This window comes from Carassius auratus, chromosome 27, assembly GCF_003368295.1.
Source record: "Carassius auratus strain Wakin chromosome 27, ASM336829v1, whole genome shotgun sequence".
In the NCBI taxonomy this organism is placed as follows: domain Eukaryota; kingdom Metazoa; phylum Chordata; class Actinopteri; order Cypriniformes; family Cyprinidae; genus Carassius; species Carassius auratus.
This window is the reverse complement of record NC_039269.1, coordinates 2,991,365-3,109,356: the sequence shown is the minus strand read 5'-3', so window position 1 is coordinate 3,109,356 and position 117,992 is coordinate 2,991,365. Positions and strand designations below refer to the sequence as shown.

General features: G+C 36.2%; 1 protein-coding gene, 1 long non-coding RNA gene and 1 pseudogene across 8 annotated transcripts; 1 reads left to right on the top strand and 2 right to left on the bottom strand.

The window, feature by feature from the left end:
- Positions 1-4,970: 4,970 nt before the first annotated feature.
- On the bottom strand, positions 4,971-15,968 carry LOC113045097 (cAMP-responsive element modulator-like). Of its 7 annotated transcripts, none has more exons than XM_026205261.1 (8): positions 15,879-15,968; positions 14,531-14,594; positions 13,331-13,432; positions 12,521-12,606; positions 11,584-11,732; positions 11,164-11,352; positions 6,876-7,032; positions 4,971-6,792 (listed from the first exon to the last, which is right to left on the bottom strand). In XM_026205261.1, exons 2-8 carry the CDS (start codon positions 14,582-14,584, stop codon positions 6,648-6,650), a joined length of 882 nt encoding a protein of 293 aa, XP_026061046.1. In that variant the 5' UTR covers positions 14,585-14,594; positions 15,879-15,968; the 3' UTR covers positions 4,971-6,647. The 7 variants fall into 7 exon arrangements, with proteins under 7 accessions (XP_026061046.1, XP_026061047.1, XP_026061045.1 ...); XM_026205262.1 differs by having other exon boundaries at positions 14,531-14,639; positions 15,879-15,931; XM_026205260.1 differs by lacking the exon at positions 15,879-15,968 and adding an exon at positions 15,810-15,872.
- Positions 15,969-19,254: 3,286 nt separating this feature from the next.
- On the top strand, positions 19,255-91,003 carry LOC113045089 (partitioning defective 3 homolog; annotated as a pseudogene).
- A 3,941-nt stretch (positions 91,004-94,944) lies between these two features.
- LOC113045099 (uncharacterized) lies at positions 94,945-105,627 on the bottom strand. The gene is made up of 2 exons (XR_003275952.1): positions 105,261-105,627; positions 94,945-95,136 (listed from the first exon to the last, which is right to left on the bottom strand). It is a non-coding gene; the product is annotated as an uncharacterized LOC113045099 (long non-coding RNA).
- Between the last annotated feature and the right edge of the window lie 12,365 nt (positions 105,628-117,992).

The following is a 117,992-nucleotide window of genomic DNA, read 5'->3' as shown; positions in this document are numbered from 1 at the left end:
TTCTAGAAGATCTGGAGACCTCAGCGGGATCAGTGCAATTCATTTGGGTGATAGAATGAGCAGCAGACGTCAGAGCAGAACAAACTCCACGACTGATCACTGAACCCAAATCCCACACTCATTTCCCTGTCCCTTTTTGCTGTTGCTCTTATATGACACTGATATACCCACACCACCACTCCACTCCACCTCCCAGTAACAGCATCTACACACACTCTCTCTCTACACAACACCTGTGACCAGCGATCAGATCTGTCTGGATGATCAGGATACAGCTGTTCTGTGTCAGTGTATATAATCACTCTGTTCCCTTCAGACAGACATAAGCTTTTATTCACCGTGTTTGGATTGAGAGTGAGCTGACGGAAATCGGATGGGTACAGAACATACAAACCACGTGAAAATCAAGAAACTTAAATTTCAGTTATTAAAATAAAACTTACCATCTTACTTTTAGATTTTTATGGACAGTAAGACTATTTAGAAAGCAGGCTACATGTGCATGTCTCTGTTATTGACATGATAAAACTGATTTTATAAAATGTCAGTGTCTCTGTTGCAGAATAGAAATTAAATAAAATTCCTTTAGTTAGAGGTTTAAGACAAACAATTTAATTTGAGTGTAGAGGATCTTTGTTCACAAATTTGACTCGTTAAAAAAATAAAATAACTGATTTGAATACAAGATTGAAGATTTAAATAATTGATTTAAATTCTTATATGGAATGGGAAACTTGCTTGATTAACTGATATTTAAAAATATTTATATTATAATACAGTAATAAAAAAACTTAAACACTTCTTTATTCTTTTTGTACTGTATATTTGTTTTCTTTTTATTTATTATACAATTAATGAAAACACCTACTACATGTACTGCTTTAAGCTAAGATTTGTACTGTCATATCATTGATCTTTTGTTGATTATGGTTGCTTCCATTATCTTCATTTGTAAGTCGCTTTGGATAAAAGTGTCTGTTTAATGACTAACTATAAATGTGAATATTAATGGCTAGTTATGAGTCTATATGGAGCTTATTCTTATTTAGTCTCATTTTATTCTGATTGTTAAGCTTCATTATAGAGTTGTTTAATAATTTTTTTAGTTTCTTTCTCTTTGTCTACCTGTGTGTGTGTGTGTGTGAGAGAGAGAGAGAGAGAGAGAGACTGTTTGTTTGTTTGTTAATAGTGACTTACATTGTAAAAACTCCTCCCTGGTCCTGGGTTCAGAGGTAATGATGTCAATGTATCTTACTATGTAAAACAACATAATTCACTGTATGAGGAGAAACTATATCAAAATTATGTCATATTCAGATGTTGATATGCTTTGTATTTTAATAAAATATTATATTATTGATATGCATACAGTACATGATTACGTAAAATATATGGATTACTTATTTCACTCATAAAAAACGGTTAATATTATTCCTTTACTAGATATCTTTTTCATCTCTTCTCTGCAGAAATGCTCCAGTTTCTCTTTCAGATGAGGGATTTACCAGCATCATCAAAAGAGACGTGATGCTGGGTGAGTGTAGATCCAGGAGGAACGAGAGAGACTAGAAACTCTACCCAGACCCAAAGACACAATAGAAAGACCAGCTAAAGAAACAGAAACATGTGATAGAAACACAATCTGTACAGCATGCTCTTCCCACACCTGACACTGTTCTTTTTGTCAGATCTCTGTTACCTGGAGGAAATTGATTGTCTTTGTGTGAAAGCTGCTCCACCCTCAGCGTCTCTCCTCCTCAGGTCTTCAATCTCTTGCTCCAGTCGCTTCAGTTGTTCTTCAGCTCGACTCACTGCAGTCTTTTCCTGATCTCTGATCAGCTGTGTCACCTCAGAGCGTCTTCTCTCAATGGAGCGGATCAGCTCAGTAAAGATCCTCTCAGTGTCCTCCACTGCTGTCTGTGCAGAGCGCTGTTAGGACACACAGAGAGAGAAGCATCAGAATCAGTCCAGTTGTGGTGCAAAACATAAATAAATAAATAAATAAATAAATAATCAGATTGAAATCCTGCAAGCACCACTGCAAGACACTATAGTCTGCCCCGACCCAGATTTTACTCCACAACAGATATATGATCTTGCTCATTTCCCAAAATGAGATTATGAAAGTCAACAGTTACTGTATGTTGTTTCAAGATCATTTGGAGTGATCACATCCTAAGCAAATGGTGACCAACTGTTGAATGGGGGAAGCAGCTGTGGGACACCAAGAACCATCTCAGACATTAGGTAGTCTGAACTTCTTTAACAAACAGACCACAGCTGTAACGAACAAACACAACCTCATTACATTAGGGGTAGTAGACTGTAACTGTATAAAAAGTTTGAGCTTGGATGTTGTGGGTTTATTCCAATCCAACGCCATTGAAACCATGTGCTTTGTCACCACTATGCTGCAATAAACATCTTCATCAAGATCTTCAACATCCTCATCACTTATTCTTACACTGGCTCCTCCTCACTGACTGACTGGAGGAGAGTCCTAACTGAGTCTCAAACAGCTCTTCTTCAGCAGACAGCAGATGTTCTTCAGCTCAAAACTCACCTTGTAAGACTCTACAGACTCTCTCAGCTCCTCAAGCTCCTTCTGTCACTCCTGGATTCTCTGTATTTCCTCTAGATTTCCTTCAACTGTTTCTATAGGATTTAGAGTATTCAGTCAATATACAACTCATAACACATCCCTGTTTAAGAGAATATCCAAAGAATGGTTTGAAAGCAGAGCAGATAGCTCCTAGCTGTTTCTCAGTCCTCTCTGCTGCAGCTGATAGTGTCGTGGTTTTTGTGTTCAACCCAGATAACATATACAGTGCTTTTAAAATAAACAGTGCAATTTTGTAGTCATGTAGTGGCGTCCATTACTTTGTGTCACTTTCCTGGGTGAAATTCTTCATGATATTGAAAATGATTCAAACAGTAAGATTCCAGACAAACCAGACAGGACTTCATGGCTTTATATTTTCTCCCAGTACAGACGTCACACTCCACATCTCAAGGTTCAGTGTAACACTGAGCAGGACGAGCAGCTTGTAGCTTTTTTTCTTTTAATTTCTCCAGGCACTTCAGACAGCATATTGTTTTCACACAAAACAGGTCTTGGAGTGAAGGACTGTCTGCACTGAGGGCAGCTGTAGACTCTCTTCTGATCATCCTGTAACAATAACTGTGTCCACAGGTGAGGGTCACTGGTGCCTTCAGTAGATCCAGACAGACTGGACAGTCCAATTCTTTCAGAGACCATGAAATACTCTGCCATTTTACAGAGAGACATGCACAGCTGCTTACTTTCGTTTTCTCTAAACTTTCCCGCGCTTTGTGTTTAAGAAACGTGTTCAAACGGTTTGTTTGAACTCTTTTACTTAAACTTTCTCTTGACTCTTGAACGTTGCAATGGAGTTTGAATGAAAATTGCGTTTTACATAGTTTATGATTAAAAGAAAACAATTGCGATTTTAAATGTAGAAACGAAGAACTACAAGGAATTTTAACTACTGCGATTTGGATTACACACTAGGCGTTTAAAAATATGCACTAGTAAAGTAAAAAATAACAATTTAAAGCTCTTGCTGATAAACGGAGTAGTGTATGGTTAAACGTCCTCAAATGATAGTGTGGTAAACCCAGCTGTAGTGTGCAGTAGAGGGCGCGCTCACACACTGTGGAGTTTTCCATGTCTGCCTGTTTGTTTCCAAACGCATGAAGCAGCACGTTTAAACGCACAAACAGCTTGACACACTCTTGTTAGAGCATTCAAATATTCTTTCTGATTACAAACGTCAAAACAGCTCGAATGCACCCAGTATATTATAATACGCAGTTTTCAACTCTCCGATAAAGCTAAAAATGAGCTGAAAATATCTGTACCTGTTAAGGAATTAGTTATGGTAACGTTAGTTCAGTAAAGAGAGAGAAAGAGGGGAATAAACCAAAGTAACGCTGAAAGATTTTTAACTTGTACTATTTTAAAGTATACCTTGCTGAAACCATCTTGAAGTGGGTTGAATCTTTCCTGGTCTTATGTGGTTCAAACTGGTCTCGCAGCTGGGCGGTTTAGCTGGTTAGAAAGCTGATGTCCCAGCTTGACTGTTGAAAAAAAGTGGTTAAAACCCATCTAACAGACCAACCTAACTAGGCTTGGAGATCATTCAAAGCATCGTATGGTGATACTTGAGAAATTGTGCATCACCAAATTCTGTGATGCAACAAATTCTTGAAGGTATCTGGCTTGAAATAGTTTAATAAAACTATTTTTTTAAAGCTGGAAAAACATAGATATCTATTTGGGGGACAGTCAGATGCTTCAGTTGTTTTTATACAACTACTGTACTTCTAAACACCACATAACCACCACATAACCCTAACCCACACCATAAAAGAGCACTGTCTGCATTTAAAATAACTTATTATATATATATATATATATATATATATATATATATATATATATATATATATATATATATATATATATTTACAAATGACGATCCCCATAAAGGTTACGTTTTGTCAGGTTTAGCTGGATTTTTTTTTTTTTTTGGTACACACATACAATTAATTGTGCTTTCTTAAAATACAGGTCTGACCATGAAGCAAGATCATATACATTTACAAAAATATTTTATTTAAAAATAGATGTCAGCATTCTGTACAGTGTCAAAGAATGGAAGGGCATATACGTAATCTAATTTAGAGATGAACTGAAAACAAGCTATTTAAATATTAAACCAAATTAATTTTCTACCAGACATACAATAGAACATCACAGAAATAGAAATGTGATTGGCTGTAAGTTAAGATAAAGTTACGATGACTAGCATAGTCTGAGAAAACAGAAGATACACACAAACACGGCATCCTAACAGCTGAAATATGAGGAATTCAATACAGTTAATGCCACTTGTCTGATTTAGAGAATCTGCATTTGTATCACAAAAGCCTCTTTTCTTCTACAGTTCTCTTCTACTGTCATAAACACTGAAATACAAGTTACTGCGATTTAAGATAATATACAATATTTCATCACAAGCAACATTTGTGAGTGTGACAGCCACCTAGTGTATCATGTTCACAATTCATAATGTTACACCTTTTTCCTTTGTCCATGCAAAAGTCATGTACTGTTCCTCACGATATGAACTGGAGCACAAACAAACAAAGCATTAAAGCTCAAGAGTAATTTTCTTGCCTCTAGCTTCACCAAATGGATTTGAAAAAAAATATTAAACATGTTCACACAGGTTTCCAAAACACGCCATCCATCTTTCATTAACAAACAGATAGATCTGCCTCAAAACGACTGCATTGGTTGAGCCAATGTTGGGATGCTCAAACAAACAGAGCAATCAACTTACAAATAGTTAATTTATAGTCTGTCTCTGCATATTGATCTGGTAAAATGTATTTTAACAAAATGACTTAATTTTTACCAAGACATGAATCAATTGACATAGGTGTACTTATAGTACAAATTGAATAAAATGTATAATAATAATAAAGAGAGTTAGGAGTAGTCTTAAAGGGACAGTTCACCCATAAAATTAACATTCTCATTATTTACTCACCCACATGTAATTCCAAACCTGTATGACTTTCTTTCGTAATTTAAAGAACTGGCTTTGTCTTCACAATGTAATACAGTGAGGTCCAAAACTGGATCCCTCTCACTTACATTGTATGGTCAAAAAAAAACAATGAGACATATGTCAATGTCACCTTTTGTGTACAACAGGAGAAAAAAACGCATACAGCACACAAACTGTACATTTTTGGGTGAACTATCCGTTTAAACACTTAAACCAACAATAAGTAATCACCAACACTGTAACATTTCTTGGTGACATTTTAGGTCACTGTTAAATTCAGCCAATGAGCTCAAATGACTACTAATAAACTTCAAACAGTTCAATCTAATGCATAATTTCACTTACATAAAACAAAACAAAAATTCAGTGGAAAGGGTTGCGTTTTAGCAATTAAGTATACACATAGCATTAACTAACCTTATGACTTCCGGGGCCCTGCATTAAGTATTTTCTTTGTTAAAAACAAATTTCAAAATTCAGATTGAAATGTACAAACTTGAATGAAATCTAATTTACATGAAGAAAAAGACCCAATTTAAATGCATAATGTAATTTGTAGCGTTGTACATGTTTGCTGTATAGATTGTCGCTGATATTAATCCATCATTTTATGTTGCTTCAAATGGGTTTACAGTGCATTTTCTTTATATTACCTGATAAATTCTGTGCATTCCAAAAATTACCTTAACACCAAAAATGCTGTTTATGTGTGCAGTGTGTAGCCAGTTAACATGACTACTTAAGCCATTTCCTTTGCTTGCTATGATTTTAACCTAACAAAGGAAAATACATATTTTTACACACAAATCAATTAAGAGTTCCAGTTTTTTTCAAAACAAAGAGAACACCAATAGTACATGCCCATCTTAAAATGTATGTGTGTGTGTGTGTGTGTGTGCGTCTGTGAGGCGCATCCTCAAAGCAACATTAGCAACTTCTTATGAAAAATTTGGCCAAACAGAAAAATGCAAAAATCCAGGCGATGCAACAGAAGAAGAGAAGAGACAGGTAGTGAATCACACAGTCCTTGCGCAGTGTTTGTGAGGGCTATTCTGGTTTGTGGCAGTAGATGTCTTTAAGAGCTTTGAGCTCCTCTATGAGAGTCTTGTTTTGGTTTTCCAGCACAGCGACACGATTCTCCAAGCACTTCACATATTCTTTCTTCTTTCTGCGACACTCGCGCGCTGCCTCCCTACAACACGTAGGAAAAGGTCAGATGCGAACATGCACATTAGTGCATTAGTTGAAGCACATGACTCAGGTGTGTGTGTGTACCTGTTCTTCATGAGGCGGACTTCTCTCTTGCGTGTGGCCTCCTCTGTGTTCTGCTGCGGGCTGTGCATGGCCCCTGGTGATGCTGCCATAATGATGCCTGGTGGTAAACCTGATGACGGGGAGCGGATCTGATATGCTGGCATGTCTCCTGTGGCAGCTACATGCAGAAATATACACCAAAATGCATTATTTGACAGATAATTGGGTAACATTTTAATTAATTATATGTTCATGTCTACATAGTAACATTAAAGCATTAGAAATTAAAATGTACAACAGTATATAAATGATAAATAGATAAACACTACATAACATGTAATAACTGCTGTAAAAAATAACAACCTTGTTGTAAAATTTTACCAATAAATGATGGTCAAAGGTGCATTTAATCTGTCTTCTAAGTCGCTGGGGTATATTTGTAGCAATAGCCAAAAATAGTCTCGGTCTTTGAAGCTGTCCAAATGAAGTTCTTAGCAATGGATATTACTAATCAAAAATTACGTTTTTATATATTTATGGTAGGAAATGTACAAAATATCTTTACTTAATAATCTAAAGATTTTTGGCATAAAAGAAAAAAAACTTATTTTGACCCATACAATGTATTATTGGCTATCGCTACATATATACACATGCAATTTATGACTGGTATTGTAGTCCAGGGTGTTTTTAAGATAGGATATACAAATTATCTTGATTTTTGCAATGCTCGTTCTGGTGCATAATTCCATGTTAATTTTAAATCCATATAATTGAATAAATAACAACAATAATAAAAATCATTATTTTATTATTACTTCCAAACATATGGAAGCAAACAGAGCTGTTATCTTGAGAAAACTGAATATAATAATAATAAAAACTATTATTATTTTTGCAATTCTAGTATTACTTAATCTGCAAGAGGATTAATTTGTATCTTAAAACTCATAAAAGAAAAAAATATATATCAGTGGTGATATATTCTTGATCTAAGACAACAAACTAAAAATAAATAAGTGTATGATTTATCATTATTATTGATTATATATATTGATATATTTAATCTGACCAATAAAAAGACACATAACACTGAATCTAACCAATCAGCTGTGACTTCTACTGTTACCAAGCTTAAAAAAGCAGATCTAATTGGACTCATTAGTTTATGCAATAAACACAAAACAATAACAACAAGCAGTTATATAAAATACTTCACATCCACCCACACAAATAACATTAAAAACACCTAATGCAACACTGAAAAAGCAAAGTGAAGTACTGGTGCAGTACAAACAGTTTTAAAGCTGCAATCAGACAATGTTCCCAGTGGTAAATGTCCTTCAACAAACTGGATATGCTTTGACTTAATGTGTATGCATGTGTGTGTGTGTATGTGTGTGCGTGCGTTTGTTATCATACAATGTGACAAAATGCTGACGTCACTATGTGCGTCGTTGCCCGAACCCCCACCCAACTCCAGCTCTCTCTCCGCCTCTCCCTCTCCCTCCGTCTCGGCTTCGGCCGGCTTCCAGGAAACAGACTGACGTCAAACAGAAAGCCCCTCCCTCCCTCCCCCTCAATTTCTAGCCACTTTTGTCTCTCTCTCTCTCTCTCTCTCTCTCTCTCTCTCTCTCTCAATGATTCATGTGTGTGAAAAGACGGGCAGATTTTGCATCCTGATTTCACAAAACACAAAATGTCAATGAGTGTGTTTATGACCAAGAAGAAAGTTTCAACCACATAAAAGGAAAGAACCAAAAGAAACACAAAAACATGTGACATTCTTCCACTCTCCATGGACTGACTTCCTCAGAATGTTTACAAACTTTTGCACATGATAAAACTTCTTTCTGCTTTTTATCAGCATTGCAGGAATAAAATACTGCCATAAACACATATTAATAGTCATGTTTGCTATTATATTATTTTATTATAGTCTATTATTATATTAACTAAATTAAATCTTTTGAGGTTGTTGACATTTTCTGCAGCCTATCTTCTATTTAAAAAATAACTAGCATTTTATAAATACTGCTGTTATTTTATAATGTTTGTAATAATAACTACATTTATAATTATACTTAATATTGTAGTTACATTATTATTATATGAATGTAATATTATATTATATGTACACTTATATTATATGTATATTAACTGAGAGATTGCATACAATATATGGAAAAAAATACACCACAGAATTATTTAAAATTTAAACTAAAATTCAACCAAATTAAATGTCCCATATTTACTTTTTTTTTTTTTTGATGGAAAGAAATCCTCCTTTTTTTATCTGTTGTTTATTTACCAAGTGAAAAAAGATTCAGGAATGCATTAGAATGTAATACATTAGCATCACACTGGCTTTTCCCTTATAAAACACAAACATACACTCTCCCTTCTCTCACCTGTCTCCGTCTCTTCCCCAGTCACTGCCATCTCTATGCTGAAGTAATCCAGTTGGGATTGTGTTTTGAGCGCTATCTTCAGTTTCCTCTGTATTTCCACTTTCTTCCGTTTAGCTGGATCACTAATTGACTTTCTCCCTAATACACTCTTTCTGACTATCTTAGTTTTTAAGTTGTGACGCTTAGTGTTTTGCCTTTAACCCTCCCTCCCTCCCTCTCTCTCTCTCTCACACACACTCACACACTCTCTCTCAGTCAGATTACTATTAAGGGCATTGACATCACTATGACATCACAGCAGTCTCACAGGGAAATAACACACTGTCTCTGAAGAATGACCTCCCCACACCCGTGTGTGTGTGTGTGTGTGTGTGTGTGTGGAAAAGGACACTTTCTTGTAATTAAATATCCATCTAAAATTCATGGCTAGAGGAAAATTAAAACTGACTGAGAGAAGAGAAGAGAAGAGAAGAGAAGAGAAGAGAAGAGAAGAGAAGAGAAGAGAAGAGAAGAGAAGAGAAGAGAAGAGAAAAGAGAAGTTGTTGAGTGTGATGTATTTTTAGATCATGATGACGCAAAAGTATTTCAGCACAAACAAAAGGATACTGTGCCCATTTCACCTCATAACACTAACACAGGTATCTGAAATGTTACGCAAACACACACACACACACACACACACACACACACACACACACACACACACACTCATACGCAAGACGTCCTATCACACTGTTTACATAGGTAAACCAAATTTATCTCTAAACCATATCTGTTTCAACAGGTCTGAAATCATCTGTTCTGTTCAGTGCTGCAGTACCTTGACTATTCCATCCCTTTATTAATATCACAGTTTTAAAAATTCATTTTTAGTTACTTTACTTCACAAACACACACACAAACATTAGACCATACATCCTGGGAAAGAGAATTATCTATTTACTGCAACAACAACAAAAAAGTTTTCACAAGTATGTTTTTCAGTAAAATAACGTAAACATGCATAAAATATTATACATTATATTATTACATGTTATTAGTTTATGAATTTAAAATATAAATTTAAAACAATAAATATAATTAAAATAAATATGAAAACATAACTCATTACAAATATTACAGATTGTTGTTAAATATTATACAAATTAGGTACTAGAAAGTACTATATTTATATTTATATAAAAACTATTTCTTACCTCACAAAATTTTGCATTTTTATTTTAGATAATTTATGCTTATAAAACAAGAAAAAAAAACTGTTTGCCCATAGAATGAGACACATGTAAAAAAGATAAAATAAAATCTACATTTATACAAAAATACTAATTATAATATATAAATTATGTTTAGATATTCTACTGGATAACAGGACCAAAATATCAAGACAATGATTTTGCATTGTTCAGTGCACAGTCTTCATATTAAATATGCCAGGGTATTGTGGTATGTTTATTATTATAGTTATCTAGGGTATTTATTAAAAGCTCCCATTCAAGGTTGGTTTTCCAATCAATAGTGAGTCAGTGGACATGCTGAATCCTTATCTTTGCAAATCAAGAAGATTTTCTACTGTAGTTTGTCAACGTCACATCACAACCAATTTAACCATTTTTTGTCTCAGTTCCAGCAAAGTCTGGAACTTCAGCACATGATAAAACACGTCAGGCAAGTTCATTTTTATCTAATAACAACCACAATGCAATGTGGGTTCAGTGTGCTTCCATGATCAGAGCTCAGTGTCAGCAAACACAGCTCGTACACACATTCGTTTCTGTGTTTCTACGTCTGTCAAATTACAACATTTAGAAATGCAAAAAATATATCAATAAATACTTTTAACCTCCTCCTGCCTGCTTTCAGAAACAAAAGAAGGATTTTCTACTAAAAGCGTGTCTTACCCTGAACGAGCACCTGTCCAGCGGCGAGCAGTAGCTGTTGGCCGGGGTCTCCAGGCTGGGCACCGTACTGCAGGATAGTGGCCCCAGGCTGCGGTGTGGTGGAGCTGGGAAGAGTCAGAGCCTGGACCCCCTGCAGCGCCTCTCCTCCAGGGCCGGCCAGCTGTATCGCTCCACCCTGAGTGATTGCAACTGCACAGACACAAAACATTAAGACCGTTAGTCTTAAATCTGCACGAACACCTGTTATAACACATGATAAAGGGTTGGGAAACATTTGTGCACTATCTATGTAATGCATTGCTCTTTCGTACGAATGGGCCAGTGAACAACAAAACCCCTCATTTTAAGGGTAATTACTTGAGCTCATACTTCATGCTGCACAAAGAAATAACAGTTTGTGGGTAATGAGCTCAGACGTACTGTATTGCCCTGAGCTGGTCTGGTAGATTGACGATGGTGCCGTCACTGGAGCAACACTGGAGGTGACCGGGGCTTCTTCCTCCACTCTCTCCTCTTCCTCGATCTTAGGCACAGCAGGCACATCTGATGACAACTCATTAAGAATTTTCCTGAGAATACACATGTAAATAAAAACATTAACCTTATCTGACTTAAAACATCTGAATCTGTCACAAAATTTCTGGAAATTATGACAAAGAATATAATGCGTGCTGTGGGTATCTGGGTATTGTGTTAAATGATCTCAGGTTATGAGGTCATGTTAATTAAAACTATTAAAACGTACAGTTTTTAGTAAGTAAAACAAAGCTACCGTATTTTTCGGACTATAAGTCACACCTAAGTATAAGTCGCATCAGTCCAAAACTACATCATGACAAGGAAAAAAACATATGTCGTACTGGACTATAAGTCGCATTCATTTAGAACCAAGAACCAAGAGAAAACATTACTGTCTACATAACATAAACATTACGAGAGGATGCTCTATGCTGCTCAGTGTAGACTACAGGAGCAATGAGCAGCACAGAGCGCCCTCTCCTGGCTCTAGACGGTAATGCTTTCTCTTGGTTCATTTCTCTTGGTTCATGTCAAATTAATTTTGATAAGTCGCACCTGACTATAAGTCGCAGGACCAGCCAAACTATGAAAAAGAGAGCGACTTACAGTTCGGAAAATACAGTAATATGAAATTAAATCTAAATATCACACGACAAATATTAACTTTGCAAAATAATTTTTAGAAATGTTGTTTCTAAAGGCTACTAAAATTATACTAAAATTACTACAAAAATTAAAATGACACCTGAAAACTAAATAAACGGTCATTCAAAACACTAATAAATACTATAATAGTTCATAAATAATGCTAACAATGTTGCCTAAAAATTGATCTCACCTGTAAGATGGTCGTCTGGACAGAATCTCTCTCCTCTTCTGAGGATCTGATGATGTTGTACCCGATCCACGAGTATCAACGGCTACCTGAAAACATCCAAACCATATGTTTTAATGCCAACTGAGCCTTTAAAAGATTTTAAAAGCATTTGTGGAGGGGAAAAAGATCAGTTAATACTAGCTTTTTCTGCAAAGTTCTCACAGTGCAGGATATTCTATACATGACATTCTTTTAAAATACATATTTTGTGTGGTATTGATCACCAAAATAGTATAAGTTTAAAAGTTACGAGGGTGCTTAGATATTGATGTACCTTGAATGTATGGGTGTACTGTCACTTTAAAAAGCACTGTATACATAAAAAACAGATTTTAGGTAAGTTATTCTCTTTAGATGACTATTGTGCCAATGATCATGAGTCTATTATCTCCTTCTGAGCAGATTTGTTTTGTCTGATGTGGGCTGTGTGTGTTTGTGTGTGAACGAGCAGATCAGATGCATTGACTCTCACATTACTCAAATCTCATTACTGTGCCATACAGCTACTCTCACTCTTTTGTTTCTGTGACATTCTGATTTTCCTTCACTCCGTTGATGCCGGGAAGAGTAAACGTGCCCTGTGATTGGCTATAACTCTAACGGCTGTGATTGGTCAGTCTCTCCAGGTGAAGGAACAGGTAAATGAATAACAGGATTTGTGCTTCAATGGTTCACAGATCAGCGCACATTTCAGTTTTATAAGAGTGGACTTTATAAATGGTAAAACTTTATTAAATGTATATATTTTTTAAAAACCCTGCATGTGTGTACCTGCACAGTTTGTATCTGAGGTGACTGGATAACAGAGGGCTGTGTGGTCTGAATGACTCCATGCACCTGCAGTGTCTGTCCATCAGACACACACTCATTCACCTGAGAGAGACAGAGACAGACACAGACACTCTTTAGCCCAGTGTTCTTACTGTGAACTTAATCTATTAAAAATGAATTTTCACAATAATAAATATTAACTGAAATAAAATAAAATAATTTTATTTCAGTTCATTGCCAAGGAAACATTCTAACTTGACAACAAGTTTACCTTGAGATACTATAGTAATTTAAAAAATATATAAATAATAAACTATATATATATATATATATATATATATATATATATATATATATATATATATATATGACAGTATGACAGTAAAACAACAACAAGTTTTCACTAAAACTAAAAATGATTAAAAAAAAGAACAATATTCGTATATTTGAATGATTCTAATGTAACACTGTTGGCAAATTAAATAAGATACATTTAAGCAGAAGTCCTAAAATGACAAAAACTGCAATAAAAATAAATTAAAGCCTAATATTAAATCAAAGGAGGGACAAAATAGCAAAAGCATATAAAAATGACAAAAATTCTAAAAAAAAAAAAAATGGAATTGCTATTAAATTAAAATTATTATTAAAACTAATTCAAATTATAAATTAATACTTAAATGGTATAAAAACAATACCAAAACAACACTTATTGTTTAACAACATCGTTTGGAATCACATTTTGCAGTTTGATTCAAACTCCTTTAACATTTAATTTGTAATATTGCAGTTTGAAACCACAAATCAACTTCCATGGTATTACCATGTTTTTGGACAGAGTATCATAATAATACTATGTTTTTTTATTGTAATACTATGTTATTGCCCTGTTATGGTAATTACCACACATTACCATGTTAAGTATCCTGAAGATCCACATAAATCATATGGTATATGAATACAATAATCAAACCATCTCATGGCAATAACTGAAACCAAGCATCACCTTGGTACCTCCACACTTTTTTTTTACTAAGGACTGGAATTTCTTATAGTTTCTGTAAATAAGATTTTGAAACCTTTTCCTGAGTTTATTCAAACATCAGTGCATTTTGTGTTTTGGTGTGTGATTTGTGCAACTGGTGTCATATCTGTGTGAGGCTTGTACCTGTGTGTGAGTGAGTCAGAGTCTTACTGTACCTCACTTGTTACTTTCTCAGTTGAACTGGCTTCCTCTATGGTTGCAGTTTCCATGGCGATCGGCCTAGCAGCATAGCAGAGAGGAAATGCACAGTCAGCTCTCTGTAGACTAATAACACGTCACAAGATTTTAAACGGCCTACTGCATCCAAAATTTTAACCCAATGTTTACCAATCTAGTAGTTCAATATGTGATCCAAAAAAACTGTCTTGCATTTGTGAGTGTTTGTGTTGAAATGTTCATGCATTTGTGAAACTTGAGAAGCAGTTGCTTATTGTGCACAGTGGGGGTTTTTATCTGCTGACAGTGAAAAATGGACGTTTACCCTCAGCTCATGTTATGATATGAAATATAAGCTTTTCCTAATCTTAAGAAAAATTAACAATGCATGACAAATTTTTGGTTAAATAGCGGATTACAATTTTAATGACATTTACTAATTGGGTTTTAGTAGGTAAGAAAACTTAATATAGTATAAAATTATATTCTAAACTTAACTATTTTTAAATGCATCAGACAAAAGTGACAAAAAAAATAATAGTCTATATATTATAATTATGTTGGTTCATGATCAAAAATTGCGCGCGCACGAAACTGAGCAAGCTGTAGCTCAACGGCCGCGTGCACTTCCTCATTCTGTCTAAAATATTCTTGGCCAGTGCACAGAGTTCTCAGTTGTTCGGGATAAGCAGACTCAGACACTTTATGAGGAAACGTATTTTACTCCATTGCTTAAGTATGCTGAGATTATTCCATCTAGTGTTAAGTTGAGTTAAGGGTTTTCGCTTAACTTCTGTTCCCTCGCTGGATTGACAGAACAAACGCGCGCAAACTTTGAACAGCTCGCGCTTATGTAACAGCAAACGGTGGCAAGAGGATATTACATACATGATTGCAACATTCATAGCTCTACAAATAAATACAGAACAGCAGTAAAGCAACTTGCAACAAAGTTTTATGTTCATAAAGAAAGCTGTCTACTGTATTTATTTACATAACTTAGTCCTTGACCAAGCTGCGTCATTCTCCACAAACTCAATGAATTTTTAATATCGCCAGCTCTACATTTAACTTGACCTTTTTGCTTTGTGACTCAGGTTATATTTTAAGAGTATTCGTTTAAACACTAAGAACATGAAATCGGTACGCTTATTCATTATTCGCAGGTTTCTTCTCTTGTCAACAGTAGTTTAGCGCTGTTTGCAACATGAACCGCGTTTTAGACAGCTTCGCCTCGCTGCACATTTTATAATGAGAAATTAATTTAAAAGCAGCTACATGTTCGTCTTCCTTCGCTCATCTCCAGATCCTCTCTGGCGGCAGAACGACATGACAGCAATAACTTACCCGACTTTTACGTAGAGTCTCGTCACTCGTTACGGGTGCAGAGGAAGCCCGACTCGATGCACACGTAGAGCCCACGTCAGCTCTGATGATGCGCCTGGGAAATGTGGATATGCAGCCGGGGCCCCAACAACACACACACAAACACAGTGGGCGGAGCCGAGGGGACGCTGTCACTCACCAAATGCCCTAAAAACAGTCCATTTGATCAGCGAATCGATTTCTGTAGTATATTACTGCCTTTAGAGGCTTCAATTTCATGATAATAGTTAATCGAATTTAATAGTAAAAATCGTTTCAGACTTATCAGACTTACCACAAAGAATTATAGAAACAACTTTATACTCTAAAAGGAAATAATAAAAACCCAATAAAATAAATAAATAAATAAATGGGTCATGTTCCATTTATTAAAAATAAGCTTAAGTTTAAATCAAATAGAAATACAGAAGATTGATAATATAGCGCCATCTTGCGATAGAAGAATAGCATTGTTTCTCAGTTGTGACTAATGTAATCCAATGTCATATAATGTAATACAATGATAGATAGATACTGTAGATAGACAGACAGACAGACAGACAGAAAGAAAGAAATAAAGAAAGGTAGATAGACAGACAGAAAGAAAGAAAGAAAGAAAGAAAGAAAGAAAGAAAGAAAGAAAGAAAGAAAGACAGACAGAAAGAAAGAAACACAGACAGACGGATAGACAGACAGACAGAGACATAGTTAGACAGACAGAAAGATAGGTAGATAGACAGACAGAGAGGCAGACAGATAGACAGACAGAAAGAAAGAAAAAAGAAAGACAGAAAGAAAGAAAGACAGATAGATAGATAGATAGATAGATAGATAGATAGATAGATAGATAGATAGATAGATAGATAGATAGATAGATAGATAGATAGATAGATAGATAGAACGTTATGTGATCATTCAACTATTTGAGTTAAAGTTCAGACAGAGTTTTAGTTGTTATTAACTACTGCTACTTTGGAGTCACAATGTCACATGTCGTGCAAAAAAAAACTCACAAGTCAGTGTTGATTGCATTTGTTGGAAACTATTTGCCAGACATTTTACTCTGGAAACCACACTAGCAACTCCTTACAAGTGAGAAACAGTCACAGGAGGAGATTACTGGCTTTGTCAGCAAAAAGCAGATTCTCATTCATAAATGATGAGTCACTGTAGACTCCACCACTGGGATTCAGCCACTGTTTGGGCTGATAAAGCAAACATGCTTATGAGGAGAAGAAGAAAATTGCTCTACCTTCGGCTCTGAAAAAAAGACAAAACTCCATGGCTCTAAACATGCAAACATTGACTCACAGCACCGACCCTGTGTCTGAAGACTCACTAACTGTGGCATGAAAGTTGGTAGAAAAGTTCTCTAATAGAGTTTTCAGTAATGGATCTCCAGCATCTGGTCATAGTGCCTCACGTAGATCAAAGCATACGTAATCCTACAGCTGTTCTACTAAAGCTTCACTCAACTGGGTGAGTAATCTGTACCAGGCCCTGGGTGTGTGTGCGCAGTTTCACTGCCCAATGCCACCTGCCCAGCATTTCTATTTTAGTACAGCTCGGCCCTACAAGCAGAAAGTTAAATGTGACACACACAAACTCATACATACATGCATAATTGTCCATATGTTTGGAAACCAATGCCAACATACTAATTCATTTAAACACTGACCTATGGAGGACTAGGAAAGACACTTACATTACATTACATTTACATTTATTCATTTAGCAGACGCTTTTATCCAAAGCGACTTACAAATGAGGACAGTGGAAGCAATCAAAAACAACAAAAAGATGAATGAATGATATATAAGTGCTATAACAAGTCTCAGGTTAACACAAAACATGTAGCATGGGCTTTTTAAAATAATATAATAAATACACAAACACAATTGCGTAATAAATGAAAAGAAAATAGAATTCAAAAAGATTAGAAAGTTAGTTAGATTTTTTTTTAAGAATAGAATTTGAATAGTGAGTGTTAAAGTTAGAGGGTCAAATAAAGATGGAAGAGATGTGTTTTAAGCCGATTCTTGAAGATGGCTATAAGGACTCTTTGGGATGGCACAATCAAGCGATGTTCACTTCCAGAACAAAAGCTTCTAGAGGGCAGATAAGTCTGAAGTATACAATTTATGTAAACGGGTGCAGAGCCAGTGGTAATTTTGTAGGCAAACATCAATGCCTTGAATTTTATGCAAGCAGCTATTGGAAGCCAGTGCAAATTGATAAACAGAGGTGTGACATGTGTTTTTTGGGCTCATTAAAAATTAATTATTAATCTTGCTGCTGCCTTCTGGATTAATTTTAAAGGTTTTATAGTACTGGCTGGAAGACCTGCCAAGAGGGCACTGCAATAGTCCAGACTGGACAGAACAAGAGCTTGAACAAGCAGTTGTGCAGCATGTTCTGAAAGAAAAACAAAAATCTTCACTTAAAAATAGAATTATGGAATAATCTATCAATGTAATACTTCAAACATGAACATTTAAATATTTTTAAATGGAAAAAAATAACACATATTTCATAAGGAGTTGGTCTTAAAATTGAGTTTGTAAATGCATTTAATGTGCATTTAATGGATATATTTATTTTTTACTAGATTTTTTTATTTTAAAAATGATTTATTAACTAATTATTTTATTTAACAAAATGTTATATAATTAATTGTAAGTTTTGAACATGTTTAAAAAAATTGTTCTACTGGCTTTAAATTTTATTTTTTAACATTTTAAATATGTATATTAATTCATACATTATTTCCATTATATGTTTATTATTAAACTGATATCTTATTTCCTAATTTTTTCTAATGTCACTATTTTATTTTAAAGATTTCATTCTTTCATTCATTTAGTTGTTTGATTGGTTGGTTTCCGTTTTTCAAGGTCAAGTCTTAGTCAAGTCAAGACAAGTCACAATATTTGGAGAACATACTTGTTCAGACATAAGGTTTTTAATTTGGAGTCCAAGTCAGTTTTCTTACTTGGAGTGAGATTCCATTCCTGCATCTCATAAATGTGATGGACCTTTACCTCCCACTAACCAAGCCCTCACAGAATCGGAATCAAAATCAGAAAAAGCTTTACTCGTAGGTGTGTTTACACATACGAGGAATTTGTTTTGATGACAGAAGCTTCAAACAAAATGACAGCGACAAGATAAGACATAAACTGCTATTCACATATGTGAAGACATGTCAAAAAAAAAGTAAAACGTGAATTATTAACTTTTTATTTAATGTAAAATTAAATTAACTGACGAACACACAAGTAAAGCTAAACTTGTACACAGGGACGCTGACGCCTTGCGCTAGTGCCGGTCGCCCACCCCAGAGGGCGCAAGAAGCCAGTTTTCGTTGCTCCTGAACCGACTGATCACGGAGCGGTTCCCGTACAGAGATCCCAAACACTAAACAGGTGGTCATACACCGCCACACAGCGCCCGCCGCGATGAAACTGAACGGGTACCGATCGTAACTTACATTGAGCCGCCAAGGTGCTGAACCAAAGATTATTAATGATCTGGACACCAGAGCACGGGAGCCTTTGATCCCAAGTTCCCTTGGATTCGGGAAGGTCTACGGAGAGTTGGTAGCTATGAAAGTGACGGTGTGTTTCGGAAGAACTCGGGTCGTGGTTCCGTGCGGAGATGGCAACATTAAAGTGCACTCGCTCGTCCAGCAGGCCTCGATGCGGTACAGGAGAGCGATCGCCAAGGTGAGATGCTGTTTCTCTGTATCATCTGATTGTGCTCTGAAAACGTAGTTGCGCCGGTGAGGGCTACAAATATGGCGGTGTCGAGACGGAGTAAGTGAGCGGGGGAAGGGATTGGGACAGTCCGGGCACTTTAACTCCGGGGAAGAATGGCTTTATTCATTAGGAAATAAAACGTTTTGTGTTTTTATCCTCATCTAGTGTGCTGGACATTCCCCTTTGTTCTTTATGTCTACGTCAGACTGCTGGAAGCCAGTGAGAAATGAGGCAAACGAAGTGAGAGAGAGCGAAGTTACTCCACGTTATTACTCTACTTTGGGACCCGTTAGAATTGACAGCCTTTACTATACGTAGTGCAATATCACGTACATTGACTTTTTGTTTACATTGCAGGTTGCTTTAACAGTAGCGTCCATATGCTTTTTGTGATGAAAATATGTCTTGAACTTTTCTTATGTGTAGCCTAAGCGAGTCCTGCGCTTTGTTGTGAGCTGATGAGAGCTGCTGCTGCTAGGCTAACAGTGACAATCTATATGTCCTCTACTTGTTTGGTACATTTAAACCGTGCATTTTCTACACTTCAACAGGACGACGCGACAAAAACGGAACATTCTCTTTACGGAATCACAAAGCTGTCCGTTTAGCGCGAGAGCTCACTGTCCGCGCGCATAGTTCCGGGCGTTCAGCTTCGTTGATTAGTTTCGTCGCGTCGCGGGCAGTGTGTATGGGGCTCTAGAAGTGCGCTTTCTACTTTATTACTAATTAAAAAAAAAGTTTTACTCATAAAAAAAGAAGGATTTAAAGAAATATAATTACAACTATCTAGAAATGTCACTCTTTTAGAAAACGTGGTTTTATTTTCTACATACAGCGGGTCGACTTTTCATGGGCGCTGCCATGCAAGTTCAGCGCAAACTCCGCCCCACTGCCAATTCTAGATATTATATTAGTTTTAGCATTGTTAAAGACACACACAACTTTACAACAATAAAACAATTATTAATGCCTACCCTTAACCATAACATTAGGATTGATATCATAGATCTCATTAAGGGCGTTCATGCTATAACCATTAAGTTTTAATAATCATTCAAATTCTTTGAGATTATGGAAATCAAAGCTAAACCAATAACAACACAGAGGACTGATGTCGTAGGAATTACTTTCAGAATGTTTTTATTCCCCAGTTGAAAAATACTGACTGTCAATCAGAATCCACATTTAAAGAGCTCAAGCAAACAGAAAATAAATGTAAACCGAGTTATTGTTATAGGTAATGTTCTTTTTGTGAATAGGCCTTTACTGTTTTTCTGAACTATATCTAAGACGATGGGTCATTTATGAATCGTACATTCGTGTCACGTGACAAATGAACTGAAAGCCTCAGGTGAATGAATCATTTGAGTTTCTCCTGATTTATGTTTTGCTGCCTATATAGTTTATAATATCTTAATTTGGAATATGAATGATCAAATGAAAAATGTAATGTGTGCAGGGAATTTAGTCATTGAAAATATGTTTCCATTTTAACACCTGGCCTAAATTTACTTCTAAATAGTTTGAATTATGATTAATTTATTTTGAACTTGAGAGTCTCTGATCTTCCCACCACAAATCCATGAAGTCAGAACTTTTCCTTGACAGGTTATATTACATTAACAATAATAATACTTTTACAAAGCAAAAATGGATACACAGGTTTGATAAACAGGTTGGTTCATGTTCTGAACATAAACCTGTCCAAACTTTGTCCTGGCATGAATCACCAACTCGCAAAAAATAACTGCGATTGCATCCAGTAATGTCTGTAGATATATGTAGTATGAGATGGAAAACAAATTTAGATGTTAATAGCTTGGGCTGCCCTGTTGACCACCATTTGCACCAGCAGATCTCCCAGAATACCCCAAAGTCTGGTTTGCACCCGGGAGAAATCAGCATTCAGGATCAGCACTTAGACTAATAGCGTTCAATACACTGCTTTTACAGTTAAATGATCCAAGGCTCAGAGATTTTAGCTTGATATATGAGTGAAGAGAGCGGGGTGAGCAAGACAAAAGCATGTTTGTTCACATGAATAAATAATTTTCACTTTTAGTAGCATATGAGCAGAATTTTTTATATGTGTTTTCACTGCTGGCCACCTGTGAGCTTGTGTGTGTGTGTGTAGTCAATGATTTATTGTTAAATGAAAGTTGTTGCCACTGTTTGTGCTCTTAAACAGAACATCTGTTATTGTATATGTCTACGATGATGACAGCTGTTATTATGATGATGTAGAGTTTTATCGTGATGATACAGCGTTCAATTGTGATGAAGCAGTTATAATAATCATATGGAGTGTTATTGTTATAGCAAATCAGATTTTATGAAGTTAAGGATGACCTGATGTAAAATTAGGCCAGTTTTATGTCAGCTGACCCCGAACGTTAATATTTCTCATGTTCAAGTATGCACGGTCAGTAGGCTACACAAACACCAACTGCGTATGCACAGGCTTTGTGAAGAAGTCCGCAGCAGGAAGAAGAGTTTATGTGAACTTTAATATGAATCTGTACCTCACATGGAACTATGGAACAGCTTCCGAACACTTGAAATAAATGCACGAAAACATTTTGGTGATTTATAATGTTTTTGTGCCTTTAGTGGGGCTCAACAATAACGCAAAATATCGGATGTGGATCGGTCTCGTCTGACTGATTCCTGATCCGCAGAAAATGCCAGTATCGGAGCCGATACCGATCCCGAGTATCGGGTCAATGCATCTCTACTGACGGCACCCATTCACTACAGAGGATCCACTAGTAGAGCAAGTGATGTAATGATATTGAACCCCGATTGTGAATTTTTGAGCTAATATTATACTGATTTGGAGTGCTGTTATTATGATGGTAAGTCAGTATGATGATTTGGTGTGTTTGTAGAGTGTTGTTGAGGTTTTTTTTTTTTTTTTTTAGCTTGTATTGTGATGGTGCAGAGTGTAGTTAAGAGAGAATGTTGCTGTTTTTACATTGCTTTATTACAAGGAAGTGGAGGGTTGTTGTGATGTAGATGATATGCTGATGTCCATTTGTAGTTTATATCGCAGGAAGTGGTGTGAATAATAAAGTACAGTGGGTGTCATAGAGAGAGATAAATACAGGCACTGAAACAAGGAAAGTGTTTGTGAATGTGTCCTTGGTTCTGTTACATTGTCACACGTTCCATTTGCTTTTCTCTTTCCCCCAAATACCTCTGCTACTCTTTAACTACATTCAACTCACCTTTTTCTTTCTGTTCACATTGCTTTTATTCTCCTTCTAGGTTCTAGTCTTTCAGCTGCTCAGACTGCGGCTACTCTTTAGGCCAATCAAACAAATAGAGGTTTTGTGTGAGACTGTGAGGTTCGAATTTAGGGCTGATCTGATGTATGTAAGTTTGTATTTGAATAGAATATTTTAATGAAAATTTACTGAGAATGTATTCACCTTCAAGCCATCCAAGCTGTAGATGAATTTGTTTCTTCATTGGAACAGATTTGGAGATTTTAATTTTTTTAATTTTCAGCGTTACTACTTTGGGTGCCATCAGAATGAAAGCCCAAACATCTGATATAAGCATCACAAGAAGAATCCACAAGTAATCCACACAACTTCAGTCCATTCATTTACATTTTGTGACAAGAAAAGCTGTATGTTTGTAGGAAGCAAATCCATCATTGATGTGTTTTAACACCAACATTTCGCTCCTGGACAAAATTAACATTGTCCTCTATCAATAAAATAGCTTTCTCCAGTGAACATTTAGTGCATTTAGTTTGATGTGAAAAAGCCATCCCAGCTATTTTGTTTACATGCATTTTTATGCTAAAATCTGAGAAATGTGTTTATAATACGACAGAAATGGATGCATTGCTGAATATTGGATTTGTTAAGCATGCAAAGGCAAGCGGAAGTAATGCGTGCTTCCCTCAGTCTGTGGTTCATGCATAAGTGAGTTCAAGTCAGTGTGGGAAAAGTCTGTAGATTGTTGTACAGCTGAGTGTGTTTTTACTTTGATCAGAGGACTTTATAAGCTCCAAATGAACTTGATTCTCCCTCGTCCCTGAGGGTGTCTGTATCTGTAATCTCTCAGTGATGTGATTGAGTAGATTGAGGGCTCAGCTGTCACACTGACACAGAACAAGAGTTACACAAGCTGTGGAAAGTTTCAAAAGCAGGAGCCTAAAAATTAGGGACTGTGTCCGATATAGAGCCAATAAGGAACTGTTAAAAAAAAATAAATAATAATAATATGTATAAATGTATGGTTGTTTCTGTGTTTTAAAAATGTCTGGGAGGAGCTTTGATTTGGTTGATTGTGTTTAATTGGTGTAGCTCTATAACAGGTAACTCCCTGAGGCATCATTATCATGGGATTCTAGGTAATTCCCAATCTTGACTGGCACTGTGCTCCAGGCCACCATAGGTTTTACTATAAAACATTTATTGTGTATTGATAGTTATATATAGTTAATACTGTATAAAGAAATACAGAAACATTTGGCGCAAGTATAACCTGTAAATGTGGTTTGGAATCATCTGTCACTTTGAATCTTGTCTATGTAATGACTGTAAATAGTGTTCTCTTGAGTTCTGCTGCTTCACTCTTTTTTTATTGGTGGGTCCCCATATTTCTTAATCCTAGATTTGAATGAAGCTGTTGGTGTACTAGAGGATATTTTGGAAAACCGTGTTAGTAAGTTCCCTGCAGAGAACCACAGCCTCTTGCTGAACATTCATTGGAGAAACTCTCAGATAACCTTTTTAGAAAACTCAATTCAGTCTCGTTGGGAAAATGCGCTTGTGGCAAAACTGTCTGTGAAATATGTGACCCTGAACCACAAAACCAGTCTTAAATCGTTGGGGTATATTTTTAGCAATAGCCAAAAAAACATTGTATGGGTCAAAAACATCTACATCGAATGGGCTTTTCTTTTATGCCAAATATCATTGGGATATTAAGTAAAGATCCTGTTTCATGAAGATATTTAGTAAATTTCCTACCTTAAATATATCAAATCTTATTTTCTGATTTGTAATATGCATTGCTAAGAATTCATTTGGACAACTTTAAAGGCGATTTTCTCAGTATTTAGATTTTTTTTTGCACACTCAGATTCCAGATTTTCAAATAGTTGTATAAAAAATATTGTCAGATCCTAATCAACCATTAATTAATGGAAAGCATATTTATTCAGCTTTCAGATAATGGATAAATATAATTTTCGAAAAATGGACACATAAGACTGGTTATGTGGTCCAGGGTCACATATTACATTGCTTCTTGTACATTTTACAACATTTTCACAGTAAAATATTCAGTGAGTGGTGCTAAAAGTGTGTTCAGGTTTATCTGAAACTGATAAACATCATTCTGGCAGCGTTCTATTACGTTGGTTGTTGTTCATTTTGTGCTAGTCAAGACATGAAATATCTGGGTAAATTGTGTCTATTGAACTGGAAAACAATGTACCATCTTCATTAAAACTGTACTCTAAACTATAATGTTAATAAAAGCAAATGTGAAATAGAAATGCATTTGCTGAAGCAGCCATGCCATCTCCGTTGCTTCAAGTCTTTAAGCCCTTTGAACATGACTCGTGTTTTTCTAGGAGTCATACCGAGTGCTCTGCATTGCAATTGCAATGCTGCACCAGGTGAGCTACCAAGCAAGTTTACTACGTCATATGGAGCTGCTTATGTGATGCAGACCTCAAACTGTATTAGTTTGCAAACCATGCACTGTGGGAACATGTCTGATGTCAAAACGTAGTATTGTGCAAGGACCTATGCAAAAATAAGTCTTTATTAATTAATAATCTGCTCCTCTAATCGTAATTGGTGTAAAAAGCAGTCAAAGCTGTTGGTGTTTTCCTGTAATTTCAGCTGGAAACTGCAGTGAATTGTGTATTTAGGGAAATTCTGGAATGTTTTTTGCTACACAAATTAAAAGTGTTCACCAATTTTTGCAGTGTAAAATGTTGTAAACCCTATAGAATACCATTCACATAAACAGACCAAATAACCAAATTAACCACTTTATTAACCATTTATATTAACTAAAACTAAACTGCATGCCTTAAACCCTGCAGTCCACCACAAACACAGTAAAGTCTGTAAGAAAACCGCATGGACTGGACACAACTATGGTGTAATGTTCTCGGTAATGCTGGGGGTCACACATACTTAATTGGTTCAATATCTCTTAAAGTGACATGGACACATTAAGATGGGCTGTGCAGACCCACGTGATTAAGTTGGTTAGTTGTCAGACATTCATTAAATGTCTGTTTGAGTTTAAATGTCAGACTGACCCTCCATCTTCAGTTTAGGAAACACACACAACTTTGTATATGTGTTGTTGTGGTACTTCCCATTCACCTTTTGTTTTTCTTCCTATAAGATAACCATGATTACTACTCTAACAAAAAATATAATGCTATTGTCATGTTTTTTGGAGGTGTACTATAGTAATATCATAATAATATTTGTATAAATACCATGGTGTGTAATTGTGTATACAGCTATATACCTGTATGGCAATCACATGAATATGACATTACCTTTTTCCTCATCACATGAATCATGTATCTGTACTTTTAAACGTGTTGATAACTGCCTTTGCTGTAGATATGAAATAAAACCTCATTTGTTTGGGAGATGCTAATTTTTACTGGTTTTGACAGGTTTTGCTTTCTCATGAGTAAATTCAGAAATGTTAGTTAAACCTGTCCATGCAAGTGAACACAATGTGTGTTTGTGAGCGTTTGTTTGTAGGTTGGTAAATTGTTTGTGCAAGTTGTTTATCTGGGTGCCAAGCTATTCTGAATAGCATGAGTTCCACAGAGGGGTATTTCAGGCTGCACGAAGCTCATGGAGGACTTATTCCTCAGGCGACTGCTTTTAGCAGCACGGTTTTTGCATTTGTGTGAATCTCCTGGTGTGTGTGTTTGTGTGTGAGGGAGAGATGGGGGATTGTGTCTTTATATGGTAATATCTGTAAGTTCTCTGTCATGATATTTAAAACATCAGCACTAATGTCACTGGAATAGTCAAAGACGGCAGCTTTCTGCTGTAAGCAGCTGTGAGTGTGTGTATAAACATACAGGATTCACTGTATATGGGTGTTTCCTCAGCTGAGAGCAATTTTATGTCCCAGGGGTTCATTTTTACTAAAACTAACATGTTTCTTTTTGTGATATGAAGGTCACATAAAAACTTAAAAAAAATATATATTTCTGTGTCTTCATCCTTTGTTTCTTCTTTTCAAATGCTTTTTTTATGTTTTACAAGTGGGAATGCTGCACAATACATTGGTGCCCTATTGGTAACTTTATTGTCTTATTTTTCATGTTTTTACATTTTTCGACTATAACTGCACATTATGATGGTGTTATGCATAAATGTATTTATACCAAATTTTGTATTCGTATTTATGAATACTGGCAAACAAATGTTTTAGTGCATTTCTTTGTCTTCAGTCTCCAATATAAAAGTCCATGATAAAATAGTTGCATTTTAAAAATGATAATAATCTAAACAGAGTGAACTAAAAATGTTTTAGATTTTTTTTTGAAAATGATTCTACATTTTGAATGTCCCAGTTTTGCGGTTAGTCACATTTTATCAAAAAAATTTGGTGAATTTGTCATATTTAGAAAATTTTTAATATTAAAATTTTTTTTTTTATAATGTCTTTATGATATCTCCAATCCTCATTTACTTAGAATAAATAACTGGGAGATTCTTAAAAAATGATATTGTGTGATTCATGAGGAAAAAGTCGTGTTTTGATCAACCCGAAGATGAGATGCTGAATCTGTGACTGGTTTTACGAGGTTAACAGTCATTTTTGGAGTCTGTCCTTCTGCCTGCGGACCTAGCTGATGACAGATGAGTGCTAACGGACGGTCTATATTTAACTCAGACAAGGCATTAATGGATGTGACTTAATTGAGTCTCAGTGAAATGAGTGTGACTCGGTGCATGTGCGCGCTTCATGGGGAAGAACCTCTCAGATGGAGACTGAGTTTATGGGTTCAGTGTCGTCTGTTCTGAAATGTTGGACAAAGACACACAGAACGAAAGAAAATGCAGAAATCTGAAAACATGAGACAGCATTGTGTGTGCGTTATGTAAGAGTGCAGCTGTGCTACAGGGATTTGCTCCTCTGTGCTTGTGTACAGATACGCTTATGAAAGGGAGAGTGGAGCAAAGGTTCACAGATTTTAGTGATGAGATTTTAAGGGTGTTTTAAGCCTTGGTGTGAAGTTGGAATTAATTACTTTTTATTTGGATCAAAAAGGGTTAGTTTGTGGGTAACCAAAGAGTTGCTGGTTCTTCTTATTGTATATAAAAATTGTATTTACAAAAATACAATGAAAGTCAATGGGGACAAGTAACGGTTTGGTTACCAACATTCTTCAAAATAGCTTCTTCAGTGTTAATTTTTGTCTCAACGATTGCTTTAATTGAATAACAATTGATTTTTTTGTAATAATTTGCTGAGAAAATCCTCCTAAATGATCATAATTAAGAAATAGTTTTGGAATGTAACATTACATCATTATTGAAATATTATTGATCTCAACTCACAAATGCATTGCTTATTCTGATGACGGGAAATACTTTATTACAGATTTTGAGGTTCAGGTTGGGGGCATGAATAATTAAATTTGTATTGTCTTATTTTCTTTACGCTATTTAATTAATAAATTGACAGGCATAAACTCTTTATTTCAAGCCTTTTGATAATATTAAGTCTTAATATTGTCCCCCTTGATCAGAGCATCTATTATTTCAGCCATATAGCCACTGAGAGAGACTGTAGCTGAAAGCATGTAATACATGAAGAGATTCAGAATAATTTCTGTGATGGTATTTTTTAAATCTCTGGACATAGTCATGTAGCTGCTTGATTTACTTCTCAGTTTCTGATGTAATCACATCTCTTCTCAAACTGAATTCAAATATTCTCTTTTGAATTTTAATGTTTTCTTCCTGAATCAAATTGAATCAAACCTGCCACTGAATTGAATCTCAGTTATATTGAATCTCTTCGCGAGTTCAATCTTATCACATCTTCTGTCCAGGTGATGGAATGGAATCACATCTTGAATAAACGTCTTGCATAAAATTGCATCACAAACTAATTCATAACTCTTCTTTTTTTCTTTATTATTAACAAAAAACACAATTATACAAAGAGTTTAACACTATTTTGGCACATTAATCGAAACAGGACAATAATGATAAAAAAAAAAACACTCTTCTTAGAAATGAAGTAGATAGTTTTTGCGTTAATAATGTCACCTAGAGGTATGGCCCAATGTCAGTTATTCCTTACATATTTTGCCAGTCTTATAAAAGCACCACCAGTGTTTACCCTTGTTTTAACCAGTTGTCTGTCTGTGTGTATTTTAGCAAATCTTCAAATTTTTGGTTGCATTTCTACCATGTCTCATTAAATTTGATCATTTAACATGTCAGTGTTGCCACACTGGCTAAACTGTCTGGCTCCGCCTGCTACAGTAGCCACGCCCCAAACTCTCGCTATTGGTTGAGCTGGAAAGAGATTGAGACTGATCTTAGCAGGCTACTTTAAATGTTTGATGGTGCCTGGGAGGCTCAATGATTACAATTTTGGGGAGATAAACCCATGAAAGGCATACTTATGAGAAATGTAACGATAAACCACAAGACGGTTGAAAATGTATACAAATGTTACGATTTAAATTGGTTGATGTTAAATGAATCGCGGGGGTAGGCGTTTATATGAATGTATCTCTGAGGGGAACTGACTGTCTTTAGAAAAGTTTAGATGTTTTTTTGTTCATTTTGCAAGTAGTGTTCATAAGAGCAGCGCTGCTTAGTTTACAGCAGTAGCCAGGGAAACACTATATTTCTGCTTCGTAAGCGCCATCTGCTGTCAGAGAGGGAATCTGCATTCTTTTCCTTTTTTTTCCCAGATGTTTTATTTAGCAAAGTTTCACGAAACTAAAGTCAGACCATTCTATTTTTGCAGCATCTTGGATTGTCACTAAAATACAATGGTTGCCTCTTTTATTTCTGTTATTTATCTGTTTGATTTGCTATACATTTTAAAATTTCATTGTAATTTTATTTGACATTTCAATTTCACAAAGAAAAGTGCAGCATTTTGTCCAAGTAAAAATCTCATTTTGTGAGAAAAAACAGTGAGAAAATCACATTGTGAAATCAGCATTGTGAATCACATCGCATTGTGATTTGAGTGAATCGTTACATCCCTAATATTTATAGTAGTCGGTTAACAGAACACATTTTGACCATTTTTTTTATAATGAATGTCGCCTCAAACCTGAATCTCTTTACAGAAGTGATTTGAATGAATCCTCTTCAGTCAAATTGAATCATTTCTTGACCTGGATCTCCTCATCAGATCAATGCAGGATCTTCTCGTTTACTCCTCACGAAATTGCAGCGTGTTCTAAATGATTTCTCTGCAAATTTCTGTTTTCAACTCTTTAAACATTTCCAGCCAGCCTGTGAAAACATGCCAATGATCATGATTCAAAATGTATCAAACAACAGTAAGAACACGTTCCTTAGCACTGTTTGTCACATTTTGAAGTATTTCAGATGCCCTCTTGCCTCTTTAGAGTAAACACACATTAAGCGGACCATGAGTGTGTGTGAGTTAGCAACTGCGAAATGACTCTTATTTCCTGTATCCTGCAGAAAGAGAGCCAGTCTGTTGAAAAGAGAGGCTTCATAAAGGCTCTTTCTCATGAAAACACTTTGCTCTCTGTTGGGGGAGACTGACGTTCCCTTGTTGGACTGCATGTTTGGGTTAACGGACATGTGCTTTCTCTGTCAGGAGACTTTAAGAAGCTTTATTAGCATCAGAAACAAGGGATTACATTACCAAAGCATTAATAAACATCACACATGTATACACCCACACAAACACAGTTAGGATAGCAGTGTAAAGTAAGTTTGAATATCCGGTTGCTGTGTACATGTCTCTCCTCCTCGGCTGCTCAATAAGACATAGGCTCTCGTATCAAATACACACACTTGTCTTTGACAGCACAATCCTCTCGGCTTACACACACGGGGCTTTCTGAGAGTGAACTTCTCACGTTACTGAACGCGTCCTCGTTTGGGATTATTTGGTTCTCTACTGAGAGGGAGAAAGGAATGGCGAGGAGACATAAAGGGACTTTTAGCTGGTCTGGTTTCTTTTGTGTGTGGAGAAAGACAGATTGTGATGGTTAGAGATGTGGAAGCATCACTTCTCTCTGCAGAAGAGACTCCTGGAGGAAAAGGGCTGGGCTAAGCAGGTAGAGTCAGTGCTGATTGGTTCATAACTGTGGTACATCGTGACATCATGATTTAGTTTGGCCTGCAAGTTACTTATTCACTGTAGTCTGTTTTGACTTCATGGTGAAACTCTCTTTATGCTTTGATGGTTTTTAAATAATTTATAAGTGTTGATTGCAGGTTCTGTGGCTGGATCATGTCAATAGGCATCGAGATCTGAGAAAAAAATACTTAATATAAAAACTTTTCCTGGAAAACAGAACAAAAACATTTATGATTCATCCAGCACGATACATTTTTTGTCCAATAAATTATGAAAAAAAATACAATAAAATATTTATTAATTTCTATTGTTTATTAATTTTTTTATGAATTTTGATATTAGTATAATCGGTATTAGTTGAATAATAATAATAATACAAATTAATGTACAACAAATTAGTAATAATATAATAATAGTTACTAATAATGATCATGGTAATTATATTATTATTATTATTTCTTTAAAATATTACATTAGTTTATTCAATTCATATTAAAAATTATTATCATCATCATCGTCATCATTATTATTAATAAATCATAATTTCGTTAATAATAGTCTCTAGGTTCAGTTAAATGGTTTGGGTTCCTGAATAAATATAATAATAATAAGAAGAAGAAGAAGAAGAAGAAGAAGAAGAAGAAGAAGAAGAAGAAGAAGAAGAAGAAGAAGAAGAGTAATAATAATAATAGTTAATAGTATAGTAGTTTTAGTAGTTGTATTATGTGGCGAGTGGGGCGGGGCCGAGGGACGTGGGAACAAGGAGTGAGGCTTGGCGGAATGATTGGGAAATCAGCGACACCTGCGCCCCACCGCGAGTCCCACGTAGGAGAGGGAAGGATCTAAAACTAGAGCGACGGTAATGAAGGACAATAGAGGACCAGGCCTGGGCTTTTAGTTGTGTTTGCTTTTTATTTTCGTGCATCAGTCGTCCGTGAGGGGCTGATGCGCTGTTTTGTTTATTTTGTGATTTATTAAAGTTTCATTTGATTGTGCGCCGGTTCCCGCCTCCTTCTTCCCGATGAATATGGAGATTTTATCTTTACATATTATTTATGTAAGATAATTTAAATATTATATTATTCTCTTATTTCTATTAAATATTATTATATTAAATATTACATAATCATTTTATATTAAGCTTAATTACTGTGATTACCTTTTTTTTGTTTACTTCTTTGTTTTCTTGTTTTTGCTTTTGTTTTTGTAACTTGCCCCTGTCTGGAAAGTGCATTTCAGTTTTGATTGATAAATGTTTCTGTCCCATAGTTTGGTTCTCTTTCTCTCTATGGCTTTGATCTACAGTTGCTCTCTGTTGTCTGTGGCTATGTGCTGATCGTATTTGTGTGTGTGTGTGTGTGTGTGTGTGTGTTGTGTTCTGTCTATCTTGTTGGTGTCATGATGAGTGGTAATGACCTGTGTGTCTGTGGGTTGTCCTGTCTGATTCAGGTGCATTACCCTGATTAGTTAAACCCTCATTATGTGTGTGTGTTTTTCATCATTGATTAGAGTATCCTGATGGAGTCTCTCTCTGTCTGTGTGTGTGTGTGTGTGTGTGTGTGTGTGTGTGAGAGAGAGAGAGAGAGAGAGGGTGTAGAAATACTTAAACTTAAGCCAAAGTCAAACAGAAGTTTACCATGTTCTCTCTGTGTGTCTCTCTCAGGGTGAAGAGTACTGGGTTCAGGTGTACCGGCTGGAGCATGGTGATGGAGGAATTCTTGACCTGGATGATGTTCTGTGTGATGTGGCCGATGACAAAGACAGAGTGAGACATGCTCTGAAACACACACACACACTCGCCAAACACTGCTAGCATTCTCTTCTAAAACGGGCATCGCTCCTGTCTGTTGCTTTAGTAGTATATATTTAAGTTACAGGTATCAGATGACTGTTGTCTTCCCATAACCATGACCTAATTTGAGGACGGTCTCTCACACACACACACACACACACACACACACACACACACACACACACACGCACGCACACACTGCTTTAAACTCCAGTCATTCTTTCTATTGATATGTCACTAGACCTGTATGGTATCTGCATCTGCAGAAACGCCGCAGGTTTCCACACCATTCCAGCCTGCTTCATTCATAACACATTCTACACATTCCACTGCTTTTGTGTTCGTATTTGAAAATTTTGAGATAATTTGCTAATGACTTCTGCTCCGAATTAGACAGCTACCAATAGTATATATATATATATATATATATATATATATATATATATATATATATAGTATATAGTATCTTTTTTTAATTTTCAATCTTGGGTATTCAATTTTGCATGATCAATAATATTTCACAGTTTGATTGATTTTTAATGTAATCTTTAAAGATGAATTAATAATTTAATAACACCGTCGATTGTAATTTTAAGCACAAAATAAAATAAATATCCATTGTCATATTGCAAATTAAAATGTTGTGATGCCAATGACATTAATTAGTTTATTTATTTATTTATTTATTATTAGTCTTTGTAATGTTGTGAACATTGCTTGGGTCCCTTATTAAGAATATCAGTAATATGATATAATAACAATACTAACAACAACAAATTATTATTGTTATTTAAAATATACTTATAAACCATTTAAAAATGTAAAAACAATTGATTTTAGTTTTTAGACTTTTATATATAAATATATATTTTGACAGAATAGTGTAACATTTTATTTTTGGTCATTTATCAGTTAATGGCAATAATAATGATTAATAATAATAATTATTATTGTTATTATTGTTAGTGGTGGTGGTGTTATTATTATTTGGAAATTGTAATTGTATTTATAGCAGCCTGCATAATGTGCATGTTTCTTTGTACTTGTATAGAGTCCCATATTAAACATCTGTTATTCAATCATTATATAACGTAATTAAAAACTTTTTTAAAACGTAATTTTATTGTAGGTTTGTTTTGGCAATAGAATTCTAATCCGGTATTGACATAACATGAACAAAATTATTGGCTTATTGATACAGAGCAGAATTTTTATATTGACGCATCTCTAATTAGTTGTACTGTACATTCAAAGTCATAAAAGTAAACAGTTGTGAATATTTAATGAGCAGAATGAATGGATGACTGATTAAAATGGCAGGAGACCCCTCGGTTTTGTGCAGGGTGACTCTGCCCCCCTGTGGTCAAACACAGGCAGTACATTGCAGCATCGCGCTGACCCAGAACAGATGATATCGGCTTACCGAGACCACAGACACTTTGCTAGAATGTAGTTGTGTGTTTGATGTGGTGGGTGTGTCTGGGCGTGTGTGTGTTATTTTAGTTCTCTGAGTGAAATAAAAGACACTTCACATCTGAGCCTGAGGGAGCGTGTGAGATCATTCCACCAGGAAAACGCTCATACATTTATAGCTGATAGTGTCTAGTTTTACCTTATAAAGGCCATACCTTCTGTCAGCCAGTGCACGTGTCACTTCCTGGTATCTCACACAGATTTACTGAATGACTCATGCTGCACCTGTGTTCACGGGAAACGCTGTCCGCAAACAGGAAGTGCTGCAGTACTGTATGCTTTAATGTGGTTTAGTGTGACTCATTCAACTTGGAATCACACAACAGCACAGAAACTCACACATGTGTTTTAAAAACTCTGTGTACAAATGTGGACTGTCTAATATTAATAGTCCATAACCAGTTTTATAATTGTCTGCTGTAAACCATGGTCCATTTCAGGCTAAACGCATAAACCCAGGCAAACACACTGAGAGCAGGGTTATTAGAGTTTTGTGTTCTTAATTTACTTATTTATTTTTTAAATGTCCTTTCATATTAGTTTTGTTTACTGAAGTGCCTATTTTTTTATGTGTGTGTGTGTGTGTGTGTGTGTGTATTATTATTATTATTATTATTATTATTATTATTATTATTATTATTACTATTTTTTTTTTAAGTTTAAGTATTTTAAGATATTTTAGTAAACAAACTCATATAATTTAAATATGTTTTGCGTTTAATTTAAGTATGTAATCTGTATAATTCAAATATGTTTTGTTTTTTGTTTTTTTTTAAGAACAGTTTTTCTATATTTTAGAATTTTAAGGTATGTTAAATTACTGTTAACAAATATAATATGAAATGTTTTACGTGGTTTAATGTGTTCAAAACTTTCGGTTTTATTTTTCTTTATTTCTTTGTTTTTGGAATCATAATTTTTTTCCCAGTGTACTACCCTTCAGAAGTTTGAGGTTGTGTGTGTTTTTCTTTTCTTTTCTTTTTTTTTTTTTTTTACAGAAATTAATACTTATTGAGCAGTGATGCATAAAATGATCAAAATAGAAAGTAAAAACCTATTAGTGTTTCAAAAATGTCTATTTCAAATAAACTTTCTATTTATCAAAGAATCCTCAAAAAGAAGATGCAAAAAACTATCTAGCACAACATGAATTTGATGAAAGGATTATGAATAAGCTACATTTTAAAATATATCCAAATATATAAATATATTCAAACATTTCACTATATTACTCTCACTTTCTTACTGTTTTTGATCATAAATGCATTTTTGGGTGATCTTAAGAGACACTGTAGAACAATTCTACAATTATTTTCTGCTGGAATCAAACTTTTTATTTTTAGCCCACCAAAAAAAAATATATAAAGGCAGTAGAGGGCACCAAAGATTCAGCTTAAACATGCATTCTCTCTCTCTCTCTCTCTCTCTCTCTCTCTCTCTCTCTCTCTCTCTCTCTCTCCAGCACACTTTTATTTTTTCTCGTCAAGGCTTGTCTTAATGAACAATGAATCTGCTAAGGTTTGGCCCTCTGTCAGGTATTGAGAAATGCAAAGCTCTTTTATGTCTACTCTACCCCCTTCTGTGCTAACGTCCTCTATCCTCTACTGGACAGGAAGCGGTCATCGGTTATAAACAGGACGTTAAAGCATCTAAACGTGCTGCTTCTGGTCAGACAATGTACGTGTGGACGTCTTGTTTGTGTGGATGTTTTCCTCAAGGCTTGAGGAAGTGTGTGAGTGATGGCGTCTTAACAGGAAGTGTCTGTGAGTGGGTGCAGCAGTCAGTGTTGCGTTCGGTTCTGACCACATGATCTGGAGCGTGTGTGTATGTACACGCAGACTGTGACCAAGACTCCCCTCGCCACCAGTGGTCAGTTAATCATCGCATAGATGCGTTATAATTGAAGTGCTGTGAGCTGGTGTGGCCGTCTCAAACACAAACTCAGTTCCATTAGCAACAGGCCTCATGAGAAACTGAAGCATTGAGCCACGAGAGACTGTTTGCTCTCGGTCACGCTGGTTTTACATGGGTTTAGGGGTGTTGTTAGGCACAATTTGCAACAAAAGTACCTTAAGGTTGGGCATGCTTGCTTTCTTCTGTTGAACACAAAAGAAGATATTTGGTAACCAAACATTTGCTGGTAGTCATCTGTAGTTGTTGTTTTTCCTCCATGCTATGAAAGTCATTGACAACCAGTGACAGTTGGTTTACCAAGAAAGTAAGTCACACAGGTCTAAAATGCGATAAGGGTAAGTAAATGATGATCAAATATTTTTTTTGGGGGGGGTGAACTATCCCATTAAGGCAATCTCTGTGCTAATTCACTCTTGAATGTTGAAACATTGAGCAGATATACATGCCTATAAAATTTCTCGTCTGGGCAAATTTACATTAAATATGAATAACTGATCTTGGAAACTAGAGCAATACCATTTGTCCAATCTATATACATTTCTATATATAAAACGAATGTAAATTCATTTTCCAGTCACATTTTCTAGGTTAAATAAACATTACTTACACTATCGGAAAAATAGTGTAAGCACATAGCCACAATTGTATTTTGTATTTTTACATTAACAATGCAATCAAAATTCTATTTATTAAAGCCAAGTATGAATCTTAAAAAGTTAGTTTTTTTAAGCATTTTACATCTACTCCAAAATAGTAACAATTTAAACAGTATATTTCGTTTATTAACTGAATTTTTCGGATCATCATTCATCAAAGCTTGGTAAATATTGGTCACAGACACAGAGATTTACTTGAAATTTCACCAAGTTGATTACTCACTAAAAACTCACAGATCATGTTTTTTATGCCATTGTAAGTCTTATTTTGATGTAACAGAGTGGTTATATCTCAGAGTGTGAGTTGTTTGCCATATTTTCCGGACTATAATGCTACTTATTTATCAAAATTAATTTGACATGAACCAAGAGAAAAGCTTACCGTCTACAGCCGCGAGAGGGCGCTCAGTGCTCCTGTAATCTACACTGAAGACATAGAGCCCCCTCTCGTGGCTGTAGACGGTAAGCTTTTCTCTTGGTTCTAAATAAATGCGACTTATATATGTTTTTTTCCTCATCATGACATATTTTTGGACTGATGCAACTTATACTCAGGTGCGACTTATAGTCCGAAAAATACGGTACTTAAAAAATGAGTCTTCCCATTAATGCCATTATATTGTTAATTCAGACTTATTTGCGAACATGCACAAACACAAGTGGCACGATTTATTACATTAAGCAATCACAGCCGATCATAAACGGTCATATCTGATCTGATCACGGCACACTATGGGAGTCTGTTAAAACTCATTGGGCTTAGGGGAGGTGAGAGAGATGCAGACTCCCGTTGAAACGCATTGCTATTGGTTGATTTGATTTATACATTTTTTAATATTACATATTGTAATGTTGGCATTGTTATATTTATATGTAAGGCTGAAGAGTTCCAAACTACCACTGGTATTAATATCAGCCTAAAAAACTGTGCGGTGGGAGCTTCATGGAATGTTCCAATGGCCAAACAGATGCATATAAGTCTCATTTCACCAAATGTAATGCCAAGCGTTGGATGGAGGTGTGTGAAGCATGCAGCCACTGGACTCTGGAGCAGTGGAAACATCTGCTTCTCTGTTTGGCATTCTGATGGGCGAGTGTGTAACCTGCCCCTGTCTATTCCAGCATGACTGTTCCCCAGTGCACACAGAAAGGTCAATAAAGATATGGTTGGATGAGTTTGATGTGGAGGAACTTGACTGGCTCGCACAGAGCCCTGACCTCAACCTCATCGAACACCTTTGGGATGAATTGAAATGGAAATTGTGAGCCAGGCCTTCTCCAACATCAGCGCCTGACCTCACAAATGCTCTACTGGATGAACGGCCAAAAATGACCACAGAAACACTCCAGAATTTGATTGAAATATATATGTGCTACCCACCACTTCTCGATACCAAATGCATTAACCGGAATCTGAAGGATCACATGACACTTCTTTGTGTTTATGTGCTGGCTGTTTTACAAAGGCTTTGAAAATTGCTCATCCAATCAGATTTCGCAGCTGTAACTGTCCAGCAGAAGATAAACTGTGGTGGTCTCTCCTTTGGTCGGGTTCAGACTCATATGGTCAGTTATATGTAAACTAGGCTATAGGGCAGAGTGTGTGTGTTTGTGTCAGAGCGAGGTGGGTACAACAGATTGTGAAGCACAAAGATCATAACCTTTTAAAGGGAGGAAATGAATATCCTCACAGGAAGTATACAAATGTTCTCCTGGGAACTTCCTGTCAGCACACTTGGCGCATACAAACCTCTGTTGACCTCCAGTGTTGTGTGAAGATGTGATTTGTGTTCTCGGGTCAGTGAGTTCTTGTTTTTAGAGCCATTGTGAAAGGCATGGAGGAATTTCTCAACGCCGCTATTGCTGGTCCGTCTGTGTGGGTATTTCCAATAATACATGAGATGTCATGTTTGTTTAGGGAACCAGTAAAGAATTACTCAACCTTATGAAGAACAGCACTGCTGTGTTATTTGTAATGCTATAGTTCGTTGAGGTTTGGATTATTTAAAGCTGAAAGAAACACACACACATGGATACACTCCAACTAAAGACATTCCTCACGTCTTCATGCATCTTTCACCTTCTTCTCTATTGTTTTCCCGTCTGTTTTTCTTCACTGCGCTGCCCTATTGTTTCTGTAGTGGGGAAAAACCATGTACTTGTGTGAGTGTGTACATATGAAATGATTTCTTGTTGGATGAACTAGCCTGTTTCTTGTGACCAATTAAAATGTGTTTCACCCAGTAATGGTTAATATGTAAGTGTATGCATATGTAGTTCATCATGTATGCATATGTAGTGCTAATAAATGTGGATATACTTGATTAAAAATATAGTAAAACCATAATATTGTGAAATATCATTACAGTTTAAAATAACTGTTTAATATAATTTAAAATGTCATTAATTTCTGTGACGCAAAGCTGAATTTTTAGCATCATTACTCCAGTCTTCAGTGTCACATGACCCTTCAGAAATCATTCTTATTAATATCAGTGTTGAAATCATCCCCATGTCATCCAGGATGTTCATCTTTTTTTTTTCTTCAGTTGAAAATAAATAAAGTATTTGAAGGAAAACATTCCAGGATTTTTCCATATAGTGGTCTTAAATGGGATCCTGGAATGTTTTCCTCAAAAACATTAATTTCTTTCCAGCTGAAGAAAGAAAGACACAAACATCTTGAATGACATGGATGAGAATTAATTTTCAGGAAATCTTTATTCTGGAAGAAAATATTCCTTTAATGTTTTCGTAGAAACCCTGTTGCTTTTTTCATAACATTTTCTGAATAGAGTATTTAAAAAAAATAGCATTTCAGCATTTATTTGAAATCAAAATCTTCAGTAGCTGGTGTCCTTAATTATAGTAAATAATGTTTTTGTTTTTTTTTAATGGCACATTTTTTATTAGGGTGCAGCTTTTGAGTTTAAAAACAATAGAAGTCTGTAATATGTCCCTGTTTAGATTTGTAAATTGTCTCTCTGTGTGTATGTGAGAGAGAGAGAGAGAGAGAGAGAGAGAAAGAGAGATTTAGTGTGGGCTAAGAGCAGATCTTTCTCATGGGAATCTGTCTCGCAGGTAAATAGGTTTCTGTGTATGTGTGTGTGTGTGTGTGTGTGTGTGTGTTTTCTGAACAGTCAGAGCTGAATCTCTGGCTGCACTCTGAAGATCTGCTGTGATGTGAAACACTGAAAGCCTCACTGGTCATGTAATTCTAACAATGCCAAGTTTTAAACTTGTATTATACAAACACACTCAAATAGTTGCGTACATGTCCATTCCCATGAGAATGATTTCAGACCCGTCATGTTTGAGATAATCCACACTGTTCTTCTTCATGAAATTATATACAAAACAGCCATCATCAGTCATTTTCTAACAGACATAATCGTTTTAAGAAATGCAGAAGGGTCACACACACATCTCAGTGTTTTATTTCCCACGTCCAGGATTGTGGGTTGCAAAACACACTCATGAAAAGCCTCCATCCATGTGGATTCTGGGTAGTGTGCCCTTCAGCAGCGCTTCTGTGATTGGTCCAAATCTCCATCAGTCAGTCCAAGCCTCAAATGCACTGAGTGTGTCCAACCATTACAGCCCACCCACTGAACCAGTGCCTCAAGTGTTATCATTCATGTTGACACACACACACGCATAATTGAGAGCAGATGTTCACTTTGTAGCATAAGATGTTGCCTTCTGTCCCAAATACACTAGTGTCTTGAGGGACACAGTGATGAGAGCATCCTGCTCTAAATGAGGACACCACACACACGCTCAAGCTCTCTACAGACTTCATAAAGCTACATGACTCTTGTACACAGCAGTAGCTATGTTTCAGAGTTTCCAAGGAATAATCAAGTGAAAAACTGGCTGTAGGTGATTTTTCTTGTCTTTTATGGTTGCTGGCACTGGTCAGATTGTATGTTATGACCCCAATGAGTGCCACAATAATTACTTTATCAGGCCATATTGTATTTTGGCTAATGATTGAAAATGAAAAGTTCTCAAATGTAGTATCTATTTTAATATTTAACAATGTTATTTATTTCTTTGATGGCAAAGCTGAATTTTCAGCATCATTCTGATAGGCTGATTTGGTCTTTTAAGAATAATTTCTTCTTATCAATATTAAAAAGTAGCATTGTGTAAGGTTTTACAAGATTATTTGATGAATAGAAAGCTTAAAAGAACAGAATTTATTTGAAAAATATATATTTATTTTATAAATGCCAAACATTTTAGCAGTAGTTTTTATTTGTATTTATTGTATAGTTTCTTTTACAACACTTTATCATGTATGTCATTTATTAACATAGGTTAATATTCAAATTTACAATAAATCTAATATATCATTAACAAACAAGAATTAGATTAATAAATGATTAAACCATTTAAAACAATTACAAATATATATTTTCATTGTTTGTTAGTGACAACAGATGTATTAACTTTTTAACTAAGTTTAAGTTAATATTTTTCTTTACCAAAAAAAAAAAAAGGAGAAAAAAAAAATGTAAAGAAACTTTGCAGCAAACTATAAATTATACAGCTGTAACAGGCTGGAAAACAATGGTATTTTACAAGCCATTTTTACTATTTTGACCAAACTTCATCCATGTTAGCCAGCAACACAGTATTATATAACAATCTGCAGAATTGCCAAAAAAACAAAATCTTTAAATTTGCAAGGCATAAAAATGGATTGTTAAGGATTGAAATGTAGTAGCAAACTGAAGCAAGTGAGCATTCAGTCAACTAGAACTCAGGGTAGACGCTGTCCTACTTTACATTTTCACTCTTTTAAATGTAAACACCTCTTTCTGTCTCTGTTTCTCATTTCAGTTGGTGGCAGTGTTTGACGAACAAGAGCCTCATGTCGGAGGTGACGGGACCAGTGCGAGTTCAACGGGCACCCAGTCGCCTGAACTATTCTCTGGAGAGCCATCTGCCTTCCAACCGTACCTGCCCCAGAGCGAGATAGAGGTCACCACATCCACGCTTCGAACCAGTAAGAGATAAATAAAGAGACTCTCATAAAGTTGTCTGGGTCTTTGAAAGTTTGAAATATGCCACTTCTGTGGAAATTTTGGTCTTTTGTGCCACTCATTGGTCTTTCTGTTTGACACAGACATGCCTTTGCATGTTCGTCGCAGTAGCGATCCAGCACTGGTGAACCTGACAGCGATGTCTCTCTCTGAGCCTGGTTCGCAACCCGAAGAACCTTCCAGAAAAAATCCCACACGATGGACCACAACCGCCGGCTTCCTGAAACCACGTTTCTCCACTGACACAAACAGTCTGGAGAGGAAGGTATGAAGCTGCTGTAAATCTCCAAACCTTTTTACTGGATTAACATACATGACTTAAAAGGATATTTCACCCAAAATTATAATTCTGTCATAATTTACTCAACCTCATGTAATTCCAAAACCTATAGGACTTTAATTATTCTTCAAAAGAAGCTATTTTGACCTTAAATTGTCTTTACAATTATGTGTTATTTTGCAACTCATTGACTTTCATTAAATAAAATGAAACATTCTTCAAAATATCTTCTTTTATGTTTTGAAATTCATTAAGAAATTCATACAGTTTTGGATCAACATAAATGTAATGGCCTACTCTGATGCTTATCGAGTGCAGGTTCTGGAAGTCAAAATTTCATTCATTTTTTATAAGGTAAAGTTAGTGAACAAACTTTGATGTTGGCTTGGCAAATCCAAACCGGGGAAAAACATACATGAGTCTTTATGTGAGGACCATTATATGCACAATGTGAAAATAGATAACTAATATAGTATCATTTGGATAACATTCAGTTATGTCTAACAAATTGAGAAATATATTGTCATTTACCATTAAAAATAAGATTAAAAAAGAAATGGTATTAAGTAGATAAGTTTTTGCATAGGCAAATAGATTTTTAACCCTAACTTTTAAACCTATGTAAGACACAGCATTTGTGATTTCCAAGGTTGTTAATCAATGGTATATGCTTTTGTTGAAGCCATCAGTTTGCATTAATTTCAAGAAATATTTTAATAAATAACATCATCAAAAGAGCTCCGCGAGGAATACAAACTCCCATGAAGCTCTACAGAAAATTGAATCTAATAATATTTGCATATTTTGCAATACACTTAAAATATATTATTTCCATATAAATTTAATTTAAACTAATAACTTTAACTATTTCTCCATAGTTTTCTTTTTAATCTGATTAAAACATTTATAGTGTTTGATGGTATTGTCTTTTTCCTCATTAAAGTTAAGTACACTTTCTCCCATTTTTGTCCTATTCTCTAAATCATTTTTGCTTCAAGTAAAATTTTGGGATTTTGCAACTCACTGTTGATTCATAGCTTCTTGCTCTTCAAAAAAATAAAAAAAATAAATTAATAAATAAAAAAAACCTTTTTGAAAGCCCCTATGAGAAGGATGATTAGGGACAAAATACTTCCAAAACCAGTGCCACGATAAAAGGTCACCCTCCATGACATATCTATGAACATTTACTGTCATTTCTGAATGGTTCACAACCCCCCATCTCACAGTTAGAGCTCAATAAACAAAGCCGAGTGATTGGAGAGAATGTTGCACTGCTGTTTGTGTGTTAAATGTATTGTGTGTGTGTGTGGGAGTTCATTTAATGCATTTGCTGATGTGACCATCATTTCTCAGTCTGTTCTCTTCTAGCAGAGTAATGCTTACTTCAATGCTAGTCTTAAAACTCTCCAGACAGTGCGTTATGGATTTTGCTCACTCTTTCACGCTCTCTCTCACTCTCTCTCATCTTGGTTATTCCTTTGTAGTATGAGGCTTTGATTTATAGTTCTTATCCATCAGCACAGTTGCCTCACAGACCAAAAATATATTTGGGATTCATGGTGGCTTACTGTTATATTAAATTGTGATCTGACCATTAATGTGCATATGAATAATTATTATCATTATAACTAAAGAGTTAACAGTGTAAAAAAAAAAAAACTTTTTTTCTCTTCAGGGCCGAGGTGTCGACACATATCGTAGTCTTCCTCGTGATGCAGGGCAGCGGTCAAATCAGAAAGAGTTTCAGCGTGAAAAGGCCCGTTCCTCACTCAGCGCCAATCATCCTATGGTGGACCACTGGCTGGAGCGACATGAACAGGTTGGGACTGTAATGACTTAGATCTTCATATGTATATATTGCTGTTTAAGTAGGGCTGTGTATCTATAAATCACTATATAAAAACTAAATTGCAGTCTTTGTGATTTAAAATTCACACTAAGCCATTTGGTTTTATTTCTATCAATTGTGCAACCCTTATGTTAAGTGTCATGTTTCTTAAGAAATCAACATTTCAAAATTTTCTGCCAAGTACAGAAAGAGCATTTATTGAAACCAGGCTGTAAAAATTAATCATTGAACATCTACACTTTTCTGACGTAAGATGGATAAGTACATAAACAAAAAAATCTTCATTGTAGTCTACTTGGACAAAAGATACTTGGCTGGGCCAGTCATGGTTGAGTAATCAGTGGAAAGCTGGATAAATCCTATTATTGCTAAACCAGAGAAAATAACAGTAAAATGTGTGAAAGTGCATCAAACTTCGCCGTTTCTAGCTGTTTGTGGTGCCTGCCGCTCTCCATTTCCTTCAGAAAGATCCCAGTGTTAGGAAAGAACAGCTTAATTGTGTAAATTTTTTTACAAGTTAATGCACATGTTTCAGTGTAGATTTTTTCGTGAATATGTCACCATGGAATGCAGACTTTGTAAAAAGGCTGCTATTAAAGGATGGCACACTTGAAAACTTTATTGGACTTGACAGCAAAACCACAGTCTTAGCAGATCAAAGCATTGTTGTTCGCTTGACATGTAAAGGGGATGTTTCTTGAAAGCACAGCACACTGATTCTTTACAGTGTGAGTCCTTACCCCAAAACTATTTGTAGCTCAATGCCTTATGTACATTAAAATGTATGCTTAAAAACTGAAATATCTAAAAAAAAAACTTTATTAAAGAAACATGCCATGGCATTAACACTACTGTACTGTTTAAAAGAAGGGTTGTGTATGTGGTCTGAATGATGCTAATAAACTTAGTGTATTTGTGTTATATTGTGTTTTCTTGACTGGAATCGAAGAATAGTGAAATCAGTTGCATTCAGTATCTAGAGAGAGAAGAGATGTGTGGTGTATCAGAGAGAAGATCCAGAGAGAGGGAGAGCTGGTGTGGAGGAGGGGACTGTGTGTGTGTGTGTGTGTGTGTGTGTGTGTGTGTGTCTGTAATTAATCATAAAGGTAAAACAGCGATTATAAATCACTCTCAGCTTTAGACTGCTAATGAGATAAGACTATATATAGATTTCTCTTTTTTTCTCTTAGTTTCTCTCCAGTAGGTGCTGCTGTAGGTCAGTTGTATCTCAGTTATCAGTTTTTCTCTTCAGTATTCCCTTATTCTTTTATACATATTCACTTTGTCAGTCTACTAAGTGTGGAGCTGATAGATGAACATATGGACAGACTGATGGATGGATAGGTAGGTAGCCAGACAGAAAGACAGACAAGTAGGTGGGCATATATACGAGTAAATGGATAGATAGATGGTACATGGTACATGAAAAGACAAGTGGAAGGATGGATGGATAGTTTGATAAAGACTCAAATAAAATTAACATCAATGAAAAATCATACGATTTGACAACGTCATGTTAAACTAATTTAAACACTTTCTGCATCATGACTTAATTATAATACATCATCATAATGCCTTAATTATGCGTGGTGCATGCAGTTCTGCCATTTCTGTGCTCTGAAAGGATCATTTCTAAAAACTGAGTAAAAAAAATAAAATGATCAGGGGCACAAGGCAGGAAGCGACTCAAAGAGGAGTAAAAAAAAAAATAAAATCACAAGTTAACCACTATGTAATTGCCCTTGATGTTAATGCAATATTTTGAAATAGCCTTTTTAGAACATATTAACTGGCATCATTGACACTGTGGAATGTTTTTGCTCAAGTTAACTGCTTATTTAATTTAACTTTCTTTTCTCTTGAATAAATGCTAGCTTCTGTAATGATGTTTTAATATCAGTTACATTACTGCCGGCTTTTAATTCACCAAAAATTGTCTAAATGTCTTTTGTTGTCTGTTAGACTATATTCTAGGCATTCTAGGCATATTGTTCATATTTCTCTCTCTTATAATACGTACTTGTCACTGTATATGTAACGGAGGCCAGCGTGGAGGTGCTGTACAGGCAAACCTCACATAGATAGACGGCTAGGTAGATGGGCAGAGGTGGATGGATGGATGGATGGATAGATAGATAGATAGATAGATAGATAGTAGGGCTGCATGATATGTCGTTTAAGCATTGATATCGCGATGTACGCCGCTCCCCAGCCCTTGACGATTGTGATTCGCGAAGAGTGCGAGAGAGAGAGTGCGTGTGCACGCGAGAGAGAGAACGAGAGCGCAAAAGAGAGAGCGTGAGAGAGAGAGAGCGCTTCAAACAACACGAACGCTGTCTTGCTCTCTCTCTCCCTCGCGCATATTAATCAATTGCCACGATGGTGTCGATGTTTAAATCATTCAAAATGAAAATGTAAATCTGCTCACCCCATTTTTGTTTGTAAGAAAAAATTTGATTTCATATCGCAATATATATCGCAGAAAAATAAAATATCACAATGTCATTTTTTCCCAATATCGTGCAGCCCTAATAGATAGATAGATAGATAGATAGATAGATAGATAGATAGATAGATAGATAGATAGATAGATAGATAGATAGATAGATAGATAGATAGACCAAGGCTATATTTCTCTGTAATTCTCACCCTCTTCTTCTGGAGGACGGTCTGTTTTTCTTTAACCAGTTAATAATTGAAAAGTGTGATGGACTAAACGCTCCTTTGTTGCTTCTTTCCCCATTTCTTGTCATGCATAGCAACACCTCAGCAAGTTGAAGTGAGGCTCACCTAAATAAGAGCAGGAGTAACGCTCGAGCATAAACTAATAATTGACTGAATTAGGACGAGGTCTTTATCCTGTGAATGTGTATTTGTCCCATTGGGCTTTGCTGATGAAAGCATGTATTAATGTGCAGCTTCAGTGAGGGAAACCATGTGCGTTCAGTAGAAACAGAATGTCAAGGCTCTGCTTTTTTGCGCTGTTAGTCATTTCAGTTCAGGAGAATCCCAGACAAATGCTTGGTTACTCAGTCTCTGTGGAAAACAATCGCTGGTTGAAATATGCGTTTGCCAAGAGAAAGGTTTGGATCAGATCCGAGCAGGACAATGGTTTGGCAACCGTCTCTGATCATTCATTGGATTTTGTCAGAAGGCCAGCGGTGTCGTTCTGATTCAGTTACGCTGTCAAACACACACACACTCTTGTCATATTAGACAGCTGTTATATAAGGAGAGATGGTTATGTCTGCCGTAGAGGGTGTATTTTGTATCACAGCTATTTTCTCCACTTCCTTCCATTGTTTTTTCCACTGTGTTACACTTTTGAAAACCCTTGGCCACGGAGGAAAAGAGTGATTGACCAACTGCCCTAGATAGAGAGAGATGGAGAGACTTAGAAACCACAGGGGTAATAGAGAAACAACTCAGGGAAAAACTAATCAAAACATTGAGAAAGAGAAAAACAGATTTTTCTTCAGCTTTTTCTGTTACTTTATTTATTTTTCTTTTCTTTTATCCTTTTTTCCCTTGTAACTTTTTTCTTTTCTTTTTTAATTTTATATTTAATTCTCTCTATTTTCTTTCTTTGCTTTTTTTACATTTACCTTTTTCATTTCATTTTCTTTTTTCTCTTTTTTGTTTTCCCACTTTTCTTTTTCTTTTCTCTTTTTTTCTAGTTCAGTTTTTATTGATTTAATTTCTTTCCATGTTGTTTTTTTCTTTTCTTTTTTCTCTTTCATAGTATTCCTTTTTGTTTATTTTATTTATTTATTTTTCCTTTCATGTATTTTCTTATTCTTTTTTTGTAGTTTGGATATTTTGTCTATTTTCTTTCTTCCCATTTTTCTTTATTTTTTCTTTTTAGTGTTTTATTATTATTTTCTTTTTCTTTTTCTATTTCTTTCATTGTTCCCCTTTTTTGTTCCGTCATTGCTCTCTTGAGCTGAATAATGCATGTAAACTGTCTCAGGTCCAGTCTTGTGTTTGCATCTAGAATTATGTGTGTGTGTGTGTGTGTGTGTGTTTTTTATTACAGATTGTATGATTAGGTACAAAATAGTTACATTAGATGAAAACTACTTTCAAAGTTTTGCAGAGTGTATGCAAGAACAAATAAGTGTAGTCATGGATGCAGAACAAGGACATGTTGGCTACTGAAACTTTAATGTGTGTGTGTGTGTGTGTGTGTGTGTCAGTGGTTGTGTGGTGCTACTCAAATAATCAGGTGACACAGTAGTGAGCATGTGCTCTTGTGTAACTCTCACCTGATCCGTGGTGTATCAGGTGAAACAGCTCCGCTACAAACGGAGAATGAATTCCTTCAAACTGTTTAGAAAAAGAAGAACTTCAGATCTCCCTGCAGAAATCTTCACCCAGGTCCTTTCATGTCATGTATACATTGTGATTCTTTTGTCATTTATTGATGTTACATTGTTACAATGTCAAATGTATTTCTTGCAGGTTTTTGTTGAGTGCAATGCATTGTGGGTTAAGCAGTTTTCTTCTTGTTGCAGGATGAGGAGGAGAATGGTAGGATTGAGCCAGTGGGACGTGCGGATACGTGTTTAGATCACATGGGAGTGAGATCGTTGGAGTAAGTACCACGCACACACACACACACACACACACACATGCTCTGACTGACAGCAGCGGTGATCTTATCTCTTATTTTATGCGAATCTCTCCTTCATGCTGTCAGTTTGATTTGCAGGTAATGAAACGTTTCAGCTCTTGAGTTTTATTGTAAAATATGACTTTTTTTCTAAACGCTGAGATCAGATTGAAATGTTTTGGATTAATCTCTCATAAACTGTCATCTAAACTCTCACTCGAGTCTCTCACAGTTCTGTCTGTCACTTTCTAGATGTGATGGCATTGATGCCAAAATAAGTGTTTTTGTGTTAATCTTTGATAAACATAAGGACTAAAATGCTAGCACACATTTAAGACAAACTTTTTAGTCTTTATAGATGCATGACCAACAAATACAATGTTTATCTAGATGCAAAAGTGCAGTTTGTGTGTCGGCTGAATCATTCTGACTCTTTGCATGTTCTCACTCCACTCTACTTTGTTTTACTCCGCCTCCATTCATCTTTACATGGAACAGCATGTTTATTTACTCTCTCTGATGGTTTGTTTTCTTTTTCCCCCTCGATCCTCCAGTGATATCGTGAAATTGGTGGAAGTGTCCAATGATGGAGGTCCTCTTGGTATCCATGTGGTGCCTTTCAGTGGACGAGACCGCAGGTAACAACCACCAAACTCCATTATTATATCAGTAAAAGGACCAAAAGTAAAATAAAATCAATTGTTTTTAGCTTGGGAAACGCAACCACTGAACATAAACCATGCTCATGATCACCACAGCTAAAAACAAAAACATATTTAAACAAAAAAATTTGTGTATGTTTAGCTCAAATGTTTTTTAATCGAATATTGATGCATTTAAAATTTAATTTTATTCTTTATTTTGGTTAATGACATATTCTGAACCCAGCAAGATCTCTGCTTTAGTTTACTTGAAAGTCTGTCCTCTGCATCAGCTGATGATCTGAGAGATCAGTGTTTGATTTGAGATTGACTAAATGTTTGTGTGACTCCTCTCCAGAGAGTCCATAAGAGTCTGTCCAGAAGAGATAGAGTATCTAAACAGCATCTGTATGTGAGCGGTCACCAGGCAAACTAATCTAGCTAAAAGCAGCTTTATATCTGTGAGCTGCATCTCTCTCCGGGCGGCGAGCTGCAACAGCAACAGGACGCAGAGTTATAAAGATGGAGAACATAATTTTTTTTGAAGAATTAGCTTTCGTTCAGAAGTGCTTTATGATGCTGCATTAGTTTCAAGTTCTTTCAATTCGATATCAATCAAATTAATGTTTCATTTCAAATGGATGACGCTTATGATTAAATATATAATAAATCTCAGAAATCTTTAGATCAAGTGTGTGTGTGTGTGCTGCAGGACGTTGGGTCTGCTGGTGAAGCGTTTGGAGCGTGGAGGGAAGGCTGATGTCCAGGGTTTGTTTCAGGAGAATGACTGCATCATTCGGATCAACAATGGAGACCTGCGGAATGTCAGATTTGAGCAGTAAGACCTGACCTCTGACCTTTGACATCTTATGTCTACAGAGTGCTTGTTGTCCCTTCAATTCCTTACTCTCGTGTCATCTATTCATTTGTTCTGCTCATTTGTTTGTTCCTCCATCTATTCATCCATCCATCCGTCCTTCCATTCATCCATCCATCTCAGTCATCATTTATTCACCCATCCATTCATCCAGCTATCCATTTACATGGATCTATCCATCCTCATTGATCTATCCATCCATCCATAAGTTTATTGTTATCCATCCATCCATTGACATTCATCTGTCAGTCCTGTTTATCCACACATCCATTCATCAATTTAGGTTTATCCGTTCATCCTTTATTCATCCATCATCCATTCATTTGCATCCATCCATCCATCCATCCATCCAATTACATTCATTTATCCATCCATTGACAATCAGTCCTGTTTTTCCACACATCCATTAATCCATTTATTTTCATTTATACATTCATCCATCCATCCATTTAGGTTCATCCATCCATCCATTCATCCGTCGACATTTATCTACCAGTCCTGTTCATCCACACATCCATCCATTCATCCATCTGTCTATCCATTTGTGCATCTATCCATCCATATCTGTTCATCGATCCATCCATTGATGTTCATCTATCAGTCCCATTCATCTAGATGTCCATCTATTCGTTCATCAATCCATTTGTCCATTCATCCATTCATTTCATTCATCCTTCCATCTGTTCATCCATTTATCCATCCAACTTCACATTTGTTCAATCGTTCATCCTTCCATGTGTTCACCTATCCTGTCCATCTTTCTTCTTTTTTTTCTAACATTAATTGAGCCTCCTATATTTTCTGTTTAGCTGTGTGTCTGATTAAAACCCATCCACTCTCACAAAAAATGTAAAAATAAACACTATATATATTTATTATATATAAAATTAAATACATTTTTAATGCTGAAAATTAATTGTAAGGTTTTGTTTCATAAACCTAAATGTTTGTGTGTTCTTGTTTTTTTTTCTCAGAGCTCAGAACATGTTTCGTCAGGATGTCAGGCTCCGTCATCCTATTCCATGTGGTACCATCCACCATGAGATCCCAGTATGAGCAGATATCCCATAATGAACACAACCCCAGAGCAAACATTGACCTTTCTGGACGTTTCAGCCCTGACTCCCTCACCAATGACCCCGTTGGTCTGGATCATGTCGCTCACCGAATGGCACAGCACAGGCCACACCCACCAAATAACCATTTGGACGCCAGCTCTCCCATTCATCATCCTGTTGGCCAATCAGGGAAACCTCCATCAGGTCACACCTCCTCTCCCCAAAGAGGATTAAGCCCCGCCCCCACACCCGGCTTCACCAAAAAAGTTGGGCGGAGACTTGGAATCCAGCTTAGAAAAGGTATCACTAAAAGGGTCCTGTTGCTTTCTGAAAATTTATAATAAACGGCTGTCACTTGGTAAAAAAATTGCACATTATGCTGGTTGATTGCTGCAAATATGAATATTTAGGCATTACAATTTTAACACATTTGTAGCGATCAAAACTGTGTCGACGGGATCTATCGATTCATTTTTCGATGTTTTTGCAATCTTTTAGCTCAGTCCTCAGCTGCACATCTGGTCACTCCCCTCCTCCACTATTAACCACTCACATTTTTATATTTTAGTGGGTTACGCATTTTTAATATAAATAATTGTACTAAATTAACTTGTAAAAGCTCTTTTAACAAATAAAATAAAATAAAATAAAAAAAAAATTTTATTGTAATGTTTTAATGCAGGTTAGTTTTCCTTTTCTTAATAACTTATGTTTGTTTGTTGTTGTTTTTATTAAAATTATTTAATGTGCAATGTGGCTGTGTTAAAATATGGTTTCTGCCCTGTTTATGATTAAGGCTGTGCTAATGAATCCAGATGTCTATTGCGGAGCATATTTCCCATCCTGCAGAGTCTGCTGCACTGATTCAGCTGGGAGAATGTTGCTCTGTTAACTGCCAACAGCTCCTTCCTGTTTGTGTGTGTCCCTGCTGTAAAGGTGTGAGATGTGAAATGATTGACAACGGTTGGCACAAGTCTTGGCACCTGTGTGTGGACAGGTGGCCCAGCGGGTGCACAGGGTGGCGGTGAGGTTACAGAACAGCGGTTCAGGGAGCGTTGCTAGGCAGCACCGCGTGTCAGTGTGATGTGTTTCCATACGGCTGTCTGATTCTCTCAGTGTTTTATTGGACCCGAGTTGCACATCGCACACATATAGGAAAGCTCGCAGTGTTCTTTTTGAAAAGTGTGACTGAATTCAACCTATGGGGCCACTTTCTCTTTCTCACTCTCTGTCTCTCATGCTCAGATGCACTTATCTCAGCCTTCTCACACAGCCTCCAGTTTCTGCACCTCGGAAGGTTTAAGCCCAGTCTGTTGGGTCGATAGGTCGTGATCTTGTGTTGCCTCTGTTCCAGTCCTGTAGTCTCCATCAACAAGCTGTAGCCTGATGCTTCTCTAAGCCACAAGCTTTTGATGTCACTCACGTGCAAGCAGAGACAAATTCGACACAGAAAGCAGACTCGAAAACACTAGAAAAAAAAACTAGAGCGCTAAATGCATTTAAACTATAGTCCTTTCAAATATACTCTGATTTTAAGTATGGAACTGACACTGAAATATTATGTAGCAGAATGGTACAGGTTACAGATAAAATATAATACAAATAGATGTAAAAATATATAATATAATATAATGTAATATAATATGATATAATAAAAAATACTGTTTCCAAAAACAGAGGTGATACATTAATAACAAAATCATAAATTTGTTTTATAAATATAATATTTGTAATAATATAAAATGTCAATAATATAATTTTTTTAAAGTTTATTTTGCATTTATGGTAACACTCTACAATAAGGTGTCATTTGTCAACATTACTTAATCTATTAATTACCGTATTTTTCGGACTATAAGTCGCACCTGAGTATAAGTCGCACCAGTCCAAAAATACGTCATGATGAGGAAAAAAAACATATATAAGTTGCACTGGACTATAAGTTGCATTTATTTTGAACCAAGAACCAAGAGAAACATTACCATCTACAGCCGCGAGAGGGCGCTCTATGTTTTCAGTGTAGACTACAGGAGCAGTGAGCAGCATAGAGCGCCCTCTCACGGCTGTAGAGGGAAATGTTTTCTCTTGGTTCATTTCTCTCGGTTCATGTCAAATTAATTTTGATAAATAAGTTGCACCTGACTATAAGTCGCAGGACCAGCCAAACTATGAAAAAAGTGTGACTTATAGTCTGGAAAATACGGTAACAATAAATACATTAATTCATCTTCTTTGTTAACGTTAGTTAATAAAAATACAGTAGTTCATTGATAGTTCTTGTTAGCTCACAGTGCATTAACTAATTTTAACAAACACAACTTTAGATTTTAATAATGCATTAATAAACGTTGAAATTAATATTAACTAAGATAAGTAAATCCTGTAGAAGTATGTTCATTTTTTAATTCATGGTAACACAAGGAGTTATGTTAACTTTATCGCTTTTTGTCAACCAGTTTACAAATTAAGGAATTAAGTTTTTAGCATCTTTTTTTCAAGATCAATTTATTTATTTTAAATATAAATTTTTAAATTAATGAATTTATTTTTTAATTAATTGATTTGTAATGAATTTAGTTACATCTTTTATTTTATATTATCCCCCCACCCCCAATCATTTGGCTTTATCAATAAGTGACATCATACCAGCAGACATGTGTTATGCAGCGTCAGATCTGTCAATTGCCATTTAACAGGGTTTTCATCATACAACACCAGTTTCTCGTGTTGAAATGGATGGGTGTAGATATCCTTAAGTCTGTCTTGTAACTGTGTTCTCTGTGTCTGTCAGGGCCTGAAGGTCTCGGGTTCAGCATCACGTCAAGAGATGTCCCTCTTGGAGGCTCCGCCCCTATTTACGTGAAGAACATTCTGCCAAGAGGAGCTGCCATTCAGGACGGGAGACTGAAAGCAGGGGATAGATTGCTAGAGGTGAAAAGAAAATAAATACATTTTATTTTATTTTTAATGATGAAAAATAAATAAAATATAAATATAAATATAGTCCCAAACGAGTGATGTTGTGGGTGCTACAGGTCAATGGGGTGGATCTTAATGGGCGTGGTCAGGAGGAGGCGGTTTCTCTGCTGAGGGCGACGCCCATGGGTGGAACTGTGACTCTTCTGGTACTGAGACAGGAGGAGGCTTTTCTACCCAGAGAGATGGTGAGGAACTGTCTGTGTCTCTGCGTGTGTTTGAGTGACAGTCAGTGTCTCGGTGTGAAATCCTCCTGCTAATGTCTTCATAAAACTGTCCATCTCTATAGCGCACAACATCTCTGACATTTAGAGTCTCACCACGCTTGTTTGACTAGTGGTGTGTGAGTCAAGGTTAAGTTTTCCAATTTCAAATTTTCCTCACACACTGTTTCCATTTGCATTTCAATGAGAGCTCTATAAAGAGGACTTTTTATGTTGGACTGTTTTATTTCAGTTACCTTTTTAACCCATTTTTGAAAACATCATTTTACCTCAGTTCGAAAAAGGGTCAATTCAGGTTAAATTGGGTCACTTTTCAAATTCATATCAAAGGCATAAATCCAATTGAACTGAATTGACCTCTTTGATAACCCCTGGTGGAGTGATTTTAAGTTCCGTCTTAGGTTGCACTGTGTGCACGTTTGGTTTCAGAATTGAGGGTTTTCAGTTGCAGTATTACCATAGTCCTCTGCTTCCTCACTCTCTTTAGAACACAGAACCAGCAATGCAGAACACAAGAGAATGGGTAAGAACTGCACACACATCTTCACACCCGCTCATACATCTCTACATCTGCACACAGAGAGGTTCAGTGCAGTTGTTGTCAGTAATGTGCACATGTCTCTGATGTTCTGTAATGATCGTGATCCAGCACTAAGAGTTTCTTAAAGGGATAGTTCAACCAAAAACGACAATCTGTGTACTCAACTTCATGCTGTTTCATGACTTCTTTCTTCTGCAGAACACAAAAGAATATATTTTTTGGAAAACAATCATAACCGTAACCAGGGTTTGAAAACGAGTGAAGTGTGGAATTGCTCTATTATAACACCTAGAAAGACAACTCATACACTAAAAACTTTAAAAGAGACAGACTTTTAGATGTTTGTGAAATATTTTTTCTTGTTTTAGGGGGATGTGCATTGTTAAATTAGACCTTATTTATTGCATCACAATTTGCTCATATTTTCCTATAGGTTAGTGGTGGATAATTTTATCATTTGTTTATTTTTCATACAACAATACTTATTACTGTCATAGTATTCATTGGTAGCCATTGCTATATAGACGATAAATTTGTCTAGGGCTCTTGTGAATATTATAGCATGACTTATGTTAAGTTAAACTTCTAGACTGGATGAAATAGCTTAGACTTCTTCATGGACAAGTGTTTGCATATTTCATTTCATTATGTAACCTTTTTTTAATTTGATAATATCATGATTTTCCTTTCTTTTTTTTCTTGCCTTACCGAATGTGGAATCCTGTCAGCAATAACCTGTCTGTGGGCTTTTTTAATAACTGTCAGAGTTTTGTGCAGACGATGCAGTGTTGCCAGATATTGCTATGAAAACAAATGAAAGAAAACAACAAAAAATAATAATTTAAACCAGAATTTGATAAAAACTTTTGAAAATATTATAAGATATTGCTAACTCTAAACTGTGCCATCCCACTTTATTAACTTTTTAAACTGTCAAATTAAGAAGAAAATACTTATAATAGCCGGATCTGGCAACATGAGAAGGCTGCACCTGTGACCCCTCTCACAATTACTCGCAGCGACATATATAGTTCTCGTCATTTTCACTTCATAAACACTACAAATTCTAGCATTCTGTCTAAATTGCAGATACATGCAGACACTCATATAAGGAGTGTTAAATTAGTCATTCAGAAAACAGATGTTGTTTTAAAACATGAACCATTTGCTGAGGCCCAGACCCCGGTGACCTCATAGCTGGCTACGACCATGAATACAATTAAAATCAATAGAGACCAGTGATGTTTTTGTTCCCACTGACTTTGATTGCATGGGCATAAACATTTTAAAAACGTTCTTTAAATATTTTATTTGTGTTCTGGAGAAGGAAGAATACAGTCAAACAGATTTGAGATGATGTGGGTGAGTAAATTACTTCATTTTCTGTCATTTATGGATGATTATAAGATGGTTTACTCTCCCTGTACCTCAATCTGTATTTTTCTGCTGTATTAATAGACAAATAAGTGAAATAAGTTTTACATACTCACCTGGTTGTGATTATTAAATCTAATCCAAGTTATTTGATTTAAATGTGACTTGCACACCTTGAATTCGAACATTTGGTCTGTACAGAGCTACAGCTGTTACGCTTCAGAAACACTGTCAGTGTTAAAGCTCATCCTTATCCTCTCTTCTTTTTGTCTGTTTTCCTCTTTCTGTCTCTCCCACCGCTGTTTGTGCATTAACCTCTCAAGGCTGATAAGATCTGCTTTAACAGTGGCGGTCCAGAGAGCAAGAGAGAACTAAATGAAAGCCATCCATTTCCTTTTGAGAACATGTGTGTGTGTGTGTGTGTGTGTGTGTGTCAGAGGTTGTTGCATTAAAGTGAAGGTGATTAAAGCTCAATAAAGATCGACTTTATAGAGCAGTCACTCAGTAGATGGTTGTTAAAGCCATCTCATCTCTCTCTCGCTCTCTTGCTCTCTCTCTCTCTCTCTCTCTCTCTCTCTCCCACACAAACACTCACGCACTGACAGCCGCTAACATGAGGCTGTCACGGGAGAGGTCAGAAGAGCATCAGACGTTATGGGTTTATTATCTGTGTGTCTGAATCAGAGAGCAGAGGTTTGGCAGGCGTCATTTCTCATGAAAGCTGCCATCCCCGCCTCATTTACATGTGCTGCATTTCCTTCAGAAGCAGGTGAAAATGGCAGCTGTGTGTGTCAGGGACATAGTAATGGACAGGAGAGTGACTAGAATGTAAAACTGCTAGTGCAGAGGTTCATAGTGTTTCAAGGTTTAATGCACCCTGAGAGATAGACATTAGCTATCCTGTCATGTTTTCATGGGAAAATTCACCAAAAAAGTGACAATTCTGTCATCATTTATTCACCCTAATGTCACTCCGAACCTGTGACTTTATCGCACAAAACACAAAAGGAACATTTTGAAGAATTGCACTAGTGGCTCTTTTCAATTGAGGCTGCCTGAGAATTGCTCTTTTTGTGTTCCACGGAGAAAAGAAAATCATATGGGGTTTGAAACTACAGGAGGGTGAGAAAATGTCTTTGTATAGTCTCTGAACAACTAATTTGTAGTGTGTGTTCAGTCTAAGAGGTCACAAACCATGAGTGTCTTAACATGAAGATATTTAATTTTTTTTCTAATGAACCTGTTTCTCCAGGCTGTCCTTGTTACCCCGTTTTCCATCTCAATCATTATTTTGATAAAGTAAATGAAGCAGCCATTTGAAAATCAAGAAAACTACGTTTTATTGCATTCTATACATTCAATAATTACTAAAATGTCTTGTTTTCGTAGAAGGTGGAAGACGAGGAGTTGGTCTTAACCCCAGACGGGACGCGTGAGTTCCTGACGCTGGAAGTGCCTCTGAGTGATTCGGGCTCGGCGGGATTAGGAGTCAGTGTCAAGGGTAACAGGTCAAAGGAGAGCCACGCTGACCTGGGCATCTTCGTCAAGTCTATTATTAACGGAGGAGCAGCATGCAAGGTTCGAAATCTATACACATAAACATTTTTTAAGGAGATCCAGCTGAAATCTGCAAACTTTTTTTATGCTTATGGCACAATTATTATAATTTTTTTCTTGAATGGTGTATGAATGATCTTCTTAATCTCACTCTCTGGCATAGGATGGAAGGCTGCGAGTCAACGATCAGCTAATCGCAGTCAACGGGGAGTCGTTGGTAGGGAAGACAAACCAGGACGCCATGGAAATGCTGCGCAAGTCTATGTCAACAGAGGGCAACAAGCGTGGTATGATTCAGCTGATTGTGGCAAGACGAATCAACAAGCGCCTTGAGGTAAAGATAGAAGAGTCAAGCAGATGAGTCACTGTTTAGTAAAGGTGTAAAAAAGTGCTTCATGTATTAGTTATGTAAATGAAATGAAATGAAATGTCTGTTCCATTGAACACATCTTAAGAAAATGTTATTAGGAATAAACTTGCTACATCTCAACTCTCCCTCGTTATTGGTCATATTTTGTCATGCTACATTTTATCTCCTCTAGTCTTGCTTTGAATTTAAAAACAGACCAAAAAACAGGCATACCTACTTCAGCACACATTAAGGTTGACCATGTGCTGTTTTCTTTCTTTCTCTCTCTAAAGAACATCTGTTCCGTTTAAAGAGCAGGCAATCAGGTCACTGCATTTCACAAATTTATCCACAAGGGCTTTCAATAGTATTTTCTGTCATTCTGAAGGGAAAACTATGATGGACTTGTGCATTTTTGTGTCGCAAGGCTATTATAGTTTGGCTGGTAATGATGGTAATTTTCTTAACCAGAGCAGGATCATAACTGCACAAGATTTTCCCATCATGCTGAGTGTTCAGTGCCTGCATCTGATTGAGACGGAGCCCACCAGAGCTGATTCTGACCACTTGGTCACCACAACATAAAACAAAATTTAAATAGCTGCCTGTTAAATCTCTGAAAAGTGAAATTCAGAGGTTGTGGGATTTTGAATCATGATGTTCTTCTTGTTCTGGTTTCTGTCAGGGGGAGAGTCGGTGCAGTCCTCGAGGGTTTGAGCGGACCCTGAGCCCGTCTCCTGATGACCACGAGCGGCGGATCTCACACTCGCTGTATGGAATCGAGGGGCTTGATGACAACCTGAGGCCACAAGCCAACACAAACAATCGTAAAATGAGTGCGTTACAACACCAACACACTTCTGTGTTAGCCTAACCTGGTCTGCTTTTTTAGTCACTTTTAGCTGATCTTTTCAAAAGCCATGTGAAATGTCATTTTATATTTGTTAAATGTTTTTCTTTTTTAAAAGATCAATCATATATGTAGCTAATTTTTGAGAAAAGCTTATATGTTTCAGTATATATGTAAATATACATCTGATTTTTAGTCAAATTCTTAATTTAATATTAGTGTTTTTAGCATCTTTATATATTTTAATTTCACTATATATAATAAAGTAATAATTTAAATGAATTCATATTTTTTATAATGTTGATAGATAGACAGTTGATTGGAAACGAATGTAGAATTTCATTAAAATAACACATATGTAGACATCTATACATCTCCTTCAGATCAGCAAAAATGTTTGTTTTTTTATTTTATTCAAGAAAGTAATTTATTTGCATTATTTTGCAAGTTAACCATCACCAGATGCTCTCTGCAATCACATTTGAGCGCAGCATCAGGTTTCAGAAGTAGAACTGGCATCTCTGGGCTGCAGTGTGTAAGAAACATGTGGTCTAACACAAAACATATGAGTGTTACCCTGGACAAACAGATGCAGAGTTGTGGAGGTTCACTGAGAGCTCTCTGTGTGAGAGAGAGAGAGCCCAGCCGGAGCTGTTATCCTGCCTGTCAACAACTGAATCCACTCATGGGAAATGACAATAGCAGGGTGCCACACACAGCAGTGCATATGCTTTCGCATTTACTCAATATATGTGCAGAGTCATGCTCATACCATACCATCCATTTACACTCACACAGACAGGCTTTCACTCGCTCGCTCTCCCCAAGCACTCCCGCAGAAAGATACAGACTCGCTCTGACCAGAATGTGACTGTGTGCATCAATTTAAAGCCCTGTTTTCTAACCTTCCTCAGCAAACGTGTTAGTAATGGGTTAATGTTGTTGTTTGTGTGCTGATTGGATTTGTGTCTGCTTGAGTGAGCTTCTCTATGAGCATACAGCAGGTTAGTGTCTCATCTCCAAATGCTATGAAGATTGAACGTTTTTTTCTTTAATTGATTAGCGTATTAGGTATTTGTGTGGTGGAGAAAACTGGAATTGGTTTAGTTGCCTTCTGGAATTAAAAATCCCAATTGGTTTTGCCATTGCTAAAGATTTTTTTTTTAATAGATTTTTTTTATGATAACTTATAAACTTATACTGTGAACTATGAGGTTGTTAATCATAGGCTATCAGCCCTCATTATTTCAACTCCATTTAAAAAATGAAAAAAAAAAAAAAAAAAGGATTTTCTAATGGAAAAACTACATTACCTATCATTCTGTAAAGAAATCTCCACCAGTGCACCTATATTTTTATAGATTTTTTTAAAATTTTCTTTATATTTCACTGTTTTTAATTCAGAAATGTATTTTTCAATGCTTTATGGGTTTGTAGTTCTTTTTCTTGCTAGAGCCATAAACATCACATTCTAGTATTTGTTTTTTTTCCTTCAAATTCAAGTTTATAATGTAATGTTTTGATTCATGGCTTATTGTGCTTTGATGAAACTTTTTTTAAATCTCGATTGGAAAAATAAAGTACAGTGTTTAACAGAAAAAGATACTCAAGAACCATTAACAAGCTAAAGAGTGTGAAGAGAGTCGTTTGGTTCCAGTGTTTCTTTTAAATAGGCACTTTGTTCCCAACATTAGTGCATTTTGTGATCGTTTACTGTACATCCCACTCAGTTTCACTTATTGAAGTATGTACTGGAAAAAAGAAAGTGTTTCTCATGGGCTTTATTTTAGACTAGGGTGGGAAATTTCTACGCAGATTAAAAACACAAACAAGCTAACAGCACTCTCTCTCTAAAATGCACACTTTCTCTCGGTATTTACTGGAAAAAGGCCCTTTTTTTCGCACGAGATGAAATAGAAAATCAGCCATGCAAATTGCTTCCAGGCTGTATGTAAGAGCAAGCAAGCATATCCAAGTGAAGTGGACTCTACACCATTTCTTTAATTTGTAAATCTCTCGACATGCAGAAAACGACACAAATGATTTGCTGTTGCTCGTGATTCTCTTTGACTTTGGCCTGCTTTGCTCAAAATGAGGTGATTTTATTTTTGCATGAATTATAAACAGCATCTTTATTTTTACCATCTGCACATCATGAAACCCCCACCACGATCAGGATTAGCTGTATTACTTGATTACAGTGTAATAATAACATAATTTGATTGTCCCTACACCCCTTCCTGCTCTTATCTCGCTGTAGATCATTATCAGCTCTCGCCGACGGTGAACATGCCTCAGGATGACATGGTCATAATTGAAGATGACAGGCCACATGTTCTCCCCACCCAGCTGTCTGACCAATCGTCATCCAGTTCTCATGATGACATGGGCTTCGCTGTGGAGACACCTCAGCCGCCACCCTGGGCCCAAGAGCTTCCTGACAGGTAAATAAAAGTGGACCGTTTAGAACGTTTTGTAACTTATTTATTGAATTATCTATTGTCTTTGTTTCTATTTCGAGCATCAACTCTCCGACTCTTCTGACGATCTTCCTGCTGTAATTGAGTCCATGGCCTTTCCTTTGTTTGTCACAGGAGCCTCGGTTATTAGAACACAGCCAAGGACTGAACACTGTTCTGTGATTTAATCTCTCTCTTTCTCTCTCCTTCCCTCAGCACGTCCAGTGCTAATGGCGAGGAGGTGTTTCAGAGGGAAGGCTTTGGTAGGCAGAGCATTTCTGAGAAACGCACCAAGCAGCATGGAGACGCGAACCAACTTGACATCATCAAGACCCGCAAGTCCAAGAGCATGGATTTAGGTACTCTAAAGAGTAATCCTAAATTCAAGTGTTTGGTCCTAGATACTTTAAAGATCAACTTGAAACACAGTGCTTGGTCTTAAATACTTTAAACCTCGACCTAGAACACAGTAGTTAGACCTAGATACTCTAAAGGTTGGTTCAAAGTAAATAAATTCCCACCCCGAAATCTAATCCATTGCTCAAGTTACTTTCCTCTCTTTATAAGAGCACTTCTCAGAATGTCTCTCATTCTGGGCATCACCATTCACCACTCCACCGTCACGAAGTCTGCACTGGTCTCCCTTGTGCATGTTCTTTCTAATCTGAACACTGTTTCCACTCATCCAATTCTGTTGGATGTTTCTCACTTACCTCTTTATCACTGAAATGGAGTTGGTGCCAGTGTGCAGACAAGGCATCCTTCTGCACATCTGCTCAGTGTTTCCACTGAATCCAGAGCCAAACAACAACGTGTTTGACATTAGTGGTTCCCCAATTTTGAGATCCACAAGTTAAAAGGGATGAAGTATGAAACACATTATTCCCGCCTTTTCTTTGGAGGGAAATGTGTGGAATGAGGTCAGTTTGGGCACCGGCATGGTCTCAGTGGAAATGTGATGACTCTGAATCAGTAGAATCACTGTGGAAACATACCGTTTTGTTAATGAGCACTGACTGATTGTTTCTGTCATCTGATTTGTTGATGGTACCTGTCTGGTTGCTTGCTGCATGTTGAATGGTCAAACTAACCGTCCGGTCGATGTATGTGTGTGTGTGCCCCTCACACAGTGGCTGATGAGATTAACCTCACACACTACACAGAAAACCACCCAGGTAAGCATCACCACTCCTGCACACACACACACTCACTTCTCTTCCACACTGAAGGATTATTAAATCCTTGCCTGTTTTTCTTCAGTGCTGAGATTTATTTTTTCCTGCTGTTTCATCACTGATTACTGTCCTAGTCCCGTTTGTCACCACTCTCATACCCAGAACAGCTTAAAAAACAAGTTTAGCAATGAAATGATCCAGAGAGCACTAAAATACACACTTGATATTTGATATAAAAATATTAAAATGTATTAACATATAATATGTATGCTCATAGTGCCAGCATTTATTTGATTAAAAAAAAAACAGAAAAATGGGAATATTGTGGAATGTTATTACAATTAGAAAAAAAACACTTTTTTATGTTTTTTTGTGTTTTATGTGTACTAAAAAATATTCTAAAATGAAATTTATTTCTGTGAAGGCAAAGCCGAATTTTCAGCAACCATTACTCCAGTCTTTAGGGTCACATGAACCTTCAGAATAATTCTAATATGCTTAAAAAAATAATTCTAATGGTCCTTAAGAATTTTCTAATTATTATAAATTAATTATTATTTATATATATATATATATATATATATATATATATATATATATATATATATATTATTGAAAACATTTGTGCTGCTTTAATGTTTGCTTTCAGAATTCTTTGGTTAGAAAGTTCAAGAGACCAGCATTTTATTTGAAATATAAACTTTTGTTTTTTTAAATCACTGACCCCTTTTTTCATTTTTACATATATTTTCTTTACATATATTGTTGTATTTTTATATATTATTTCCATGGAGGTACAACAGGTTGTGGTGTTGTAAAGCATTTTGTTCTGAAAATCGTATTTAGTCTTATCAGTTTTATTGTAATATTGCAGTATTACAAACGCATAACGGTGTTATATTTATAAATAGCAGGGGCGGTCTGACACGCTTCAATAAGGCAGCGCTGCGTGATGAAGATAAATTCATGCAATCTTTTCTGGCCTCCACTTGCATTCATTTATCTTCATCACTTAATACAGAAACACATCTTCACTTCTTCATGGCTGACTAAAAACGATATCAGCTCATGCGCGCACACACACACAAACACACACTCTACATATCTTTCAGATAAATGTAGCTGCTTTTATCAGGGTTCCAGTTGAGATTTGTGGCAGACAGACTGCATGCATGACTAAGTTGAATGTGCTTTGTGGTTTAACTAGCAAACTCTTCCTCAGGCTCTTCCTCACATGATGTTGGCCCGTCTCTTGGCCTAAAGAAGTCCAGCTCTCTGGAAAGTTTACAGACTGCCGTTGCTGAGGTGACACTCAACGGCAACATGCCTTTTCACCGGCCACGGCCACGCATCATACGGGGGCGGGGCTGCAACGAGAGCTTCCGGGCCGCGATTGACAAATCATACGACAGGCCAACAGCCAATGAGGATGAAGAGGAGTGCATGGACACATGTACGGCTGCTTCTGATTGGCTTAATCAGCGAACGCACTAAAATTTGGCAAATGTTGTGATAACGGCTGTTGATTTGATCAGCTGGTTCAACTTTTGCTGATAATGACTGATATTAACAGCTTTCCCTTTCTGTTTTTTTTTCTGTAGTGGAGGAGGACACTGAAGGAAGCTCTCGATCGGGGCGGGATTCGGTTTCCACGGTAGCTGATCTCACTCCGCTTCCCGTCACCGAGCAACAGCTGATCAATGGCAACCAGCCTCAAAACGATAAGAAGAAAGAAAAAGGGGGGAAGGACAAAAAGAAGTTAGAGAAAGAGAAGGGTAAAACAAAGAAAGGAATGCTCAAGGGTCTTGGAGAGATGTTCAGGTAATTAAAAGCAGATCTGAACAGCTTTTTGTGTCAGATAAAAGAGACTAAGAAAAATGATGATAAGAGCGCAGATGAGCCCAGAGCACTTTTTTTTCATGTCCTTAATTACCTCAAAACCCAACAATAGAATAAAAAGCCTAGTGAGCTGCCCATGACGCATCATAGACGTGTTCCAGTCTCAAAGAATCTGCTAACAGTAGGCAGAGCAACAAAATTGGTGAAAGATGTGAATTATATAAAGAAAATAAGTGGTGTTTGGACAGGCAGATCTTACCGGCACATTACTAAGGTGGCAGGTTGCAGTGCTATTGCAAAGGCGTTCTGGGTGGTTTCTAGTGTGTTGTTAGGTGGTTGCTAGGGTGTTCACAATTCACAGAGTTTCTTAATTATTCTCTTTTCTAGTTATGACCTAAAGTTGCCTTAGCAAGCTTCATGCTGCCTCATGAAATAAGAAGGCTCTGTTTTAGCCAAAACATTACATGTCTTTGATGATTATAATCCCAGAATGCATTAAATAAATACAATTTGATTATAAAAATTAAAGGGGTGGTTGATTTCGATTTCACTTTTTTAACGTTAGTTATTGTGTAATGTTGCTGTTTGAGCATAAACAGTATCTGCTTAAAGTTCAATGCACATGGAGATATTGTCTTTTGATATTACGGCAGTTTAATGCCTACAAAAATCAACTTGTAGGGACTACAACAAGTTACTTCCTGGGTTTGTGACATCACAAACCCTGATAAACCCCACCCTGAGAACATGCAACGAAGTGGGTGAGGGCATCTTCTTTAGAGAAGGGGAAGAGTAGTTGCCACTCTGTAAAAACTAGGGGTGCATGGAAAACTCTATTCGTTTATGAATCGTGGTTCTGTCTTCTAACGATTAATATAGATACACAAGTTTCCAAGTCCTTGTTCTAAAGCAGCGGTTCTTAATCCTCTTCCTCGGGTCCCTTGCTCTGCATTTCTCTCTCTCTTTCTCTTTCTCTTTCTCTCTCTCTTTGTCATTCAGATCTTCAGCTCCATAAGTGAACTGTGTTCCAATTATACATTTTGTGTATATAGACGGAGATATTTTTCACTATTTTTCACAGCCATGAGAAACGTTAAACATGGGTGAAGTTTCCGTACTGTTTTAAAGCTTTAATCAGGATAAAACCATATATTAAACATAACTAACATAAGCAGAAGCATTCACACATAACAGCGTATCTAAACATATGAGACAACAACAAACAAAAAAAAACATACCATTAAGAGCCATGCTTACACAGGTTCTGCAGGATACTCTTCACTAATACTCTCTGTGCCTCATTCAGGTTCAAATTAAATATACCGTATTTTCCAGACTATAAGTTGCACTTTTTTTCATAGTTTGGCTGCTCCTGCGACTTATAGTCAGGTGCGACTTATTTATCAAAATTAATTTGACATGAACCAAGAGAAATGGAAACCAATAGAAAACATTACCTTCTACACTCGCGACTGGAAACGGTAATGTTTTCTCTTGGTTCTTGGTTCTAAATAAATGCGACTTATACTCAAGTGCGACTTATAGTCCGAAAAATATGGTAAACAAGGCTATTGTTTACAGTACAAGCGGAGTTCATGCACTGAGGTGAGGGTGGGATGTTTAGAGGTGCTCTGGTGGTTTAGCAAATCACAACACATTGGCCCAGTTAACCAATCAGAGCCTATCACGTATTTCAAAGGGAGGGGCTTTATAAAAGCAGGAAATCTTTAGCGGAATTGAATGAGAAGGGTTAGAGCAGTATAGAATAGAAGTGTTGATAGAAAATATCTAACTGAAAATTTTAATTTTCTGTGCTTTCATCAGATAACAGCCAGACACAATATGATTAAAATTTGATTGAACGTTGTTAATTATGTTTTTACCATTTAAAAGTTTTTTTTAAAGACGTCACATGCTCACCAAGGCTGCATTAATTTTGATCAAAAATACAGTAAAAAACGTAATATTGTGAAATATTGTAAATAGTAGATTAACTTTATATGTATGTAAATATATATATATATATATATATATATATATATATGTGCTGTTTTTGTGCTAAGAAAACTTTTTATTAATGTTTAAAACAGTAGTTGTACTGTTATATTTAAAAAATATAACTTTTTACCAACTAAATGCATTTTATTGAAAAAAAAAAAAAAAAAAAAAATATATATATATATATATATATATATATATATATATATATATATATATATATATATAAAATCTTACTGATTCCAAACTTTTTATAAATAGTGCAGTGTACAGGTACTATAGACAGTAGGCAGCATCTCATTAGTATTCAAACTACCTGTAATAATACTAAATAATTATGGGATTGAAATCTAACCATTAATATTGATAGACTCAGTTTTTTTCTGTTTGTGTGCTCTGTGGAGTGACAGTATGTTCCTGAGCTCTAGGCAGAATGGACATCACATCCAAGACATGGAGGAAAAGTTTGAGTTTCCATCAAGTTTAGTGTAGAGGTACGAGGAGACTGGAGGGGAGAGAAAGCAAGAATGCAGCTCATTTGAAGCTTTTGAATCTGTCAGCAATAGATAAATCTTTTTTGAAAACGTTGAATATTTTAGCCTGCTTCTGGGCCAGTGGAGTGTTTTAATGGCTGTCATCTGCCTCGCTGAGCCAAAGATACCTGCTACATATTAATGAGCTCTCTACATATTAATGAGCTCCGCCGAATATCAGAACTCAGGTATACAAAGGTATTGGAACTCCTTTCAGCTTTCTCGCACACACTTCATTCCTCGCACTTGTCAGTGGAATATTAATGAGTCCATATGCTTGATAAAACAAAGATTTGCAAAGAAGACTAGACTTTTCATGCTCGCTGATTTGCAGAGTTGCAAAACAGTGATTAATTTGTTAAATGAATTAGAATAAATGGATTAAGAGCTTTAACGGTGGTTTAATTAGAGGAGACAGGTTTAAGAGCTTTTTTCAGAAGCATCATGTCCATTACAATCGAAGGGAAACATGACTAGTATTTTGAATCAATAAGCTTTTGAATGCAACTTCCAAAAATGTATTTATATATTTTTATAATTAAAATAAACTGTTGTTGGGCTTTTGAACAGTTAGTTGAGAAGAATGTGACATCAACTTTTGACGTGTTTGTGTGTGTTAAAGATTCGGGAAATACCGTAAGGACGAGCGTCTGGATAGTCCGAAGTGGAAGGCAGAGGAAGCTCAAGCATCGGAGGAAGAGATGCACAGAATGAGACTAGAACAAGAGAGGTACACACACACACACACACACACAGAGAGAGAGAGTCAGTGCTAATCTTAACTATCCTCAGCCTCTAATCAGAGGCATTTCCTGTCACTTTACCTGCGAGCCGTACCCACTTCCTCTAACCTTCTTCCTCAGTAATTGTTTCAGTCCTGTTGTTTGTGTCATCATTGTTTTAAAGCATTATGTTGCTTTTATATTTTGTGTGTGTTTGCATACTAATGCTTTAGCTAAGCCTAATATGTTTTAGTTGTTTCAAGTTCATTGTGTGAATGTTCTCCTGCAGGTGTGTGTATGTTCATGTTGTTTTATTAATAATGCCGCGTGAACCCCCTCCCATTTTCCCTTCTGTCCTGTGAGACCATGCTGAGAAATCCCCACTCTTTCAATCTTTTTCTTAATCTCTCTCTCTCTCTCTCTCTTGTACAGACCCATTTATCATCTTGCTTTTGATGGGGGTTAGAAAGGTGTTTCAGTATGTTTTTAGGACCTATGAAGAAACCACTGATTTCAGGTTTAAAGGGATAGTTCACAAAAAACCCATTGGCATTGTTCACTTATCTAAAAAGTATTTTTCTTCTATACAATGAGAGTTAATGGGGTCTGAACAACATTAGGCATTGGGTCTTTGTCTTTCTGTTGTAGTGTATGTATATATAAACATGTACATACACACACACTCACGTATACTGTAAATGTGTATATATACATTTCATCATTCAGCGGACACTTTTATCCAATATGTATGTGTGTGTGTATATATATATATATATATATATATATATATATATATATATATATATATATATATATACACACTTATTTTCTACATTGTTTATGTAATATAAAAACATGCATTTTTATATATTCATGTTTAGGATATTTACATTGTATATATTTTTGTATGCAGTGTTGCCTAAGCATCAAGATACTGTACAACAAAAAGAGGCAAAATAAATAATGTGCTAGAAATCCTAATAGAACAGTGTAATATTATTAACTTGTTTTATATATTAATATGTTTAAGTAAATTTATTTTGTATAGATTATTGCATACACTGTTGCCAAATCATCAATAATAATAATAATAAAAAATGCCAGAAATGCTAATAAAATAATTAATTTAATTTGAATAGAATTAACATTTTAACAACCAAGTATTTTGGTTAGTACCAAATGAAACTAAATTAAACATAATTCATTTATACAGGAGTAAATCATGTTTTGCTTGTCAGGTCCAAAAAAAATTTTTTTTAGTGTTCTATCCATCCTGATCTGTCCATTTTTACTTATTATGTCTATGTAGGATCCAGGCTAAAACGCGAGAGATTCGTCAGCGTCAGGCCAGAGAGCGAGACTATGCAGAGATCCAAGACTTCAGCCGGTCCACCCTGACCTCACTTCCTCCCGAAGAGCCCCCATACGCCGGCATCGGCTCACTGGAGCACGGCGGGTACCATCGGATCCACACGCCTCCAGACTCACCCTACACACACAAACAGAACGCCCGCAACGGACAGCCCTCTACATCAGACAGGTATTCACTTTAACAACATTGTCATCTTTAAATATCATAGTCCTTCCTGAGCTATCAACGAGTTAACCTGTACTTCTGAAGTCAAGATGCTCTTCTAAACGCTCTCTTTGAGTTGTGTGAGGTGTGGAAAGTATTCTCGAGGGCTTTCATAAAACCCGATTTGTGAGAATGTTTTGTTTGGGTTGTGTCAGAGTTGCATGTTTTCTTGAGACTAAAACAAATACAGGCAGAGAGAGACAGGAAGGCCACTTCCTGTAAGAACCCTCAGGGAACAGGAAATGGGTGTCATTCCAGTGAGATGCTGGAGAATGGAACTGTGGGAATTATCCTCTCAAATCTGCATGGGAAGTGGATCTTAAAGGGGCACAATGTGTGGGTGGGGGTGTTTTTATGGGCTTCAGAAGGAAACATTGTGTAGGATTGTGTGTATGATGCGTTATACAAACAGTATAGCATATATAGTGATCTTATAGCTTCCTGTTTTTCCGAGTTTCAGCCAATCAGCTTTATGAAGCTGATAGTTGAGACCATGTAGCTAAAACAGCTGTGGACATTGGAAAAGCGCCTTTCCGATGTTTTAAGATATTTAGACTGATTGAAGCTGTTATTTTATGCCACAAGGATGACATTGACATCAACAGGAAGTCATTCTTTAGTGTCTTTAAAACGGCAGGAAAATAGCAGTATCTTTACTTTTAAGGAGCAAATCCTTTTCAACTGTGACAAATGTGTACAGTGTCTTTGCCATTTCCTGTAATATGAATCTTTTTAACTCTTTAATCAATCACCCTAATTAGAGAGAATATCATCACAGTTAAGTGTGCCATTCAATGTTGAGTATAAAGTTTCCTGTTATTCATTCAGATGTATTTTTTTTATATCTGCATTATGCACACTTTTAGCATTTTTAGATTTTAAGTAAAACATTTGACACATTTTTTTAAAACCTTTCTACCAGCAAGGGTTCCCGTAAGGGCATTTTAAGAGTTTTTTTTTTCATTTGGCCCTAAACTAAAGCAGACCGACCAAGTCCTTTTTCTTGCATAAACTTGTATTGTGTAAACACTTGAAATGCACAGTTGGGTCCAGAACATCTAGAGGCATTGGTTAGTCTCTGAACGCTCAGGATAATTCCCAATATCAGTTGTGAAAGAGGTTATAGTGGAAATCTAACAATAATAGAATCATTTTTACAATGTCACTGCTTTAGCCAGGCACACACTTATACCCTCACACAAACACACACACACACACACACACACACACATACACACTGTATCTGACCTAGAAATCAGAGTGTTGTTGCATTCTCGTCTGTCAGCTGCAGTATGGTTTAAGTCCCTCAGTGCAGAACGGTTAAGTAAATGAGAAAATATATCTGTTCAGTCAGCAGAACTACTTTTTGAAAGCTGATAAAAGGCTTATACGCGCACAAACCCAGTTCAAGTCCAGCTGAGGTGTAATGATGATACTAAGATGCGAAGTAAGGAGTCTTGCAAGAGATGTTTGTGCATATTGAAGGTTTCTCTCTCTTTATGTGTGTGTGCATATCATTTGAATGTCTGTGTACAGTATATTGAAGTTTTTGCAGTAATGTATGGTTTATTTTTTTATAAACTATTTTTATTGCATGCATACTAAGTGTGTGTGAATGTATGTGTATATTACACACACACAAACAATGGTGGCAGAAAAAAAGAAAAAAAAAGACAATCAATCCAACAACAGTTAATGAAGCTGTGCATGTGGCCAATGTCAGAGGTTGTCACTTCAATTATAAATCTCTCTCTCTCTCTCTCTCTCTGCAAGGTCTCTGTCCCCTCACCAGGTTTGATGTGGCTTTGTTGGAACGTGTGTGTGTTTGTGATCTTTGACTCTTTAATCCGTTTAATCTGTGTTCTTGTGATCTGTTGATATGTTTTTTTTTTCTTGAATTGCTCAGAGGATTTAATTGTTAATGGAAGGATCAGAGAAATGTAATAGATCAGAGAAAAGAGAGGTGTGTGTGTGTGTGTGTGTGTGTGTATGACAGAGAGAGAGCGAGACGGGCAGTTTAAATGAATTAAACTCAATCTCTCTTATTCATTTCAACTCATAACCCCTCCTCTCTGAGCTGGGATTTGATTCTCTCAGGTTTTATTAAATTGACTCCTTAGATTTGAGTGAGAGAGTGACGACGTGCACACACACACACACACACACACACAACCCATTTCTGCATGTTTTTTTTCTCTGTCATTATGAGCAAAGATATCTGAGCCCTTCCTGTTCACATGTGAGCTGATGACCATGGGGCCACTGCCCGTGTCTCTGGTCTCCCACCGCAGCGAAGGAGCCCCTGTGTAATCAACATTCCTTCTGATGAACTTCAGTTGTGTCGGTGTGTTTGTGTGTGTGTGTGTGTGTGTATGGTTGTATGTGTGTGTGTGCGCACTCTTGCTGAGTTGACTATGAGCCCTGTAGGGAATTTTAAAGAATGAGCAGTGCAGAGGCCAATTAAAGCAGCCAAACGCACACAGAGGGTAAACATCTGACTAATCCCACAGCATTCATGCTGAGAACTCACACACACATGCATACACACACAAGTTTAAGCTCATTATCAGCATTCCCTGGCACGCTGCGTGGAAAAAAGCACGGATTAAGAAAAACCAAAGCGTCAGAAACAAACTCGCAGCTTACAGATGGATAAAGAGAGTGTGACACCACTGCTAATTAAAAGAAATAAATGAGTAAAGAGGAGAGCAATGAGTGGTAGCAGAATTTAGATGTGCCACTGTCAGGAAAAAGGCCTCCTCTGTGGTTTGGGATTGATTTCTGTTACAAACAGCATATTGTACACTTTAGTTTCATCTCATGTTGAGTGAAAATGTTATGGTTTCTTCCAATGAAGTTGAACAGAATCATCATTTCCCCTCTGAACTTTAGCTGTTTGTGTTGAAGACGTTTTGCTTTTGTTTGACGTTTGATTGGCTGTCCTTCATGTGTTGCTCTGGTTAAGTGTAGTCCCCCCAAAAATGAACATCATTTACTCACTCTCATGTCATTCTAAATTTATATGAGTTTATTCCTCTGTTAAACATAAAAGATGGTATTTTGAAGAACGTTGTAAACCAAACACCATTGGAGTCCAGTGAACACAAACTAAGGGAATGATGACCGAATTGAATGTACTTTAGGTACGAAACAAAGTCTCTTCTTAAAAATGTTTCTTTCTTTTTTATTCTAACAATAAATACGGTTTTGTTGCTCTTAGATGTGTCATGACAGATTGCTGTAGCTCTTCAGTTCAAGCTGCATGTGATCTAATCTCTTCCTCTTTTCTAATTATAGTGCGAAATAAACATGAATGAATATCAGAAGGTATTTGGTTTCAAATGCGGGAAGATTTTTCAAGTTCAAGTCCACCAGCATTAATCTGATTGATTTGTCAAACAAAAATGGCTGATTGAGCATTATGATTGTTCAGATCGCCTGTCAATCAAACTCTCTGCAAAGGGTCAATTGAAAGAAAACAAGCTGATGGAAAGATTGAATCTATTATTTGGTAATAATATAGCATAACAACAAAATTAGAAGCCTACAAGATTCTGTAGGCTGGCCATTTTTGTCCATGAGCACCACAAAAAAGTACAGAAATTCTAAAAAATGTATAACCTGTATGAAGGTCCAGTTCAATAATAACTAACATCCTCGGAAAAAGACATGAACACAACACGAAGATTATAAGGTTCTTAATAACTGTATTGAGTAGAGTACAGAAAGTGTTTAACTGCCTGTCACTGTATAGTGCTTTCGTAAAAGATGAATTAGCTTGATTTTATCATGCATGTTCAATGTGTTTCTGAGGCCAAAATAGACTGAAACTCTATCGTGAAACATGCCTAAGTTTGAATACTTGGCTCTAGGTGGAGCTTGTGTTGTGAATGTTACAGTACATCAGAGATCTTAGAACAAAAAAACTAAACCCGTCTTTCGGGTTTATATTGGAAGTTATTTTATCCATTATCATAACAGAGTGGATATTTCAGACCCTGCGGCTCATCCATAAACTGCACACATGGTTTGTTTTGGAAAGATCCGCTGAGGGGTCCGAGTGTTTGTAGTAGCTGGTGGTCTGTGGTTTCAGCCACTGAGAGTTTGTTTCTGATCGTGGTCTAATGTTTATAAATGAACAGCAGTGGGGTGACATTAATGAAGCCCCACAGCGCTGGTGGTTGAACCATCTCTCACTTGGGCCAAGTTAGATGCTCTAATGATGAATGGATCAAAAGACATTCAACACAATCTAGAGCTACATTACCCTTTTCATGTTGATTTATGTCCAAGACAATTAATAGGATATGTTTTCTCAGTAATTCTCTCTCCCTCTCCCTCGCTTGCTTTTTTCCCAAGTTCTAGCGAGTCAATTAATGCTCATTTAAAGGAATGCTTCAGCCAAAAATGAATGTTCCGTCATCATTTATTAACCGTATTCATCTGTGGAACACAAAAGAAGCAATCATCTCTCATGCAAAACTCCGTCTGTGTGCTTGTGTGTCTGTTATTAATGAAAATACTGTGTAGATTAACATTGACAATTGACACGAACAGAAAAACAAATCTTTCTCCTTCGCTCTGTGAACTCAAACAGGCCTCCCATTATGTAACTAAATCCAGTATTTGCAATATTCTCTGATGGATTTAATTTGTCACAACTTCTGATTATTAATTATGAGGCCACACATGCAGATGACAAACCGCGTATAGTGATAAACAGACATTAGTGGATAATAACCATCTGTATATTCCACCGAGACATCAGATTGTGTATTGCGTCATATGGTTTCAAATCTTCTCGCCGTCGTATGCTTAGAGATGTGATGGAAAATGGAGGTCGAAAGTTCAGATCCAAGTCAGAGTGACCCAAAAACCAACGTTACCGAGATCCCAGACCTCCTCGATCTCCACTATGGCCCTAATTGCTTCTGGGACTGTCTCTGTAGCTTTTATTAGAAAGCAATTGCTGAAGGAGGTATGTGGCCCTGTTTACACCTGGTAGCAACATGCTATTTCTTTGTTTTCCAGCTATTATTTCTAAATTATTTCTCGCAAATATCAATTTAATCTGACGACATCTGATGAGAGTTTTCTACCAGAATGCTAATACCAGGTGTAAACATGGCCTGGATTGACTTCAATTTTTTTTTTAGAAACTAGAGAATGATTATTGGAGAAAGGTAGGATAGGATCAGCAGATGTAGCAGTTTATCCATTAAAGTGTGCAATACTCTCGATACAATGCTAGACACTGTTTGGTGAGTGAATTCACCTCTGTATCTGCTGCATGTGAAATGATGGTTTGTCAGCTGTGTGTGTGTGTGTGTGTGGGTGTGTGTGTGTGTGTGTGAATCAAAGGGTTCCGCTGAATTGAGTTGGATGCCCTTTCTCTGACCCCTCAACAAGATGACCTACTTTTCTGACAGAACATTGTTCTTCTGTCGGCAATGCGCCTCTCCTCTCTTTCCCTTTTTTCTCCGTTTCTTTCAGGATATAATTTCCCAATATGTATGCTGCTTTCTCTGTGTGTTTAGCATTCTACAATTAAGAATCAAGTTTGTGTGTGTTTTGTTCTGTTTATTTTTCTTCTAGGGTGTCAAGTGTGACTGTTTCCAGAGTAGATCTTGCATCTTTTGCAAAACACACCGGGTGTAGATGAATTTGTAGCAAATTAAATCTAGTGAGATGCCTTGATGTCTGTCGTCTACCGCGCATTGTTATTTGTGTGCTATTATAATATTAATATTGTGATGGATGTTTCTATTTAGATTCAGTTTTATTAAATTTAGTACGTCAAATACTAATTTCAGTTAATTGCCAAAGCAACATTTCAAATACAGAAAAGTATGATTTATTTCAGTTAACAAAAACTTTTTCATAGTTTAATTTGTAGTTAAGAAACTTTCCGATTCAGAAAGTTACATTAGAAATCGTAGAAATAGTGCTCCTCACGTGGCTCACAATTGAGCTTTACGTTCGCATGTTCCTAAGCTAAAAGAATTAAGCTAATAAGCATATAAATGTATGACACATAAATATTCTGTAAAATAGTTAGCTTTTTGTCACTGCTTTTGGTGTTAAATTAAATTAAATTATTTAAAATTGGCAATTTTTTTCTCTTTTTTTACTGCCAACTTTTTCCCCAATGCAGGCATCTCACTTTAGATATCATGTGCATTTTGACAATCACAGAAATCAATCACAGAAATCACATGGACTGGTTCAGTTAACATGTTGTGTAGGTAAAGTCAAGCTTACAAAATGCAGTTCAGTAACAGTCAGAGGTTTCCAGTAAACCACGTTCAGCTGCCTGCAGAAAGTTTTACTGGTGATAGGTGACTTCATATTTCAGAGAGAAGAAGTGATTCCAGTGTGACATTAAAACTGTCCCCCTGCAAGCACGACTACATGTTCAGATTTAATTGGTTCTGTTGTCGCTGCTCGCGCTCAGTCACGCTGTGAGCTCTGCTTGTGCTTGTGCGTTTATAAGACATTAGCTTAGAAATATTATCTCACTGTCTGTGTTGTTAATGGCTGCTGTAGAACGTGTCACTCAGATGAATGAGTCATTAGGAGTTTATATTTGAACGCTGTAACTCATAATCATGACTTGAATATAAATATGAGCTGATTTTGTCAGAAGCACTTCCTCAGCCTGTGTGTGACAGTTAACAGGGTGTTTCCTGTAGGTCTGTTCACAGCACACGACCTCACTGACCTGAAAGGTACAGTGAAGTATGTGAGGTGTCGCTAACAGGCCGACTGCTGGAGTTACAGGAAGTACAGAGAGCCAATTAGAACGTTCAACAGATCTCTCACACACACTCACACCTACTCAATCTCCCCTGTGAAGACATTATAGCCCTGTTCCAAACCCAAGCAAGCTGTCTACTCTACTACATTATGCAGTTTTCTAATATGCCTGGTTTTGGATAAAATATAACACAGTGTTGCATGCAGGTAAACTAGAAGGCATTCTCAGAATGCCAGACTTCTATTGCATTGTTTATCTCTTTATTAGAAACTATAGAATTGCTATTGGAGAAAGTTAGGATAGGATCAGTACATGTTGCAGGCTGGACTCAAACCTGAATCCACCACATTAGTACCATGGCTTAATGTGTCAGGAACTTAAAGTCCCATGCGGAAGTAAATTGAGAATGCTTTTCAAATTTAAATCCAAATCCTGAAATGTCATTAATTTAGTATACAGGAACTACACTTTATTTAAATTTAACTTAAAGGAAGTGAAATAAAAATTCATGTAATTTTTTTTTTTTTATTAATTACCAAGAAAAATTGTCAAATCTTTTTCTTTTTTTTTTTTAAGTTTTATGGGCCTTTTTATTTATAGATCATTATGGGAAGAATTATTACCTAGAATGTCTTTAAAGTCCGCATGAAATAAAATCTTACCCTATTTATTTTCAGAAATCAATTTTGTTGGTTTTATTGCAAATTATTCGTATGTGTAATTTTTTTTTAAATCTAAAAATGTTTAAACCAATTTGATTTTCCAGTAAAATCCTCACAGACTTTCTGTACTTTTCCAATCTTTTAGTCAGTTTAAACTTACCCCTGCAAACTCCCTTTTATCTGCCTCTGTTTTTGAGAGTAACATCAACGTAACAAAATTTAGTTAGCAAATGCTACATAGAATGTTATTCCGAAAATCTGTTACACTCAAGTTTGTCAATAAAGAAAATATTTTTCTGTTTCCACTTCCATTTAATTTCAAGTTTGTTGAATTTTCCTTTAATTGAATTTCAATAAATTCCATATTGAAATCCAAATTGCTGTCATTGACAACTCTCATTTAGACTAATGCGCCATTAGCTTAGAAATATTCTAGCTCCAAACTCTATAGAAGTCAACCAGTGCCTAGATATTGCGAACAAAGCATTCTTTTTCACCTAATAGGCTACTTTTTTATTCCTAGTTTCACTTTGCCTCTTTGTTTGTCTCACTTTTTGTTTGTGTTGAGCCTTGTTAAACTGACCTCATGTTGACATGTTTCGTTTACACATCTGTGTCGTAGACATATAAATGTTTCCTTCCAATGTTAAGACACTGATCCTCAAAGCAGGTCTAATGATCAGAATGGGGACTTACTCTCTGCTGCTATCGATCGGACACACACATCTCTCACACATGATTGTGTTAGCAGAAGTAATGAGAAATCAATAAGTACTGACTCCCTTAAATGCACAGGATTAATACTATTAGTAGTCCGTACGCAACAGTACACACACACATACGCAAACACGCACTCCTTGCCCGTAAACCGCCAGTCCATAAGCCTTATCTTTTGGTCACATTAATGAAAGCTCTTCACCCGCAGTGCACCCTGGTAACCACACCACACAAATCTGCCCACCTATGCCTGACTGTAACCATGGAAACCACACACCCTTCACTCACATTATTCCTGTAACCGTGGAAACCACATGTAAACCACTAAAGCATATTAATGTTTTCTATATTTTTTGTTTTAATTAATTGTTTTAAAAATGCATTACATGTACAGATTATCATGAAATTCTATTTATAAATGTATAAAATAAGTAAGACCATTAGCTCACAAACTCACTTTTAAGCTATTGTGATACTGATTGGGATGAACGCGAAGAAAATGTTACATTTCTCTTGAATTTTAAATTCACATTTCAGTCTGCTGTTTGCAACCGTACCTTAAACTGCTCTGAGTGAGGTGTTTTCACACCTGATACACCTGTAGTCTGTTATATCTGTCATCCCTGTATGCAATATGTGAATGTGGCGGTACAGTGGCTGAAATGAATCATTAAATAGCAACTGAAAAATAGTGAGCATGCATTGTACAAGATCAACCAACTGTTTCGTGCGAGAAGGAGGGGTTTACGATGCAAATACACAGCATGTATAAGGCCTTTAGAGGGCAATAGGAAAACAAAGACAAATCCCGGATATTTCAGGCAGTTTAGAATTCTCGTCTGTTTGTGCATTGAAGTGTGTGTGTGTGTGTTCACTTGGCATTGTATACTTGATAGTTCTATAGTCTTGGGGGTTTCCTGCTGATTTTAGTCCAGTCAGGGTGAGAGGAGGGCAGCTATATTTTCACTGCTCTCTCTCAGTCTCTCAGACACATCAGGAAGAAGCGTTGATGGACGTCTTTGTGGAAATGTCACCTCCCTTGCTCCTACAGCTCATATTGTCCCCCAGAGGATGTATAAGTATCTATACTAAGAGTTATTCACACTGGAGGGAATTTTCTGTTATAATCATAGAATTCTTTCAAATGTGATTACATTTTCTAGTCAGTTTTTTTTTTAGAAGCAGTCCACCTCCTTCCTATTTTACTATCACTTGCATCATTATTGCTCATAGTAAGTATTAAAATTTAAGGTGTCCTTGACATTTGTGTTTCAAACCTCAAATTGTGCAACTTTTTTTTTTTCACTTTGGGGTTTAACACGTAAAAAAACAGTGTGGATCAAAGAATATTACACTTACATAAAACATACTATGGCAGTATGCCTTTGTACATATTTAGAATGCAAATCATATTTGAATGATTTCTGAAAGATCACGTGGCTGCTAAAAATTCAGCTTTGCAAGCGCTAAAATAAATTAACATTTACAATCTGTTAAAATAGAAAGTTTTTTATTGTGATTTTTTTCTTCAAATTTTTACTGTCATTTTTATATTATAAAACTCATCCTTATTGAGTATACGTGACTTCTTTTAAAACAAAATGTGACCCTGGAGCACAAAACTTAAGTCGCTTGTGTTATTTGTAGCAATAGCCAAATATATATTGTATGGGTCAAAACTATCAAATTTTTTCTTTTATGCCAAAAATAATTAGGATATTAAGTAAAGATCATGTTCCATGAAGATATTTTGTAAATTTCCTAGCATAAATATATTAAAACGTTTTTATTTTTTTATTTTTGTTTTTGTAATATGCATTACTAAGACCTTCATTTGAACAACTTCAAAGGCGATTTTCTCAATATTTCAAATAGTTGTATATCGGCAAAATATTGTCAGATCCTAATAAACCATACATCAATGGAAAGCTTATTTATTCAGCTTTTAGATGATGTACAAAAATAAACTTTGATAAATTGACACTTATGACTGGTTTTGTGGTCCATGGTCACATATAAAGACAAAAAAATCTTAATTATTCCAAACTTTTGGCCGTTACTGATTGAGGGTCTATGTGTGGTTGAAAAAAATGTCCTATGTCGGTTCATAAAAATAGTTTTTCTTCATACACTATTTGATGTGGTGACTGTATTGGTGTTTTTTGTTTCTTTGATTGTTTCCAACTGTCTGTTCACATTTTTTTGCTGTCTGTGTGTTTTTTTTTTTTTTAAAGCACACGAATATGCAAACTCATCCTGAACCTGTTTTTGATTTATTTCCTAATTGGACATAAAGTGAGTGATTCCTGCAAGTGTTCACAGATCAGAAACACACACGTAAACATTCTTCTGTCTTCAAAGGTGAAGTCTGTCTACCACTTTGCTACGCAGTGTCTCATGGGAGCTGAACCCCACTGCCTCCGACGGTGCTGAAATCAATCATAACTGTTTATCCACGCACACACAGGTCTCTGTGACTCTGTGGGCGAGTGCGCAAAGGCCTCTTGAGCCATTTACAAGACAGATCCCACACAAGCCTAAACTGCACCTCTGGACCTCGACCATCTGTGTGTGTGTGTGTGAGTTTGTATTTATGTGAAGGTCATTCTTTGATGTGACTTAAACTCAAGGCTCAATGGGCCACTATAGCCATTCCTCACATACTGCCTGAAGAGTTTATGCTCCCGTATGTTTCAAATTAGCTGCACATCTGACATAAACACAACACCATCATTTAAACAGATACTCACTCTAACCTTCAAAACCCTTTAAAGATGTTTTCCTACTGTGTCATCAGTACATCAGTGCCCTTTAGGCGGAGTAACTCGACTCTCTGAAAGTCAAATGCTGATTTAAACGCCTTATTAAAAAGAAGTGATGGGATTCAAAGTGCTGTACAGTGTAGAACCACAATTAAAGCCTTGACAGCTCTAACATTAGCAAGAGTTAAGGACTTAACAATGGTTAATTGAAGCAGTCAGTACTGAAATACAGTTTCATGTGCTTGCATTTGTAAACGGAAGCGAGGAAAAGTAAGAAAATTAACTTCATTTGTTTATTGGATTAGAAAATACTTCAATAATGTAAAAGCTGCTTGAACAATATAAATATACGAACAGCATCCCTGTTTGATGTGAAAGTATCCAGGTATCGTGTGTGTGTGTGTGTGTGTGTGTGCTGGTCTGCATTGCATTAATGTCATAATTTTAATATTTGGGTGAACTAACCCTTTAAGTGTGTATGATTTGCTACATTTCCCATATAGTAATGTCTGCACATATTGTTTGTTTTACTGAATACAGATAACAAATATATTTATATGTAACATCATGATATAGCCAGTAACCTTGTAAAGAAAAAGTGTACTGTTTTTATATGAGGGGGGAAAAAACAAGACCTCTAATAGCTTCAAATATCAGCCTAATCGGACTGATGCCAGTAATTTAAACAAAAAACAGTTATGATTTTAATCGTTACTTGATGTGATTATCAATATATTGTCTGTCGATATAGTCAATGCTTTGATTTTTATGCTTTTATGTTTATCTCCCTCACAAGGTGTTGAGTGCACAGAAGCATTTGTGCACTTATAGCAAGCACTGAACTGCCTAAAATAATGTGGTCTATCCATTTCAGCAGGAAGGCATGGTTACCACGGCGATAGTGATTCTTATATGCTCTAATGGCGACAGGAGGTCTTTTAAAGTACATTAAAACCGACGTTATCACAATTCCTGACATCACATGCACACTGCTCTCAAAGCAAATTATGAGCTATGATGAGACCATATGTCTCCCAATCTCCTTTCACAAGCTAGAAGCTGTTTACATATTGATATTAGAAGCTGCATTATATGCTCGGGCGGAACATTCATTCCTTTTATGAAGAGATCTGTCAGAGAGAAAGGTTTTATCTGCTCATATCTATCTTTTTGTGTATCAGTGGTTTTAAAAGCTTTGCTGCGTGACTGTACGCAGAGACTTTGCATCCTCTAGATGAGCCATTTTAGTAATGAGTCCTGCAGATCTTAACATTCATTATAATCAGACTTCTCATTCTGTACACTGGGTGAATGCTTGATGAGGCTGTGAAAGGATGAACGCAGTATGAGGTTGTGAGAGGGTGATTTTTAAATGTGGCTATGAGAGAGTGAAAGCTAGAAGAGGCTGTGGGAGGGTAAATGGTAGATGAGACTGTGAGAGGAAGAACTGTGAGGCTGTGAGAGGGTGAATGCCAGATGAGGCTGTGAGAGGGTGAATGCCAGATGAGGCTGTGAGAGGATGAATTGTAGATGAGACCATGAGGGGATTCTAGACGAGGCTGTGAGAGGATGAATTCTAGATGAGGCTGTGAGAGGGTGAATCTCAAATGAGACCGAGAAGAAGAATTCTAAACGAGGCTGTGAGAGGATGAATTCTAGATGAGGCTGTGAGAGGATGAATTCTAGACGAGGCTGTGAGAGGATGAATTCTAGATGAGGCTGTGAGAGGGTGAATGTCAAATGAGACCGAGAAGAAGAATTCTAGACGAGGCTGTGAGAGGATGAATTCTAGATGAGGCTGTGAGAGTGTGAATGTCAAATGAGGTTGTAAGAGGAAAAAATCTAGATGATACTTTGAGGGCATGAATGTCAGATGAGGCTGTGAAAGGATGAGTTCTAGATCAGGCTGTGAGAGGATGAATATCAGATGAGGCTGTGAGAGGAAAAATTGTAGATGAGGCTGTGAGAGGGTGAATGTCAAATGAGGCTGTGAGAGGAAAAATTGTAGATGATACCTTGTCGGCATGAATGTCAGATGAGGCTGTGAAAGGATGAATTCTAGATGAGGCTGTGAGAGGAAGAATGTCTGATGAAGCTGTTAGAGGAATAATTCTAGATGAGGCTGTGAGAGGATGAATATCAGATAAGGCCATATGAGGAAAAAATGTAGATGATACCTTGAGGGCATGAATGTCAGCTGAGGCTGTGAAAGGATGAATTCTAGATGAGGCTGTGAGGGGAAGAATGTCAGATGTTGTGTTGGACTGGGTTGGCCCCTTAATCATATCAATGATGAATTTACAGTGAAGTGCACTTTTGATTGTGCCGCACTTTCTTGACCACAGAATAGCTGCCCTTATACAGTGCTGGAGAAAAATAATGGGCTAAATTAACAATAAGTGCCCACTTAAACTGTGTTTTTCATAAGCATGTATGTTTACCTGTAAAACGTCCTTTTAAACAGATCTGGTTTCATCCCTTCCCACTCCCAGTACTCTTTTCTGTTCATTAAAGTAATAAAAGACTAGACAAGTTATTACTATGTTGTCATTTCCATCCCTGCTTGGTGTGTATTGATTATTTTGACCTGATTCTGGTGCTGTGAGCTCACAGCTGTTTGATAAAAATGCCAGGAGAATGTGGAACACTGTTGAAAGTGATGCTCTTTAAAGGGATACTCCATCCAAAATGAAAATCCTATCATTTGCTCACCCCCGTGTCCTTCCAAACCGCTATAACTTATAAAAAAAAAGAAGAAGAGATTTTTATAATGTCTCAATGTTTTTGTCTATACAGTCGATTCAGTGTCATTTAGTTGCCAGCGTTCTTCAAAATATCTTCTTTTGTGTCCCGCAGAAGACAAAGGTTTGGAACGACACAAGTTTTGGGTGGATTATCCCTTTTGTTTTGTCTTCTTTCGAATATCACACACCTTTACCTCAATATCTTAAATGCTGTTTAATAGAAGCTAATCATGATATAAACGCAGACTAACTCCAACTCAAATCTCCTAAAAAAGAACTTAATGCATTTTTATAATAATGTATGAATAATTTTTACCTTCGGAAGATGGTATAAATATTTGGTTAGAATTTTTTTTTTTTTTTTTTTTTTTTTTTATACCTGACTTGTGGCTGTAATTTTGTCAATTTATAAACATTTTGAATTAGTTTTAAGTAGGGGTGCACTGATCGAGATCGGCCGATCATTAATGTGCATCTTGTGACTAGTTGCGCAAATAAACGCTGATGATGAACGTGGATTTGCGCATCTCCTCAGTTAACAATGGCTCTGTGTAGTAACAGCTGCTCTATGTGAAATCACGCACCTGAGGGAATTGACCGCTGATTGGAGAACCGGCTTTACTGACGAGATGCGCATAACGATCGGCCGATCTTGATCGGTGCACCCCTAGTTTTAAGCGTTTCATCATGCATACACACAAATATACGCTGCAGTCATTCATAACACTCAAACTAGGTTTACACTGAAATCCAATTTCCTTTAAGTTCAGAAATAGATCACATTTATTATGGTAAAGAGAAACTAGTTCTATGGGCAGACACACTTGAGGAATGTTGCATTTTCATAACTATATTGGATTTTCTGGCTTTGTGCCATGCTTTCATAATTATTTTATGCTCGTCAGTCAGATTTAAAGTATTGAATGGACTACTGAGGGCACACACAAGCCTTTCTACTCAAACATGACTGCTAAATAAGCTCCTCTATGTGTCACGAGTGAACGTGTGTGTAATTCCAGTGAGTCTCTCGGAGTTATGCCACTGTTTTAAATGGCTCCAGCTGTTGGCAGTGAAATAAGTAATCTCATGATGGGGTCAGCGGGACATCCTGTCCGGCTTATGCTGTATGTATTTGTGCCCTGGTAAAAAAAGAAATATGTCAGAACAGAACAAATGTGTTTAAGTCAATGCAGCTGGCAATGGAAATGTAATTTCGCACAGGTACTGTTACTGCCATGTCAGCTCGTGTACACACACTCAAGCTGGCTTTCTTTGTTCATCTGGGCATTGTAATGAATTTAGATGGTGGAAGGTTATTCTTTTAGCCTTACCGGAAACATTACAGCAGTTCTTCATTGATTCTCTTATTGGATTAAATGGCTCCATGGTGTTGATGTATTTGTGTGTTTTTGATGAGTTTGTATTGATTGGTGTATGTTTTGGATCAGGTCTAAGTGTTTCAGTGGTAAGCGAAAGAGTTAAGTTGTGGTTTTGGACTGAAAGTTTGACCTATATGTATTTTTTTGTGTGTGTCAGTGGCGCCGCTGAGCCGATGCTGAATCTGCACCGCCACGGCAAATGTGAGAAATTATATTTCTGTTGTGAGCTTGCAATCTGAAATGTGATGGACTGCAAAGTCCCGGGTGCTTCGAAATAACATTAAGCATTGCTGGACTCAAAAACAAATGACTCTTACAAGCCAATTTCTTTGAGAAATTGCACAGAAAGAGTCTCACGTTACAGCTGATTTGAATCACTAAAATGAATCCTTCACTAAAATTCACTTATCCCAAATATGGCAAAGCGATAGATGGATGGGTGGGTGGATGGATGAATTGATAGGTTTCTATATGTATGTATCTTTCTTATTCTTTCTACTTCAAAATGTCATGATTATGTACAGTTTCTTTTTTAATTATGAAATGTGTGTGCGCATATATATATATATATATATATATATATATATATATATATATATATATATATATATATATATATTAGAAATGTATGCATGTTTTCTGATTAGTCTGCGTTCTTGAATTATCTCAAGTCGTCTCCTGTGACAAAGTTTATACTGCATCTGTGTGTTTTAAACTGGACATCTGCTCAAGTGTAAAAAGACCCAGTTGCTGTCTTCTATATCGTAAACACTCAACATGTGATTATGGAATTTTAATAAGAGGAAATCTGTCTGGTTCTTTTTCTCTCTCACACACACACACACATGCTGTATTTACTATACTGTAATATAAACTGCCGCTTGTCCATGTCTGGTGAATTCTGCTGCGGGCTTTCCTCATCTGATCTTGCAGAGAATAGGAGCGGCCGTGTTTGTTGCCCATTTAGGTATCTGGACCATCTGTTCACCGTGTGTGACACCTTGACCTTTGTTCTCATAAAGGTAGCGGTGCGTAACTAGGTGACCTTTTACACAGGGTCGCACTTCCAACACCTGTCATTCCGGAGAGTGTAAGATCAAAGGGATTATGATGTAATGTTCTAATGTGTCATCATGTGCCCTCTTCCTCCTGCTCCTAACAGGCTGACGCCCAGCAACCACGACCGAATCCAGCGCCTACGGCAGGAGTTTCAGCAGGTCCAGCAGGAAGAGGCGGAGCCAGATGATCACCACCACGCCTACAGCTCGGAGCAGTCCTGGGTGAGTGTGTGAGCTATGTATGTGCACCCATGATCCCTGGACGTAGGCCCCATGGTCTCTGGGAGCTCCCAGGAAGGATGAGACTAAGTCCAAGGACCTGGCTTCAGGCCTGGGCTAATGCTAACCGCTAACCTGAGACCACTGCATGCAGGAGCATGTCACCTCTGACACTGACATTATCCGCTAACAATTCTAACATCACCATGTGTTCATCCATCTGGACCGATCCCCCATCCATTCATCTGTTCAACCATATCACCGCTGCCATGACTTCAGCAGATCATGAATTAAGGCAAGAACTGCGACTGGCTGAATGTATGTGTGCAAGATAAAAAGTGTGTGTGTCTGAGTTTAAAAATCAATGTTTTTAGACTGAAATTGTTCGGTATTTAAGATATGGAATTCAAATCCAGATCATTTGAATCTGGATTAAGTGTGAACTCAATATGATGATCTGGATTTAGGTAAGTTTTAACCTCTTTTGCCTTTAAAATAAAGCAGAAAGTCCTAAAAAAAAAGAGGATAGTTCACCCAAAAATTCTAATTCGGTCATGATTTATGCATGTTGTTCCAGACATGCATGACTTGTCTTCTGTGGGACACAAGGTTTTTTTGTTTTTTGTTTTTTCACACAGTGAAAATCATTTTTTTTGCTTCCCTATCCTAATGCAAGCATTCCTAATATACCTTATTTTTGGTTCCACAGAAGAAAGTTGACGGAATATAAATTTTTGGGTAAACTATCCCTCAAGAATGAGTTGCGCTTAAAGATGGTTTCAGAAGCTCTTCTGTGTGGATTGCTTTTAAAATATTAATTTGTAATCATCTTTCCAGGGAGAGAGTTTCAATTAACTGTTACACACGGTGTTATGTGTATTTTCCTTAATGTAAATTTCTCTTTTAAAATTTTTCATCCACTCAGCTCTAATGTATGGAATTATTTTTGTTGTTTCGTTTTGTAATGGTAGTGATTATTTAACTGCATTAAATGTCTTTTTCGTCCCCAAATTGTCCCTAGTCTTCAAATGTCCAAAAACCACATCCTAAACTTTTTTTTGTACTCTGCCTTAAAAACCTTTTTTGTAAAACAAAATACTACAGAATAAAAATGGGTGGTTTGCTTTAATGATACAGTTTTGTTTCTGTAGCTGTCTTTCAAACACATCTGTCATTTCTTCATGGAATCTTTCTTTTCTCAAAGAGATGAGGTGAGAATAAATGAAAAAAAAAATCCACTTTTTTTCTGATCACTAACCATTTTTCCTGAGTGATTGTGTGTCAGCATTAACATCATCGGCTGTTATAAATCTCATATTGTTACTGAACTCGTATCAGAACTTTAATGCCATAATCTGTTTAGCAAACAAATGGTACGTTCCTGTGACACTGATGTTGTTTTAGGCAGTGAAGTGTGTGTGCGTGTTAATGAACTGGGCTAAATGACCCGGCTCCACACATCCTTCATCCTTCAACACCTCTGTCTCCACAGCAACATGGCTGGCAAGCTGTGTCAATCAATCCCAGCATGCTGTTCTCCTTCATTAGAGTTAATGGAATTCTCCGTGTGGATCGGCTCTTGATTGAGCATGCCTGGGACGGCATTCATCTGTTTGGCTGAGCGTGACGAGAGCAGGGAACTCAATGTAAATGTTGCCATAAAAGAAATGGATTCTTATGGGTCATGAACAATTTACCGCAGTTACACTGTTCTGAGTACGGAATAAAGCCGTGTGTGTGTGAGAGAGAGAAAGAGAGAGAGGCGGTGTTAAATGAGTCTTTTATTGTTTATAATTACACCCTTATGTTCTGTGCCGACCAAGTGTGAATGTGTGTGTGCAATTTCTTAATGAATTACATTAGAGAAGTGCTTCATTATGGTTTCACTGCAAATCTCCTTCAGCATAAAATGAACTGATATTCACTTAATGTTCATAGCATTCACCTAACATCCAGCTAACATTAATCTAACATTAATTTAACATCTGCTGTGTGTCCTCATTCCAGCCTCACCTTTCTGTCCATAATGTATGTCAGATGAGCTTCTGTAGCTCAACTGGTAGAGCGTGTCGCTAGCAACGCCAAGGTCATGGGTTTGATTTCCAAGGATCATATAAAGTGATGAACATAAACCTTGAATGCGCTCTAAATCACTGGATCTTAGAGGAATAAAACTAGAACCACAGGAGATGGAAAATGTGTGAATACTTTAAGCACAATTTTTGATATTTTTACATTTACTTACATTTTAATCAAATTTAATTCAGTAAATATACATTTCTAACCAGAAAAATCCATTATTTACCTGTACTCAAGTTTTTGTTTTCATTTGCATATTGTGCATTAGGAATTATTGTCAAGCAGTATATAGAGATAAATAGTTCTTGGAATAATTGCTTGTCTTTTTAATGATGTGGTCATTTGAATAACGGTTAACAATTTTTATAATAATTATTGAGGACCATAATGTAGCTGCAATTCTGTTATGAAGAGTAATAACTAACTCCATGAATATTTTATGGGTTATAATCTACTCTAATGGTTTCATTAACAGCAGTAATGCGCCAAAGGTCATAGGACTGGTAATAATGTCACATTCAAACACATTTCTAGACAAATGTCACAGACCTCTACACAAAAACACCTCTGAATCCTGGTAAGTGCGTAGCTTGAGTGTTTGTGTCTGTATGTTTATAATGATCTTTCCAGAAATCAAATTCTCTCTTCCAAATTTGTCTCTACTCAACTTTTACTTGTTTGCTTTAGTTTGATGTGTTAATAACTCCTGTTTGTGTTGCAGTCCAACTGCAGCTCTCAGACATCATCTGGCCGTCATTCGGTGTCTGTGGAAGTGCAGTTACAGAGGCAGGAAGCCAGAGATGCTTTCACACATGCTCAGAGACAGTACAGCTCTCTGCCACGGTATGTGTGTTTGGGAAATATTACGCAATGGTGCTGTTATTTATTGTGTAAAACAGTTAAACAGTCTCCTAAAACTTGTAATGTATATATTTACTATGATTTACTAACAACACTACGGATTAAAAGTGTTGAGGTCAGTACGATTTTTTTATTAAGAAATGCATTAAATTGATTAAAAGTGGCATTAAAGACATTTGTTAAAAAAGTAATGAAAGGATATTTTTTTTTTATCAGTTTCAATAAAAATATCAAGAAGCATAACTGTTTTTAACACTAATAAGACATTTTTCTTCTTAGTGATCATGTGACACAATGAAGCACTTAGTTTTAAAACTAAAACCGTAAAAAAGAAAAATTGTTACTTGAAACAAAATTAAAATGAAAAAAAAATAAAAGATAATTTTTGTTTAACTTGAAGTACTGAAATAATGAAAACTGAAAAAATTTGATTTATAGAACTACATAGATTCATTATAATAGAACCAAAAGCCAATCAAAATGACAAAAAATATTTCTCAAACAAACTAAAATTAATTAAATGCAAATAATAATAAAAAAACGATGAAATGCCATTACAGGAATAACTTGCATTTTGAAATATATTAAAATGGAAAAACTACTTAAACATTTTAAATTGTACTAATGTTTCACAATATTTGTATAAATAATAAAAAGATAATTTTTACTGTATTTTGATAAAAATGAATGCAGTCATAGTGAGCATAAGAAACTTATTTTTTTCGAAAATAACTTTTGAATAGTAGTGTATATTTGAATATTAGTAAAATAATTCAGTTTGAACAACTTTTCTCTTTAAGCAAAATAAGTAAAATTTAATCTAATAAAATTCCTCTTCCCAATACTTATTAAATAAAGGAATTGGCTGGATTTTATTCATTTTGAAAGCTGACCAGTTTGGTTTTGATTGACTGTGATGGAAAGTAGAAGATACCGGCGAAAAATAGAATCTATGATATGTCCTTCCTGTTTCAGTAGGATTAAACTATTAATGTCTTTAAGAATATGTGCACACACAGCCTCTCACCTTGCCCATTTCTCCCTGTGTGTAGCCACCCTCGTAAGAAGCCCACCCCAGCCTCAGAGAGTGAGTGGGAGAGGACGTGTCCGACCAGAGACGGTTTCCAGGCAGCTAAAGACAGCGGCCGTTACTCCAGCTACCAGGGACCTCGTTCTGTCCCGCGCACTGTTCCTCGTTCTGGCTGTAGGAATGGCCCTTCCATTCCCCCAGCATCCAGCGGTTCTTCAGTGGGGGGCGGCTACAATGCACGTGTCCTCCTGGAGGCACAGGAGCTCCTGCGACAGGAACAGAGACGCAGGGAACAGGAAATGAAAGGAAGAAGCCCGTCAATTCGATTGGACTACGAATCCCAGGACTCCAAAGGACCCCAAAGACATGACGTCCCACCTTCCCCTTCCCAGGTTGTCCGGCTCAGCCGCATACACACACCTGAGAAAACCCGCATGTTTATGTCATGAGATAAAAGGAAGACCCTTTTCTCCTGTTTGTCAAAGAGGCAAAAGGCTTACAGATACAAACGGTTATTTGTGTGCCATTTGTGCACAGACTCCCAGAGTGCCTTTTCTTTGAGGTCACAGTGGTCCCGCCCAATCTGACAGCTCATTGGTGCACCCAGAGTCAAGAAGTCTCTTGATTTGCTGTGAAGACCTTCAAGCTCTGACAATCAGCCGGACACTGACCTGTTCCTCTGTAGAACTCGAGCAAAATGAGCAGTTTCCTGCTTTGCACAGGTTTTGATGAAGTTTTCTGAAGAAGAGCTTGTTTTTACTTAGATTTATCAGACCGTTTCTTACACGTGAGGTAAAATTGTCAGTTTAACGTGTATTTGATGTCGTTAGTAGGGAAAAAAAGTGGGACTGAGTACTGGTGCCCCTACAAACCTAGCGACGCCACTGGATGTAGTCACATGTTTAAAGAACTCTACAAATCTAGGTACAAAACACACAGTCAGAGTGACGGACTCCTGGGAATCCAGCGAAAAGAGAAAATCCCAAAAATGCAATGGAAAAGGAAGAAGGAAAGGAAATGGGGTCACGTATAGCAGGTCATTAATTGATGCTCCTCATTAAATTTTCAGAGCTCTTTCACACACAGACACAGAACCCACGAGCCACTGCTGCCTGCCAGGTGTGTGTGTGTGTGTGTGTGAGTTCCTGTCTCCCAGATGACCCACACTGAATTTTTCATCACACACACCAGCTGCCCCTGTATTGACAGGCCACAGCACTGTGTGAAAGTTCAGACAAAAACGATTGTCTTCCGTCAGTATCTAAAATGATAAAATATGTATAGCTTGGAAATAATTAAGTGTGTATGTTTTTTCCCCATGTGTCATTAACACATGTATGGAGAGTATGAAAACCAATCTTAAGTCACTGGGGTATATTTGTTGCAATAGGCAAAAAATTGCATTGGTCAAAATTATCAAAATATATAAAAATAAATTATTATTTTTCTTTTATGCCAAAAATCATTAGGATATTAAGTAAAGATCATGTTCCATGAAGATATTTTGCAATGTTCCTACAGTAAATATATAAAAATTTATTGTTGGATTAGTGTTATGCATTGCTAAGAACTTCATTTGAACAACTTTAAAGGCGATTTTTCTCAATTTTCAGATTCCAGATTTTCAAATAATTGTATCAAATTTTCCCATCCTAACAAACCATACATCAATGGAAAGCTTATTTATTTAGCTTTTAGATGTTTTATAAATCTCAATTTTGAAAAATTGACCCTTATGGCTGGTTTTGTGGTCCAAGGTCACAAATTATTTATAGCATATATATATTTATATGTATATGTATATATGTATATGTATATGTATATATATATATATATATATACACATACAGATTTTTTTTTCATTCATATTAAACTCCAAGTAATAGTCCAATCATGTTTTAAAAACTCTTAACTTTCAATAATTTGAGTTTCTTAAACTCAACTGGAGTAAAAACTATTGTTAATATTTTTATTTAACTTTATAGTATGCAGTGTGTTAAAATTACATTTCAAAAAACAGCCACAGACTGGTGGACTTTATTGATTATTTAAATAGAAAGTCTTTAGCTACTCACGTTCTTAGAGCCAGTTCTTGAAGCGTCACTGAATCTTTGAGATCTCAAACTGGAACTTTGAGTCTCTGGAAGTTCTGGGCTTTGAATCAAGAGCTCCCGTTGAGCTGACACACTCTGAGACTGGAGTGTAAGAGGCTAGGTCAGTGCTCTGTGTGTGCGTGTGTGTACGTGCGCGGGGGCAGTGCCATATGAGCCAGCCGATGCTCGTTTGACACATAACAGTGGGACACATGGTGTGCAACACACACTTCTGCCCAGGCACAGATGGTTGGGTGCGTTTGGTGTGTGTGTGAGAGAGAGGATATCAAGATAACATGAAAAGAGCTTCAGTACGACTCGACTAAACAATCAAGACATTTCAGTTTTTACTCTCGTCTTTGTTCTTCTGTGTCTAGTATGGAAATTAGCTTGTGATCTTGCCCTGCTCATCCTGTTTTTGTACATTTGCCTCCTTTTTTAACCCTTTCAAATGAACAAAACCTCTTTTGCACCTTTTTAAATGTCAGATTTCCAGATTGTAACAATTTTAATGAAGAAGTGTTAAATATGTGGCGCCTTTGACACAGATTCTTTTATTTATGTTTGTATCCTAGCAACAGTATCCATGTGCTGTTCTAAAAGGTCAAAGGTCAAGAGCAGGCAGATATAAGGAGTTTCCAGTGGATTTTCTTTATTTTTTGTGTTGGTATGTTTACAGGACTCTGTACAGGGTTTTTGGCTTTTTGTTTTTGCCTTTGTGTCTGTTATTTTGTTGTTTATATGCTGTTCAGAAATCAGTTTAGAAACACAGCAGCTGTTTGGACTGTACAAAACTCTTGTAAAATAAAGGAAGGGGATGCTCTTCTGTTTGTGAGATGTACGTCGTCCATGAATCATCCACTTTCCTCTGGTCTGACATCTTTAGACTTTTTTTTCCTCCTCAGAAGTTGAGTCTACGTGTGTGCCGGAGTTATTTTGATGCCTGCTTTCTTGATCATGAAATGTTGCTGGTCTTGTTTCCACCTTCTGTCATTTTTCCCTACAGCTTTCAGTTGTTTTGCATAATTAGTCATTCTGTCACTGATGAAGGAGAAAAGGTCGTCGGGGTCAGAGTTCAGCCAAAATAGAAAGTCTGTCGAGCTTTCACTCTGCTTACATCCAGATATAAAAATAATCTCCTCTTTATGGCTAAAAATGGTCAAATTAAAATAAGAAATCTGAAACTAACTCTTGATTTGGTGCTTCAAAAACATGCGTCAAAGTTGAAAATTATTTTTATTTTTTATTATTGTTTTTTTTTTTTAAGGTTTCTTTGGGAAAAAAAAATAATGAACCAAATAGTTGTTCCATTCCATACAATTCCTATAGCTAATGACACACACACACACATATATATATGTATATGTGTGTGTGTGTGTTTGTGTATGTATATGTATTTTTTTATGTATACGTATATATTTATTTATTCATGTGTAAACTAATATTTCAGATTTTAAGGGGCTAGGAGGAATAGAATGAAAGACAAAGATGCAAGGGGAGAGAAAGAAAGAGGCAAGGAACGCTGGACTGGAGCAGATGTAGCAGTCCTTCCTCCAGATGTTTGAAGGTGCCACTCTCACCTGGAACCTAGCGACAGATGTGCTAATTACACAAAGACACACACACTTTTCCTTTTTTCTCACATTTATTTTCCTCTTCTTCTTGTTGTGCTTTCTCTATCACACACAAACAATAAGATAAAACCCAGTGAATATTTCTCGCTGGCACCCGAAAGCAATATCCAGACATTCCTGACTTAAATTTTTTTCACTTCTTTTAAGTATTTATGAGTTTTTGAGAGTGTGTATGTGTGTTTCTGCAGAGAAGAGGTTTTTGCTTGAGTTTGAGGATTAGAATTCGTAAATGAAAAAGGGCTCACTCTGACCCAGGGGCAAATCTCACACACACGCACACACACTACAGGAAAGGCTGACAGGCTCATCTCAGAGACAAAGTAGTGTGCAGGAGAGCAAATTCAACTGTTTCTGCCAGTGAGTCCACATTTAACTGTCCCTGGATCAGTGGCTTGATGAACTGGGTTAGTTCACAGACAGCACAGAAACATTGACTAATGCAGGTAAAGACTGTCAGTTCTCTGAAATATCTAGACTGTTCTCTGAAATATCTAGGGAAAAAAGTGACCAGTAGTTGCTATTGGGTTTTATAGCAAGTGCAGTGTGTTCTCGCAATCGGCAATGATAATTAAACAATCACTAATTAACCAAATTGATCCCAAACGGTGTGTTTTAGTATTGTTTATATACTGTGTGCTATTTTTATATTTTGTTGCCATTTCGTGTCATTTTATTAGCTTTTAAATTTCTATAGTTTAAGTAATTTGAGTACTTCAGTTCAGACGTAGGGCCCTACTGTATTTTCAGCACTTGCCAAAGCAACATTTCTAATTTTCATTTACATTAAAATACTTCATCTAATGTCTATATTTATTCATTATATATTTGTAAATATTTTATTTCCACTTATTTCATTTCGGCGAAAACCATTTTTAACCGTTTTAGTTAACCTGCTATGTGAGCACATGAATTTTATGCAATAAACTTTATGCCTACAGAGATTTAAAGATGTTGGTGAAAGTATGCGGTTTATTCTTGGTCACAGTTTTAACCGATGGGAAATTACAGAGACAAAACATGATTGTAATATTTTGTTTTTACCAGCAGGCAATTTTTTTAGAGTAAAAAAACCCATAAAATAGTAACAAATCACCCCCCCCCCCCCCCTTTATCTTACTGTGTAATAACAATTCCTTGAAATCTGCAATTTTATAATGGAATAATCCGTTTTATATTTAAAAAAAAAATGTAGCTCTTTGTATTCTCACTGGTCACATGCTTCTTTTTCAGCTTTGACATTGGCATCATTTTGCAGAGGGGCATACTGGATATATCCAACTGTAATCATGTGACCATGTACGCCAGCCATGTAAACACGATAAAATCAAGAAGGCCAGACTTTTATTTGTAGCACATAGAGTCCTTTTATATCATTTACATTTTATCATCTGTCTATTCATTAGTAACTTGACTCTGGAGATTAATTCAGTATTCAACTCCTGTCATTTCCTCCGGAGATCTGAGGGCTGTGTGTTCTGTCCTATGAGGGTCAAACGGGAGAAAGAAGCAAAGAATTGTATAATTCAGAGGACAATACAGAGAGATGGAAAGCGACAGAGAGCGAGTGACCTACATTCTCAAATCACTATTCATTGATGTTTATTCCCATTTTGTCCCAGTGTTTTGACATACTACAGATTTAATGAAGATACATCTTGTTTTCAGCTCCCGATTGGACACGTTGCAGCTTCATTCATCCTGTCAGAGCAGCGCGCGCGCTTTCTGTTTATCTTTGCTCTTCGTTTATCACGTCGCAGCCGGTGATGGAATGGTCCTGCTATTGTGGGAAGCAGAGAGAGATTTCAGAGGTTAATGAACACGTCCACAACGATTCGAAGACAATCAGCCCACCACGGCAAGCCTCGCTCTCTAGCTCCACACTGAAATAGTCTCTCTGTCAACGTGGTATTGTCTAAGACTCTCAGTGGCCATTCACTCCACTTGAAGAGATTGACTCTCACAGCTGTAACGCAGCCAATCGCTTCAGTCCTCAGCCAGCGGTTGTCAATGAAAAGTGCTCTTATTAGATTTCCAATTTCAGATTTGCTCAGAAAACCATTTATGAGATGGAGGAAGGGGGCGGACACGTGGAAGTGCATATAAAAAGCACAAATCTCTGATATCCAGCATAATAATGTATCATTTTAATACGCCGCTTGCTAGAGTGCTTGATTCTAATTGGACAACTGTGGCATTCAGATATTTTTATATGATGAATGACCGCTCAAGTGTATAAATGACTGCTGTCCTATACTAGTTTTATGTATCTTATCACTTAATGGTTTCTCTCTCCTGGCAGTATAAAATAATTACATTAAATATTGATTTGAGTTAATATTTAATGGATAATGTAGCTACACTGAAACTAAAAATAAATGCTTATTTAAAAAGTTAACAATCAGCACATGTAAAATGTTTTTAAAGGAATAGTCCACCTAAAAATGAAAATGTATATATAATGATTAAAACCATTGCTTCCAGCTAATATGGGCCTTCTGCCCATAATATTGCCATCTCCAGTGGAAATTTTGTCTTGTCTGAATCAGTAGAGAAATGTACACCGATCAAGCACATTAAGAAAAAAAAAATGTTTACTTTTATTCTGACGGCACCCATTCACTGCGGACGATCCATTGTTGGCAAGTGATGTAATGACAAATTTCTTCAAATCTTTTCTGACGAAGAAACAAACTAATCTACATCTTGAATGGACTGAGGGTCAGTATGTTTTCAGCCAATTTTCATTTTTATGTGAACTAATTCTTTAAGACTCTTACTTCTGTGTTTTCCATTTCAGGACCAAGAATTTACATTGGCCATCAAGCGTTGACCCTAAATGTCATCATGCAAAGGTAAACAAAACAGTTCAACCTTAAAATCGAACACTGTTGTTTTTAATATTACATTTATAATTATAATCATTTATAATAATATTAATATATTATTCATGATTAGTTAAAACATTTCCTTAGAATATTTAATGCAGTCTGTATTGTATTTCTTTCTTGTGTGGTAAGCATTTTCTCCACCCTTTTAAAAGTTGATAAGCCTTTTTATTCTACAATCCTAATAACCCACAATCCTATTAATGCATGTAATGCAATCATGTGGTTAGTTACTTTTTAGTATTTGTATTCAGCATTATGTTTTTCAGACCAGATGTACAACCCTTTTTAGGGCCACCATCTCTTTCTCCCCACTGGCAGGGATTTGTCCTCATTGCAGATGTCTTCTGGCAAAAGTTACAGTCATATGATGCAGGAAGTGTTTTAGGCTCATGACACAGTTTCTGTTGAGTTAAAGTACTGTTTTCATCTGATCTGGGATCAGTTTTGTTGTCCATGGATTGATGGAAAGCGAGTCCAGGATCAGAGCATAGAAAATATTCCACCGTAGGGTAAATGTATTATCAGTAAATGGCAATAGATTTTTTTTTTTCTTTTGTTATGCTAAAAGCACAGGCTGCTGATAATAGATCTGTCTGTGCTGAATGCCGACTGCTATGTTTTACACAGACGACCCGTCCTTGCTCATGCATGGAGAACTGTGTCACCAGTTACACATGACAGCTTTGTGTGTCACTCACAGTCTGGAGAAGAAACCTGCCAGCTGGCCAGATCGTGACACAGATATTCTTCATAGACTCATAAAACACAAACTTTGGATCTTTTGTTATGTGTGTTCACATGAAGATCTCAGAAATCTGCTTCACTGTTTCAGTCGGTGAAATTTGTCTAAACTTTTACAATGTAACCTGCAATTATAGCAGTAATGCAGGTGGGAAGTTGACATGTCCTGTGGTCTGACATGCTTTATTCCATTTAAAACCATTTTAAGCAAATTGTCTCATTTTTTAGGTCCATTGCAATTTAAAGTCTTTTAAAGACTTTTAAAAAGAGTATTTTCCCATTTAAAATGAACAAGTGAATGCAAAAAAGTGGAACATGTCACATCCTATTATATACAGTACCATTCAAAGCTTAATGGTTGGTAATATAAAAAATAAAAAATAATAATGCTTTTATTCAGCGAGGATGCATTATAATATTTCAATAACATGCCAAGGTCTTGACCGCAAAGAGCAACAGAACATTTTGTCCATTTGGTTTGTTTCTGTTTTATGCTGCATCACACGCAACATAAACATTCAAACTGGCTGAAATATATCTCCTTCGTGTTGGACAGCCAAATTTCTTGTTGCTGGAAACTCAGAACACAGTATGAACTGCCCAGGTACATTCAGATCATGAAAAAAAAACATGAACATCTGCCTGAAGAATGGGAATCCCTGAGCTTAAGTGACCATCCTGTCTACACATGGACACATTAGTCAGAAATCATCTGGCACTTTTCCGCTGTGTTGTTAGCACCTGTTAAAGCACCTGTTACAATCTCCATAGATAAATGCTGAAAGCTTCCTTCCTTTTCTCTTTCTAACTCTTTCTCTATTGTATTGGAACAGGTTCTGCTTAGACAGAGACTGTGTTCATGCGTGCGGCTGTCATAAAGGGATTCTCTAACGTGATGTATTACCTCTTTAAACTCACAAATATGTCGGAGGCCTCACAGTTCTTTGCATATGGATCAAAAGGTCAGTCCCTGTGCTTAAACTCAAAGGTCACATTCATATATATCAGTCTTAGCTGGAATTACATCATGTTAGCAATGGGGCTGCTGCTCTTTGACTGAGAGGGGAAATGAAAGCGGCTTTGATCATGACCTTGGACAGAGACACAAGACAAGAGTCATAACTCACACACTCACACACTACCGGCTGCTGTCACGCGGGTCTGTTTAGCAAATCATTCTTTTTTTTTCAGTAAATCTGTGTTTTTTACATTTAAAGACTACATGCAGTGTGTTTTATGCCAGGATCGTCTGATTGTTATGTGTCATGTTCAATATGATGGCCCTGTCCTTAATCTCACATGTGGACTATCGGTCTCATAATCTCCGTTTAAGCCTGGCCAAAAAAATCCATGAGATGGTACGGTGTCCCATTTATCAAAAATAATATAATTCTTTTAGACTGCAAAAACTCATTTTCTTACTACATATTTTCATAAAAAAGCTTTTACTTGAGAAGCAACACTATATAGGATACCATATATTATAGGCTTGTTAATGTATATTATTATTGTTTTCATACAGTAGTTCAAATAGATCATCAAACAATCCTAAAAAAAAAGTTAAATGGTTTCCACTAAGATATTTTTTTAAATATAACTGCTTTCAACTGATAATGATAATAATTTTCATGACCATCAGCGTATTAGAATGATTTCTGAAGGATCGTGTGATGCCAAAGACTTTGCCATCGCATGAATGAATTATATTTTAAAATATATTAATCTAGAAAATTGTATTTTAAATTTAAATTCATTTACATTTGATGATATTACAGTTTTGTTTTTTTAATCCAATAAATGCAGCCTTGGTGAGCATAAGAAAACATTTAAGCCATATATTAATAACAAAATGATAAACGGTAGAAAAAAATGATGAAAAAAAGAGACCCAGTGTTGCTCACATTAGCCACTGGACTGCTCCATTATTTGAATCCTCTTGATGAAATAAGCAGGACACGAGAGACACTGAGGGCCAGGAATCACAAGTTTACGTCTCTCAAGCAGTTTCTGAGAACATAACACATTCTCACAAATAGCTGATTTTGCCCAAGAGAGGCACTTAAGTTTTGAAAACGCATGCAAATATGCACAGCATGAAGAATGTGGCAGATTTAATCTGGTATATCTCGAGGGCTGTTTCTTATTTCTGTCTATCAATATTCAGGACTTGATATGACACATTTGGTAGTACAACGGTGGAATGCTTAAAACTAAAATGTCTCTTTAAGCTTGCGGGGAAGCGGGTCTGTTTGGCTGTGAGGCGATAAAGCATTTTAAATGACATCTTTGTGAATAATTCTATTATTATCCATGTTGCAAGAGTCCTGCCTTAGGGAAAAAGGCTGTTAGACTGAACTTCTCCTGTGGCACACAGATACAAACATATTGTCGCACGCTGAATCCTAATATTCAAACTAACTTTGACACACTGTCTCACTGGATGTCCACGTCTCTCGCTCTGTGTCTGGCATACTCAAAGGATGGATGTGTTTTTGACTGATAAGCACGCAGACTAGTGATGAAACCTGTCAGGTTGATTAGCATTCATGCTAGCATCAACATTAACAAAAGAAGTCAGCAGCAGGCCACTAACCTCTGAATAGCCAGGGTTACAGTCCTGAATAGTAATGTAAAATCATTTTAAGATGTTTATTTTGGTGGTTACATACTCTTAAAAGGGATTCCGTGCTTGACATTATTCTTCTGTTACTGGTTAAATATTTACGTTGAGACTGTTTAGACCGTTTTCAATGCATTGAACCCCAAAACTAGATGAGTCTAACTTGTGAATGAATCATTCAGACAAGTTTTGTGAACCAGATTAATAATTCATTTGAAAGATCTTGCTCAAAGAAATTATTCATACACAAGTTGGACATAAATTTTTATTCTCTTCCTCAAACAATACTGTTGCATACTTTTTTATTGTACTCATATGGTACTTTTGGGTGCTTGAAAGCTTCAGTCACCATTCATTTTAAGTACACGGAAAATCAGAGCATGGAAAAGCATCGTTAAAGTTTCTCTTTTTTTGTATGTTCTGGAAGAAAGCTACATGGTTTGGAAAGACGTGAGGGAGAGTCAACAAAAGTTCTGAAATTTGAGGATGAAATATTTAGGTAAAGAATGGGATAAATAGTCTTAGCCATGAAAAATTTTCACTACCACTGGGGGAAACACAATGTTTTAATAGATTTCTTATAAAACTTTGAGGTTAAAGTTGTTATAAGACAATTTGCAGCAGGTGTTTTCTGTAGTAATGCATGTATTTGCTCATGTTACTTTCATCAGCAAGGGTCTGACTATCATTCTTAAAGTTCACCATAATGTATGAATGGTAATGTATTATGTTACAGTTTTCTAATAAAGTAACTGGCCAACTGGCATATTTTTTACACATAAAAGCCAGTTTTCACTCACTTTTGGCAGATGGTGAAAGGTAATTTTGGACTGTGCTTTGGCCATACATTGTATTGGACAGGTTTTTTGGATCATTGTTGAGAATGAAAAACAAAACAGCTGAAAAAATACTGCTCTGGTTTTAGCTTAGTGGTTACAGGTCTGGGTTAAAAATGATTAAAAATGAGTTGCTGATTAGATGATGTTGCTCTGGGGGAAACATACTTATAAAGGAATGTGTGCTTTGTGTAGGTGACAAAATTTTAACCCTGTCGAAATGACACGTTCTGTTTTGAATGCTGTTTTGCCTTCAAATTTTTGTTTAACCCTTGTGTTGTATTTCAGTCATTTTGACTCAGAAAAGGCTTTCTTTTTCCTGAAAATACTAATAAAGGTCATTTACTTTTTTCTTAGATTGTAATGCTAAGAAATGCAATACAGATTCTATCCTCTCCCTTTCTTTTTTTTTTTTTTTTTTGCCCACAATAAGAATTTCTGTTTTATCTTCATTCAGTTAAAAAAATAAATAATAATAATTCATTCACTTTACAATATTGGTCTGACAGTTGGACAACTTTTCTATTACAACAGGGTTTCTGGGCTCAACTGTGTATAATAATTCATGCTGTATTGAATTACACTGCCAAATGGCAGCATATATAATGAAAATGGCCCAAGAATTGATCCTTGTGGAACACCATACAACAATAGCCTTAACCAGCAAAAAAACTGATCCGTTTTACCTGAAACATCAGACTGAAAAAAGTAGCTTTACCAGCTGAAATGTGTAGGTCAGCTAGACAAACACCAAATCAACATAGGCTAGCAAGAGCCAACTGGAAATCCATTTTTAGAAGGTTAGTAACTACTAACAGTTTTTTTTCATACTCTGAACTGGCTGCTGTAATCAGATCTGTCTTTAAGTGCGATTCTCTGGTGGTTTGGACTTGTTTGAGTATATCACGTGCTCCAATGATTTAAATGCCTGTCTATTGTCTGTAAACTTGTGACCCACAGAAAAGAAGTAAAAAGTTCATGTTAATGCTAAAGGACATGCCAAGATATTACAACACCCCAACCCTGTCTTTTCTTTCCCTCATCCTCATCATTATTTAAACACTCTACTGAGAGACTCTCAACCGTGTTTATCGCTGCCTAGAGCTGATTAACTGTCTGAAAAGTGTTGTGTGTGCGTAGTGCTGTTTATCTGTTGTTAGATGAAGCTCTCCAAATGCTGTAAACATTTTATTTCCCACTGCTGCGAGCTCAGAGGTCATTGTATGATAGAAAGAGTGCGAGAGAGTTCGTAGTTCTACAAACATGCCACAAGCTCACAAGTGGATAATTTAACAGCTGAACCTTGTTCAGCACTAAAGGAGAGCTCTTATGTCTTCTGTTTGAAAATGACAGGAACATAGACATGTTTGGAGGTTTATAGATTATGGAAGTCAGAGGTCTATTTGTTTTAAAAGCATTGTGCTTATGGGTTAGCATTTTTGGATTTATGGCCATTTACAGTTTTTTGAGTTTGAGGCTCATAAATATTTACAAGGGCCATTTTAACTGCAGCATTTTTGTGACTTTGTCTAATTTGCTGTTTTGCAAAAATATCTCTGTTCCAAATTCTAGTGAGCTGCCCCCTCACTGCCTGCCTTAAGGCAAAATCCTACATGTTGTGGAACCTCATAACTGACCGATTTGGAACACTTGATGGTTTACAGGTTGCTACACTAATGGTCCCATACTCTGAAAACACTAAAACAAACTTATTTTGTTTTATTTGCACTATTTAACTATTAAAGTTTATTTACAATCAGTATTTTTCTAGCATGGTTACACACCATTCAGAATTTAAATTTAAATGCTATTTTAATTCAATTTCAGTTACTTATTGGAGGGTTAGTTCCCCCCCGAAATTAAGTCTTTAATTACTGTGCCATTTGCAGAGAACCCTAAGAACTTATTTGGGGGGGGGGGGGTGAAACGTAACCTGCAGAATAAGCGTTTTTAAGGGGGGAGAAGAATGTAAGAGAGTAAATTATGTTAATTTTGTTTTTTGTACCTAGGAAAATTTCAGTTGCATTGTTGTCAATGGAGGGTCAGATAGCTCTCCGATTTCATAAAGACATTTTTAATTTGTGTTTTGAATTGAGGTAGCAAATAGAGCGCAAAATTTATTGCGAGGTCAATGATAAGGATTTTTCTTTACTTGACCCGCCAAAATTTTAATTGGACCCATCAAAAATAAAATAGTTAATGTTTTTTTTTTTTGACTCTTGTAGGTTTGTATTATAAATAAATAATATTTTTATGACACCAAAATGATTAAGGTTAAATTTCACAATTCTTAATTCCAGTTTCAATACAACAGCTAAAATTACTAACCTAAGAAATATGTTTTATATATATATATATTAACATTATTAAGTATAACAAATGAAAAAAGTAACAAAAAAACATTTAATTTAATTATCCTTCCATTCAATTTAATGATACTTAAAGGAAGATGAATTAAAATTCCTAAGAAATTGATATGACTACTAAAAAACTAGAGTACTTTGTCAGCGTGAAATGAAAATTCACCTTATATATTTGCATTGTGAAATGCATGTTATTGATCATGTTGTGAATGATGTTTCATGTAAAAAAAACTAACATTTCACTTGGATATGCATTAAAGCAGAAGAAAAGATCTGATGCTATTTTCATTTTATCACGGCTTGACAACGTTGGCTTGAAGATAGATAGATAGATAGATAGATAGATAGATAGATAGATAGATAGATAGATAGATAGATAGATAGATAGATAGATAGATTTTTTTGTATTCCAGTTTAAGGAGGGAGAAATAGATGAGACAAAGGGAGCAGGGAGCATATCCATATAATTTTTTTGTAAATGTTAAAATATTCATCCCTTTATTTTATCAGCTCCATTTTTTCCATAGACCCCTTTTGCTCATTTGCACTGTCAACACACTCATCCACTTTAATTATTCACCTTCAGTTATTTCACTCTGACTTTTCCGAGTGACCAAGCTCCAGTCTGGCAGAAGGATGTTTCTATGGCAACTGGCAGGAAACACATCGATTCTGGCTGAAATGACATTTGCTTTGCAATAACGATCTAAGCGAAGGATTTTCGCTTATGTTGTCGTTTAAAATTAGCTGCTTATTTTGATGCAGTGCAGGGCTGGATTAATTGCAGTCTCTCACACCATGTTAATGATAAAGACAGACTGCACAAATTTCCAGGTTCAGCTCGACGTACATTATCCCTGACCTCCAACACTGGAATCAGATGGGAAATTAAAGCAGTAAAGCAGACTGACACATCCAATGCTTCAATAAACCATCTGTTGCATTGTTTCAGATGATAAACAATAGCTTGTGTCTTTTGCCACATCACAATGTGGAGCAAAGAAAAGAAAATTAGATAAAGACACACGCAGACACATGCTCCCATGTGTTTCTTTAGCTTTAGGCTGTATTTAAATGCAGACAGAACTCAATACAGAAAGTCAAAGCAATACCACACCACCCAGTGAGTCTGTCAATCAGTGCCTCTTTCTTTTTCTGCCTCTCTCTGTCTCCTTTTCTGTCTCTCTCCCTCCCTTCTTGTGTCCCTCTTTCTTTTCAATGTCATATCCCCAGAGAATTTTCTGTGTGTCTGGAATAAGAATATGAATCCGTCTTAAACTTTCCTTTTGACCTTCATAGTCACCCTTTTTTCCATGCAGTCAGTAATTAATGTCAGAACATGTGAAACATACAGCCAAATAATCACATGGTTTGTGGTCACAAACCAAAGGCATGTGTTCTTCTAATTTTTATTTAAAAATAGCAATATGCAATTTTTCTTTCATTTGTCTTGTCACTTATTTCCCATCCAGCTATTTAAAGACACACGTGAATAGTAAAACCACATTTGCGGTCTACGATCGATTCGGCGCAGCACGGACTATTTTGTGCGTGACTGTGTGTACATACAGAAACATTAGTGTGAGTGATTGTTGTGCCTCGTACCATGAAAAATGACAGACCAGACTCTCCACGTATATGCGGTTATATGTCTGTGGCAAAGGATAAATGACACTCGGGCGGAAGAAAACGATGCTTAATATAGACAGACAAGACACATGAGTCAAATACAAACCCTTCACATGCTCACACATCTAAATGTTGTCTCGAGATGATCAGTTAGCTCTGAGAGGTACAGAGTGTCAAATCATTCCTTATTTTGAAATTGTAAGCCATTACGATTCCAAATTACATGACTAAAATAGTAATGTAATCAATTACATTACACAGACTACTTTTTATTACTTTTAGATTACTTTTGAACTGCAAATATGCAAATGTATTATTTATTTACTTCAGGGGTTACTTCAAGTACAGTAACACTTTTAGTTAAAAAGCCCTGCATTACATAAAAAAAAGAAATTGTGTCAATTTGTGTATTTTAATATGTTTGAATTTGAAATTTTTCAAATCGTAAGGTCTGAATTTATGTGTGTGCGTTAGTTCTGCTGTTATGAATTGAAATTTATAAAGTGGGATGTACCTAATGATCAAACATTCTAAAATTCATGTAAACTTTTTAATTCACATTTCAGAATATATTTTGCAATTTAAATATATTTTTTTATTTGACCCTTTTTTTCTTTTTTTTTATACATTCAATCAATCAGCCCTGAGTTGAATTAAATAAACGTTTCCATTCAGTCCTCTGATTTTCTGAAATTGCGTGACGTGCTTTAACTAGGTTAACAATGGTGAACGGTCGGCACGGCTCATTAAGAGGCCTTCATGTCCACTTAAAGATGATTCCAGCATGGTTAGGATGTCATGTGAAAGAGAAGAAGAGCGTTTACCTCTCTCTGAAGTCCTTCTAATGTCCTTCCCCCGTTCCTTCATTTGTCTTATGGATTTTCATGCTCCGGCAGAAGGGGAAGCCTGCCACTGCTGTTCATGAGAGTTTTACCTTCGACCCCCAGCTATATTTATCCCATTGTGCTGAACTAATTGCTGGTCTGACATCACCTCTTGGAGAAGGACAGCTGATGAACAAAGCATCTGGGGATTATTTTTAGTTTGTTCTTAAGACGGAGCTTCAGGGACACACATAGAGGGAGAGAGACAGGAAGTGCTTTTGCAGCTTGATACAATGTTATCTCAGTACCAGGACAGGAAATGGGGTCCAATCACTTCCTGTAGACTTAGAGCTTTGTTAAGACACTGGTTTGGATCTAAATATCTATTTTCCCACCTGAAGGAGGTTGTCATGGTTTTGAATAAGAAGTGCTTTTTTTTATTATTAATGGTAATATATGTTGGTATTTTTCATTTATATTTTTGGTAACACTCCAGTATTGGGACCAATTCTAACTATTAACTAGTTGCTTATTAGCATGCATATTAATAACATATTGGTTGTTTATTAGTGCTTATAAAGCACACATTCTGCATGACCGTATTCTACATCCCTAATCTTACCCAATACAATACCTAAATTTAACAGCTACTTTAAAAATCATAGTTAATAGTTAATTCAAAGCGAGAATTGGACCTTAAAATAAAGTGTAACCCTATTTACAATTTGAAATTACGATTTGAAATATTCATTTTCATTTATAGTCTTAACTCTATAATTGTTAGTTAAAGTGTAGTTTTATTTTTTCTTTCTTTTGTTATCTATATTTTTATTTATACTATTTTATGACAACCAAAATTAGAGCATTAACTAATATAAAAAGATTTTTATGAATTTTGTATTGTCAGTTTAGTTATGTTCATCATAGTTTAATTTTAGTTCCCTCCCACCCCCCACCCCAAGTTATTTTTTTTTTTTATTAATGCACTAATATGATTTTCAGGATTTTATTTAGACATGGTTTTCAGTTTAGTTAGTCTTTACTCGATTTATGTTAGTTTTGATTTTGTTTGAATTTTCCTATTTTTTCCCTAGTTTTCTATTTTAATTTTATGTAGCATATATTTTAGATTTTGTAATTTGTGCATTACGTATTATCATTTTCATGTTTAATGCAGGCATGTAAATGTTTCAAGTCTATAATATAGCTTTATAATATACCATTTATCAAAATCAAATTTGTGGCCATTTTTTATTTTAGTTCTTATTGAAGTCATAAACATGTATTAGTCTAGTTTCAGTTTTCCTCAGTTTTTTATTTTTATTTTTTTATTTCAGTTAACAAAAACTGTTTCCATTCAGTTTCCTCTAGTCCCCTTTATAACTGCAACATCATGGCACCATATTCCACCCTTCCAATAAATCAAAACATCTCCATCAGACCACTCAGTAATTATGTTTCGTGCTAGAATATTGATTCCAGAACAGTCTCATGCTCTCTGCTATAATGACTGAGTTTTTTTCCAGTGTTAGAGGAGCAGATCCTGGGCCAGTCATGTGTCTTCTTCACTTTTGGGGAAGATCCTGCTGTTCTGGTTCTTGGACTGATTGTGTGTTCAGTGTTATTTAACAGACAGATTTAGCACAGCGTGTGAAAACTTCTCGATTTGAGGCTCACAACAGTCTAATATAGAACTCGCCACCTACATACACACCACACACACACATTACACACAAATAGCACGAAGCAGCCCGACGGCTTCCAGTCTCTGCAGGGTGTCTGGATATGGCAAATGAAATTATTCCCTCTCATACAGAGAGGAATCTTTCTTTCTCTCTCTCCCTTTTCCTGACATTTCTACTGCCTCCAAACAGAACTGAATTAAAAGCTCGTTTGGCATGTATTGTGTCTCTTTGTCACAGAATGCTTGGGGCTAAATGGGGAAGAAGCAGCTGGTCTTAGTTACCTGAGAGAAACATCAGTTCTGTGCGTCATCCAGTCATGGTGCTGAAATTAATGATGGGACGAATGAGCAGTTTCTCTCTTGTCTGTCTTCTTCTTCTGACTTTCTCTCTTTTGTATCTGCGGCTGGCGTTTTCCACAAATGGAGCCCAAATAGGATTTGTAACTCTTAAAAAAAAACATGAAATTAAAACTTTTTTTGTGGCTTTACTGCAAGCTAGTCCATGTTTGCTTTGAGATATATATGCTAGCATACTCCTGCCGTAAAAGCAGACAAAATCATTTTTTAACAAATCTATGCATTTACAACTTCCAGGCTTTTCCTTACTGTGTAATAGGCCAAAAATTATGGCAAGTATTAGTCATAATCTTGTACTCAAAGTATCTCAGAATATTATTTATTTACAGAATATAAATATACAGGAATACAATTTTCTATACCTTATTTATATACAGAGTATCGATCTATCTGTCTGTCTATCTAACTAATTAATTTTTAATAATTTAATTATTCATCTTAAACCAAAGCCTAATGTGTATTTATTTATTTATTTGCATTTAAGTTAAATTATATATCTAATATGTATATTTTCATTTATTTGGTATTTTAGGCTAATATTTCAGTTTATTTCATTTAACAAAAATTATTTTAATAATTTTAGTTTAAGTTTTGGTAAAGGACAACAACACTGGTCCTGTCATTACTTTTTAGCAATAAACTATTTACTGAATAAAACCTACAGAAAAGGAACTAACAGAGTTTCGCTTAAATTAGCATGTCACTCATAGCGTGTTTGGCACCATATGCTGGTGTGTAGTTTATGATAAATGTATATTTTATAAGCAGTAAAAGCACATATTTGATTACAACAAGAATCAATGGTTAAACTTAATAAATGCAGTTGTAAAAATAGAACAAAATGGAATGAGAAATGCCGTTATGAATTATAATGAGGTCTTTGTTGCGTCACATCACTTGCTTGTTGGCGAGGTGGTAAGCTAATCTCTGCTGCTGAGATCATTCAGCACTAAAATCAAAATAACCATCTTCTTTTTTTAAAGCTACAAAACACACTGATGTCTCAATTAGCTTATCAGCCTGAACACAAAAACATTTGTTGAGAGCTTTGCCTGCAACAACAACTGAAGTCGGCCAAAGAACAGACTCAAGAACGCTCAGATTCTCGCTCTCTAGTGTGTGTCTGTTTTTAATGATGGCTTCAGTCTCTTTTGTAATTAGATTAAAAACAACACGTTATCTTAATGAGATGACAGAATTAAGAAGCTTAATAATATCAGACTTTGGTGCCCTGCTCCACTGATTACATCGTTAATTAAACTGCGCTTTAACGAGCTGAATGGATTAACAATTAATGCTAAAACCAGATTTCGCTGCATGACTGGAAACAAAATAATATTATACATTAATGAAGGTGTTTCATTATGTGAATACTAATGGTTCTGTGGCACTAAAGTTCACTCTTATTTTACGCAGCTGAAGGTTCACTGGGTGGGTTTTCAACTGTGAGAAAATTATGGAACTTGCAAGGATTTTTAAACATGGTATTAACCTATTTTTCTGGACATGTACCATGTTATTCTTGGAAGTACACCATATAAATACCATAGTACTTAACTTTTAGTGTTTTGCATGGGTACTTCATATGAATACCATAGTACATTTCTAAATGATCTCTATTGGTAAAACCATTGGCAATTTATTAGTGAATTTGTGTTCACAATATTCTGTTATTTATTGTATAGTTAAGTTTGTTTTGCAGTGTTTCGTGGTTGGTGAGACTCTAGGTGGAACAGAAGCACAAAGTCAGCATTTATCAGTTTTATGACAACACGCTAACACTATTTTCCCACAGTCTTTCTTGAATATTGCAGAGAAAACATACTCTACCAGAGTCTCTCTCTCTCTTTCTCAAACACACACACAATTTTAGGGGTGGGACCCAAGGGAGGTTGTTACCTGTGCTGCACATCCATCTCTTGCACAATTAGCATAAAACACAGCGCACACACATATAATATCACTCTCTCCCTCACTCTCATGCGCACAGAATTGACCTCTGTACATTAATAAGAAAGTATGTATGTGTGAATCTTTATACCTGAAATTCACGGTAATTACCAAAGTAAGCTGCAAAAGATTACAGACAGCTAGAGGAGATATCAGTTATTTTTTGCTCTCTCTCTCTCTCTCTCTCTCTCTCTCTCTCTCTCTCTCTCTCTCTCTCTCTCTTTCTCTCTCTCTTTGTATTGTTATATACAGTATATCAGTTTATTTATTGTTTCCTTTTTATTCACAGCCACTTCATTTAGTTCAATTTTTTATCTACTTCATTTTGGAATTAAATGTTTAGTTTCAAAGGTTTGATTATATTCTGCACACTGACATTTTCATTTTTCTTTTTTTCTTTTTTGCACACTGAAAGTCAAGCTGATTGCTAACTGCTCATTCATCAAACATGCACTCTACACACAAAAAAAATCCATAAAATTTATCATAAAAAAATCAACATTTCATGTGTTACTGTTTTAACTTAAATTTACGGTTAAATACCGTAATTTCATTAACTGATATAATGTTAATATATCAACCTATTCAACCGAAGTCCATCATGAGCAGCTTTTAAATGTTTACATAAATAGAAGATGCACAGTGTCATTCACACAAACACTAAACACTATCATGGTAACACACATGAAACTGAAATAATGCAATAAACATTCATTTAACAACATTAGGTGTAACATACAACCCTATTGTAAAAGTATTTCTCCTAAAAGAAAAAACTAAGAAACAATTATTTCAACAACAAAAAAAAACATCATATTTGAAATTTAAGGCAGGGAATTCTGGGAGTGTCAATTTACGGTTATTCACTGTAATTTATACATTCTTTTTCACTCCCAAAAACTACAAAAATAATAAAATTACATGTAATGTCCATTACAGTTTTTCATTGTATATAGTAGGGGAATTAACTGTTACCATTTACCATTTAACAGGTTTGTACTGCAGCATTTTAACCATTATATTCACAGTCCTTTTTTATAGACACACTCATGCTTCACACTCTTTGTGTGCTAATCTAACTGTGGATTTGATCATGTGTGGTTCTTTTTGTTAATTTTTTGTTAATTCTATATTTAACATTTACATATGTTTGTATGCTCTGTATAAAATTGTTTAGATGTGCCAGCTGGAATAGAGGTGGAATAGATGTAGGACTCAGTGTTATATAATCTAGGGAGTTTCTTTGTAATTCTCTAGTGTGTGTCTGTTAAACACCTGCTAGTTCACTACACAACTATGAAAAACTGCTAGTGTGCTACATGCCTTAAGAAAATTACCCCATGTTTTTTAATAGTGAGTCATTGTTGGGATGTGAAGAAACTTTAAACCAGCATAACAAAAAAATGGTTTTGAACCAAATCACCTACCCCGCCTTTAAACTATTATTAGAGTAGCAAAACCATGGATAATTTGTGGTTACCATGGTTTAAAGTGTGCTACATTTCAATACAAAGATTTACTTTCACTTTGAAGAACATCTAGCGTGCAACAGAAATATAAAGATCTGCTAGTGCACTGTATAACAAAAAAACAAAAACAATCTGCTAGTGTGCTACATTTAAATATATGCTTGATCACTAGGCCATAAAAGACTACAAAAAGATCACTAAAAGAACAGCTAGTAGATTACACAACTATAGAGATCTGCTAGTGTCCTTCATAACTAAAAACAAACAGCTAGTGCACTACATAACTATAAAGAACCACTTTTGTGCTACAATTGAATGTAAAGATCAAGGTTCTAGTGCACTGATTTGTTAGTGGACTGCATCAACACAACATGCTTCTAGAGTGAAGAACGGTTTCAAAGATCTACATGCTGTTTGAATCAGACTCATATTAGCAGCTCAAAGGATTTAATCAATACCTAGTCCACTGTAGTTTAATTACATTTACATTTACATTTAATCAAGTGTAAAGCACTAAAAGAATAAAAGACAAAAGAGTACCACAAATGGCGAATTATTACCAGATCTTTGAGCATTGAATGAACACCATGAACAAGATGAATTAATGATGATTAGAGGTCTGTTAGTGTAAAGGTTTATTTTTAGAACGGTTGCTGTGCGGGTTTGAAGTCCTCTGTTCGGTAGCTGGCGGGGGTGGGACAGGGTATTGGGGCGGTGGGTATGTCAGGACATTGCATCAAGGCAGCGTCCTCTGAGAAAAGACAGTATTCCCACAGGTTCCTCCCTCCTTCTCTGTCTCTCTCTCTCTTTCTGCCTCTCTCCAGAGAACGTGACCATGCTAATGAGCCTTTTGTTCGCTGGAACCATGACATGCTGAGAGAAGCTCTCTCCCTCATTCACACTGATTTTCTCATACACACGCAATGCATGTTGACTTGGACTTTGCCTAATGTTCACTTTTAATGATCCCAGTACACCATAAACAATACTTCAACAAAGGAAATTAAATCATCCTTGATATTAGCCTTTGTTTAGTTTATTTCTGATATTGAGAAGGTAAAGAGCTTATTTTAACCATTTGGACACTGGCGAGTAACAAATGTGGCTGTAGCCAATTGTTATACATTCTTCAAGGATGTTAATCGCATTAATAAAGATGAGATGCGTGACTAGTGGAACAGTTGACTCCCCTGTCCAAACCTATGACTGTAACCAAATGACGAAATCAAACGGTTGTGGTGTTTGATGTGTCTGCCTCCATTAGCATGCAAGCACAAGTGTTGCTTCAAGACGTGATGCAATATCAAGCACTGTTTATTTTCTAGCAGAGTTGTGCAATGCGTTATAATTGTCATCAGGTTTGTGAGTCATTGTTTAATAGAGACCGATGAAACTCAACTCTATGTGGTAATTTGTTTATGTGGGGGTTTGGGTTCCTGGGAGAGAAGTACTCCTTGACAGCCTCTCCAGTGAGAGAAATAGCAACAATTATAGTATTTTTAGGTTACTAACAAGCACCAAGCACACTGTTTCTGCAACAGACATGAATGAAATTCCTCTGATTGAAAGAGGGGCTCTGGTCATATCTTGGTACATAGGTGCTATTTTGACTTGGACCAATAGACAACCACGTAGCTATGCCCTAACTTCATTGCTTCATATTGCTATACAAGAAGTGCTCGTAGACTACTAAGATCTCCTCGTGTGTTACATTTAAATATAAAGATTTGTATGTTACTAAAAGAACAGCTAGTAGATTACACAACTATATAGATCTGCTAGTGTCCTTCATAACTAAACAGTAAAAACACATATCTAGGTATATAGGTGCTTTTTTGACATGAACCAGCAGGCAACCACGTACTTATGCCCTAACAATTGCTCAGAACACCTTAGCAACCACAAAGTAAGTCTTGGTAACCACTTATAATATAGCATCATTAGTCAGTACAAAGCAAATGGTCAAGAACTGCATTATTTTAATGCTCCACAAATGTGATCGATTGATTGATTCATTAATTTTTTTCATTGATTCATTCAATGATTCATTGATTGATTCCTTCATTCATTCAAAAATGATGCGTTCATTCTTTCAAAAATTAATTATTTCATTAATTCAAAAATTATGCATTCATTCATTCTTTAAAAAATTATGCATTCATTCATTCTTTCATAAATTATGTATTCTTCCATTCATTTATTCATTCATTAATTTTTTACGTTCATTCATTCTTTCATAAATCATTAGGAACATTTATTTTTTTATATGTTTAATATATATATTTTTTTACAATCATATTAAACATATTAAATGCACTTCAATGGGAAGTAAATATGTTTTTAAATGTATTTTGTATAAGATAAATATATTTAGATTGAAAATATATTTTAAAAAATGGTCAGAAATATATTTAGAAATCTTAAGCCTATTGAAATAAATATAAAAAAGTATTTTAATTTTCTATATTAGCAATACATATTCTGGCCATTTTTGGGCCTTTTTAAAATGTCTATTTTTGTTCTGTTTTTATTCCAGAAAGGGTGAAATGTAGTTAGTGATTTAGAATGTTTCGTATCCCTCACTCAGTCAGTATATGTGCATCTGTATCTGCTCCAGCACATGTTGAGAGAGCTGAGGCTGTTCCCTCAGGGCACAGAGTGGAACCCTGAGCTTTCCGTGGTTACATTGGCTTCTGTTTGAAATGGCTTCCAAGAAAGAACGGATGGATAAATGGATGGATGTGTTTGGTTGTTTACCAAGACTTTGTTTGTAGGAGTTGATGAATGCAAAGAAAACGTGATAAGATGATCAAAACGTGTAAATGTTAGTTTTAGCGCTGTAGGCATGCATAGATGTCACCTGTTTCTGTGTTCAGGAAAAAAATCCTTCAGCTAAAAACCCTTGATGTATTAAAGCCTTTAATGAAAGTCTTCTCAAGCATTCTCCCGTGTATGCGGTGAACAAAAAAATCCCATCATGCTCTGCTTATTTCATACTGTTCCAGCATTGTTTGTGTGTGTGTGTGTGTGTGTATGTGTGTGTGTAAAACACAGAAAGAGGGAAAAAAGAAAGGGACTGTGTATGTGTAAATGTGCTCTGTGTTCCTTTTCAGACCATTTGGGGACATCAGAATTCAAATCTGCACAAATATATTGAAATGCATTGATAGCTGTCACATAAATCATAGACTACATAGATCTCTCTCACACACACTGTCCCTGTGCATTTCTCTTTGCTTTATTAAATGAACTAATTTTTCATTTTAATTTTTTTTTTCCTGAAGTAGAGCATGTAGAGGCATCCAGATATAAATCTAGATCATGCACATCAGTCGGGTGACACACAAGTCCTTGATGTGACATTTATTTGACATTTGAGGAGATTTCTGTGTGGAATGAGGTGATATTACTGCAGTAAAGCAGAGATAACGCTGTTGACAGAGCTGTGGGAGATGGCCACTCTACATGCTTCATATCTTCTGAGAAATATTGATGATATTCTCTCATGATATTTTTACATTTACTTAAATATGTATAAGGCAAATTTGTGGGTCCAAAAAAAATTGTCATTCAGAAATCTTCATGACTGTGATGTCAAAACAAGGAGTGCATTAACATACTGTTATACTGTATGGAACATATATACTGTTATTTCTAGACAATAGAAGAATACACTGATGTTACTTTCGATGGAGCTAAATATGACACCTACAAAGATGGTCAGTACACTTGCTACAGAACTAGTGAGCAGACTGAGACATTGACTAACATCACAGATTTTAATGCAGCAAATATGTAGGACATGGCCACTTTAATCATGTAAATCCTGAAGTTTTTTATTTTTATGGAACCGTTTATTGAATCTTTGGATAGATTAAAATAAAAATAATAATAAAAAAAAGGTTTGAATGTGTAAATATGTTGAATATGTGTCATAACTGATACATCTTTATGACATTATAGCAGACAACATGTACATTCATTTTAGTTTTCACGCTATATCTTTCAATCATATGTCTTAGTAAGATGACATTTAAATGCTTAGTTCTTTATTATGTAGAACAAATATAATGTAATGCAATTCAGTGATGACTGAGAGAGATAAATTTTCCTCGAAATCAAACTTAACATGCTGTTTTCAAAAATATCAATAAATATAAATAACAGTATACAGTAAAAGTCATTCTTATTCATTAAAGATTTCACTGCAAAACCACACATGTAAAAAGTAGTATCAGTCCGAAGGCAGAAGGGATGCAGTAGATTGTGTACCACAGGTTTTTCAGCCATGTTTACATCATGTTGGTAATTCAGAGACCTGTATCATGCATCAAATATAATACACTAGGTTTTATAGCCTTAAAGCTGGCGCTACTCCGTCAGGAATGAAAGGGGTCCAGGGTCAAGCTTTTATCTCAAGTCATTTTTATGATCCCAGAGCAGCTTGAGCCGTTGAAACACGCTAGATTCAGCATAAGGCATATCTGTCTTTTTTTTTTAAAGCACAAAAAGTGACTCACATAAAAGCAGGGAACAACAGAAGGCAGTGGTTGAATGCGTGTGTGAGGGAGAGGGGTAGAACAGGGGTGACAGTAATTGACTCGCACCTGTTGATGCACGGTCATAATTGCAAACTTCAGTTGTCACCATGGAAACATGCCACGTTCCTATGGTGACATGGAGTGGTTTTCAGGGACACAATATGATCGTGTGTGTGTGTGTGTGTGTGAGGCTTTTCTGTTGCTCCGATCAGCTGTGATTCAACAAAGCATATCATGCACATTGAGCTCTTGCTGTTTCTGTCGTCTCCCCCCACAGCTACCCAATAGCTCCGGTTCCGTCCCGGCAGAACGGGGGGAATCCTGGCCGAGGAGGCACAACATATCACATTCCTAAATACAAAATGACTGTGTTTCTCTTCAGGGACCGGTAAAGTATCTCTCCGTCTCAGCCATCTATCAAAAGTGTCTGTGTGTGTGTGTGTGCATTTGATTGACTGGGTGTGTATGACTATGTGTGTTCGCTGTGTGATATATGATGTAATTTCAGAAATTTCTCCACATGCACAACGGCCTGAAGCAACAGAGCGGCAACACGTCCCACCCCTTCCGCCCCAGTCTCCCTCTTTCTGCATGAAAGAATGATAAATAGCTTCATGAAACCAGTGTGTAACACACACTCATACACGCACGAGGCTGTGTGGAAGGTCAAACTGTATGTAAATGATCTGGGTTTGGATTTTGGTCCCTGCAGATGTCGGCTCCGCTCTGTGATTCTGAGCAATAGCCAATCAGATCTGTCCGCTGAGCAGACTTCCTGTGGCTGTGGAGGGCTTTCTTGTTTAATGACAGACTAGGAAAGAATAACAGAACAGCCTCCAAGCATGTAAGAATGATCGGGGAGGGGATGTAAAATGAAAAAGGAATGAGAAAACAGGGAGAGAAAGTCAGATAGAGTGAGAGAGGTATGAAAGAAGGTGGAAAGTATATGAACTGCTGACTTCGTTCTAAATGGTTAGTCGATTATGCAAGTGAATTTCCCTTTGAAAAGTGGATGACTGACTTTGAGCTGAATAATGACACTATTATCTTCTGTAGAGCTGCTTTATTGTTGAAATGAGTTTGGTTCATAACTAATGGACTAATGAACTTAGCACTTAACGCTGAGACTGTTAATGAATCAATATTGAAGTAAATTGAGCTGAATAATGACACAATTGTCTTTTTAGATCTGCTTTACAGCTGAGATTATATTTGTTCTATAATTGAAGAACTGTGCAGCATTAATGCTCTTATTTTCTTGTTTATTACTGTGAAGTTGCTTTGAAACAATGCGTATTGTATAGAGCGCTATACTATATTAGGGATTCCCAACTTTTTTGTTTTTGAATGAATCACAGTTTGGGAAACCCTGGTCTAACTCAAAATATTCAAGAGTGATTTTATTTTTATTTTTTTCACAAAACCAATTAATTTAGATGTTACCACTTGATGTTATGTGACAAATATTTAATGCATAAGACTGTAATGGTTTATATGATATAGTGAGAATTTGAGAAAAAACACATAATTTTTATTCAGAGGTCCAACCTTAACAGAAAATATGCTATTTGGTAATATGAAATTTTTTTAAAGCTTGTAATGTAAATCAGAGGGACCTTTATAACATTCCAGCAGACTACTTGCATATTAATATCAGTTGTTAAACTATCTATCAATAATATGTCTTAAGATTATATTTAAAAGAACAAGTTTATTTAGATTTTAAAACTTTTACAGTTTATTTCAGCCAAAAAAATAAAAAATAAAAATAAGGAAAATAAACTTTTTTTGTATAATTATTATTTTATTTTATTTTTTTGGCATTGTAACAATATTTAGCTCTCTTCTCATTTTCATTGCTTTCTGCAAAAATACTGATATATTAATTAATTTATTATTCTATAGAATTTTTACACCATTGTATTTCTAGTATTGTCTTCTATTATCTAAATAATAAAATATGTTGTATTACAGTCATGAGAATCACCATTGGGAATAATGAGAGTGTCTTTTGTTATGAAATGTCACAATGCGAAATAAATAAATAAATAGGCTTCTTTCATTACACAAAATAGGATTTCTTTTCTTCTACTTCTTCTTCATCTTCCTGTTTTATTATGGGTTAGAATGTGACCTGGACGTGTTCTCATCAGATCCAGTCGTGCATGAAAAAACTATCAGGATATTAAACTGTGCTTTTGTTTTTTCAGCTACGTGACATTAAAATATCGGGTTTGGCAGGAGCTCATATCTGGGCAGACTAACTCTAAATCTCTCTGTCTCTCTCCCTCTTTCATTCTGTCTTTCTCACTCAGGGTAGCAGACATCTCTGCGTATAGGGGCCTGAGGCGCTGTTGAGTGTGGCATCATAAAACAGGCTGGAGAAGAGAGAGAGAGAGAGAGAGAGTGCGTGTTTGTGAGCAGATTAACACACTGTGTGTTGGGGGATTTCAGCTGCTCTGGCTAACACACACTCAGTGTCTGATTGAAAAGCCCATCCGAGGCATACGGACAGAGTCAGAGTGCACTGTAAGCTGCAGATTCATGTCAACAGTCTTTAGCCTTATTCTAAATCTTGCTGCTGGAAATTTTCCTGGAAAATGTAACAATATTTGTGTGTTTGTATGTGTGTGTGTGTGTGTGTGTGTGTGTGTGTGTGTGTGTGTGTGTGTGTGTGTGTGTGTGTGTTTGTATGTGTGCATGTGACAAATCTTTATCTCTCTCTGACAAA

What these genes read in the sequence shown, in the direction of transcription:
- LOC113045097 (XM_026205260.1), bottom strand. Translation starts at nt 15,862, where the DNA reads ATGTCGTTCTGCCGCCAGAGAGGATCTGGAGATGAGCGAAGGAAGACG. An exon ending in TCCAGACGACCATCTTACAG is followed by an intron (nt 11,733 to 12,520) that starts GTGAGATCAATT and finishes GTGTATTCTCAG; the next exon opens with GAAAATTCTTAATGAGTTGT. An exon ending in GACCAGCTCAGGGCAATACA is followed by an intron (nt 11,353 to 11,583) that starts GTACGTCTGAGC and finishes GTGTCTGTGCAG; the next exon opens with TTGCAATCACTCAGGGTGGA.